This window comes from Diadema antillarum, unplaced genomic scaffold, assembly GCF_040938485.1.
Source record: "Diadema antillarum isolate AM-2024a unplaced genomic scaffold, OU_Dant_1.0 seq00001437_RagTag, whole genome shotgun sequence".
NCBI lineage: Eukaryota > Metazoa > Echinodermata > Echinoidea > Diadematoida > Diadematidae > Diadema > Diadema antillarum.
The window spans coordinates 265982-410160 of NW_027272187.1; the positions used below are offsets into that span (position 1 = coordinate 265982).

General features: G+C 37.6%; 5 protein-coding genes and 2 pseudogenes across 5 annotated transcripts in view; all 7 read left to right on the forward strand.

The window, feature by feature from the left end:
• LOC139709462 (cocaine esterase-like) overlaps window positions 1–12091 on the forward strand; it is a 12920-nt gene extending 829 nt beyond the window's left edge. The window contains 9 exon segments of the mRNA XM_071621426.1: window positions 890–1049; window positions 1977–2054; window positions 3271–3389; window positions 3866–4033; window positions 5501–5902; window positions 5905–5954; window positions 6998–7192; window positions 10679–10860; window positions 11976–12091. Of these exon segments, the coding sequence (XP_071477527.1) occupies window positions 890–1049; window positions 1977–2054; window positions 3271–3389; window positions 3866–4033; window positions 5501–5902; window positions 5905–5954; window positions 6998–7192; window positions 10679–10860; window positions 11976–12091 (1470 nt within the window).
• Window positions 12092–33096: 21005 nt separating this feature from the next.
• Window positions 33097–43416, forward strand: LOC139709463 (acetylcholinesterase-like). The gene is made up of 10 exons (XM_071621427.1): window positions 33097–33258; window positions 33504–33683; window positions 35061–35220; window positions 36077–36154; window positions 37290–37408; window positions 38245–38412; window positions 40450–40895; window positions 41334–41528; window positions 42757–42938; window positions 43298–43416. The coding sequence occupies exons 1-10, from the start codon at window positions 33097–33099 to the stop codon at window positions 43414–43416; spliced, it is 1809 nt and encodes a 602-aa protein (XP_071477528.1).
• A 5882-nt stretch (window positions 43417–49298) lies between these two features.
• Window positions 49299–64004, forward strand: LOC139709464 (cholinesterase-like; annotated as a pseudogene).
• An 8880-nt stretch (window positions 64005–72884) lies between these two features.
• Window positions 72885–85718, forward strand: LOC139709470 (acetylcholinesterase-like). Its single transcript, XM_071621431.1, has 10 exons — window positions 72885–73046; window positions 73327–73503; window positions 74931–75090; window positions 77027–77104; window positions 77920–78038; window positions 78477–78644; window positions 80132–80577; window positions 81649–81843; window positions 84171–84352; window positions 85603–85718. The coding sequence occupies exons 1-10, from the start codon at window positions 72885–72887 to the stop codon at window positions 85716–85718; spliced, it is 1803 nt and encodes a 600-aa protein (XP_071477532.1).
• Window positions 85719–90220: 4502 nt separating this feature from the next.
• Window positions 90221–108401, forward strand: LOC139709471 (acetylcholinesterase-like). The gene is made up of 10 exons (XM_071621432.1): window positions 90221–90382; window positions 90616–90795; window positions 95764–95923; window positions 97086–97163; window positions 98004–98122; window positions 101125–101292; window positions 101790–102250; window positions 104151–104345; window positions 105674–105855; window positions 108286–108401. Exons 1-10 carry the CDS (start codon window positions 90221–90223, stop codon window positions 108399–108401), a joined length of 1821 nt encoding a protein of 606 aa, XP_071477533.1.
• Window positions 108402–111531: 3130 nt separating this feature from the next.
• LOC139709472 (acetylcholinesterase-like) lies at window positions 111532–121022 on the forward strand. The gene is made up of 10 exons (XM_071621433.1): window positions 111532–111693; window positions 112764–112943; window positions 113274–113433; window positions 114713–114790; window positions 115283–115401; window positions 116543–116710; window positions 117433–117878; window positions 118959–119153; window positions 119467–119648; window positions 120907–121022. The coding sequence occupies exons 1-10, from the start codon at window positions 111532–111534 to the stop codon at window positions 121020–121022; spliced, it is 1806 nt and encodes a 601-aa protein (XP_071477534.1).
• A 17605-nt stretch (window positions 121023–138627) lies between these two features.
• The window catches only part of LOC139709465 (sushi domain-containing protein 2-like), a 20241-nt pseudogene continuing 14689 nt past the window's right edge, over window positions 138628–144179 (forward strand).

Genomic DNA, 144179 nt, shown 5'->3' on the forward strand with positions numbered 1-144179 from the left:
TGGAGGAATTTGAATAAAATCTAAATTCAAATGCAATTTTATTTCCAATAACACAAGTATGTTGTCACACAAATTCAATGAAAGCAAAATGTACAATGTATTACAACAAAAAATCGTATATATTATGAAACTAATTGCTCAAATTATTGCGTTGATGGAAAAAAGTAGGTTTTGTTCCCTTCAGCTTTGAAGGGCCCTAGCTCAGTGATCCGTAACAGTGTTGACGCAAGCAAAGTGTCAAATGAAAGCTGATGAGTTGCTTCGTATTGTAGAAGACCTATAACCATTTAATAAACGTTAAATATTGTATTACGTTGTATTAACCATGTATTCTTGACAAAGGTGACCTTTAAACTTCTATTACGTTTTTTTAGGAACACCTTGTATAGCTCCTAGTGAAGCACTGCTTCATACGGTGCTTATTTGTATTCAGTGATTCAAGGCAAATTGTCAATCAGTTGATGGAACAAAAACAGCTCTACGCAAGCAATCCATTAATTTGAGAAAGATTGTGTTTTGAAATAGGCTCAGATGGACATTGATCCACGCCCCCCCCCCCCCCCCCACACACACACACCTTGTTATTCTCCTCAATGATATCAGGGTTGCATATCATTATTCTACATTGAATTAAATGATACACAGTTTTTGTCGCTATCAAACGGAAAACAACTGAATTTCAACATATTCCTTCTGGCAAATACGGCAATCCCCACAGAGTTAGAATGATTCTCCTGTAAGTGGTTAAAGAAAACGATGAGTTGATGATAAGAAGTTATCCATACATAATTATATGCACATTTTGGTTGTGAAAATGTGTGGCAAGTGGCGTTTATACATTCCTGTGCTTTTTGTTGTTGTGGTTGTTGTCTTTTCTCTAATCTTGCAGCAACCTGGCACTCCTGTAATGGTGTGGATTCACGGGGGAGGTTTCAGCGCTGGAACGGCTATGACGTATGATTATAGTGGCATCCCATTGGTCACTGTTGGGGACGTCATAATAGTGACGATTAACTACCGCTTAAATATCTTTGCGCAATTTTCAACAGGTATGCACTTCACGTAATTTGGCGATAATACCGAGTGGATTATTGTCATTTACTTGGGTGTTTAGCATAGAATGCTAGGGTTAACTATATATCTTATGTGCACATTTCCTCATTTATTTTCAATTGAATTTTCCTATGAAACAAATTTGTACAATAATGCAAGTTTGTATTATGTACGCCACCTATTTTTGTTTTCTAGGCCTTTGTCGAACCGCTTTGTGTACGATTTCAGTCTTTAGAGAGCAATGTAATCTCAAACATAGTTATGTTTAGTTTAAGGAGTACTATTATAATTTCTCTTCAAATCACTTTTGCGCCGGCATCCACTGAAAACATACCTTAACAAGGGACCTGTACCTCTCTCTAGTTACTGTAGAATTATGGCCTTTACCGTTTAGTCTACAGTGTGTATCTAGGCGAATTCAGCCCATGTTATTACCTGATGTCAGGTTATAGTGATCGGGCTAATACCCCTATTCCACAGAGATTTCATCCAATTGGTCACTCGTCGGAAGCAAAGTTTGTTGCCCATGGCCACCCACCGAAGTGTATCGGATCGCAGTTTGTTGAATAAAACTTGTGTTGGTCGACTACAGGTCAGTCAGTGTCAGCTCGTGATCTTTACCGGACGATCTTGCCTCACCGGATCACGCCCGATATGCCTGACACTGACCCGATGGTCCACCAACACAAGTTGGATTCATCAGACTGCCATTAGATACACCTCGGTGGTTGGCCGGAAGCGACAAATCTTGCTTCCGACGAGTGACCGACGAGAATAAATCTCTGTGGCATGGGGTATTAGCAGGTATGTATATCGAATCCACCATTACGCTATATTTTCCGATCCGTTTACTCTCCTTGTATATCCCCCATATCGTCACTTACACTGCAACTAACTTTCCTTCTTTCCTTTTCTTTCTCCAGAGGACGATGTGGCACCAGGAAACTATGGTATGCTGGATCAGGTCGCTGGGCTGGAATGGATTTATAACAACATCGAGGGTAAGAATTGATTCAAGAAATTTACTCCAATAAAGAGACAGTCGATTTCATTGATAAGTTATCTTTGACGTATAAGGAAAAAGCGTAAAATTGAGCACATTGAAAAATATCACAACCAACTAAATACCAATACTACGGTATCTATCGGCTTTCTCATGGGTCATCTGGAATTGATATTTTGACAACGGTAATTATGTGTCTATTGTAAGAATGTATAGTGTTGATTCATGCGTACATGACATACTGATTGGAATTCTACGGAAGACCTACTTTACACTCTTTCCTTCAGAATATATATATATACTGTATATATATATATATATATATATATATATGATATTCTTTTAAGGAAAAGAGTCGCCCTCGAGCAAGTCATGAAAATATTATAGAAAATCATTTTATGCCTTACCAGTACTATGTCATGTATTTGTAACCATGTGCCGGCAGACCGTTTACAAAAAGGTGTGTGTGCGTGTGTGTGTGTGTGTGAGGGGGGGGGGCAACTTCCGGGTTTCATGAACTAACAAACAAAAAAAGGGGGGGGGGTCTTCAGTGAAAAAAAAAAAAACATAACCCTTACCGCGCTCACACTTCAATTTCAACGTCTCTAGTTATTTCTTTCTAAACCTTTTACGCATTTTCGGGGTAAAAACGTGGAGGCCCAAAGTGGTGACACCTTATGTATTCCTTTGTATGGTGCCAAAAAGTGGGAGGGGGCGAGCCCCCCCCCCCCCCCCTCCCCATCGTCCCCACCCCCCCCCCCCCCCCGACACGTATGAACCAATTTTTAAAGAATTTACATAATTAACGATGTAGGGTGATATATGCCCGGTATTCTCGTACACTTGTAATTTATTATAATGACTTTGATTGTGTATTACGTGGGATTTTAAATGTTTGTAAACTTTTTTAATTATTAGTAGCTCCATGTATCATTCTGTGTCTTGTATCTATGAATTTTTACCTCAGTAGCGCGGATTCGGTAAAAAAAAAAAACAGAATCTGGCTGATGTTAGTTTCGTGAAAGAAAAATGAACGTAATGTCATCTCAAGAGTTCCTCTGATTTTACTCCATGCTACAAAATAAACTTGAAAATGTAGTAGCTTTCGACTTTAAATCAGTGCTACAAATCATCACTCTAAAACGTGAGCATGAGCACCGACCAAAGCGTCACTATATCATTCGTAAAAAATCAACTTATTTTTTTTTTAACAGCCTTTGATGGTAACAAGGATGATATCACCATTTTCGGGGAAAGTGCCGGGTCGGCGAGCGTCAGTTTCCACCTCCTTTCCAAACTCAGCCGAGGTTTCTTCAATAAAGCCATCTTACAGGTGAGTTCTGCAGTCCGAACAGCAATTTCTATGGCACAAAAGAGCACATGTCCTTTAATACTCATTAACTATAAGTGGTTGATAGGAGTACCAGGCAATAAGGCGAAATAAGTCGATTGTTTGTTTGTTTTTTGCTCAAACAAGCAATATCTACTGTAAATTTATATGTGTGTGTGTTTATGTTTATTTGTGTGTAATTGCATGTGTACACATCCACATGTGAGCGTATGTGTTCACGCGTAGTAAAGTGACAGTACTGTGCAATGAAAGATTTTCAGTGGTGACGATGTTCAAGTATTACAGCCTATGTTAAATGCAAACAACATTTTGTATCAGCAGAATCAAAGTTGCAGCTCCTGTTCCACTTGAAAAATGTTAATTAGAGACGACTTCATATTAAATCCCTTTGACTTAACATAATTTATGTATCTTATTTAATTTTGATTTGTTCATTTGTACATTTATCACTGAAACAGAGCGGTAGTGCTTTCAAAGGTAATACCTTTAAGCACGATCCAGAGAGGGAAAGGAGGCTGTCCCGAGAGTTGGGGGTCGCCTTCGGGTGCGATACGTCCACCTCCGAAGTTTTGGTTGCCTGCCTCAAACTCCAAGAAGCTGACGAACTCAGGACGAAGGCCAATGAGGTAAAGTATGGTTAAAAAAAACAACAAATGCTACTGTGGAGCAGATGGTAATTGATTAAAAAAAAAGAACAGCCTTTACAAATTGTTAAAGATCACATTACTGCAGTAATCACATTCTTACCCCCAGGAAAATGAGATGGCAACAGACCAACGTAAAATAAGTACTCAAAGCGTTAGAACAAAAAAAAAAAGAAGGTAGCTATACGTACCGGATAATAGATTATGATGGCAAACGTACTAACTTTTGAAACTAATAAGATGTCATTATAGTTTCATCACTAGAACGTATCTTTTATATTACCATTCCGTACTGGATAATATCTCAGTGTATCAAAATTATCATACAAAATTCTAGTTTTATGAAACGATTGACCGTACCCAAGCTGCAAATCAGAGTCCCGGTTCTCTTTAGCCACATGCATTATTTGAATATTTTTTTTTGGGGGGAAAAAGGAATTCTAAAATAGGATTTTGTTTTTCTGTAATTAGACAGAATTTGGCTTCAGGAAAAGAAAAAAATCTGCAAATTTTCCCCAGGAAACTACGATTTGATATCATAAACCTTTCTTCCAAAAAGATGAATTGTTTTACTCTTGGACGTTAATAATATAAAGCCTACGATACTATCGACCATAATGTTTTCCTTCATGGATTATAAAATCGGTCATACTGTCCTATACATCATTAAGACATTGTTAATGCCCCTGTCGTTCATTTTATTCGCTGATGATATTCCTACCACCATTTTGTTGTCCAATGCGTGCATGAATATAAGGTAATTAATCAATGTACTGAATTAAGAATTGAAAAATAATATTTGATTATAGTTTAAGTAACATATCTTTCAACATAATATTATATGCTATTACAGGGAATCATGTTACGCATTTTCAAACTACAAATAGATGTGTCGAGTTGCCACAAAGTATTACCATTGATTATTTCCCTTATGAACGTAAGGAATGATATATCAATTCAAATTCATGAAATTCTTCCGTCGAGATGTATTTATTTCAACTGACTGACCAAACTAATGCCTTACATTGACGTTCATACATTTTATATCGTAAGACGATTATTTCCGTCGATGTAAGGCAATTTGTCAATCACTTGCGAGATATCTAAATTTCTAGGCATTAGAAAGCATGGACATCTGTCCTATGGGCAAAAACGCAAAACAATATGTATTTTGATACTGTATAAATCAAAAGAAATACATTTTTCTTTATTAAAGATAACTGGATGAACGGGAAAGAAATTAAAGAAAAAGTAGAAACACTGCTGTGTGGTAACATTGCAAGCTTGCCGTCAATTCTAATTGGGCATGATTATGCTGTCCAATATGACGATTTTGCCTTAAAATGTGGAATTAGAAATATGTGTTCCCTGAGAGCATATTACAACGTGTCACAATTACATTATTGTATTCTCTCTCTCTCTCTCTATCTCCTCTCAACTTCTTAATAGTTGTATAATCTCGACGGGGGTTATCCAGTTACTCTTGACGGTACATTTCTGGCAGACACCCCAACGAACCTTTACGAGATAGGAGACTTTGCGAGAGTACCGCTACTCGCGGGGTTCAACAAGGACGAGGGGACTTTCGTTCCGTTCCTCTTTCTACAAGAGTATGTCGGCAGCCCCACCCCACCTGTGGTCAATCGCACGACCTTCGACTCCTTCTTGAACTATTTCAAGAGTTTCGGGTTTACCGATGATATCCTCGGGGATTCCATCAACCAGGAGTACATTGACTGGACCATCGCAGATGACCCGGACGCGGACTACTTTCTATCCCTCGTTGATCTTGGAACCGACATCGATTTTGCTGCCCCAACAGATTACGTAATCAGGGAGCACGCAAACGCCGGGGGGGGGGGGGGGTGGTATACAAATATTTCATGACCCACGAGCCAACAAAGTACGCAGTCTAGTTCACGTTTTTCTTGTCAAAACGTATAGACTGATTTTTTTTGTGTGTGTGTGTGTTTACATTGTACCCTCCTTTAACACTTCTTATGGTATAGGATTAGAATGATATGTGCTATTGAATAATATGATACACACAGCAAAAAATGTAACTCCCCTCTTAATATATATGACGTAAATTTCGAATGAATGGGATTTGAGCAAGATAATCTAAGAGGGGTATTTCTACATCTTTTCCTAACTTCTGTGTGATAGTGGCAATGACATGTCAAGTCAGATACGAGTAACAATCTTTTTTGGCGGGATGGGGGCTTGGGTCTGTGAAACATTCTATTTTTGGTACATGTTCAAGTGCTGTTGCTGTTTCATCACCAATCCTTTAACCCCCTCACACCTCTTGGAACTTTCGTGTGTTTGTATTGTTTAAAGTTGGCACAATTTTAGGGAAAATTGACCGTGTTAAATCCTTCGTGACTGCAAAAACCAATTCAGTTTACTGAAAAGTGATAGCCGATATTGTGAGTGTATTGTAAACGCAAGAGGGAGTCGTCGTGTTGTAGCGCAATTGAGTGATCATACTATACAATGTAAAAAAAGTGCTGCCAATATTGCATGTGTGGTCAAACAATGGATGATAAAAGAACAACGGCACTTATACATTCATAGAAACAGGATGTTTCACAGACCCTTAACAAGACTGGTGTTAGTTTTGAAAAATGACTTTTTTTCTGTAATGTGTGTTCACTCATGCATCGGTGACTCAGCAGATGACTCCTTCACAGAGAAGTCAATAATTAAAGTTATGCCACATCGATTAAGACGAAGTTGTCATTTCGTAGCGTGTATAATGGTAATGGAACTTGAAATATTCACGTATTTTACAGAAACTTTCCTATGATAACGTAATACCACTTATTTTTCTTAAAAATGTCAACATAATAAGAATGTAAATTGGCGACGATCATCTGCCGTTTGTCAATGCTAGTCACTCTTTAAATCCAGTGAAATGTATCAACCTGTTCTGTTTTTTGCTAGGAGCATTTTTCAAGTTGGAGATGTCTACCCTTCTACTCCGTGGCTTGGTGCTGGCCATTCTGAAGACCTGACATTTGTCTTTGGGATGCCCTTTATTGACGAGCTGTACAACATCAAGGCACACAACATGACCGCCGAAGAAAACGCCCTCTCCGTGAAATTCATGGAATTCTGGACAAACTTTGCAAAATCAGGGTAAGCTATCGTTCATATGTCTTCAAGTTGATATTTTCTCAATGTATATATTATTTCGATAAAATTTGCATTTTGTTTATCTTCGTATGCAGATGAGTAAAATAATACACACAAAAATTGCGAGTGATGTTGTTGTTGTTGTTTTTTTGTATTTGAGGCGCGTCATTCAAATATGAATATTTACGCCTTTATCTTTATAATATAATTATTTTACATATAATAAATCAATAAAAGATTATAACTTTTTACTATCATTTTTATGCGCGCTATGTGTCTGCTGTTATACGGTTGGGACAAATAAGTTCTGGTGCATGCTGATGGCAAACTCTGATCAGCCCGGCTCGTTACATTGAGCACTTGATGATGACTTTTGAAGTAGTCTTAACTCAAGGGGTAGGGAGAAATAGGCTAAAGTGGGTATCTAATTGGCTTGAGACTATAAAAATGCCAACCTATGATTGTACTCATATTTCGGAACTAGTCTGATCTCGATTGAGTCGCGAAAGAATCGAATCAGTTATAATTATTTTATTTTTACTTTCATCGATATCGAAATTGACTCGGAGACGTCTCCGCTCCTGACAAGATATCTCGGAAACGTCGCTATCCGATGACGTTACGGGGACGTCACAGTATAACTTCTAGGCGAATCAGTCGTCATCTCGTTTGGCGATTTCTCTTTAATCAGCATGGAGGTGTCTAAGAGGGAAAACCATTTTGTTACTCTTTTCAGTCGCAGCAATCGCTTCGAAGCCTCCTCCAGTGACTAAGGCTCTTAAAGGCATGATTTACCATTTGCAAATGAAACAGAAACTCAGCATTAGTGCTTGAAAATAGTTCTAAAATGTGAGTTAGGTATAAAAACAACCACTGTGAAAATTTGAATATGTAAAATCAATGTAAAGTATTGTTAGATATACAAACTGTGAACAATCGTTATGATAAACATGTTTCTGGACTAAACCGTCTACAGTTACGGCCTACATACATACTGATATCTCTTTAAATTTTAGACTTTACTGCAAAAAATTTACATGGCAGGATGTTTTGCGGGACAACAGACCTACACGTGATATGCACGAAAGGCGATATCTTGAATATTTTTCAAATCACTGCTCCCAAAGGTAAACTGGACCCTTAGGGGAGTTGTAGAAATTGGAATTTCTGAGTCACTCTAAATCAATAGTACACATGTGCCTCCTATCATATTTGTAATCATTAAACTGTAGTGGTCATAAAGATGCGGAATGAAAAGTTTGGCTTCCTAGAGAGAGTTTAATCAAATGACCACGTCCCAGTGTCTCAGGTGTCACCAAGTGGCAGGTGTTGTTGTGCTAGAATTCATGAAGAAATCTATTCAAGTAGAACCGCACCAGTTGGACCAATGCTGTAATCATCTACAGTCGTTAAGATGGCCATCCTAAGAATAGGGGGATTAGTATCACTAAAAGTACTCCAAGAATTTGAGACAGAAACAGATGGAGGCAGGTCAAAGTGGCCCTAGATAACAAGTGCCTTTTCTTGAATTTAGGAGTGGATTTCTCCATTGTCAACCTGTCTTTCATATACCATATCAACATGTATATTACGTATGTGTATGTATACATGTGTAATTCATATGTATATATATCATCCTGAGACACCCTACGACATAATAATTGTCAAAATTAAATATGCACATTATGTTACTCTTTATATATATATATATATATATATATATATATATATATATATACATATATATATGCTAACTGTATGTACACATTAAGAAAGAAGCTTTAACTATGACTGACGGAAATCAGACTTGACATCGAACCTATGGGCTTATTTGTCTAGTGTCAAATTCGTGGGCTGTATGACTCGTGGGATGTATGACTCATGGGTATCAGTCTCGTGGGATGACCCCGCTGAAATGAAGGTGAGCTACTTCAGATACCTTGGTCGTGTTGGTCGCCACCTATACAGCACTGGAAAAGATACCTCAGTCAAAAAAAAAGCACAAGTACGGAGAGCTTGAGACAGGATAAAGAAGGTGTGAAGTCCAGAATGAGTAAGGACAGGATAATGACTTTCTTCCAAGACAGTATTAATTTTGGAATGAATACTATTCTGCGGGTGCGAAGCTTGGACAGTCACCAACAAAGAAGCCAGGAAATTGGAAAGTAACTGTTGTTGCACCCAACTACTCAGATCGGCCCCCAATGTTAAGGTAGATGGAGATCATCACAAAATAAGCAATACAGAACTATCAGACTATAGGAATTTACCCAGGCTTTGATGAGATAAGACTGCGAAGCCTGGAACTGGCTGACCACTGCTCTAGGAGAAAAGATAAACTAGTCCCCCAATTATCACTACGGACACCATCTCATGAGCAGAGAGGAAGAGGGAGACCATGCAGCGGAGACATATAAAGGAGGACACATGACTTAAGGTAAAGGATCTTCGAGACGTTATGGACAGAAAGTAATGAACCATCATGTCACAAGAACCGCAAGGATTCGACAAAAGAAATGAAGAAGAAGAAGAAGATACATAAACACATGGCGCCCTACTTTGTTCTGTGGTCGAGTTATCTCCGCATGGTTGTGCAATAATCCATGCGGATTCACGACGGTGACACAACATCAAATTGCTCGTGCAACAATTGCTGCGAGGTTTTTTTTTCCAATGACTTAGGGTTACGGTTATGGTCGTGATAGGGTTTTAAGTTTAGTTTGATATGAGGATTAGGATTAAGGTTGGGGTCATGTTTGTGGGTAGAATTTATGATTGGCTTTATAATGTGAAGAAATGTCATGGGAGCAATTGTCGGACCAGCAAATGTCATAGAACCGTTTATAACATTTATATAGTTATTTTCATACACTCATGAAGATGAAGTCTGGTGATATCCACTTAGGCTTTCAAATATGAACAACTTAACTGGTCTTAATGATAAATGATCAATATGGAATTTCTTTGATTGAATGACGGCACTCATATTTAAAGGGCCCATGAAATCCTAATGCATGTTGATTTGTGTTGATTTATGATACCCTCAACATCACTTTTGCGATGAAACGAATACCTAGAAACATTCCATATATATTATTTTCAACGATTTTTTCTTCTATATTTCTTCAGAATACTTGTGATATTAATGTGACTAACAAAAGACATGACGAAGAAACATGCAAGCTATGCTGAGTCGAGGGGAAGGTGCATTCCAATGTCTTTTGTTAAACATATCAGTACTTTAGCAATGATTGACAGATGAGGTCACAAGAGGAATATTGGTTTGGAAGGATTTTTGTGAGCGTTCCCAAGTAATCTGAAAAAAAAAATAGAAGAAAAAATTGTGAAAAATATATGGAATGATTCTCCATATTCGTTTCACCGCAAAAGTGATGTTGAGGGTATCATAAATCAACACAAATCAACATGCATTTCGATGTCAGGGGCCCTTAAGATGACTACAAATCATGATTCTTTGCCGTATAACAGAGATCCCAGTAGACCCAGTGAAGACGTTCCCCGAGGAGACGGGGAAGATTTCTGGCCTCTCTACACCATCCCTGAACTCAGTCACAAAGAGCTGTCCCTTGAGCTGGGAGTGGGAAGAGCCGCTAGAGCGAGGGGATGTCGCTTCTGGAATCACTATATGCCTACTCTCATTAGCTTTACAAGTGAGTCCAAGATTTCCTTGATTTTTTTTTTACGTTGATTAACCTGTTTTGAATGCATTTTGTAATGGCGGTCATCCAATCAACAACTTTTCTCTTCGTGAAAGTTCGTGCACCATGTTCTGATTTGTAATTGCAATCTTTTTATGATAGAAATGAAAGGGAAAATACAATACTTTTTACAAAAATGTCATAAAAATAAGCAATTGTTTATTCTATCTACCTGTAAAACTAACATTTAATTCACATGTGATTAATTCCTTTTATGTCTACATACATGTCTTCGTTTACATCTACTTAATGTTATGTGTTTTTGCTCTGTCTGAACACTATATTTACTTTCGAGTTTTTGTATCATGAAAAAAAGGAACTGAACTAACATCTCCATGTCACTCCCTATTTTCTACGTCCTTCTCTTCCTAATCACTAATAATAAAATTCCACATCAGTTGAACGGTATGTCTGAAAAAAAGTAAACTGTTCTAAGTGAACCAATGAAAATTTGATCCAAATTGGATGAAAATTAAGGAAGTTATGAAATTGTGAAGGTCCGCTTATTTTCACGAAATAGTTCTTGACAGTCATACCATCTGACTGATCATTACTTTGAAATTATTCATCCAGGAAAAGCATTATGATTTTTACTTCTATAAAAGATTACTTAAATTTGGGTTATTTTCTCACGCGAACAGGAAATTGTGAGGCTACGATATTTGTCATATACTGTCTAAGAACTGTTTTCCAAACATTAATGAATATTAACTTCGAATAACAAAATTTCCCCACTTCCTTACCTGTAATTCCATTTTGACCAAGTGATTTTCGTTGTTATGCTTGTGATATTTTACATTATCTTTCAAGACTAACTTTGAACCGGTCCGGCATTCCCCTCAAAGCAGATTTCGACCTGCTTGCAATCCACGCTTCAAGTTATAATGTGATGCTTTACCAACATTTTAACAATATTTTGAGTGCAATCTCATGGATGAGCACGCCACTGTGTTAACCTCTTATTCATTGAACATTTTTGATAATATTTACAATTTTTTTAGTTTTCCTAATTTTTACTTCACATAATGATAATCTAACTCTATCAACAATTTTATTCTGATAATCAGGCAACATTGACCAGGAGGAGAAAGAATGGAGAGAAAGTTATGATGACTGGAAGGACGACATGATGGAATGGCAGCGGGCTTTCGAAGATTACAAGGATGGTACTACGTGTAATTGAAACCGGACCACTGAGAACCAGTGAGACTTTATCGACCACCTAGAAAATCTTGGACAAGCCTACTGGCTCGGTGACTGGGTTAAAAAGTGGCTCAAAATGAAAATGAAAAGTAAAAGCTAATAACCAGAGAGGGTGGGGAACGTTTAATACGGATGAAATCAAATGTGTCATAACGTCTTAAGAGATGAGTATTGCGTATATCTAGGAATACATTAATTTCAAAGATAACATATTTTGCCGCATTACTTTAATACGTACAGATAACTACTGAGGCACAACCAGTTTTAGATTTCAAGACAGAATTGTTTTAATGACACAACTCAGTTTATTGAATCACCACTAACACTTTCAGGTCTGAAGAGAAAAAGACGACTGGTGGACGTCCTTAATACATTTATGATGAAATTGTTATACCTTTTATCGGATAAACAATTGATATTTTGTCATCGGTTTTTAGCACGGCAAGCAGCAGAGATTTTCTCGCTTACAGTTTTTAACATAATGGATGGCATTTTCCATTATCCCTTACTTTCATCCGCACAATTCAAATTTGTCTTTAGAATGGATAGCCAAATGTATGATTGTTATTTAGAAGCCATAAATCTATCACACCAATCAACTGCCAATCCCGAAATGATCACAAAGAGGTCAGTTTCGTCGTGCACCATCCGCCATTTTGTACTTTGTGATATAGCTATAGTCCCTGTAAAATATAATGGAGTCAAAATTGATCCTGACACTTTCCTTTGTCCATTAAAAAAAACCCAAACAAACCGGAACTGTCTGTTCAATTCCCACTTTTAAAAATGACAAGTATTCAATTAAAACTCAGCATATTGTCGTCTTTTCGTACACTTTGTTCACATAAAAACTGAGATAAACAGAAGAAAATTCAATCCAAACTAAGAAACTGTCTGTGTCATGAATCTTTCTTGTTTTTAAGGTTTTGGGTTTTTTTTTTTTCTCAAATGGAAGAGACATGACTAACAGAGCTACATTTTCACATACAAACCATTATGCCCATGAACACAAGAATGCATATCGGGTGTCCCCCCCCCCCCCCAAAAAAAAAACCCGGAACGGTGGATTTGATCCATGTAAAAAAAAAAAATACAGCTTTCACATTGTGTGTCCATGTGTGTGTGTGCGTGTGGACGTGCCCCCCCCCCCCCCCCCCCCCCAGTTCAAACACCGTGCAATCCATATGTATGCATATTGGGGACGTACCGGAGAGCCTCATTTTCGGTCCGAAATTTTCGTTCCTGAGCATATCATTTGCACAAATTTTCCCAAAATATGTTTCGGAGCATCACCATTTTACATTTTTTTAAAGCAAATTCTGCCGTTCCAAAGACCACCATCTTCAAAATTCGCTCCGCAGAAACGCTATTTCACATAATATGATGTTGGCAAACCTTGCCGTTCCGATGACTATCCATTTTCCGAACGCAGCCTCATGGGTAAGCAGCGGAGTATATTGACAGCTCAAAACTGCTCAAACTCGTTCCGTACCTACCAAAATTCAATGCTCCAATACGAGTATTCGACACGGTTTGTGCTAGATGCCACATCTAAACAATGCCACATACGCCAAAGTGCACTAAAATTAGATTTCGCCAACCAAGTCTGAATTTGAATATTATGAGGTCATGCAATTTGCCGGAAAAGCCATATTCTTTCAGGATAGTTGCCTAAATCATATGGCTAAATATTCTTGATAGAATAAAAAGTTACTTTTGATATTCAAAAGAAAACTGAAATTTTCCCATTGATAAATGTAACCTTTTCGACTGTAGGACTAAATTTTAGGCAGTCACTTTTGTCGTAATGTAAGCTTTCCGCTCATATTCAGGTTATCTGTTACTGTTTGCGACTTTTCAAGAAATAACCATATGTTATTGATGATGTTTTCTCCGTTTAAAAGCAAAATTGTCAGCGCATCGTCAGCAGTTCACTGTTATGCCTGCTATGCCTAAAGCGAGAAGGAGAAAAGAAACTATTGAGCGAACCGGAGCTCTCTGCAGCAAAGTCTGTATGAGGAAAACTGGCTTGGCACGTTTTCAGGGGTTTCATTCTGGCCTGCGCCCAATATGAAAACTGTATCTTTTGTTGACATGGATCAACGGGCTTACACAATTCACCGTATGGAACGCTTGTCGCACCTAAATCAGTCGCTCATACGTTACTCAAAAATTAAGCGAAATCTGAAAATGACTGCATTTACAGAAATTGGCATCATCAGCTCAGCACTTTCTCGATCTCAGACTCCACATTATCTACATTTTCTAAATCTTTCAAAAAAGGATTTACTTTCAGGTGTTATGAAACAAAGATAAATGTTTCATTCGTGCAATCGACAGTCATTCGGTGAAAGACGAAATTATTGATCCGGCGGCGTCTCGTTGGATGGATCATTTCATCTTTCATGGCATGAAATACTCTGTCCATTGCACTTCCAAACATTCATTATATATATATATATATATTATATATATATATATATATATATATATATATATATATGTATGTATATGCATATCTATTCAGATACATATGAATATAATGCATGTATATGAATATATATATATTCTCATAGTGCCAGCTGTCAACAAGTGGTCAAAGCGGTCAATCGGTAATAAAGATAATGACAGCATGCTGGGTGGTCTCCCATAGTCTTCGACATGATTCAATTCAAATCAACACCAAGTCGAAGGTCGTCTCCTCATGCATATGAGGGCGTAAAAGATACTGAGAGAAAAAAAAAATGCCAACCACAACGGTTACCAAAACACTTTTGAGTATCTCAAAACCCTGAAGGATGCAACAATTCCATCAACCAGATTCGGATTCGGTATCCTCGAAATAGGGTAAAACTATCAACATATATGTATAAGATATATATATATATATATATATATATATATATATATATATATATATATTGGTGTCTTGTGTCTATATCATGCGCTTTCCTCGCCAGGATAAAGCGTTTTAGTCTAATGCCATTTTAGGTTTTTATCACATGTATATATATATATATATATATATATATATACAGTGTATATTATAATATTTTTTTCTTTCTTCACCATTTTACAGGTGTAAAGAAATATCAATCTCACAATTTCAAATTTTAGGGCGATTTTGGATATTTCAAGCTCAGGGGGCAACATTTGCATCATACATCCCATTTCAGATTCAGCACCCTTTTAGCTTATCAACATCAAAATCTTTTCAATTTGTCACCATTTATAAGGAACTATTCATAATGGAATATATATTTTTGGCGGCCATCTTTGAAATAAAAAATACTCAGGGATACAAGAATTCTTGGAAACTCAAAACTCTTGGGGGGGGGGGATACTTACATTATCCCTATCCGGATTCAGCACCTTCGACATAGAGTAAATTCATTAAAAAGAAATAATGGGATTGTAGAACAAGGTTAGGCCCAAAATCTTAATTTGCCACTCAGACTACTATAGCAGTCGAGTGGTAGTGCAGTTGGGATTGTTTGTGTTGATTTGCATGTATGTGCGTGATTGAGGGTGATTTTTGTGTGTGTGTGTGTGTGTGTGTGTGTGTGTGTGTGTGTGTTCTTTGCTGTCTGGGACGTAAAACCGATATTAAACTGCAGCTGTCATAAAAAGAATCAATTTTGAGAGACTGCTTCCCCATCTGACATCAGCATCCTCCCAAACCGGAGAGGTACAAGCGCTCCGTGAAGCAAACCTACTATTAGGTGTGGCCAGTCAACACGCCATCAGCTTCATTCGCAAAGCAAAGTGCGCACATCACACAAAGTTCTCTGCATATACTATAGCACAGACCAGCTATTTCACTCAAAACAAATCTCTCGGCATTAGATTTGCATCATCAGTATTGCGTCATCATGATGATGTCATTTGAGGGAAGCAGGCATATCATCGCCGTTTTCCGTTTGCACAGGACAGATCCTTGCCTGTTCATGTCCTTGTGAAGCTATGCTGAAAAACAAAATATTCGTCTTTTCTAACAGATATCAAAATTATTGTCCAAGACTAAATGCACTTCAAGTTAGGATACTCGTAAAACCATCATTCAAGTTTATGATGGAGCAAAAATCATGTTAAACACTCCGTGTCTTAATTCTGATACCCACTAAATATTAGGTACGTTTAAAAAACACACATCACTATACAGGTAAGTATGTCTATTTGAAGTAGGGAACACAAAGTCCAATTTCAGAAACTTTGATCTTATGCTATCAAAACATCTCGCCCGGTGTACACTAAGGGTAATGCTTGGATGATAAGATCATATTTCATGCAAATATTCATGAACGTCAAATACAAAAAGAATATCTTGACCAAGAGTTGTAAGTTCTCCAAGTCTGGTCTGTTCTATGTAAATGAATGTCAAATTTACGATAAGAAAATAAATTGTACATGTGTTAGGCGTGTTTGTATGTGTGTGTGGGTGCGTGTGCGTGTATGTGTGTGTGTGATAGTGTGTGTGTGATGGATTCGGGTCAGAAATCATCGTGACAAAGATTGAGGAATGATGAGCGGTTGAAATTAAAACAAGTCACTTGTGTATCAGTCAACTCTGTTTGCTTACTAGGTATACGCGGTTCTTACATAAAGGCCGTGAAACACCTTTACTTTCCGGACAAGCCTTGCGTGCGACTTGCGAAGAACAATTTTTACTACCCAGAGGTCCCTGCACATGACCCGCACATGACAGTACCTAGCACGTATCTCACCCGTAGTCGCCCGGAGGTGCGCACGCAAATCCTTTTTACCCGCAACCATGTCCTGTCACACCTTTTTGGGCAAGCTACGCGGGCTTGTAGCGTGTGGGTAGTTTTGTGGGGATACCGAACAATTTCTGAGTTTTGCATGTGTTTTACCTGCTGAACGCGTTCTACTTAAGTTCTACTTGCGGGCATTCTGTGTGACCTGCGTGCCATGCGCTTGGGGGCTGATAACTCAGTGAAGGAATTCCTCTGAAGGAATGGCAGAAGTCCCACAGAATGTCATTATCTTGGCTGCATACGGGGACTGAAAAGTACCTGCGTTACAGCTTCGAAGTAGCCTACGAGGTGCTGCCTCTAAGGGCCTCCTTCTGGCGTTCTGCGTGGACCTCTGGGGGCAATCCCCGCGACTCACCCGGAAAAAGTGTTGGTCATGCTCAAAACTTGGCTGCTGGTAAATCGGACTTGCAGTCAAGTGGCAGTCCAGTTATGTAGGGGAAAGAATATCCAAAAAAAAAAAAACTTTGTACATAAGATTAGTATACATGTCATCCACCTCCCCACCCTCTGATCTAAGGGATGCACACCTCCCCCCCCCCCCCCCCCCGCTGTCTTTTCTTGTTAAAGCGTGAAGACTAGTCCTTTGTGGGCGTGATGGGCTCTCACCTCCATTTGATATTGTTGATAGTATCAAATAAGAATAAGATTGATAAAAAGATGACATAATACAACGATAAGTATGCTATAGCATAAGTTTCCATGTATTGAAGTTTATTTTCCAATTTCAAATGTGGTACCATCTACATATCTTTCTTTATGTAAATATTATCACTGTGACTGTCTATATGCCCTTTTTACCTTTAATGTCAATTACAGTTATTATGGATCATTCGTTTGTTTCACTGGAAATGCATTAACTTAATGTTGTCATGACATGTTCATTGCCAGGAGTATTTTCCAGTATGGAGATATCGTTCCTTCTCCGACGTGGCTTGGAGCCGGTCATGGTGAAGACATGATATTTGTTTTTGGGATGCCTTTCATTGACGAGCTGTACAACATAAAAGGACACAATATTACCGCAGAAGAAAACGCCCTCTCCGTGAAGTTCATGGAATTCTGGACAAACTTTGCAAAGTCAGGGTAAGCTTTTGTTTTCAGTCTCCAGTTTGCTTTATTTGTGGTATGTTCATGTGCACAACAATTACTCACGCATATACTCACAAATGATAATGACTTATATAGTGCTTTACATTGTCTTTCTCTCAACAGGTATAGGATAAGACGAGCAGTAGGATTAATAGGCAGTTTATATTAGTTACAGAACTTGCAATCTATGTCTAGCAATCCCCTTTAAAGGGGATGGCTAGTAACTGATCAGTTGGAATCAGTGGGAATCAGTGGGAATGCTGGGGGATGATTGTTCCAATCTTTGTGGGATTCATTGAAGAGTACATTATTTATCTATTGTTGTGTGAAAATTATTTGCTTCAGAAGGGTCTCATGTTCAAGTAAAGTGCAGTTTAATGCCCCGTCACTGTACAGGCATGCTAACCTGGAAACATTGATGATATAGTTAATTTGCGAATTACGATTCTATTCTCTGTGCTGCTGGACGCAGAGATCCCAGCAGACCCAGTGAGGACGTTCCCCAAGGAGACGGAGAAGATTTCTGGCCTCTCTACACCATCCCTGAGCTCAGTCACAAAGAGATGTCCCTCGAGCTGGGAGTGGGAAGAGCCGCGAGAGCGAGTGGATGTCGCTTCTGGAATAACTACATGCCTGCTCTCATTAACTTTACGAGTAAGTCATATTATCACACTCATCGAGTCAATTCAAAAGAAAGTTGTAATCTTTAATCACAAAAATGTCAGCTTAAAGGAACAGTTTTGAAGGTTTTGGTTAGAGTGAAGATTCAGCTTTTAACTTTTATCTTGGAAGTGCCACTTATATGAAATGTTAAAAAGCATACAATCCGAAGAGAAATTCAGAGTTTATTTGATGGAAATCGGGTTTGAAATGGCTGGAATATAAAAAATCATACTAACCAAAGCGATCTTTAATAAAAGGTAGGTCCTACTCCTCATGTATTGCTTTATTATGGATATATATCTCAGCCATTTCAAAACTAATTTTCGTCAAATAACATTTGAAATCTTCCTAGAATTGTATGCTCTTCTATATTTCATAAGAAGTTTCCCATTCTCTTCAAAAATTCATTATCAAAAATTGTTGAAAACCTGAAGCTCCATCTCAAACGAAACTGTACCATCCCTTTGAGCGTTCTTCAGTCCTGAGTGTCGACTTTATATTGTTGACGTCATGTTCGGTAAAATGTGTAAAAGAATAATGGATTATTTAGTGAATTCTTCACCATTCATGTGTAATACTTTCTCATCTTCTATGATACTGTGGTAATATGTGCTGGTAGTGAACTTGTTGGGAATAGAGAAAATGTAGCCGGAGTAATGTGGCTATGTTGATTATAGATATTGAATTCATTATCGATAATGTTTGCATGGTTCAGTAGATAATATGATCCATCACTTTTGGTATTGTCTATAATGTTGCAGGCAGCATGACTGAAGAGGAAAGAGAATGGCGGGAAAGCTACGACGACTGAAAGGGGGAGATGGTAGAGTGGCAGCGGGTGTTCGAGGATTACAAGCAGGGGACTACCTGTAACTAAAAGGCTTCCTACTGACTGACTGTGAACGAAACACAGCATGGAAAGAACAACAGCATAATTTCATACTACATAATAATGATCTGTTAATCGCTGCCACTCCTGGGTGCTGTTCATTATTCCGAACCTTCGGAATAACGAACCTTTGGAATAACAAACCTTCGGAATAACGATCTATAACCGCCACTCCTAATGCCAGCACCGTGATCCCCGAGGAGATCCCACAACACTTTCCAAGCTGTTTCAGTCATCACTTGCATTAACGTATTCTCTTCATTTTGTTAATGACGATTGGAGTTTCTTTTTTTTCAAGTGATTTATACTCCCAAAGTAATCAAGTTAATTCCAATACAGGTAATGTAAGAAGTCTTAAAGCAGTGTCTCAGAAAACTACCCAGAATGTTTTTAACATCTACACTTACTTTAGAAAGAGTTTTACCATGATAAAATATTTGTCATGCTTTGCTGTCAAGTTACTAATCCTGTCACAGCTCTGCTGGAAAGAACACAGTATCCCACAGTGTGAAATACATTGTGAAACACAGCGTGAACACATTGTAAACACAGTGTGAAATCTTTTCACATTATTAAATTCAAGCGTTTTAACATTGTGAACACATTGTGAATCATCAATTCCCAGTGTGAAACATAACATTACTATGTGAACTCTCAGTGAAAAACCACACCACAGTGTGGAATCATCTTTACACTGTTAAATTTGAGCGTTTTTTACATAGTCGATTATGTGAACACATTTTGAACACACTATGAGACAATGTGTTCTTTCCAGTAGGGATTATAGGAATTCTCTGTCAACTGTAGAACCATCACGAACATGGAATCGACATCAATCTGTAATAAACTGTGTGACGCAGACGATGCGTGATTTGATTTGATTTCACTTGATTTGATTTGAATGAAAGTGATAGATGGCTGTTGGTCCCCTTTGAAGGACTATAGTTGATGCGAATAAAACGCCTTGCCTGGAATGTCTGTGGGGGCAGAACCATACCAGAGGACTCAGGGGAACATATGTTAGAGTCACACACGGCCGGGTCACAAAACGGATGAAACTAGAGGCAGTTATAAAATCAACCAGGGAGGTGACCACTCCCTGAATCAACCTAAGGAAGAAGCTTTTATACTTTTGTTTTTTGTCGCAATATCTTAGTTGAATATTTCGTCGCTGAATCCACGAACCGGCACAACCGGCCAAAATCGAGTAAATTTTCGATTTTGAGATTTTTGCATATTATGATAGTTTATACCGAGTTCTACAACCTGACAAATTTTTGAACCTCAATCTCAAGTAATTACGTAATAATGACGACTATGCCACTTCGTGAAAATTCCGACAAGTCGGTCTGGATTTTCACGAAGTGGCACTATCGCGTGCGTACACGCCGGATGTCATCAAAAATCACTGATCTGTCAAACGTCCTCGTACGCGCTCGTCCAAAATGGCTGCGCCCAGAGCAGCGGAAACCAGACAGATGAAATCGGTAAAGTTACATATCGCTCTGTACTGACAGTTAAATTATTCGAATTTTTCACCTTATTGAATGTAGATTTGTGAATAAGGAATTAGAATATCCAAAGAGTGTAAATATGTACTCTAACAGGTCACAATGACTTAGTTTGGCTCTGTCCTAGCTTCGTGCTCTACGTTTGCAGTCCCACAGCTATTATTCGGTGTAAGTGAAGAATAGGGAAAGCGGTTCGAACTAGAGTCAAATGAACTCGTCTCACATTTGTATCGAATTTGTAACGCACTAAATGGTGATATATTGTACAATTTTATTGTTGCCTGTAATACGAGCTCAAGTATGTAATGCTACGGCCTACTTCTTCCCAGGTAAATTAGCTCTCTTACTCACTCTGAATCTTCCAGGAATTATCTATCCCGCACAGTTCTTCTAGATCTAATGTAGATAGTTAACTGTGTTACAGTGTTAAATTATTGATAGTGATCTTGAATGCCTTTACCTGTCCAGGTTACTGTGATGTTATTTCGCTGATTACCCTTGAAGTCTCAATGGAAAAAAAAATGATTTAAATCTACTCATGCTAAAATCTAAATGAGGAAGGTCTTCCTCTAAATTGAGGGCGAGGCGTTACGAACAACAATAAGGTTTGATAATGTTGTCGTGAATATCATACCAGCAAATTTGATTTGGATAGACAACAAGCAAAAACATATTTGTTACGCAACGTTAATGCTCAGCACCTGAATTCATAGATTGTTATATCATGCTATAGGCCTAAATGTAAACATTATAAACATGTACCTGGCAAGTAATTTTGCCTAAGTTTGTGACATTTGCTTGTTTTGATCTTCTACAATCTATGGTTCTTTGAAACACAGTGTGTGTTTTTTTTTTTTTGGGGGGGGGGGGGAGGCATGAGGATTCAGGGTTGTGCAAATTGTAAAAATCGACCATAGTGATGTTCTCAAACTTCAGATTCTAATAAGCCATATAATGTAGACCTGAAAAGGAGGTGGGGAAGGGGGCAGTGTGATGTTTTGGAAATTTGTGGCTCATATTGATGATCTTACAGAATTGTAAGTAGTGATGGATTTTCATGTAACTGACATCTTGCATTCATCTTCCATTCCAAACAGATATTGAAGCATTTGTGTGGACAACGCAACAACTTGCAGACTGGACTTAAATGAGTGATGTTCTTCGATGATGGGCTACTTTACAAAATTGTACTCCAAACCGCATTCCTGTAGATTTCTACCATCATCACAAGCTTGAACAAGACCCGTAAGTTACATTACTATCTGACAAGGATTTAGACAGACCAGTGTGTAATACTAGTACACAGTGCAGGCATACGACTAATAATTTGACTTTTCACATACCGTACTGAAATGATTATGTATCTTACTCTTTTTTCTTTTTTTTAAATTACAACTGTATTTGTAGTTTTGATGGACGTGAAGCACTGACATAACATGGAATCCGACATTTTGACATCTAATTACCTGCAGTCATGCTGCAGTTTGGTATAAAGGCAATGCTGTCTCTCAATCTGATCTTGATATGGTAATGGTATGCATTTCTTCAGTGTCATGTATCTTTCACTACTGTTATAATTGTAGTTGTGTGTGTTTTTTATGTTTGCTGTGTTTTTGTTTTTGTTTTTGTTTTTTTTTTTTTGGGGGGGGGGGGAGGAGGGACAATGGAGATGGGGAATGAGCAGCTCTCTGTACTGATATGAGATACCATCAGCTCTGCAAAAGTCAATGGCACATACAGTATGACAAATACTTGGCAAAGACAATGAAAATGAAAGGTCTCAATATGAATTTGAAGCTTCATTGATATTAATGTTGTTGGTTTTTTTTAGCTTTGTACACTCAGAAGTCAAATGTTGTAATAGTCTGAGACTTTACTTACATGGTGTTGACTATGTCACTGATTTTCACTTGTGATGTTCTGCTTTCTTTATTCTTTGTCTTATTCTTTACTTCAGTTCTGCTCCTGATTCTAGTCAACAATGTGTTCATTCACCATTTCGTCTGGCTTAGCATCCTCTTCCTACTGCACTCAAAGGTTACATTGTGCACTGAGCTAAAGGTGAGCAAGATATAAACAGCAATCAGTGCAGCACCTACTCATGTAGTATTGGGTTTTATTTTGTCATAGATATTGCTCAGAAAATCCAGTGTCAATGAACAATTAGGAGTTATCCTAGTATAGTCTTGTTCTGTACATTATCACATTGATTAAAACTTATAATTCAACAGAATTGCATTAGCACTTTTGAGCAAAACATTACCAAAGTGTTGATATGAAAGGAACATTATATAATTATTCTCAGGCAAATCAATATAGTTTTACAGATGTGGAATATTGATTAAGTAGTATGTTATGACTGTTGTCTCAAATGTCATCATTTCCCTCTGCAATATAGAAGTAACATTGTCGTGAAAAACAATTGTTCATCTTTGCATGTAGGGAGAGAAGCTGATGACAAATGTCTACTGGATATGTCTAAGGAGAATGCAAAGAGAAACCGGGAACAGCTTCAAATGACTAGGGTGGCTGAGCTGAACATCTGCACCAAAGTCCAAGCCATGGATCATTACGGAAGGAGAGCATAGCAATATTTCACTACAATCACAGAGTTGCTCCAGACAGCACTCAGCGAACTTTTCACAAACGTGTGTACGTGATGAATGGGCAGTCAGGTTCTGGCAGAACATTACCTCGATGTTCTGCTTAATGTCCTATTTAATGACTTTGGGTTGTGTGTGTGCAGAAATTGGGGGGGGGGGTAGTGGGATTATAAAACCATTTTGATAATAATAATTATAATGATAATAATAGCAGTAATAATGATACTACTACTACTACTGATAGTAATAATGATAATAATAGTGATGGTAATAATGATGATATTAATAATAATAATATAAATGATAATAAAAGTAATAATAACAATAATCAACAGTGCTTATATATAGCACATAGAACATTCTGTATTATGTCCCTATGTGCTCAAGGATAAAAATGATTACACAAAAACATACAATTGCAATGACAATAATACCTTGTTTCATGTTAAGACTGTAATGAAGACATTCCCAAGGCAGACTTAGATTAAGATTTGTAAATTATTTTAAATTCTGGGGTAGAATATTCCATATGGTAGAGACATGACAAGCAAATATGTATGTTGTTGCTTTTTTATTCAGCATAACAAATAAGTCCCTGCCTTTTGAACAACGGTTTCTCTCTGGTATGTCTGCTATTCAAAGTAGTTCTCTCAAATAGTGTGTATTCAAAAGTTAATATCAACATTTTGTACTGAATATGAATTTTGACTTGAAGCCAGTGCAAGCTTCTTAGACCCGTTGAAGTTTGTGTTAATGTATATATATATTTCGTTTTAAATTTGAACACTACTTTTGCAGCAGAGTTTGGGATAGCTTGTTATCTCTGTATCTGTTTGACTGACAATCCACAAACTAACTAATGATGAAATCAACATGTCAAATGAAAAAACCATGAACTGAACGTACTGCTATGTGTTTATCAATGGAGTCTCAAATTTTCCAAATGTTGTATGTGAAAGAATCAAGGGGACATTAAGGGACATTAATCCTATGTACTGTATCTTACACTGTCACTTTTTTCACTGACATTACTCGTGATAACCATCAATCCATGGGTCTCTCCATGCAGCTTTGTCACAATGATGTCATACTCAATTTCCACTGTAATATGCTTCCATTCTCTTTGGCTTAACAGTGCTTTTCACAGCAAAAACTATATAAGTATCAAAATCCATATAAAATGTGTTTTCTTTTACTTTTTTTATGAAGCAGCTCACCTATCATACTATTCATTTTGTCTCCTTTAGCCAGGCCGCCATTAGGCCAACCCCGTTAACGATTCTCAGTATTTTTTAATCATGCCTACCCCCAGCACCTGGGACACCCACAGCAGACATTAACCAAAGTCAGGACCAAGCTTCAAGTCAAGTTGTGCGAGTTAGAAAGGTATTAGGAGACTGCAAGAGGGTTATAAGCAATTGGATGCTTACATTTCCTCTGCTTGCTCTGCAACTCGAGAATGAATAATAAACTCTGACAGAAAATGTTTTATTGGATGATACGTGTACTGCAGTACACATCCATATTCTTGCAGTCTGTGTCCACATGAGGACTTACAGCATGGCCGTCATTATCTATATCTTTTTATATTGAATATTGTTGTGGATTTCATTTTTCAAAGAAAAAATGAAGAATTGCAGGTCTGATATGTTAACAGTCTACTTGTAAACAGGTACAGTGCCAGAAAAAAAAAACAGTCACCTTGTTTCATGGTGTCAATATTATTTACAGATATATGTGCAGAAAATTATATACAGAAATATTTGTGAAGTAAAGAACCACAGAAATATAAAAACATGAAAAATTTGACTGCGTTAACGAATCTGAATGTGGAAAGTGTGATACTCGAAGAGATATCAAAACTGATAATTTCCACGTAAATTTATAGTAAAAATATCAGGTAGAAATTCATCTCTATGAAATCATTTTACAAGAACATTACTTGTGTAGATAACTCTGTAAAGTGTTTAACAATACAGTGCATATTTGTACTGTTTGGAGAAATGTTTGCTTTGAAGAGGTTGGACTTTATTTCTCCCATTAAAATAAATCATACTTAAACAACAGTAAAGTTTAAGAGGCAAAACTTGTCATTAATTCGTGTATAGGGAATATCCAGTAACTGATTTTGGAGTAAGAAACGAGATTGATATTATGACGATTTAGAATGAACATGAAATTTCTTTCTGCCAGAGAGCTGAAAGCTGCGAGAACAATACATTTTTATAATCGGTTCCGAAAAAGTAGAGATGACTAGTATTTAATTTGATGATAAGAAAAAAAAAAAGATTCCTTCTTTTTTGGGGGGTCAGAACTGGATATAAAAAATACTGAGCAATATCTTATTCTATGAAGGTAAAGGAATATTGTGTAAAGGTACAATGTAATGTATTTCTATTTCATTGTGATATGGGTTCCTGGAAATTGTCTTGTTCATTGGAACATGTATGTCAATAACGTTAAGATTTCTTTCATTACGGGAAATATAGTTACTTTAAATTATGATTGAATGAACTACTGTCTCATTTCAACAGCTTCTGATTTAACAGCAGTTTTGCTTATTATATTTTTCGTTACGGAATACCTGGTACCATAGCAATGCACTTTGAATTTGGCTGAAAATGAAATGTGGAAATCCGTTTAATGAAATGTACAACCTATGATACTTGGAAACAATACAACATAATTATAGTAATGAATATATGTTCAAACAAATATTTTTTCCTAGATTTCTTTTTTCTTCAGTTCTGCACGAATTAAATGTTGAATATAATCTAATAAAAATAAATGTCATTTGTTAAAAAGGAATGTGTATTTCTTCCTTTAATAAATGATTGAATATAATACAGGACTTGAGAGTGTTTGAAAATGTCATTATTTCTCGAAGAAGACAAGTGTAGAGGATGATGATGATGATGATGATGAAAGAAACAAAAAAGAAGTAAAGATCTAAACATGAAGCTCCATGATCGAAATAAAAACTACTAATCTACAATACTTTTATCCACGGATATTAGATTTACAATGCCAAGAGCACAGTGCTAGGATTACTAGAAGAGCTAATTGTACTTTAAACTTTTCTTAGTCAAATAACCTTAACCAGAAATAAATTTGAAAGCCATGTGCCGTTTCGTGAATTTATTGGGTGCTGTTCGTTATTCCGAAGGTTCGCTATTCCCAAGGTTCGTTATTCCGAAGGTTCGTTAATCGTGAAGCACACAAATTCCCTATACCTAGACGTTTGTTAATCCGAAAATGAAATAGGGTTCGATAATCCGAAAATTTGGGGCGTTATTCCGAAGGTTCGTTAACCCGAAAATGAAATAGGGTTCGCTATTCCGAAGGCTCGTTTATCCGAAAATGAAATAGGGTTCGTTATTCCGAAGGTTTTAATCCGAAATGATAGGGTATAGGGTCCGTAACGAACCTTCGGAATAACGAGTTTTGTTTCATTTTCGAAATAACGAACCTTCGGAATAACGAACCTTATTTCATTTTCGAATTAATGAACCTTCGGACCAAAGAACCTTCGGAATAACGAACCTTCGGAATAACGAGCTGTAACCAATTTATTTTGCGGAGAATCCTGAACGCTATGTGCGGCACAAGAGCAGTGTGCCGGTTCGTGGATTTATTTTGCGGTAAATCCTGAACGCCATGTGCGACACTAAGCGCTGTGTGCCGGTTCGTGGATTTATTTTGCGGAGAATCCTGAACGCTATGTGCGACACTAAGCGCTGCGTGCCGGTTCGTGGATTTATTTTGCGGAGAATCCTGAACGCGATGTGCGACACTAAGCGCTGTGTGCCGGTTCGTGGATTTTTTCGGACCTAGTCTGGAGCTTTCACAAAACGACACACAACTTTATAGCCTTACTGTGTGCATATTTTACATCACTGGGAAGATTGTTATGTATAGCAAGAAAGAGCAAATTCTTCTCATAATACGTCACATTGAAATTTATTGAAAATCAATTCCTTAACATATCTTACTAATAGTTTGAAAAAACAGAAATCTTTAAATGCGATTTACTCGAAATGTACTTCGCGCACCGGCGGTGCGCGTGTGCCGGTTCGTGGATTCAGCGACGATTTGTGCGTGTAATGTTTCCTTCAATAAAACTACAATTGCAAGTAAATAGTTATACATATATATATGTATGACTTTTACTAATAAGTTTGATTCCATGTCACCAGTTCTCCGTTCCTTACATTGGTTACCTGTAGAAAAAAGGATTATTTTCAAGATTCTGTTATTAGTACATCATTCAGTTCATTCTTTTTCCCCAATATACATAAGTAATTCTGTTCAAAAACACAATCCGACACGAAGGCTACTTTCATCATCAGATGCATTCTTACTCCAAACACCCAGAGTAAAACATGGGTATGGTGATCGTGCTTTTTCCGTTATAGGACCAAAATTGTGGAATCAGTTACCTCTTCAGTTAAGGGAACTGTCATCTACAGAGTCATTCAAATCCAAACTTAAGACTTATCTGTTCCTTTCATACTGAGGACTGTAATTGCTGTATGTCATTAATATTGGATCAATATTGCATTTTTAATTGGTATATGTTGTATTCTTTATTTGGTATATATTTGTTTTTGTACATTTTCTTATTTGTTGAAATGTTTGAATATGTATATGCATGTAAATATATGATATCTTTTCATTTTTGAAGCGCCATGAGAACTGAAAAGTGGACCTGTGCGCTATACAAGTAGCCACTATTATTATTATTATTATTATATTATATATATACACACACACATTTATATACAGTATATATATATATACTTCCGCATGCGTCCCGAATTTCAGACTTAATCAGAACCAAGCTAATGACAGGACGTGATTTATATTGATTTATTTGTTTATTTATTCATTCATTCATTTCTTCATTATCGTGTAGAGTTGGCCTTTTCAGTACAGTGCACTCCCGTTACAACGAACACGGTTATAACGAAATTTCGTTGTAACGAAGTAAATCTTCTCGACCCAAAATTATCACCATTAAAGTCTATGGTACAAAATTCGTTTATAACGAACACGGTTATAGCGAAATTTCCGTTATAACGAAGTCTTTTCCGAGCGCCACAGACAAAGAAAAACAAAGAAATGTGCTCCGTTATAACGAAATGCGAATTGCTTTCGAAAATACGTAGCGGAACAAGCATTTATTGTGTCTCTGCATGGGTAAACGCTTCACACCACTGTGTGTTCGCTCCTTGTGTCACGCACAGTTTCTGAGGGGAACTTGCGTTTATTATTGTAATACAGTTATCCAATCACATTTCACATAGCTGTGCAGTGTATGATGAGTATTTAGCAAACAGAATATGATATATATATACGTGGTTTCCTTGTTTTCGTTATATATGGCATTTGTTCGGTTATAACGAAATTTCGTTATAACGAAAGAAAACTGCCGGTCCCGAGCATTTCGTTATAACGGGAGTGCACTGTAGTACAAAACTGCCTCTCAAAGGCACCCTTATAGGTTTTACATGGACTTTCATGGACATCATGAAAATACATGGAACATTTGCACATGAGCTACATCTGGGGAGTGAATGATACAATTTACATGGATCATGCAGATGTGAAGTCAGAGTATCAAAAATCACAGTTGGAGAGGGAAGAAAATCAGAAGCCTACATACACTTAACATAGGAAGATGAGGAAAAAACAAATTATTTCAGAAAAGAGGTAGACGAGAAGCCCATCTGTCTTCTTTGAATGCACATTTGCGCGTTTCATGCTGAGGAGGCGGCATTAAAAAATCTGTGCTTTACAAATTACCTTGCTTCGTCATCTTTTCTGTATCGGTACCAGCACACTGACTACAAACAACATTATAATCACTGTTATATATATATATATGTATATGTGTATGTATATATATATATATATATATATATATATATATATACATATATATATATATATATATATATATATATATATTATATCATATATGTATATATATATATATATATACGTACTTGTGTATAGATATACGTACTTATATATAGATACAGATATAAACATCTATATATCAGCAAAAAAAGAATGTAAACACTTTTTCGAAATCATATTTTTCATAGAAAATTTTGATGAAAATCAATGTATTATATATTTCATGTTAAAGGTAATTTATCTGGCTATTAAGCTTATAGGTTGATTAAAAAGAAATCTTTATGCATGAGTGAGCACATTCCCTTTTGTCCTCCGAGGCACAAAATTAGAAATTGCAAAAATTGACATGTTTTCTTTCATGTGCAAATGCCCTTCAGAATAACAATGATAACAGAAGACCAGTTTTACACAATGAGAGACATGAATGAAATAGGAAAAATAAGTTTTTGTTCTCTTTATCTCTTTATAACCTCTAAGAAAAACAACGTGGGAAACTTGAGGGAAAAAAGAATTTTCTGTCAAGTCAAACTTCAAATGGCATACGGAATAATAAAGATGATTAAATGAGAAGAATTTCTTCATTTATTTCTTTTAATCTAGTGTTTAAAGAGTCCATGTGACAATTTCAAGAACCAAACATTATTTACAATTTCTTAATTTGAAAAAAACCCTCAAATTTCTACCATTTTTGTTAAATTTGTACTTCTTCACTTGCTTCATTTGAATTTAGATTTGACATAAGATGCTTTATTTTCCTCCATTATTTTTAGCCTTCATTGATCTTTTGGGCTTTAGAGATATCATAGAGATCAAAGGTTAATTTTTGCAACTTAATTCATTTTTCTTTTTGTTTGAAATTTGTTGTTTGTTCTTATTGTTCCATGGAAGAGCACAAACGCATGAATGACAACTTGTTCAGTTTCGCAATTTTTGCTTTTGTGCCTTGTAAGAGAAAAACAATGGTGTTCCCTTCTTGTTGACCTACCAGGTTGATAGCCAATTAAATTACCTTCAATATGATATATAATACAGTAGCTTTCAACCAATTATTTGATGAGAAATCTAAACTTGAAAAAGCGTTTACTTTCTATTTTTGCTGAGTGTATTTGATAGTCAGCACAAGTGTTTTTTGTTTTAAGGTGTGCTGATGTCAATCAGGGTCTTCCAAACCAGAAAAGAGTTTGGCTACTGTTGATTTTTACAGAATGTCCGTTTTCGTACACTTCTTTTCACAACATCGGGTGAACCTCCATGAGCATGCGTAACATTCAAATCTCGTATACCCCACCTCCACACGGATCACCTTCACTATCTTTTTTTATTTTAAACTCATCACGGTAAGTCGATAATACCTGCATTCAGAATATCACCTTAAAATTTATCATGTGTAAAGGAAGGAAAGATCTTTGGCATTATTCATGTTTAATGGATAACCAGATTTATCGGTCCATTTTGCACCAACAAATTCTGCCTACAGGGTGTATTCTATCGTGAGCAACTTGATGTTAGGAAAACTGAGATACTCACATTTCAGGACTGTCAATGATGGAGTATAGTCGGTTGCAGAAATCATCTACAATGTGATTTAAGTCGATGCAAGGAGCTACTACTAGCTCTTGTCATGTACCTCATTGATAAGTTTAAGTACTGTATTTGAAACTGTTGAATCAATATATCATTGGCATATTAATAAACACATAGAAAGAAATAAAAGGTTTTCACGCCAATCATGTCAATGAAAGCCTTTCCGCAATATTTCTCAAATCTGTTTTTGTTACTCTGAGATAACAGAAACAAAAGATTTCTTGACAAAAATGTCTGGACCTAACACAAAGTTGAAACGAATAATGCATTGAAAACAACATCCTGTCACAGCAGAAGAAGGGGAGTTAAATGGCACAGGTTTGTCACCTTAGGTACCTAATTAAGTAAATTTTAGCAATACAAATACAATGGTCGATGTTATATCTAAACTTAAAATGTATTACAGTTATGGATAACCTGATTAGATTGAGTTTAATGTCAGAAGCATATTAGGGTTAAAAGGTATTCCGGTTAAGGTTTATGAAACATTTATGGTTAGCGTGTGATTCATTAAAGGTCGATATTACATTTACGGTTGGTATTACATTTTATGGTTAACATTTTATTTAGGGTAAATTATATTACGTTTAGGGTTCGGATGTTAGGCCCTATTACATTTAGGGCTGATATTACATTTACGGTTAGGATTCAATTCAATACAATAGTGTATTTATTTCCATCATCAGGATGTATATATGATATTAAAGCCTGATATGATATCTAGGGTTAAATATGTTACATTTAGGGTTGACTCAATTATTACATTAAGGATTGAAATGTATTACATTTTGGGAGCTAGTTTAGGGTTAAAAAGTGTTACACGTAAGGTCGATTTTACATTGAGCGTTGCATATAGGTGGTGCAAGTGTGTGCTAGATGATATATCGTTACACGTTCAACGCTCGGCGTCAGGGGTCCCTACAACCATTTTAGAGCTAGCTGTAGTTATTTCTGCGTTCTCGTCTGTATTTACATGGCGCCATACTCAAGAACGTAGGCCAATCCACTCGGTCACATCACACAAATGCTGAGAGACGGGGCAAAACTAAAAGAATGGTGGGACAGCATCAGCGGCAGCTGAATGAGAGAGTAGTTTGCCCCCTCCGCCGAACTTTCTGCTTTGTTATACGGCCTTGTAGACAGATTCGATCCATTGCACAGTACTTCCATGTTTGCTCGAAGAAGCATGTTTGGTATCACATGACTGTAGGCAGTACTTTTAGAGTCTACTTTCCAGCAAGACTACTTAAATCGAAGCAACAACAAAAATTCAGTATAGAATCTAGCACGCTGATGACAAATGAATTCAAAGGCTAACTATCTTGTTTTGGCGTTTCATTCATGCAACGAAGTCTTTGAATCTTGAGCACGAACATACACATGAATGATCCCGTCATCAATACTGGCGCACTTTTATAAGACATAATCATATCTTCGCCATACTCACTTTATCGTTTATCCTTAGAATAGCTGCACATAATATCACAGATGAAGTTATTTAAGATGTAATATGCGCAAAAGACGAACCTTGTTCCCATGTCTAGTACTAGAATTTATAATTTGAAAATGTGTGTGTGCGAGAGCGAGTATGATAGAGAATGTTTGTAGTAGATTATGAAGATTTGGTTCAGAAAGCATCATGACAGAGATTAGGGAATGCAGAAAGTGGGAAATTAACACAAGTCACCATGAGTATCAGTCGACTCTGTTGGTTTATACGCAGTTCTTACATAAGACCAGGGGTATATGTTCTACGGCTCAAAGTTCCAATTTTGCATAACAATCGTCGCGTTTGTTTATTGAAACGACGAAAGGAGCTGGTCCTGCCTCAAGAAACTCAACTCATAGAGTTTGTACGTGTACGACCTTGCCCCCACATTATAATTGCCTCCTGCGAATGGTACAGCCATACAACGACTGTAGTAATAGAACCGGGATAGGGTTTTACAATGAAGACATTTCTCATTGCACTGGCATTTTTTACTGTCCTCGAGGTGGTGGATGCACAAAATCCTCGAGTGACAGTCAATGAGGGAATCCTCGTCGGAAAGACTGTCCGCTTCAGCGAAGACACGTTCATCAATAAGACACGCGATGTCGACGTGTTTCTGGTAAGTATTCATGATCAAACGACATGTGGTCATACTTTACATCCAGCCTTTGCGTTCCTCTTAAAACCCAAAATTTTTGTAGGAAATGAAAATGATAAAAATAAAGCAAGGTTTCTCAAAGCAATTTGGGCCGAAGGAAAGCGGTTTAGATGTATCATTTACTATTATTTGTGGTCTTTACAATGTTTACCGTATCACAGTGTGTTAGTTTTGAAAAAAAGTTCATGTACTTCTTCTGCATGCAGGGAGTTCCCTTTGCTGAGCCGCCAGAGCGATTTGCTCCATCACTACCAAAGGCTTCGTGGACAGGCGAAAGAAATGCTACCGAGTTCTCAGCGCCCTGTGTGCAAGATCCGTATGGGGGTTTATACCCCTTCACCTCAGAGGACTGTCTGTACTTGAACATCTATGCCCCTAGCCAAAGGGTAATAACTGAATATAGCTTTAACTTGGGAGGAACACGTGACCCAAACACACACACACACACACACACACACACACACACACACACACACATGAAATGTCTGTGTTATCTATTATTATCGTTGTGTGTTCTGAAAGAAATGGCATCTGTAAAAGTAGTCATTTTATGTTTTCCGTGTCATCTGTAGTAGAAGAATGGGAGATACAGCACAATCATTTTTCTATCTTTTTAGGATGGTACTGTTCCTGGAAAGGACGGTGTTGTCTTTCTTTCACACTAGTTTCTTTGATATCTCTTTAACTTGTCATACATAAGATAAGGTCATGATCACCTTCTTGAGACCAACATTATGCTTTATCTTTGTTTTGACGTTTTCACAAAAGGAGTGGATGGTAGTCTGTGTTCTGCATTAATGCTTGACAATGTACATACACTAGAACATGTTGTATCAATAAATTTATGTTGATATGTTTCTAAATTTACATAATCATGTTTTTCGTAATGGTTGTGGGTACGTGTGTGTAGGGATTATGACTCTGCCACATTAGCTGTCTGTTCCATTCTTCGGTTTCGTTGGGGAGATGTTGGGGTTCTTTTCTTCTTCCTGAGTCGCTATATACACTCCACCTACCCAGTACTCCGACGAATAGATAGATAAATATATATATGTAAATATATATATACAATGTATATATATGTGTGTGTGTGTGTGTGTGTTCATTATATTATGACATATTATGCAGGGCTCCACACTAACTTTTTTGTTTGGTGGCCCGACGGGGCCACCAAAATCCTCAATTTCAAAGTTTTGGTGGCCCGAAAAAACAATAAAAAACATTAATTAAAAGTCCTGTTTTTTTAATGAGTCAAATATTTAAGTTTTATCGTACTAAGAATTGGAAGTTGGACATATCTACTCATAAATAAACCTCAACAAACTCGCAACACTCACTCTCAAGCACTCATTCAGTCCTTTTCATCCATCCTTTAAACAAATTTAACTGCTAATTTCCGGCGCAAAAAGTTACGAATTTCTTGACATACTTTTCAAAAAAAAAAAATTGGTGGCCCGAGGCGGGCCACCAGATTTGCCTTTTTTGGAAATTTGGTGGCCCGACTTTCATTTTTGGTGGCCCCGGGCCACCGGGCCACCATTAGTGTCGAGCCCTGTATTATGTATCATATCATTCCATTATCATATCATATTATATTATATTACATTATATTATATTATATTATTATATCATATTATATTATATTATATTATATTATATTATATTATATTATATCATATTATATTATATCATATTACATTGTATTATATCATATCATATCATATCATATTATATTATATTATATTATATTACATATATTACAGGAACCTGGCACTCCTGTGATGGTATGGATTCACGGGGGAGGTGTCAGCGGTGGAACGGCCATGACGTATGACTATAGTGGCATCCCATTGGTCACTGTTGGTGACGTCATAGTAGTAGCGATAAACTATCGCTTAGGCATCTTCGCACAATTTTCAACAGGTAAGTATTCTTGCAATAACAGAAAGTGGATGATGAAAGTGGATCATTTGTAGAGGAAGACAAACTGAAGAAACTCAAACCTGAGAAAGTGGATGACTGTCAATTTCTTGCGTGTTTGCAAAGACAAATCTTATTTGCAATTTATAGATATTTCGTTGGTTGTGCCACAAAGATCAAACTGTATTTTTTAAATAATTTTATTATGTATGATATTAATGATTTCAACATGTGATATTCTATCCGTTGTTGTATTTGCTAATGACGCGAACCTGTTTAACCGGAATAGATGATGCAGTGATTAATCAGCCTGTCGTACAGTGGAATTTGAAAAAGTGCAATATAAAGTTATATCATACTTTTTCGTTGTATTAATCAATGTGTGCAAACACTTGGAATTATTATTTAAATTACATTTCTCACATGATATTAAGGACCAACTGGAGTATTGACTAGTCTAAAATCACTTATGTTATCATTGACAATTTCGGTAAATCTTTTTGACAGTATGATTTAATCTATTTATTATGAATTATTGTAATACAGAATCTCTACACTTCAGTAACGTGCAAGACGTGTAGTAACCAAGTCATGAATTATTATTATTGGTGCAAACTAAAGAATTATTTTTTAACATTTATGTACAATAAAACAGCTTTTAGATTCGTATATTTACCGATAACTGTAGTCATTTAAAATGTTCTTTCGTCGTATTCCATCATCCGCCATCATGTCCTGTTGTCTTACTCGATTTCATTCCTCCTTGTTTTGTTTCCCATTCTCTTTACTTTTCTCTCCAACTGAATGCTGCTTTTTCTTTTTTTCTCTCTGTCTCTTTCCTATCATTCTTTTTTTCCAGAGGACGACGTGGCACCAGGAAACTATGGTATGCTGGATCAGGTCGCTGCACTGGAATGGATTTATAACAACATCGAGGGTAAGAAAATTCAACATGCGATATCCAATTTGATTGACAGGTGCTCATCTTCAATCAAATATCAGGATGTTATATACAAACCGAGTCACTTCTTTATTTTCTCTCTCTATCTTTGTATATTGCCATTCATATTCACTTTCTGTGTGGATATATGTTATGTATTACATATACTGTATTAAATTTCCTCTTCACAATTCAATTTTTCCATTTCAATTTAAACTTTATTTTTACTTCGTTCAACAGAAAAAAAAAATCAAACTTTAGTTTGCTTTTTTCAACAATGTCTATTACTTTTTATTTACTTCGTAACACTGTTATATGTAACCTGCAAGGACATGCTGAAACCATCTATCTTTGTTGTTTTTGTTGTTCTTATTGCTGAAAATACAATACTGCCCGTGATTAAAAATATGTCGAGAAAAGACCTCCTATTTCAATGATTCTTCAGGATTTTTTGATATCCAAATTGAGATTCTAAAATGAAATGCTCCCCTTCCCCAGGGAAAGAAAAAGAAACCCTCATGCGGTACAAAACTTAGTGACTACCTGAGTGGGGAGGGGAAGGTCCTTAAACGGGACAAAGTTTTAGTGATAGGCCTACTTGAGAGTGTAAACACGAATAAATGAATATCGGCTGAATAAAATGAAAAAGTGCAGTTTAATGTAATGCAAACAGGACATCAAACATGACTCGAATTAATTAGTGATCATAATATTGTTAATTTGTTCTTTGTCAAAATTCAACTTTTTATATTCTCTCCTAAATTATATTTCGTTGTAGGCAAAGAATCTCCCTTGAGCAAGATCATTAAACGCGTTTTTTTTTCTCATTCTCAACGACCTATGAATATGTTCTACCATAAAGGGAGTAAACCACCGCCCTAGGTTGCCTGATTGCTGTCTAATACTCTTTGCAAAAACAAAACAAAACAAAGCAAAACAAAACAAAACAAACAAGCAAACAAACAAGCAAACAAAACAAACACATAAAGTTGAAATTGTAGTGGCTTTCTATTTAAAACCAGTGCTGCAAATTACGACTGTAAAACTTGCGCGCGTGATTATATGCGCCGTACCTAATTTTGTATACATCATTCTCAACCATCAACTTTATCACTCTCAACACTTTCTTCAGCATTTGATGGTAACAAAGATGACATCACTATTTTCGGGCAAAGTGCCGGGGCGGCGTATGTCAATTTCCACCTCCTTTCCCAACTCAGCCGAGGTTTCTTCAGTAAAGCGATCTTACAGGTGAGCGCTGCAGTCCCAATATCATTTATTATACAAACCAGGGATTGTGTAACCCGCTGGCGACAAATGATTCATTGGTAGCAAGCAAAAAGGCGAAATAAGTCAAATATTTTATCTCAAACACATAATGATAATAATAATGATAATAATAATAAAAATAATAATAATAATGACAATGATAATAATATATATATATATATATATATATATATATATGTGTGTGTGTGTGTGTGTGTGTGTGTGTGTCTAATACTCTGCAAAAAACAAACAAACAAACACATATATACAATGTATGTATACCATGTAAGAATGAACACTTCCATCCCAAAAAGTGCTAAACCCCCTTTTAATGGTAAGGACAAAAACTTGGATATTTATTTAACATGCTTACACTACTTTGTGCCCATCAAAAGAACTCCATAAATATATTGTTGTTTGTTTAATGTGCCTCGGAAAATATACGCAGCTTCACTGATTTTTAACAGATTAAAGTTTGGGGATTTTGTGGATTTAGCACGCTTTGGAAAGAAACTCTCGTCATGTAATGTAAATACGTATACGTATATACATGCATGAATATGTTAGCATAACAATATATATACATTTATACATATATATATAATTTATACATATATACATATATATATATATATAGTGAATGTGTACAATAATTATGAGAGTCTTGTAATTCAGATTGCAGACTGCGCGATGAAATTAGCAGTATCAACGTATGTCTTCCTGTGTCATTTTGAGGCAGAAATCAGAATGCTTTTGATAAAGCTTATGTCATTTGTTCTATTTCTACTTGTTCATTCGTACATCTGTTACTTAAAAAGAGCGGCAGTGCCCTTATGCCATGGGCTTTTAAGCACGATCCAGAGAGAGAAATGAGGCTATCCCGAGAGTTGGGGGTCGCCTTCGGGTGCGATACATCCACTTCCGAAGTTTTGGTTGCCTGCCTCAAACTCCAGGATGCCGACGAACTGAGGGCGAAAGGTAATGAGGTAAATTACTATTAATACATATATTTTATATATAACTATATATATATATATATATATATATATATATATATACATATATACGTATTATACAGAAAATGTCTAATCTAAACAGAAACAAAACCCTTATAAATATCGTTTAAAAAAGATCTTCGCAGTCGTAATCACGGTCCCATCCCAAATAAACTAGAATAAAACACCAACAAACAAACATCAAAATATATTTTTAAAAAATATTTCTTTTTAAATCTCAAAATCCGAAAAAGCAACTAGCTGATTGTACAAAATGATAAATGTTGAAAGCAAATGACTTGTCATATGGTTTGACCATTAGAACATGATCATTTCAACTTTTATTTTACTTGTTTAGGCAATTCCGCGGTTAGTAACGTTATGTTCAAGCACATTTTTATTTCTATAACTGAATCACTATTAAATTTTAATCATTTCAAGTCAAAATCATGTTAAATACATGTTCGTCTTTCCTAAGTTTATGATATCGAAAAGAAATGATACAATTCAGCAAGTGGAGTTGCAATGGCAACTTAAAGGGATGGTGTTGAAAGTAACGTTACAAAAAAAAAGACAAGGCCGTTTTAGCGATACCGCCGTCACTTGTACAGGCATGCTTTAGCTGGAAACATTAAACTGCATATTACTTGAATATGAGACCATTCTGAAGCAAATAATTTTCACACAATAATAGATATATAACTCTTAAAGGGATTGTACAGTTTTGGTTGGGACCTAATTTCAGGTTACTAACATTTTTTGGTGAGATAATGAGAAACCTCTTATGAAATATGAAAGAGCATGTAATTCTATGAGGAATTCAACGTTTATTTGACGAAAATTGGTTTTGAAATGGCTGAGATATCCAAAAAAGAGCGATTCTAATAAAGTGTGGGACCCACACTTTATTATGATCGCTTTGTTTTACTTTGCTTTTGGATGTTTCAGTCATTCCAAACCCGATTTTCATCAAATAAACTTTGAATTCCTCATAAAATGGTATGCTCTGTACTATATCATAAGTGTTTTCTTGGTATCTCGCAAAAAGTTAAAAACCCAATTCTCATCTCCACCAATACTGTACTATCCCTTTAAATGAATCCCACAAGGATTGCAACAAGCATCTACCAGCATTCCCACTGATTCCCACTGATGCTGTTACTAGTCATCCCCTTTAATGCGCTTTACTAACGTAAAATGAAAAAAAAACAGCTGCATGGAAACATTGCAATGGTTGTTTCACTTCTATTTGGCAAGTTTTGTATTCAAACGATATCAAAGAATGTGGAATTACTATTTCGCACAATAACATATATTATTGCCTACACGAGACAGTTTTGCGAGGCAATTGCAGTTGATATTTTGCATGGTCGTGGAGGTCACCGGGCGACATTAGAGCATATCACGAGCATCCGGGTCTCGCCAATCACTTTACATGTAAACATTCCGGTCAACCGCAAAGCGAAGACATTCAAGGACGTCACTGTATGTCGGTTACACGCACCGCAGAAGAATACCGATAAATCAACTCATACAAGGTCGACCACTTCCAGCAGCACTACACGTCAAACAATGACTAGTCCATTTGTGCTCAATAACTGCACTGTGACAATCAGTTATTACACCTCTCCAAATTGAAATGGAAGCAAAAATAAAGTGTAAAAATGTTCAGATATTTGAAGTTCGCCTGTTACAACTACATATATCTTGGAAGTTGGAGTTTAATGATATACATTGATGAACAAATTTTCAGTTATTCGACATGTTGGTGATGATCTACAGGTAGTCAAATATGGCTTGATCTATATCAAAGTGTATAGCCGAAATTACATATTTTCCTAATTTTCCTAGGAGATAGGTAATAATTATGATAGCGACTGGCCTTGAGGGAGATACCAGATGAATATTGCCCGCACTGAAAGAATATTTTCTGGTATCTCCCTCGAGGCCAGTATTATCATATAAGTATTTTTTTTTCTCTCTCTGTATCTCCGTCTCTGCCGTCCCTATCTCTTTCTTTATTGACAGTTGTATAATATTGGCGAGGCTTATCTGGTTACTCTTGACGGTACATTTCTTGGAGACACCCCTGCGAACCTTTACGAGATAGGAGACTTTGCGAAGGTACCGCTCCTCGCTGGAGTTACCAAGGACGAGGGAACTTTGTTTCCGTTCCTCTTATTTCAAGGCTATATTGGCACCTCTACACCGCCTGTGGTCGATCGCGCAACATTCGACGTAATGGTCAACTTTTTCAGGAGTTATGGGTTAAACGATGATATCCTAAGGGATTCCATCTACCAGGAGTACATTGACTGGACCATCGCAGATTACCCGGATGCGGACTACTTTCAGTCGGTGGTTGACCTGGGAACAGACTTTTATTATGCCGCCCCGACTGATTACGTAATCAGGAAACACGCAAACGCCGGAGGGACGGTGTACAAGTATTTCATGACCCACGAGCCATCACAGTACGCAATTTGGTTCATATACTTCTCTTGTTATAACGTGCGAACTAAGTTACATGCGTTTGTGTATGTGTGGTGTGTGTGTGTGTGTGTGTGTGTGTGTGTGTGTAGGCGCAGTATATTATCTCCGTTTGATATTGCAGAAAGAATATTCAAAGATCAGAAAAAAAGATAGAGTGGAACCTAACATAAAAATGGGAAGAGTACTTCAAGTACTCACATATTTTGAAGACACTTTTCAAATGTTATTTACCTTGATATTAGATACTTATTTTTTCGTGATTGATGTAAGTAATCATCACTATGTAAAACGATGACTGTTAACTTTTTTTGTCATTTCTTTTTATTTTTATCAATGATTGAAATCATTGCGAATTATTCCTTGGATCCGGAGAAATGTCTCAAATTCTTTCATCTGTTCATGACAATGTTCATTGCCAGGAGCTTTTACCAGTATGGGGACATCGTGCCCTCTACCCCATGGCGTAGAGCGGGCCATGGAGAAGACCTGACTTTTGTTTTCGGGATGCCCTTCATTGACGAGCTCTACAACATCAAGGCATACAATATGACCGCAGAAGAAAAGACCCTCTCCTTTAAGTTCATGGAATTCTGGACAAACTTTGCGAAGTCAGGGTAAGCTTTTGTTTACAACTCCCATTTCACACTAAAATAGTAACTAGATAATTAAAACAATTACTCACACCCATCGATTGCAAATAATGATACTTTGTGCAGTACATTTTCTTTCTCTCAACAGGGTACAGGTTAAGATGAGCAGTAGGCCTAATTAGTTTGTTTTAGAATTTTTCTATATGCTTAGTCTAACATGAGAGCGTAAATGGAGCTTCAAGAAGAGCCACGCCGCTTGTTAACTCTGTAATTATCTAAGGATGAGATGGTGATCCCGACAGGATTAATTTCAGGAAGAAAAGGATATGGTGCCGAGTCCAAGTGCTCACAGCTTACAAGTGCCATTTTGTTGTAATTTTGAAGTGGATTTCTTTATTAATTCAGCATGTCGAAGGGAAACTATATAATGCAAATGTTTGCTGACTTGTGCCTTGTGATTTATGATACACTCACATTTGCTTATGTGGTCAAATGAATAGCTACACATGTAAATACGTGTCATATGTCTTATGGTAATGGTAATATTTCTACCTTTTCATTCTAGATTACTCGGATACGTCCACAGGCAGAGAGACATACACACAACAACAACAACAACAGCATCAAAAACATATTTTTTTTTCATTCAAAGATCTGCCATCGACATCATCTGTCAATCATTGCTTAAAGTACTGAAATAAAGAACACAAGACACTGGACTGCACGTTTTACTAGACTGAGTGTAACGGGCATGTATCTGTGTTGAAATAATCATTAACATTAACATTTCAGTGCATTTAAATAAATTAAGTACTGAAAAACATTCATTGACAGATGATGTCATCAGCATTTTCTTTTGTTTTGTTTTAGGTGTATCCAAGCATTGTGAAGAAAAATAAAAGGAAATTTGATTTCGGTAGATTACTGGGATACGCACATGGTTATGTAAATATTCAAGGGGTCACATACAAGTAAAGATCGACAGGGTATATGAAGCGATAAAGCGTGGGGTCCTGATTTGATATTATTTCTGACAAGTTTCTGGTATGTTGTTATTCATATTCTTATTAGAGTGGACCAAATCCAGTGAAATACACGGTAGCTTCCGAACAAAACGACATTAACCGTTATGGTCTCAATAATGACATGTTTAATTTCTAGTTTCGGTTGAAAAACTGTTTATTAACAGCACGTTGATGCTCATACAGAAAGGAATACGAATAATCATTCTTTGTTGTATAACTGAACGCAGAGATCCCAGCAGACCCAGCGAGGACGCTCCCCGGGGAGATGGGGAAGAATTCTGGCCTCTCTACACCATCCCTGAGCTCAGTCACAAAGAGTTATCCCTCGAGCTGGGAGTGGGAAGAGCCGCTAGAGCGAGGGGATGCCACTTCTGGAATCACTACATACCTTCTCTCATGATCTTTACAAGTAAGACAGACATAAATCCTCTCATCATTACACCCTACACTTTCTTGAAATGTTCTGACGTTTAAATTTTGGCTTGAAAAGAAGAAGTATGATTCTAATCGCTGCAAAAAAAAAACCACACATCTGATTAATCACGTACAAAATTCCATTTTGATAGATATAATTTGGTTACCATAATGATTCGAAAGCTGTCATTTTCGGTTGTACAATGTATGAATTAGAAAGTTCCTTGTGTAGTCATTGTAGTGTGGAGAGGAGTATTTATAGCATCGATGTTGCTGGATGTTTGGAATATCATCGAGTATGTTTACTTGGTAAGGTGCTGTGATATGTTCCTTTTGGTGTTGTTTACGTTGCAGGCAGCATGACGGAAGAGGAGAGAGAATGGCGGGAAAGCTACAACGACTGGAAGGGGGAGATGGTAGAATGGCAGCGGGTGTTCGAGGATTACAAGAAAGGGGCTACCTGCAATAACTAAGATGCTTCCTAATGACTGTGCATGAAACATAGAGACAAAACAACTTAAAACCACATTTCATACTTCTTTTGTTTATATGGTTGGTAGAATATACAAAAATGATTTGATTTTTCAAACAAGGGCGAAAATTTTACATGTTTATTAAATATCCTCCTTATTCCGTCGATTTGCTTTATTGCAACTGATTGACGTAAATAAGCACTGAATTGTTCAGTGTTTACTTATCTAACTACTAATTAATTCAGAGCTTATTTGCGTCTACGTAGGGCAATTTGTCAATCAGTTGCGAGTTATTGTATTTTACACACAATAATGAATTGATATTATGTGGCGAAATCTTTTTCTGTTTTCACGTTGGTTAACTGCCACCACTATCAGCTGGCTATAAATGTTATGCACTGTCACTCGGAAGGTAATTCTACAAAACTTCAAATACAATTTCTGACCTTTGTTTTAATTGTCATTTACGTACGACAAAGAGTTTCTCTTTTCAAATGATTTATGCTTCTGCATAAGGCTTTAATATTTATTCGAATAATGTAATTAGCTGTCAGGAAATATCACTCGTAACTTTCCAGAATACTTTAGACAACTTCTTATATTCTGGAAGGAAATTTGCTTTATTTAATTTATTATGCTATAGGGGCAAAACAAAGTCACAGGACTGAGGGGTTACTGTCTGATTGATTACATATGATCGTATCCACCTTTCCACAAAAGTTCATATAATGTCTGGTTTAGTGTCAAGTAAACATGTTTGTGGTTTATTTCTCTGTCTCACAAACAAACAAACAATAGGATTTGTTAAGTCAGCTCAGATATAGAAAAAATATACAGCAATTTACAATTTCATCAATGTTTGCATTCATAAGACAGATTGAGGTATGAGGATGACCGATATAACTCCTCAGTTATGTAGCCTATTACATTTATGAAATGCTAAAAATTATATGAAATATTAAAAGACATATATCCTAAGTAAAAGTTTGATGAAATCGGTTTTGATTGGTTGAGATATAATGAATGGTAGGTCCTGCTTTTTGTTATCATAGGCCTTCTTTGTTTTTGGACATCTCAACCATTTCAAAACCGATTTCATTCAAATGATCTTTTAATTCCTAGTATAATCAAAGAGCTTCACTTGAAGTTCCTTGGTATAATCGTATGCTCTTTAACATTTCATGATAAATGTTTTCTAATCATCTCACACACACACACACACACACACCACACACACACACACACACACACACATATATATATATATATATATATATATATATATATAATGAATCACAACCCGAATCCACATCTCAACCAAAACTATACCATCTTTTTAGGTATTAGACGCAATTCGCAATGAAACCATATGCTGGAAATATATATACCATCAACGGCAGTGTACCAGGACAGAAGTGTTAGGCGGATCACCTTCAGTGATATTTCTAGTTTCCTAATGTTTTCAGGAAGTGTCCCATTTTAACCTGTACTCACTCCTTGTCAATTTAGTTTGTTTGCAAATTTTACACACAAGCATGATCGAACAACAGAAATTAGACTTAGTCGTAGTTCAGTTTGAGAAAATGGGTCGTCATTGCGTTGTGAATTCATTTTCAATAGTTAATGGAACTAGAGGCTGCTGTCTAATCAACCCCAGAAGAGGCTTGATGCTTCTTTTGCAATATTTCCATTCTATATTAATTATTTGTGTGCGGGATGTTTCCTTGTACTTAAAGAGGCTTTACACTTCTGTTACAATAAGATTATTTAGTTATTTCTGTGCGTGATGTTTCCTTCAATAAAATCAATAAAATGACAACTGCAAGTAACCAATTGTAGTTATTCAATTTCTTTTTTTCGCAAACGTTATGGATTGCATCAGAATCAATCAGAACCAGACCCACAGCATAATAGCATGATTTCTTCATTTATACATATATATATCTTATGTTCCTATCCATTCGTTTTTTTTCTTCTTGTCCTACAGGACAGGCCTATTAAGTTGTTTAAAAAAAAACACCTGCTTTCACAGGCACCATGCAGTTGTACGTTGATTTGTACATTATGCAAATGAATAAGTTACGTGAGTTACAGAAATCAAGATATATACACTCAGCAAAAAAAAAAAGTAAACGCTTCTTCAAGTTTATATTTCTCATAGAATGATTGCGTAAATGTTAGTGTTTTATATACTATATGAAAGGTAATTTAATTGGCAATCAACTTGATAAGTCAATAATAGGAAAACTTTAAGCATGAGTGAACATCTTTGTTTTTCTCGCCCAAGGCAAAAATAAAAAATAAAAATTACAGAAATGAACGAGTTGTCATTCATTCGTAAATGCTCTTCCAAGTAAAAAATGAGAAGAAAAGACACTTATAACACAATTAAAACAACGTTTGCAAAAATAAACCTATTATCTTTATAATATCTTTGAAGCCCCAAAGATAAACAAAGGCTAAAAATAATGGAGGAAAATGAGTAATTTTATGTCACATCAAAATTCAAATGAAATGAGACAAGAAGTAAAAAAAAACCGGAATTTGAATTGATTTCTCAAATCAGAAAAAAACATGTTATATTTGGTTCTTGAATTCGTCTCATGAATTCTTACATTGCTAATTGTAATGAATGACATAAAGGTATTCTGATCATATTTGTGCCATTACTCCCTATGTCATTTTGAAGTTTGAATTGACAGAAAATTGTTTTTCCCCCTTTAATTTCCCACTTTGTTTCGATAAAGACAACGAACACATATTTTTTTTAATTCATTCATGTCTCTCATTGTGTTAAACTGGTCTTTAGTTAGCTATGTTATCTTAACGGAAATTTGCAAAGAAAGACAATGTGTTATTTTTTCAATTTTTATTTCTCTGCCTTGGAGGATAAAAAAAAAAACAAGTGTTCACTTTTGCGTACAGTTTCCCTTTATGTGGACCTACTACGTTGATAGCAAATTAAGTTACCTTTAATGTGGTATATAATACATTGATTTTCATCAAAATTTTCTATCAAAAATATTATTTCGAAAAGGTGTTACTTTCTTTTTTTAGATTTTTTTTCAGTTTTTCACTGTTTTAGACGAAATATGACCATTTCAATTTTGGCGGCCATCTGAAAAATTTCAAAACCCTCAAGGGTGCTAGATTTGCATCAAGAATATTTTGATTTTATACCATCAAAATAGGGTAAAACTATCACTTTCCCCAATTATCACATTCACCAGGAAATATTTATATTGAAAAATAGAATTTTGAGGGCAATTCTGGATATCTCAAAATCCTTGAGGGGCTATAGCTGCATCATACCGATTCGGATTCAGCATCCTCGGCATTGTAAAAACACAAACTTTTTATCTTTTTTTAATTTTATTGCTCAACCTTTGTAAAGAAATGCTTATTTCAATTTTTGTGACCATCTTTGATATCTCAAACTTATCAGAAATGCAAGAATTGCTTCAGCTAGATTCGGATTAGGCCCCCTCGAAATAGGGAAAACTTTCAAATTATTTTAGAATTTCATGGGGGGCAATTTTGACATTGTATGCTGGGGGCAACTTTTGCATCATCACGATTCGGATTCAGCGCATTCGAAATTGGATATAACATATCTTGGGGTTTTTTTTTCGATTTGTCACCTTTCATCAGGATGTATATTGAAATCTAATTTTTTGGAGGCAATCTTGATTAACTCAAAACCTCAAGAATGCAGAAGTTGCGTAATATACAATCGGATATCGCACCCTCGTAAAATGGTAGATTATTAAAAAAAAAAATAATGGGCGAACTTCAAAAGATAAAAGGCCTTAAATCTGACTTTGGCATTATAAAGGAAGTCGTGCTGGTGTATTTCTGTTTATGTGGATTTTCCTGTATGTGCGTGACTGTAATGATGGTATGAGTGTGTATAATATTTATACAGTATATTTATATGAGATTAAAACCTAAAATGGCATTAAAACGCTTTATCCTGGCGAGGAAAGCGCATGTTTTAGAGACAAGACACCAAACAGGTTAGTCATCGCATTCTTCATCAGCGACCAGGATGCGATGTGACGTTAGATTAAAATCCGTTTCTGAAGCAGAACATACACACAAGGGTATACGTCTGCTCCTGGTCGGACGGATTTCAAAACTCACCTGCTTGTGATGGAATGCGTCTAGACTGGTATGGTAACCGCGCAGTGCGTCTGTGCGCGTTTGGCGTAGCAACGACGCATCCATGGACTGGTTCCCTCCACGAAGAGCCGAAGATGAAAGGATGAAATCAGTGTTAAAAAACATGACAAACATGAATCCCTGATAGCTTTTCAATGGACTTACATTGCCAACGTCTTGCTCCGATTTACTATCACGAAGATAAACGGTTCAGAGACCCACCTAATCTTGTCTTTCACTGACGCAAACTCACACCTCCGGCCCCCATAGAGACATCCCAGCCAGTAGTTGTGTCCGTGATGGAATACTGTATCAGACTTTCCTGATAGTCAACGGTCTTTCCCGTAGTCAATCAGACTTTTCCTGATAGTCAATCAGACTTTACCTGATAGTCAACCAGCCTTTCCTGGTAGTCACTGATCAATAATTAACGAACAGAAGTGAATGAGATTAAAACCTAAAATGGCATTAAAACGCTTTATCCTGGCGAGGAAAGCGCATGTTTTAGAGACAAGACACCAAACAGGTTAGTTTATGTGGATTTTCCTGTATGTGCGTGACTGTGATGGTATGAGTGTGTATAATATTTATACAGTATATATATATATATATATATATATATATATATATATATTCGAGCCGGGGGTAACTCTAATGAAGCAAACCGTTAGATATGGCCTGTCAATACGCCATCAGCTTCGTTTCCAAAACAAGAACCCAACCTTGACATATAATTCACTGTACCGCACAGACCTGCTATTCCAATCCAAACAAGAAGATAAATCTCTGCCAGATTAAAAATGTGATTGCGTTATCTTGATCCAGTGATCAACAAGCCTTGAAACGCATGCAATATATATATATATATATATATATATATATATATATATATACATATAGATATTGTTGAAGCAGAAATATCAAATGTTGCCTTCATTCAGTTGCACAGGACAGATCCTAGTCTGCCATGTCCATTGGAAACAATAAACAAAACAAGGGATTTTTTTTTCTAACGGATTCCAAAATCATGGTAAATGTGGTTAAACCTTACAATCAAATGAAATGATTCAAGATTGTGATGGAACAAATTCATGTTAGAACTCTGATATCCAATGAATACTTACAGAAAACGCACAAGACAATACGTAAGGAACAAGTCCAATTAAAGACGCTTTAATCTAATAAACTTCAAGCTACATTGTAGTCCGGTGTACACTATTAAAGCTTAATACTGTCAGGCGTTGTCAGGATGATACGATCGAACTTTGAGCAAACATTCGTGATCCCTCAAGACAGAATGTCGTGACCCAGATTGATGAGTCATTCACGTTTGTGCATAAAATCTGAATTTAGAATAAGAAAATAATGATCGTGTGTGTATGTGTGTGTGTGTGTGTGTCTAGATGACGAAGATTGCAGTCAGAAATCATGACTAATTGAGGAATGTTCAGTTACAAATCAGTATCAGTCCACTTTGTTTGCTTACTCAGTTCTTACGTAAGACCAGGGTGTGGGTGATCGAAGGATCGAAATTCCATATTTACCCTGTGGTTGTCGACGGCACGTTCTTTTCTTGAAAGGAGGTATATAAGATCGGAGCAGGCCCAGACAGAAACTGAGCTAAAAGGGTTTGTGCGTGCATGAACTGTCGTCACTGTTGCTTGATGAGAACGCCACATCCTCAAAAGACCATGGTACAAAGAACTGTTTCTTATTTTACAATGAAGACACTTCACCTTGCCCTGGCAGTTTTCACTGTCCTCGAAGTGGTGAATGCACAAAATATTCGAGTGACAGTCAATGAGGGAATCCTCGTCGGAAAGACTGTCCGTTTCAGCGAAGACAAGTTCATCAATAAGACTCGCGATGTCGACGTGTTTCTGGTAAGTCATCATGAACCGACAACGGTCATTCTGTTTAATCTTCTTGAACATTAATTTTATTTTATAAGAAAAAGATAATGAAAATAAGATACATATATGATTTAATCTCTTTGGTGGTCTTTGCAATATTTACGTATAATGATAAGAGAATCTAAAGATGGTTCCGTTTCTTTCTTCTACAGGGAGTGCCCTTTGCCGAGCCGCCAGAGCGATTTACTCCCCCACTACCAAAGGCTGCATGGACGGGCGAAAGAAATGCTACCGAGTTCTCAGCGGCCTGTGTACAAGACCCGTATGAGGATTTATACGTCGTCACGTCAGAGGACTGCTTGTACTTGAACATCTATGTCCCTAGCCAACGGGTAATAACCGAATGATAATTATAGCACTTAACATGTCACACACACACACGTACACACATACACACGACATTAATGTATGTTGTGTGTCTGTGTCTGTGTGTATACTTGTGGTATTTTCTGGAAGAAATGACTTGTGCAAAAGTCGGATTTTGTCTTCCTTACTATCGGCGGTCATTCCAAGGATTGGAGATAACACTAAACAGGACAACTTTTTGCAACTTAGGAGTAATTGAAATTAAATTTCAATCCAAATAAATTGATTTCCAATAATACAAGTTTGCTGTTGCACAAATTCAATAAAATAAAAAGTACAATGTTTCACAACAACAGAAAAATGCATATATTATGAAACTAATTATTCAAATAATTGCATTATAGAAAAAGTAGGTTTTTGCCTTTCACCTTTGAAGGACCCAAACTCTGTGATCCGTAACGATGTTGAGATGTCAAGATGTCAAATTAAAGCTGATGAGTTACTTCGTATTGAAGTAAGCATTTCACAAGAATAAACCAAGTGTTCCTTACAAAGCTGACCTTTAAGCTTCTGTTACCTTTTTTTTTAGGAATACTCTCGTATAGCTCCTGGTAAAGCACTGCTTCATTCGGTGCTTGTATATAGCTCCTGGTAAAGCACTGCTTCATTCGGTGCTTGTATAACAAGGCGAATTGTCAATCAGTTGGAACAAAAACAGCTTTACACAAGCAATCCATTAAGTTGAGAAAGATTGTGTTTTGAAATAGGCCCAGATGGACACTGATCCACGCCTCCTCCCCCCCCCCCCCCCCCCACACACACACACCTTGTTATTCTCATGAATGATATCAGGGTTTCATATCGTTATTTTACATCGAACACAATGATACACATTTTTTGTCTGTATCAAACGGATAACAACTGAATTTCAACTTCTTTCTTCTAGTGTAGATAACTGTCATTAAATATAGCAATCCCTACAGAGTTAGAATGATTGCATGCATCTCCTCTAAATGGTTAGTGAAAACGATTAGTTGAAGATACAGTATTTAAAAAAGTACCCATACACATACACATTTTGATTGTGAAAATGTGTGCTAAGTACCGTTATACATTCCTGTGTTGTGTTTTTTTTTTCTTTAATCTTGTAGCAATCTGGCACTCCTGTAATGGTGTGGATTCACGGGGGAGGTTTCAGCGCTGGAACGGCTATGACGTATGATTACAGTGGCATCCCATTAGTGACTGTTGGTGACGTCATAATTGTGACCATAAACTACCGCTTAAATATCTTTGCGCAATTTTCAACAGGTATGCACTTCACGTATTTTGGCAATAGTAGGATTACGTAGTGGATCATCGTCATTTACTTGCGTGATTAGCATAGATACAAATATCGACTGCTTCACGGAGGTAACGTGATGGTAAAACTACGTGCACCGAGGTGATTTTTCAACAGTGCTATCATGCCCCGAGACAAAGTCGAGGGGCATGGCCATGGCACTGTTGAGAAATCACCGAGGGCAAATAGTTTTACCATGACCCGAAAGAAAGCAGTCGATGTTTGGTTTATATCCCTCTCGAGCATTTTACTAGAGTGATGACAATGTTCCCTTTTAGAAATGTGCAGTCTTAACATTAGTTCTACTACTAAGGCCTGCAGCAGTGCATGCAGCGCGTAGCGAACGACACCGCTGCGCTGTGTAATGTAATAGGCTACCGTGTATTCACCGTTTTTGATTCCTCCGAGCTATAGTATACAGCGTAGAACTGCGAGAGAAGGAGGTCCAGGACTAGAAGTAGGCCTAAAGCGGCTTCGTTATATCCAGATCATCGTCAAAATCAGTCTTAGTTTCCTAAAATAATTCTTAAACCCTACCTGATATGTTGTAGGGCCTACTTCTGCTGCAATTTACGAAATTCTTCAGTTACTTGATGAAGCAGTCACTTTATATCACAGCTGAGATGAATGCATTGATCACACACACACACGCCATCGCACCACAGATTTCTGTGATGCCATTGGCACCGCGCTAGCTAGCTAGCCACAGTAGCTAGCTAGTATCTCTACAACTACGCGCACTGAGTACATTCTAATGTGAGAAATTTAGATATCGATCACAGAATCACGATTGCGTGCAGATCGTGGATTCCCAAGTGAACATTCGCTAGATAGTAAGCCTTTGCACTGCATTCAGCTGCTCGTAGAGAGCTAGTAAAACTACCCCATTTTCGTGCTCTGTACAATCATATTGCAAGAAACTTTACACGAAGGATTAAAATGTCAATTTTATAGTTTAGTGCACATTTCCTCATTCATTTTCAACTAAATTTTCTGTGAAGGCAATTTGTTGATAATCCTATAAATATGTAAAATGATGCAAGTTTGTATTATGTACGACACTTATTTTTGTTTTCTCGGCCTATGTCGAACCGTTTTGTGTACGTTTTCAGTCTTTAGAGAGCAATGTAACCTCTGACATAGTTATGTTTAGTTTCAGGAATATACTATATATATGAGTCAAGCTTTATACATCATTTCCTTCAAATCACTTCTGCACCGGCGCGCCGCGGCGTCCGCTGAAAACATACCGAAACCAGGGACATGTACCTCTCTCTCTTCACTGTAGACTAAGTAGTAAAGGCCATCAAAATGCATCTAGGCGAATATCTTTCGGCCTATGTTATCATGAGATGTCAGGTTACAGTGATCGAGCGAAATACCCCTATTCCACAGAGATTTCGTCCAATCGGTCACTTATCATGGGATGTCAGGTTTATAGTGATCAAGCGAAATACCCCTACTCCACAGAGATTTCATCCAATCGGTCACTTGTTGCCTCCGGCCACCCACCGAAGTGTTCGGATCGCAGTCTGTTGAATACGACTCGTTTTGGTCGACTATAGGTCAGTCAGTGTCAGCGCGTGATCTTTACCGGACAATCTTGCCTCATCGGATCACGCCCGACATGCCTGACAATGACCCGATATGGTCCATGTGCACCAACACAAGTCGGATTCATCAGACTGCCATTAGATACACTTCGGGGATTGGTCGGAAGCAACAAATTTTTCTTCCGACGAGTGACCGATGAGAACAAATCTCTGTGGCATGGGAGTATTATAGCAGGTATGTACATTGTGTGTGTATATGTAATCCACCATGCATAACGCTATATATCCCCAATATCGTCACTTACCGTATTTCTCTCTGCAACTGACTTACCTTCTTTCCTTTCCTCTCTCCAGAGGACGATGTGGCACTAGGAAACTATGGTATGCTGGATCAGGTCGCTGGGCTGGAATGGGTTTATAACAACATCGAGGGTAAGAACAGATTCAAGAAATTTACCCCAATAAAGAGAGTTCATTGATATGTTCTCTATGACGTAGGAAAAGGTGTAATATTGAGCACAATGAAAAATAAATATATCACAACTAAGTGAATACCAATCATACGGTATCTATCGGCTTTCTCATGGGGCGTTCGGAATCAATATTTTGATAACACTAATGTAATATCTATTGTAAGAATGTACAGTTTTGGTTCATGCGTGCATGACATATTGATTCGAACTCTACGGAGGACCTACTTTACACTCTCTCCTTCAGAATATATATATATATATATATATATATATATATATATATATATACTAAGGAAAAGAGTCTCCCTCGAGCAAGTTATAAAAGTATTATAGAAAATCATTTCATTCCTTACCAATACTTCGTCTATGTTGTGTATGTGTAACCATGTATAGGCTCAACCATGCCGGATTTTTTAAAGGAATAAATTATGTTAGGTACAGGTATGAACCAATTTTTAAAGAATTTGCATAATCAATGATGTAGGGCTATATGTTCCAGGTATTCTTGTACTCTTGTAATTTATTAAAATGACATTGATTGTGTACTACGTGGGATTTTAAATGTTTGTAAACTGTTTAATTATTAGTAGCTTCATGTATCATTTTGTGTCTTGTATCTATGAATTTTTACCTTAGCAGCGCGGATTCGGTAGAAAAAAAAACAGCATCTGGCTGATGTTAGTGTCGTGAAAGAAAAATGAACGTAATGTCATCTCAAGAGTTCCTCTGATTTTACTCCATGCTACAAAGTAAACTTGAAAATGTAGTAGTTTTCGACTTTAACTCAATGCTACAAATCATCACTCTAAAACGTGAGCATGAGCACCAACCAAAGCGTCACTATATCATTCGTCAAAAATCAAATTAAATTTGATTATTTTTTTCAGCCTTTGATGGTAACAAGGATGATATCACCATTTTCGGGGAAAGTGCCGGTTCGGCGAGCGTCAGTTTCCACCTCCTTTCAAAACTCAGCCGAGGTTTCTTCAATAAAGCCATCTTACAGGTGAGTTCTGCAGTCCGAACAGTAATTTCTATGGCACAAAAGAGCACATGTCCATTAATACCCATTGACTATCAGTGATTGATAGGAGTACCAGGCAATAAGGCGAAATAAGTCGATTATGTGTTTTTTTTTTTTGCTCAAACAAGCGATATATATTGTAAATTTATATAATCATGTGTGTCTGTGTTTGTGTTCGTTTGTATGTGAATGCATTATGTGCATTATGCGAATGTGAGCGTATATGTGTTCGTGCGTAAGTAACTTTCCAATGAAAGATTTTCAGTGAAGACGATGTCCAGTATTACAGCCTATGTAAAATGCAAACAACATTTTGTATCCGCAGAATCAAAGTTGCTATTCGTGTTCCACTTGAACAATGTTAATCAGAGACGAAGTCAGATGGAATCCCTTTGACTTAACATAATCTATGTATTTTGTTCTATTCTAATTTTGTTATTTATACGTTTATCACTGAAACAGAGCGGTAGTGCGTTAAGCCCTTGGGCCTTTAAGCACGACCCAGAGAGGGAAAGGAGGCTGTCCCGAGAGTTGGGGGTCGCCTTCGGGTGCGATACGTCCACCTCCGAAGTTTTGGTTGCCTGCCTCAAACTCCAAGATGCTGACGAACTAAGGATGAAAGCAAATGAGGTAAACTCTGGTTAAAATAACAACAAATGCTATGTGGAACAGATGATAATTGATTTTTAAAAAAAAACCCAACCCTTACAAATTGTTAAAAATCACACTTTTTACAGCAGCAATCACATTCTCACTCCAAGGAAAAGAAGATGGCAACAGACCAACGTAGAATACTTAAGATTCTCAAAGTGTTAGAACAAAAAAAGTAGCTATGTATACCGGATAATGCATGATGGCAAAACGTACTAAATTTTTAAAACGAGTAAGATGTCATATAGTTTCATCACTAGAACGTAACTTTAATATTACCATTCTGTACTGGATAATATCTCCGTTTATCAAAATTAGCATAGGAAATTCCAGTTTTATGAAACGGTTGATCCTACCCAAGCTGCAAATTAGAGTCCCAGTTCTCTTTAGCCACATGCACTCTTGAATATTTTGGAGGGAAATAGGAATTCTAAAATCTGATTTTTTTCATTTTTTTTTTTGTCATTAGACAAAATTAGGCTTCAGGAAAAAAAAATATCTGAAGATTTTTCTCCAGTTGAACTACGATTTTTTATCATTAATTTTTCTTCCAAAAAGATGAAACTGGTTTACTCTTGGACCTAAATATAAAGCCTACGATACTATCGACCATCATGTCTTCCTTCATGTATCATATTATAAAGAATACCGGGCATATTGTCCTATACATCATTAAGACATTATTAATTCTTCTCCTGTCGTTCATTTTATTCGCTGATGATATTCCTACTACCATTTTGTTGTCCAATGCGTGTATGAATATAAGATAATTAATCAATGTAATGAATTAAGAATTGAAAAACAATATTTAGTTATTTAAGTGTCATATCTTTCAATGTATAACATTAATTACTATTACAGGGAATCATGTTACGCATTTTCAAACTACGAATAGATATGTAGAGTTGCCACAAAGTATTGCCATTGATTATCTCCCTTAAGAGCAAAAGGAATGAGATATCAATTCAAATTCATGAAATTCTTCCGTCGAGATGTTTTTTATTGCAACTGACTGACCAAAATGCCTTCCACTGACGTTCAAACATGTTATATTGTGGGACGATTATTTACGTCGATGTAAGGTAATTTGTCAATCACTTGCGAGATATCTAAATTTCTAGGCATTGGAAAGCATGGACATCAGCCTGTCCTATGGGCAAGAACATTACAATATATGTATTTTGATACTGTTTAAATCAAAACAGATAAAGTTTCTTTATTAAAGAAAACTGGATGAACGGAAAAAGAAATAATTAAAGAAAAAGTAGAATCTGCTGTAACATTGCGAGCACGCCGTCAGTCCTAATTGGGCATGATTATAATGCTGTCCAATTATTACGATGTTGCCTTAAAATGTGCAATTAGATATATGTGTTCCCTAATAGCATATTACAATGTGTCACAATTACATTATTGTATTCTCTCTCTCTCTCTCTCTCTCTCCTCTCAACTGCTTAATAGTTGTATAATCTCGACGGGGGTTTACCCAGTTACTCTTGACGGTACATTTCTGGAAGACACCCCGATGAGCCTTTACGAGATAGGAGACTTTGCGAGAGTACCCCTACTCGTGGGTTCAACAAGGACGAGGGGACTTTGGCTCCGTACCTCTATCTACCAGAGTATGTCGGCAGCCCCACCCCGCCTGTGGTCAATCGGACGACATTCGACTCCTTCTCAAACTATTTCAAGAGTTACGGGTTTAAATGATGATATCCTTGTAGATGCCATCAACCAGGAGTACATTGACTGGACCATCGCAGATGACCCGGACGCGGACTACTTTCCATCCCTTGTTGATCGTGGAAACCGACTTCGATTTCGCTGCCCCAACAGATTACGTAATCAGGGAGCACGCAAAACGCCGGGGGGACGGTATACAAATATTTCATGACCCACGAGCCAACAAAGTACGCAGTCTCGTTCACATTTTTCTTGTCAAAACGTGTAGACTGATTTGTGCGTGTGTGTGTGTGTGTATGTGTGTGTTTACATTGTACCCTCCTTTTTACACTTTTTTATGGTATAGGATGAGAATGATATGAGCTATTGAATAGCATAATACACAGAAAAAAAAATGTAACTCCCCTCTTAATATATATGACTTACTTTTTTGAATGAATGGGGTTTGAGCAAGATAATTTAAGAGGGGTATTTCTACATCTACTTCCCAACTTCTGTGTGAAAGTGACAATGACATGTTAAATCAGGTACGAGTAACAATCTTTTTTTGACGGGATGGGGACTCGGGTCTGTGAAATATTCTGTTTTTGGTGCATGTTCAAGTGATGTTGCTGTTTCATCACCAATCCTTTAACCCCTCACACCTCTTGGAACTTTCGTGTGTTTTTTATTGTTTTCCAGCGGGCACAATTTTGGGGAAAAACTGGCCGCGTTCAATCCTCCCGTAACTGCAAAACCAAGTCATTTTATTGAAAAATTGATAACAAATGTTGATAGTGTATTATAAACAGAAGAGGGAGTCGTCGTGTTTGTACCTATTAATGGGTGAGTGATCACACTATACAATGCAAAAGAGTACTGTGAATATGGCATAAAATAAATGGAATCAAACAATGGATGATAACAGAACAGCAGGACCAATATATTCACCAGAAACAGAATGTTTCAGACCCTTAACAAGACTGATGTTATCATCTTTTTTTTTTTGAAAAAATGACATTTTTGTCTTAAATGTGTGTTCACTCATGCATGCCTCAGCAGATTACTCTCATTTTCATAGTGATGTTCACAGAGAAGTTAGTCAATAATTATGTTTTGAAATATTCCTGCCATACGTTTGGTTTAAACCTATTCCAAGTTATGCCTCATCGATTAAGAGGAAGCTTATTGGCTGTGTGTATAATAGTAATAATATTTGAAATATTGAAGTATTTTACAGAAAGCTTTCCAATGATAATGTAGTGGCAACAAATTATTTTTCTTCAAAATGTCAACATAATCAGTGTGTAAAGTGGTGACGATGATCTTCCGTTCCTGACCTTTTATTAAATGTAGTCACTGCGAATCACTCTTTAGATCCACTGAAATGTATAAACTTGTTCCGTTCATTGCTAGGAGCGTTTTTCAGGTTGGAGATATCTACCCCTCTACGCCATGGCTCGGCGCAGGCCATGCAGAAGACCTGACTTTTGTCTTTGGGATGCCCTTTATTGACGAGCTGTACAACATCAAGGCACACAATATGACCGCAGAAGAAAATGCCCTCTCCGTTAAGTTCATGGAATTCTGGACAAACTTTTGCAAAGTCAGGGTAAGCTCTCATTCACATGTCCTCAAGTTGATATTTCTCAACTTAAAATTCCGATAAATTTGCATTTTGTAATGTGCTTCGTAATTGCGAGTAATGATGACTTGTGCAGTATTCTTCACTCAACAGTCAAACAAATAGGGGGAATTAGGCTAAAGTGGGTATCTCACTGGCTTGAAAACTAGGCGCAAAACCTATTACTATACACTCGAATCTCAGTTGTTAGGAAAAAGGTGACGGAGACGTCTCCGCGACGTCTCCTGGGGACTAGCCTGATCTCCAAGGACTCGCGAAAGAATGGTATTGGTTATTTTTTTAATACTTTTATCGATATCGAAAATTGGCTCGGAGACGTTTCCGCTCCTGAGAAGAAGTCTCAGAGACGGCTCGATAATGTTGTGGCGACGTCTCTGTGACTTCTAGAGAAACAAGTCGCCATCTCGTTCAGCGATTTCTCTTAAATTGGCATAGAGGCGTCTAGTTAGTGACAGGGCATGCCATTTTTTTAGTCTTTTCAGTCGCACGAGTCGCAGCAGTTGCTTCGAAAGCATTCTCCAGTGACAGGGCTCTTAAGGGAGTTAGTTGTAGAAAACTTGGATTTCTGAATCACTCTAAATTAACAGTATACATGGGTCTCCTGTCATATTTGTAATCATTGAACTGTTGTGGTCATAAAGATGCGGAATGAAAAAGTTTGGATCCCTGGAGAGAGTTTTTTCAAATCACCAAGTCCCAGTGTCTCAGGTGTCACCGAGTGGGAGGTGTTGTGCTACAATTGCTCGGTATCGCCAATATCTCGGTATCGTGCGCAGAGCAGCGTTTTTAGATTCATTATGGGATAGCTCACGGGACAAACTTGCCCCGGTTTTTGGCTGCACATGCACTCAGATCACGCTCTGTCTTTATCCAGAGGTATTTTTTGGTAGAAGATTTCTTCGATTTCCATCATGTGATCAGCACATTGAAGCCTTGCAGTAGTGAACTATGACTCCAGTGACCGCAAATCAGTACAACTTAGAAACTTTTAACTCTTTTAATCTGAATTATTGCCAAGAAATAAAAAAAGGTGTGGGGGGGGGGGACAACGAAAAAGCAGACAAACAATTCCATTGAATCGTATGGGAAGTGCAACTCGCGGTGAGACAACAGAAAGCGAACAAGGGCACCGAGGAATCCCACAGTGCATTTGTGAAAGAGCTCTTCAGCGAGCGCAGACATTTTCTGCGCATTGCCGATACATGAAAAATTCATGAAAAAAAGCAGAACCACACCAGCTATTCTACTTTGTAATTATCTAGATCCTTTGAAATGGCCGTCCTGGGAGGGTTGATATCACTCAAACTACTCCAAGAATTTGAGACAGAAAACAGATGGAGGCAGCTCCTTTTGTTGTAATTTAGGAGTGGATTTTCTCCGTTTTCGTCAACCTGTCTTTATGAAATTATATCATATCAACATGTTGCAATGTATGTGTATGTATACAATTCTAGTATACATTTGTTTGTATATATATATATGTATATATGTATATATATATATATATATATAATCATCCTAAAACACCCTTTGGCATAATTTGTCAAAATTAGATATGCGTTCACATTATATTACTCATCATATGCAAACTGCACACATGAAGAAAGAAACTTTATCAATGACGGAAATCAGACTTGACACGGAAACCATCAAAAAGGGTCACATCAAAGGGAACTCTGTCGAAGAGAGAAAGAAGCAGGGATATAATCACTTCAACAACATACTGGATGGAGCTAAGGATGCGAGTACCGTGCTGTACAGATAATGATCAGGGAGACTTTGTTCAAGTCCTCTATTTGGATATCAGTGAAGATCCATTTTGGCTCAATGAACTTATCTCAAGTTGAGAAGATGGGATACAACCAGATGTTGTTAAGAGATGTCACATAGACAACATCTTACTTTACTTTTGCAACCAAGCTCTTGAAGTGGAAAAGCCGGATTTATGGTCAATTATTAATATTATCCCGATACAAGAATGGAAACCTCAGTATACTTCCGGAAGTTATAGAGGAATCAGACTAGCATCTGTGGTGGGTAAATTCTTCAACAAGATGATTTTGAATAGAATACGTTGGAAGCTACGTGATCATCTCAGGACCAACAAAAAACGGCTTCGGAGCTGGAAGGAGCAGTACGGCAGTACGGACACTAATAGAGGGTATCAAAGCAAATAAACGTCCAGCTGTATGGACTTCAACAAAGCTTTTGACTATGTCAACAGTGGCAAGGTGATGGAAATACGGAGAGCCTATGGAATCTCAGCAACACTAATTAAAGCAATGGAGCTGGTGTATACAAAAACACTCCAGCTAAAGCAAAGACTCCTAGGGACAATCTAATGAAATCTCTTCACTGTAAATAATGGAGTGCTAAAGGCGACATACTGGCACCCCAACTGTTTCTGATAGTCTTAAATTTCGTTCTCAGGGCAGCAACAGGTGATATGGAAGATGAAGTTGGACTCACTTTGGGAAACGAAGAAGCGGAAGACCCTTGGTCAAACAATCATTACTGACTTTGACTTCGCTGATGATATTCAATTGGTCTCCAATGAAATTCAGCTAGCACTATCCCTTCTTCCAAAGGTTGAGAAAGAAGCTGCTGAAGTGGGTCTGCATCTAAATGCTAAGAATTTGGACAAAATCCATGTCTTTTAACCATCCATACAGGAAAATCACCTGTATGCTTCAAGCTGAAATGGGCGCACGTCACGAGACCGACACCCGCCAGTCAAACAACCCATATGAGTTCGACACTAAGCAAACAAGGCCCTTAAGACCGACATATTAAACCCTGTGTTGTCTCTGTTGAACTCGTGGTTTTTTTTTTACCTAGTGTCGAACTCGTTGGCTGTTTTTACCTAGTGTCGAACTTATGGGCTTTATTTGCCTTGTGTCGAACTCGTGGGCTGTATGACTCGTGGGATGTATGACTCATGGGTGTCGGTGTCGTGAGATACCCCCGCTGAAATGAAGATGAGCTACTTCAGATACTTTGGTAGCCACCTATACAGCACAGGAAAAGATAGGCCTACCTGTGTCCAAAAAAAAAAAAGAAGCACACGCATGGAGAGATCTAGACAAGATGAAGAAGGTGTGGAAATCCACAATGAGTAAGGAAAGGAAAATAAATTTCTTCCAAGCAAGTATTACTGTGGAATCAATACTACTCTACGGGTACGAAGCTTGGACAGTCACCAACAAAGACGCCAAGAAATTGGATAGTTGTTGCACCCAACTACTCAGATCAGCCCCCAATGTCAAGGTAGATGCAGATCATCACACAATAAGCAATACAGAACTGTAGTAATCTACCAAAAATCTTGATAAGATAACACTGTGAAGGCTGAAACTGGATGACCACTGCTTTAGTGAGAAAAGATAAACTAGTCCCCCAATTATTACTACGGACACCATCTCATGAGCAGAGAGGCAGAGGGAGACCATGCAGTCGAGACATATAGGGCCGAATGCATAAACGCTGTGTATAGATGTGTGTGTGTGTGTCTGTGTGTGTATTTCATAGCTCTTCTGCTATGTCAGGAAAGTTTCCACACAGACATGCCCTTTCAAATACATGCTGCCACACTCGCCTTTGTTCTTGTGTTCGCACAGGCGTGACGTCCCTTTCGCTGAAAACGCAAGCAATTGCTTGTGCGGGACAAGCAAAAGGTATTAGCATAAGCAAAAGGTTATGCATATGGATTTAAGCAATTGCTTGAGCTAGACCTTTTGCTAGACGAGCTTGTGCTTTTACTTGAAGCAATTGCTTACAAGCAATTGCTTGTTTTATGCATTCGGCCCATTAGGTGGGACACATGACTTAAGATGAAGGATCTTCGGGACGTTATACTGGACAAAAAGTAATGAACCATCATGTCACAAGAACCGCAAGGATTCGACAACAGAAATGAAGAAGAAGATACATAAACATATGGCGCCCTACTTTGTTCTGTGGTAGAGTTATCTCCGCATGGTTGTGCAATAATCCATGCGGATTCACGACGGTGACACAACATTAAATTGCTCCTGCAACAATTGCTCCGGTTCTCTTTTTTTGTCCAAGGACTTAGGGTACTACGGTTATGATTGTTATGGGGTTTTAAGTTTGGTTTGATATGAGGATTAGGATTAGGGTTGGGGTTATGTTTGTGGGTTGAATTTATGATTGGCTTTATAACGTGAAGAAATGTCATGGGAGCAATTGTCGCACCAGCAAATGTCATGGAACCGTTTATAACATATATAGTTATTTTCATACACTCATGAAGATGAAGTCTAGTGATATGCACTTAGGCTTTCAAATATAAGCAACCTAACTGGTCTTAACAATAAATTATCAATATGGAATTTCTTTGATTGAATGACGGCACTCGTATTCAAAGGGCCCATGAAATCCTAATGCATGTTGATTTGTGTTGATTTATGATATCCTCAACATCACTTTTGCGGTGAAACGAATACCTAGAAACATTCCATATATTATTATTTTTAACGATTTTTTCTTCTATTTTTCTTCAGAATACTTGTGATATCAATGTGACTAACAAAAGACATGGCGAAGAAACATGCAAGTTATGCTGAGTCGAGGGGAAGGTGCATTCCAATGTCTTTTGTTAAACATCGATATCAGTACTTTAGCAATGATTGACAGATGAGGTCACAAAAGGAATATTGGTTTGGAAGGATTTTTGTGAGCGTTCCCAAGTAATCTGACGAAAAATATAAGAAAAAATTGTGAAAAATATATGGAATGCTTCTCGATATTCGTTTCACCGCAAAGGTGATGTTGAGGGTGTATATCATAAATCAACAAAAATCAACATGCATTTCGATGTCAGGGGCCCTTAAGATGACTACAAATCATGATTCTTTGCTGTATAACAGAGATCCCAGCAGACCCAGTGAAGACGTTCCCCGAGGAGACGGGGAAGATTTCTGGCCTCTCTACACCATCCCTGAGCTCAGTCACAAAGAGCTGTCCCTTGAGCTGGGAGTGGGAAGAGCCGCTAGAGCAAGGGGATGTCGCTTCTGGAATCACTATATGCCTACTCTCATTAGCTTTACAAGTGAGTCCAAGATTTCCTTGATTTTTTTTTTACATTGATTAACCTGTTTTGAATGCATTTTGTAATGGCGGTCATCCAATCAACAATGTTTCTCTTCGTGAAAGTTCGTGCACCAAGTTCTGATTTGTAATTGCAATCTTTTTATGACAGAAATGAAAGGGAAAATATAAAACTTTTTACAAAAATGTCATAAAAATAAGCAATTGTGTATTCTATTTTAACCTGTAATACTAACATTTAATTTACATGTGATTAATTCCTTTCATGTCTACATACATGTCTTCGTTTACATCCACTTAATGTTATGTGTTTTTGCTCTGTCTGAACACTATATTTACTTTCGAGTTTTTGTATCATGGAAAAAAGGAACTGAACTGACATCTCCATGTCACTCCCTATATTCTACGTCCTTCTCTTCCTAATCACTAATGATGAAATTCCACATCAGTTGAACGGTATGTCTGAAAAAAAAAAAACTGTTCTAGGTGAAACAATGAAAATTTGATCCAAATTGGATGAAAATTAAGGAAGTTATGAAATTGTTCGCCACTGTTTTAACCTCTTATTCATTGAACATTTTTGTTAATATTTACTTTTTTTTTTAGTTTTCCTGATTTTTACCTAACATAAGGCTAAACTGACTCTATCAACGATTTTATTCTAATAATCAGGCAGCATTGACCAGGAGGAGAAAGAATGGCGAGAAAGTTATGATGACTGGAAGGACGACATGGTCGAATGGCAGCGGGCTTTCGAAGATTACAAGGATGGCACCACGTGTAATTGAAAGCGGACCATTGAGAACCAGAGGGACCCACATACTACAAGCTCTGTCTTTTTAGTGGGTCCCTCCATTTTTCGCATTTAAAACAACGGTATACATGTATTTCACTTTGATCACTTCTGTTTCTTTCTTGCAATACAATGTATGATTACTATAGGTCCTCAATTGTTGTAGTCTTTTTATTTCACTATGTTCTACTTACCTTATTTTCTGTTACTAAATGAAGTGAAACATATGTTTTTGTTGAAAAATGAAATAAACTTTGAACTTTGAACCATTGAGACTTTATGGACCACCTATAAAAAATCATGGACAAGCCTACTGGCTCGGTGACTGGGTTAAAAAGTTGTTCGAAAGGAAAATGAAAAGTAAAAGCTTATAACAAGAGAGGGTGGCGAAGGTTTAATATGGATGAAATCAAACGTGTCATAATGTACCTTCTTACAAATGTCCTCAGAGATGAATATTGTGTACATATACGTTAATTTCAGAAATAACATACTTTGATAGTGGCATTACTTTAATACGTACAGGAAAACTGCTGAGACACCAGTTTTAGATTTCAAGACTGCAATGTTTAATGACACAGCTCAATTTCTGATTCACGATTGCAACTTTCAGGTCAAAAGAGAAAAAAGACAACTGGTCGACTTCCTTAATACATTTATGATGAAACTAGGGTGTAATACCTTTTATCGGATAAACAATTGATATGTTGTCATCGATTTTTATTACGGCTAGCAACAGAGCTTTTCTCGCTTACAGTTTTTAATATGTGGATGGCATTTTCCCATTATTCTTTACTTTCATCCCGACAATTCAAATTTGTCTCTAGAATCGATGGCCAAATGTGTGATCATTATTTAGAAGCCATTCATCTGTCACACCAATCCCGAAATAATCACACAAAGGTCAGTTTCGTCGTGCACCATCCGCCATTTTGTACATTGTGATATTGTTACAGTCCCTGCAAAATATAATGCAGTCAAAATTGATATTGAAATTGTCCTTTGTTTATTAAAAAAATTCAAACCGGAACTGTCTGTTCAATTTCCACTTTCAAACATGATAAGTATTCAGTTAAAACTCAGCATATAATCAGCTTTTGTACACGTTGTTCATCACATAAAAACTGAGATAAACAGAAGAAAATTCAATCCAAACTAAGGAATTGTCTATGCAATGAATCTTTCTTGTTTTTTAAGGGTTTTTTTTTAAATGTAAGAGACATAAATAAAAGAGCTACATTCTCACATACAAACCATTATGCCCATGAACACAAGAATGCATTATACCGGGTGTCCCCCCAAAAAGCGGAACGGTGGATTTTCAGTATCTTGCGTTGTATTTTTTTTTTTACATCATTAGAAAATGCATCTTCCGCTGAAGGCAATAATTCCAAATAATTGATATTGGTTCAGAACTTTTTATTCTACGCCCAATTCTGTAAATGGAGTAATTTTCATATTTCGCTAGATTTTTGCGACGTATGAGCGAAGAATTTGGTTGCGACAGGCGTTCCATACAGCGGTGTATTGTGTAAGCCCATTGATCTATAATGTCAAAAAAAAATACAGCTTTCACACTGTGTGTGTGTACGCATTTGTGTGTGCATGTGTGTGTTGTGTGTGCGTTTGTTTGTGTGCGTGTGTGTGTGTGTGTGCGGACGTGCCTCCCCCCCCCAAAAAAAAAAAAAAAAATCACCGTGCAATCCGGGGGGAGGGGGGGGGGAGGGGGAGGGGTACTCCCATATGTATGCATATTGGGGACGTACCGGAGACCCTCATTTTCGGCCATAACTTTTCGTTCCTGAGCATATCATTTTCACAAATTTTCCCAAAATCTGTTTCGGAGCATCACCATTGTACATTTTTTGAGCAAATTCTGCCGTTCCAAAGACTACCATCTTCAAAATTCGCTCCGCAGAATCGCCATTTTACATAATATAATGTTGACAAACCTTGCCGTTCCGATGACTATCCATTTTCCGAACGCAGCCTCGTGGGTAAGCAGCGGAGTAGGTCGACAGCACGTAGACGCAAATTAGAGCAGCATTTTCACGCTCAAATTGGGTCAAAACGGCTGCTAGCTCGTTCTGGAGCGCCTTATTTTTGCTCTCAAAACTGCTCAAACTCGTTCCGTACCTACCAAAATTCAATGCTCCAATACGAGTATTCGACACGCTTTGTGCTAGATGCCACATCTAAACGATGCCACTACGCCAAAGTGCACTAAAATCGGATTTCGCCAACCAAGTTTGAATTTTAATATTATAATTATGCTAGTTTATCAAAAGCTAACAAAAATAAGATCGTGAACATTTACTGCAAATGCGTAATAATGATAATCTTTGGGGTCATGCAATTTGCCGGATAAGCCATATTCTTTCAGAATAGTTTCCTAAATCACATTGCTAGATATTATTGATAGAATAAAAAGTTACTTTTGATATTCAAAATAAAGCTGAAATTTCCCATTGATTAATGTAACCTTTTTGACTGTAACGCTAAATTTTAAGCGATCACTTTTGTAATAACGTAAGCTTTCCGCTCATATGTTATATGTTACTGTTTGCAACTTTTAAGGAAATAACCATATTTTATTGATGTTTTCTCCGTTTAAAAGCAAAATTGTCAGCCCATCGTCAGCAGTTCATTGTTATGTCTGCTATGCCTAAAGCGAGAATGCCAGAGACAAAAGAAACAACAGTATTGAGCGACCCGGAGCTCTCTGCAGCGAAGTCTGTATGAGGAAAACTGGCTTGGCACGTTTTCAGGGGTTTCATTCTGGCCTGCGCCCATTGTAAAAGCTGTATCTTTTGTTGACATGGATCAACAGGCTCACACAATAGTATATTCACCATATGGAACGCCTGTCGCACCCAAATTATTCGCTCATACGTCGCAAAAATCAAGCGAAATTTGAAAATGACTGCATTTACAGAAATTGGCAGAGAATAAAAGTACTGAACCAAATTTGATTATTTTGGTATCTCTTTCTAATGATGTCAAAAAAAAAATGTATCACTTTTAGAACGCAACGTTCTGAAAATCCACCTTTCCGCTTTTTTTTTTTTTTTTTTTTGGGGGGGGGGACACCATGTATATATATATATATATATATATATATATACAGTATATATATATTGAGTACGTCATCAGCTCAGCACTTTCTCGATCTCAGACAATGTCAGATCGCACATTGAAATGAAATGAAATGAAATTTATTCATATTCCACATGGTGGACATTATATGATAAAATATACAGGGTATAACACATAGTGGGCATTAAAACTATACAGAGTATAATACATGTATATACAAAATATAGTGATATTCTGAGATAGAATAACACCATATACAAATGTGGAGGGGACTACTTAGAAGCACTGCTTGTCAAATGTAGTCAAAATGATATCAAAGATAAGGCTGAGTGAAATAACAAAAACACCATATATACACTATTTACAAGGGCACATGAACCGTACTACGGATATACAAACAAGTCATGTATATGTTACAAAGCACAAGTTTATGTATAAAGTGTTTACAGTGTACATTATATACAGTGTACCATTAGAATAACGAATGAAACAGAAGATAACCTTCCGAGTACACTTAATGAAAGTACTTCTAGAAAACAATGATTTAAATATACATACGTTTTATTAACATAAAACTGTTTATTAATACTTATCAAGAAACACATGTTTTAGCTTACACTTAAAACTATTCAAGTTCTGAGCTTGTTTTACTGAACGATCAAAGGAATTCCAAAGCTTAGGACCAGTAAACATGAAATTTCTGTTTGCAAAACTAGTTCTATTTTTAGGAAGATGATAATCATTCGCATACCTTGTTGAGTAATTATGTATAACATTATTTTTTCGAAACATTTCCTTAAATACAACAGGAGTAGCGTTAATTTCTACATCGTACATAAAACAACCCAGCTGAAGACGATATAAATCAGTAATCTTAAGAATACGGTTTTCTTTAAACAAAACATCAGTGTGTGATCTATAAGCGGTATTGCATATCAAACGCATCGCTCTTTTCTGCAAGAGAAGCACCCTGTCCATTTTAGTTTGTATTGCATTTCCCCATGCCATTACGCCGTAATTAAGATAAGGAAGAATAAGAGTTGCATACAACATAAGAAGCACTGACTTGGGGAGAATCCGTTTAACGTGATTAATGATGCCAATATTTCTTGAAACTATCTTACAAATATTATCAATATGACAATTCCAAGTTAGCTTATTGTCACTTGTAATACCGAGAAATTTTGTAGTCTTGACTTCTTTAATGACAGAATTATCAAATACCACTTGGTCAGGAAGTTGTTTAACAGAGTTACTGAATAACATGTTATTGGTTTTTTGTTTATTTAAAAATAATTTATTTGCTTTTATCCAAGCAATATTATCTACATTATCTATATAATCTATATTTTCTAAATCTTTTCAAACATCACATGACAAGGATATATTTCTAGGTGTTATAAAACAAATAATAGATGTTTTCATCCGTGCAATGGACAGTCATTCAGTGAAAGATGAAATCATATTGATCCATTCAACTCGGCTGTGTCTCGTAATGGATGATTTCATCTTTCATGTCACGAAATACTCTGTCCATTACACTTACAAACATCAATTATTTGTATACTATCTCTTTCTCTCTCTCTATATATATATCTATATATATATATATATATACATATGTTATATATATATATATGTATATATATATATATATATATCAATACATAAATACATATATCCTTATACATACTTAAATTCATTATAGATATACATGTACAATACATACTCATATTGTTAGCTGTCAACAAGTGGTCAAAGCGATCATTCCGTAGTGAAGATAATGACAGTTTGGCTGGGTAGTCTCCTATAGTCTTCGACAAGATTTAATTCAAATAAACACCAAGTCGAAGATCGTCTCCTCCTGCATTCGAGGGCGTAAAAGATGATACTGAGAGAAAAAAAAATGCCACAAAAAAAAAAAAACGTATCTCATAAACCCTCAAGGATGAAAAAGTTCCGTCAACCAGATTCGGATTCGGCATCCTCGAAATAGGGTAAAACTATTATTCAATATATATATATATATATATATATATATATATATATGTATATATATATATGTATATTTCATTTTTGCCATTGTATAAGGTAATACTAATATTACAATTTCAATTTTTAGGGCCATTTTGAATATCTTAAGGCCCTCATGGGGCAACAGTTGCATATCCCGATTGAAATTCAGCACCCTCTTAGGGTATGAACATCAAATCTTTCCATTTGTCACCATTTAAAAGGAACAATTAACAATGAACTATACATTTTTGGTAAACATCTTTGATATCAAAAAAAATCCTCAGGAATGCAAGAATAGCTTCCATCAGTTTCGAATTCGGCAGCCTTGAAATAGGGTAAAACTATCAATTCATTTTGAATTTTCCACCTATTGGTGTAAATACTTAAGTCAAAATTTCAATTTTTAATCATTTTGGATATCTCAAAACTCTTGGAGGGGGTGAGGGCAATAGTTGCCTTATCACTATCCGGATCAAGCACCTTCCAAATAGGTTAAATTCATTAAAAGTAATGGGCGGACTGTAAGACAAAGTTAGGCCCGAAACTGAATTTGGCACTTGGACTATATCAGTGTATGTAGCAGCCGAGGCGTGTTAGCGCGTTTCGGATTGTTTGTGTTGATTTGCATGTATGTGCATGATTGGGTGTAATTGTGTGTGTGATTGTGTGTGATTGTGTGATTGTGTGTGTGTGTGTGTGTGTGTGTGTGTGTGTGTAGTGTTTGTTTGTTTGTTCGTTCGTTCTTTGCTGTCTGGGACGTTAAACCGATAACCGAGTTTCCCATAAAAAGAATCAATTTTGAGAGACCGCTTCCCCATCTGACATCAGCATTCTCCCTGACAAGCTGCCTGAGATCAAACCGGAGAGGTACAAGCGCTCCGTGAAGCAAACCTTCAAGTGTGACCAGTCAACACGCCATCAGCTTCATTCGCAAAGTAAATTGCGCACCTCACACAAAGTTCTCCGCACAGCACAGACCAGCTATTCCAATCAAAACAAGTCTCTCGGCATTATAGATTTGCATCATCATTATTGCGTCATTGTGATGATGTCATTTTGGGGGAAGCAGGCATATCACCGCCGTTTTCCCTTCGCACGGGACAGATCCTTGCCTTTTCATGTAATTTTGAAGCTATGCTGAAAAACAAAACATTCATCTTTTCTAACAGATTTCAAAATCATTGTCCAATACTGAATGCACTTCAAGTTAGGATACTCGTAAAACCATGATTCAAGTTTATGATGGAGCAAAATCATGTTAACTCTCCGTGTCTTCATTCTGATATACGTGTCTTCATTCTGATATACGTGTAGAAAACACACATCACTATACAGATATGCCTATACGTAGGGAACACAAAGTCCAATTTCAGAGACTTTGATATTACACAATCAAAATATATTGTCCGTTGTACACTAAGAGCAATGCTTGGATGATAAGATTATACTTTGTGCAAATATTCATGAACCTTTAAGACAGAAAAAATGCCTTGGCCGAGAGTGATAAGTTCTGCAAGTCTGTGCTGCTGTGTGTAAATGAATGTCAAATTTACGATAAGAAAATAAATTGTACATGTGTTAGGCGTATTTGCATGTGTGTGTGTGTGTGTGTGTGTGTGTGTGTGTGTGTGTGTGTGATAGTGTCTGATGGAGTCGGTTCAGAAATCATCGTGACAGAGATTGTGGAATGATGGGCGGTTGAAATTTAAAAAAGTCACTATGAGTATCGGTCGACTCTGTTTGCTTTAGGTGGTATACGCAGTTCTTACATAAAGGCCGTGTAACACCTTTCCGGACAAGCCTTGCGTGCGACTTGCGAAGAACATTTTTTACTACCCGGAAGTCCCTGCACATGACCCGCACATGACAGGACCTAGCACGTTTCTCACCCGTAGTCGCCCGGAGGTGCGCACGCAGATCCTGTTTACCCGCTACCATGTTTAGGACCTGTCACACCTTTTCGGGCAAGCTACGTGGGCTTGTTGCGTGTGGGTAGTTTTGTGGAGATACCGAACAATTTCTGAGTTTTTAATGTGTTTTGCTTGCTGGCGGCATTCTACTTAAAGGACAATTTAGTTCACCTTCATAGACATGTGGGTTGAGTGAATGCAGCGATATTAGTAGAACACATCAGTGAGATTTTGAGGAAAATCGGACAATCCGTTCAAATTTTTTTTAGTTTCTGCTCAGTAACGGCTGGATGAGAAGACTATCATAGCATGTGATGTCACATGAGTACAACAATATAAAGGAAGAATAAAGAAAATTCAACATAGTTTCACTTTTCTCGCATAACAAAAGAACACTCGACTTCTCTTTTTCAGAAGGCAGGGGGAGTAATATTACCCCTAAGATATGTCAGTAACAAATCGAAGAAATGTGCACTTTATTCAAAAAGCAAAGTTTTGTGAAATTCTCTTTTTATTTTCCTTACATCGTTGTACGCATGTGACATCATACACTGTAGATATCTTCTCATCCAGCTGTGACTGCGCAGATACTTCAGAAATTCATAACTTTGGAACGGATTGTCGGATTTGTCCCAAACTTACACTGATGTTTCCTACTAATACTCAATCCACGTGTATATAAAGGTGAACTTGCCCTTTAAGTTCTACTTGCGGGTATTCCGTGTGACCTGGGTGCCAGGCGCGTGGGGGCTGATACCTCAGTGAAGGAATTCCTCTTAAGGAATGGCAGAAGTCCCACAGAATGTCATTATCTTGGCCGCATACGGGGACTGAGAAGTACCTGCGTTACAGCTGCAAAGTAGCCTACCTACCTGGAAGTTGCCTGTGAGATGTTGCCTCTAAGGGCCTCCTACTAGCGTTCTGCGTGGACCTCTGGGGGCAATCCCCGTGACTCACAAGGAAAAAAGTTTTGGTCATGCTCAAAACTTGGCTGCTGGTAAATCGGACCTGCGTGCGCACCTCCGGGCAACTACGGGCGAGATAATGTGCTAAAGTGTACGTGCTGTCAGGTGCGAACCAACTGCTGGGAGGTGCTGGTAGCAATTTTTTCCCCCTCTGCAAGTCAACCCGCAAGGCTTCTCCAAGACACAGTGTGACAATTAAGGCCTTGAGCATGCTCAAAACTCGTTCCGGATGAGTAGCGGGGGGTTGCCCGCAGAGGCACACGCAGAACACCAGTAGGAGGCCCTTAGCTGCAGCACCTCGCAGGCAACTCCCACTCAGGTATACTTTGCAACTGTAACGCAAGTACTAATTCGCAGTCCCCGTATGTCGCTCGTAGCTGAAAATGGATCAGCTTCAAAGCTCTGACCTAGGTCACACGGAATACACGCAAGTAGCAGGTAAATGGCACGCCTCTAGCAGTAAGACGCAAGTTTGGAACTCGCCAACATCCTTGTTTGCCAGTAGAAAATTCTCCTGCGTGCTGGAAAATCCCTACTCACGACAAGCCCGCGTAGCTTACCCGGAAAGATGTGCCGGTGCCTTATAAAGACCAGGGGTGTATGTTCTAAGGATCAATGTTCCGTCTTTGCATAACAATCGTGACTTTTGTCTATTGAAGCGAAGAACGGAGCTGGCCCTGCTTCAGTGCGATGTGATGCACACACCCGATGCGTCAGCGGACTGCCTGTAATTGAACATCTATGCCCCTCGTCAACGGGTAACTAAACACACATACACATCTCTTAGAGTTTGTGCGTGCACGACCTTGCCCGCACTATAATTGCCTAATGCGAATGGTATACAGCCATAAAACGACTGTAGTAAGAGAACCGGGATAGGGTTTTACAATGAAGACATTTCTCATTACCCTGGCAGTTTTTACTGTCTTCGAGGTGGTGGATGCACAAAATCCTCGAGTGACAGTCAATGAGGGAATCCTCGTCGGAAAGACTGTCCACTTCAGCGAAGACACGTTCATCAATAAGACGCGCGATGTTGACGTGTTTCTGGTAAGTCATTATGAACCGACAACTACCTTTTTTCCAGTTTTTGCATTCCTTACAAAGCACTGTATATATATATATATATATATATATATATATATATATCATATATATATATATGTATAATATATTAAAGAATTGACAATAATATATAAATAAAGAAAAGTTATTCAAAGCAGTTGAGTGTAAATAGCGAAAGCATGCGGAGTGATAGTATTTACTCCTTTTTGTGGTCTTCACAAATGATATGAACGTTGATCAAGTTGTTCGTTTATGTCGCTTGTAGGGAGTGCCCTTTGCCGAGCCTCCCGATCGATTTTCCCCGCCACAACCAAAGGCTGCATGGACAGGCGAAAGGAATGCTACCGAGTTCTCAGCGGCCTGCGTTCAAGATCTCGCGGAGTTTTACCCCGATATGTCAGAGGACTGCCTGTACTTGAACATCTATGCTCCCAGTCAACGGGTAATTAAACACACACACAAACACACACACGCACACACGCACGCACACACACACACACACACACACACACACATCATTTGTGTGTGTGTATCAGAGGGAATGACTTGCAAAAGTCAGATTTTGCCTTTACCGGATCGGGAGAAGGACGGGAAGGACGGGACACAGCAAGACCATCTTTCCCAACATTTGGGAACGATACCAGGATAGGATAGTATGGTCTTTCTTTCTTTGGTCCTTTTTTTCTTTCACGTCTTTAACCTTTTAGATATAACCCGTGCTCCAGCAAACCGGTATAACAATTCCATAATATCAACAAGTCAACAATTAGAAACAATCGGAACTCAAACTCAGCAGGTGGGCTATTAGGCCCAGTTGTCAATACTCTGTATATTAATGGCAATCTTCGTACAAAGAAAGACAACCAAAAACTGAAGAGGCAAAGACAATTTTCTCTATTGTTAATTGACTCTTTAAACAAAACATGGTGTGAAATTAACCGATGACTGATTTGTGTGTGCGTATAAGTGTCTAAAAAGCCTTTCCCCTTTAACATCTGTGTTTTAGATTTTGAATGTTTTGCCTTTAAGTCATGGTAGATTCCCACCATCAACTTGTTTTCATGTTGCGGATACGCTAATCATATTCATATTCATTCAATCTTGATTAATTAAAACAAACACAAAGATAAATCATTGTGTCAGAAAAAGGCGCGGATGAACATTGACCCCCCCCCCCCCCCATATTCTCCTCCATGATATAATGGTTTAATATGAGGAACTATGCATAGTTTGTGTTGGTATCAATATAGATAAATGGACAACAATTGAATCATTATCGCTTCCTTCTAGATTACATATTAACGAAAAATCGTGACATTCTATAGATTAGATATGGCAATTCCACTCGGGGTTACTATGATATCATGCATGACCGGTTATTAAAAGCAATAAGTTAATGCTGAAAATGGTGAAAAAAAAATGTTCATTATGCACATTTTTATTGTTGGCGTGTGTGACAGCTGATCATTATATATATATATATATATATATATATATATATATATGAGATTAAAACCCAATATGGCATTAAAACGCTTTATCCTGGCGAGGAAAGCGCATGTTTTAGAAACAAGACACCAAACAGGTTAGTCATCGCATTCTTCATCAGCGACCAGGATGCGATGTGATGTTAGAATAAAATCCGTTTCTGAAGCAGAACATACACACAAGGGAATACGTCTGCTCCTGGTCGGACGGATTTCAAAACTAACCTGCTTGTGAATATATATATATATATATAAATATATATATATATATATATATGCCTATATATATATATATATATATATATATATATATATATATGTGTACATATATATATATATATATATATATATATATTAACATGTACTTTTTTTTACCTTGCAGCAACCTGGCATTCCTGTGATGGTATGGATTCATGGGGGAGGTTTCAGTGGTGGAACGGCAATGACGTATGAATACTGGGGTATCCCATTGGTCACGGTTGGTGACGTCATAGTCGTGACCCTGAACTATCGCTTAGGTGTCTTCGCGCAATTTTCAACAGGTACGCCCTTTACAATTTTTGGCGGCGTATTTTGGCGCTAATATAGCAAGTGGATTAGTGTCAATATCTTTCATGATTATGCTAAAGAATGGTAAAGTTTTACTAGTATCTGCACATTTTCTCACTGTTTTCAAACCTGTAAAACAAATCAATTTCAACTGAATTTTCTGTGAAGGTGTTTTGTCGATGGTCCTATCTATCAACTTTGGAATGAAGCCAAATAAATGAACTTGCAGTTATTTTTAGTCTTTGTCGATACACTTTGTCCATGTGATTTTTCTTTTTCTGCCTGTTATTTCGCGTAGACCTAATCATGCATGTTTTAATTTTTTGACTACATAATTAATCAGGCTTAATGATTAATATTGTTAATCATTTAGGGATCATGCGGTCAAATAGTCCTAAATATCATGATTTCAAAACGAACCTATAAACTCTTTGTAATTTTTGTTCCCATCTCTTATCATCACATTCACGAGTGTGCCCTTTGCCTAAGCTATTGTTCTCTCTTATCATCGCGAGTGAAGACAGCAAATAAGCATGAGCAAGTTAAACGGCTCTCAATAGAAAAACAAACACCGAATCATGTTTCAGGATATATAAAAACTACAAAGTAAGTACTGTACTTCTTCTTGTACAAAGTAGTATTTCTATATTATTTTGCTTCTTCTTGGTTTTTCTTTACCACCATTAATCAATATACTTCCATTTCATATCTAGTACACGAGGGGTGAAAAGGAAGATGTTGATTAAAAGGGTGGCGTAGGGAATCTGCTTCCCGTCGGGAAGTAACAAAATGTCATCTGTAGGGTTCGAACTGTCATGACATGATGATAAACATAGCTTGTGAAAAATAACACATAAAAAACAAACAAACTATAAAGCTTGTGTTAGAATCAGTTTGTCGGTAGTGATTGCTCATGACAAAATACTAAACGTATGCATACAATACGAATAATGTAGTAGATTAAAGCCTGCACTATTCAAGCAAGTAACATTTTGGAATTATCAAAGGGAATGTTACACTGGAAAGAAGGGAAAAGGGAAAGGAATGTACGTATTTTTTTATCAATCTATTTATCTAGCAATTTATTAATTTGTTTTGTTTCAGTAGGGGAGCTCTATCTTTGGCTACAAACACTGTTATTCTCAGAGGCCCTACACATACAGTGTACCCACTAACTGTACAATACAAGATACACACATTGTAGACACATAAAAAGATAACATAATATACAATTACTGTACACTTATACGACATAGCCAGTTAGTTGAGTATTGCGAAGGTAGAAAAGTAAAATGCAAATGTGTAGAGTCACAGTTTCTGGTCGAGGAAAAATGGGAAACCACTTATTGTGGCCACAGTGTCTGCAGTGGTTCATTTTTAGGTGTTTGAAAAGATAGAACATCCTGTACACAGAGACCGAAAAACATTACCATGACTTATACAAGCAACACATAAAGTATATACATTCCAGAACTAGTCAAATATTAAATGCTTTGAGATTATCAACCTCTTTTGTCATAACCACAAAGTGGTATGATGTTTGTTTGGGTGTTTTTTCAAACCTCAAAAGACTCAGCTGTATTATGATTCTTTGATACAAGTTTTTTGAATCCGCTGGAAAAAATACCTACAATAGGGATCTGCCAGCACTCCCTAGTCACTGTAGACTAAAGGGTAAAGGTCATAATTATTATACTGTATATCTATACGTTAGTGTTTGTCAGCACCTATTCAAAGCTGCTAGGTATAGTGAATTTAAGGAGGTATCCACCATCTTGTCCCCTTTTTTCATTCGATTTCTCTACTTGTGTCATCCCCCTTTTCTCTTCACTTCTCTCTGCCACTGATTCGCTTTCTCTTTCTCTCTGTTGCTCTCTCTCTCTCTCTCTCTCTCTCTTTCCTTCTTTTTTTCTGTCTTTCTTTCTCCAGAGGACGATGTGGCACCAGGAAACTATGGTATGCTGGATCAGGTCGCTGCACTGGAATGGGTTTATAACAACATCGAAGGTAAGGACTAATATCGAAGAAAATTCACCCTAAAAGAGATAATACTAAGAAGAGATATCCCATGTGATAGACAGGTGTCTCAGCTCGTTAACATGTGTCAGAGAAAATTTGAGCGAAACGGAAAATTCATAGGTTGCAACCACTTAAATACAATACGTCATCTATATGCAGCTGACTCATTGGACTTTCGAAGTAAGTAGGCCTATCTTAACATGAACGGCACGTCAATTCCGCATATCTCCGCTTTGTCGCCATGTGTATAATCATACAAGAAAAACAACGATTAATACCTCTACTTTGCTGAATTGTGCGATCAAAAAGCAAGGAAGGATAATACTAATATTTTATATTTCTCTTTATTGGAAAACGGAAAGTTAACTTCTGTGTCTCGGGAAAGAAAATTAAGTGAGCAGGATAGCCAAGTCGCAGGCATTAGAGGCCGGTCATGGCGATGTTCTTTGTCCAGAATCATTAGAATTGTACGGAGCCTATACTTAACACTTCATCCTGAAATTAGCTGTCTTTGTTCGGAAAATAATTTCACTTGAGCTAGTAATTTCAGACACAACTTTTATTCATGGCCAGTGAGTAATCATTGAGGTGGTCTGCCACCCCCCCCCCCCCCCCCCCCCCCCCCCACCCCCGATTTGTATGATTTTTATTCCATGTGACAAAACAAATGTGAAAATGAAGTGGCTTTCTGTTTTAAACCGATGCTATGAATCACTATCCCGAAACCTGCGCGCATGTACACTCACCAAAGCCTCACTACATCAGTCATGAAAAATCACCTTCACTCTTTAATCCTTTTCAAGCCTTTGATGGTGACAAAGATGACATCACGATTTTCGGGGAAAGCGCCGGGTCGGCGAGCGTCAATTTCCACCTCCTTTCCAAACTCAGCCGGGGCTTCTTCAATAAAGCGATGTTACAGGTGAGCGCTGTTGGTCGCAACAGCATTTTAACAACATTTGTCACAGCAAACAGGCTATCTCTATCTCATTGACCACCAATAGTTATAGGTAGTAGACAATAAGGCGTAATAAGTCGATTAGATTCTTTTCCTCAAAGAAGCAATACATGCACATACATGTTATGTGCTCGTGTGCGTGTATGTGCCTTTATTTATATGTGCGTATATACTCGTGATTGTATGTGTTTTCATGCTTAAATGAATGTATAAAAAATACCAGTAATGACAGTGTTCAACACTATGAGGGCGTTACGTATTCAGATTAGAATCATGGTATGGGATACAGACAACTGTGTATCAGCGGAATCAAAGTTTCTGTACCTGTTCCATTGATACAAAAGTGAGGTCATGAGTCAGATGAAAATCATGTGGACTGTTTTACGTTTATTACTGAAACAGAGCGGCAGTGCCTTCAGTCCTTGGGCCTTTAAGCACGATCCAGAAAGGGAAAGGAGGCTGTCCCAAGGTTTGGGGGTCGCCTTCGGGTGCGATACGTCCACCTCCGAAGTTTTGGTTGCCTGCCTCAAACTCCAAGAAGCTGACGAACTAAGGATGAAAGCCAATGAGGTACACTCTCGTAAAGAAAAAGTTTCACCTTTAGAATATATTTCAACTCCTCACTCTCCACTCGATATTGTCCAGATGTATTGTGATTTGCGCAGGGAATTCCAGTTCATAATAAGGATGATCCTATTCCACACTTACAAATTATTGTCCGATTTCTGTTTTCCATCCATTTGAACCATATTCCAAACTCTATGTAAAATTCTAGGGATTTTATTTTTTTCATGAAATAAGATTCTTAACCCAAATCAATTTTACTTCAGGAAAACAAATTCTCTACCGATTTTGCTTTTCCTAAACTGTAAGATGAATTAATAAACTCTTAAAAAAATTATGTTTGCTTTGTAAATGGACCTTCCATAAAGCTTTCGATACTAGCAAACAAATTGCTTTTCTTCATAAACTATAATTACGGAGGGCATAATTTTTGTTTGACAATTCACAGCATTTTTCTTTTTGCAACAACATGGTACTGATTTTATGGAATTATGTGTACGCAAATATTTTGTGTTGTTGGAAATAAAATGAAAAGAAATTAAAGATATTATTTACTGTTCTTCTGGGTTTTTTTTTTTCGTTCATTTCATTTACCAGCATGTTGCTATCTACAAAAACTTAATAATTGACTAATAGTATATGAAGTAATTGATTATAAAATAAAACTAATTTTAATTGAAAATGCAGCATTATACAATTTCAACGGAACGCTTATCTTTAAATATGATTAAAACATAATATGTTTTTTACAACTCTTAGAAAGGTAGATTTAACACAAAATATTACTATTGATGGTATTTTTCCAGAACAAAACAAATAATTATATCTGATTCTTGGCGTGGCAATCGAAAGTCATCTGTCATTATGCAATCACGTGTGAGCATTGTGGTGATCTTCTTCATAGATAAAGGAATTGCAACATTGTATAGATTAAAACATTTCCTACCATAATATCATCTTCGTACGATATACAATGCATTGATTTACTATAGAATAACATCATTTGGAAGATTGTACAAAAAAAAAATACAACAGAATGATATACTTTCACTACAAAAGCAAACGGCTAGGTTTGCACGAAATCGCCATATCTCTCATACACCGAACCCTATTTAGTCGTTTGAAAACACGTCAAGATTATACATGATATACATACAGTACGAAACATCTAGCTGTTTTATGTTTTGATATCATTATCATATAAGTGATTCCCAGACTACCTTGTAAACGTTCATATAAAGTTCTTCTAAAGTGCAGGGAAAATTGAAAAGAACGTGAAGGAATGAAAAAGTTACAACAATGTTGTGTGGTAACTTTGCAAAGATGGCTTCAATCATTGTTGGACAGCTATAATATCTTTAAAATAAATGATGCCTCAAAATGTGGCCTTGGAATCTACAATAACGTATTGTCATTTGTCACAATAACATTACTGCATTATCTCACTTTCTCACAATCTCATTTTGCCCTTGTCTCTTTATGGATTGATATAGTTGTATAATCTTGATGGCGCTTATCCAGTTACTCTTGACGGTACCTTTCTGGAGGACACCCCAAAGAACCTGTACGAGATGGGAGACTTTGCGAAGGTACCGCTTCTCGCGGGGTTCAACAAAGACGAAGGTACTTTGATTCCTTTGGCCTTTCTACCCCATTATATCGGCAGCCCTATCCCGCCTGTGATCAACCGTACAACTTTCGACTTCTTCGTAAACTATTACAGGAGTTTCGGGTTAAGCGATGATATCCTTGGGGATTCCATCAACCAGGAGTATATTGACTGGACCATCGCCGACGACCCGGGCGCGGATTACTTTCCATCCCTGGTCGATCTGGGAACCGACTTCGATTTCGCTGCCCCAACGGACTACGTAATCAGAAAACACGCAAACGCTGGAGGGACAGTATACAAATATTTCATGACCCACGTGCCAACAAAGTATGCTGTCCGGTTCTTACTTTTCTTGTCAAAACGTGTTGGCTGATTTGTGTGTGTGTCCTCATTTTACCCTCCTGCTGTATTTTTGATAGTATAGGACGATAATTCTGAACAGATCTAGGGGAAACTGGCCTTGTTTAACCCTTCTGCAACTGTAAAACCAATTCAGTTTATTAACAGAAGATAATGATCATGTATTGAAACACAAGAGCGAGTCGTTGTGTTGTGGTAGAATGATCACAATACAAAGATGGAACAATTATAGATACAAAAATGTACATGTACTATCAATAATAATGGAATAAGGTAGTCTAACAACGGGGGATAAAAGAACAACAACACTTACACATTCACCAGAAATACAATGTTTCAAAGACCACTAACAAGACTCTTGTGAAATTTTAAAAGTGGCCATTTTCTCTTTAATGTGTGTTCACCTATGCTTGACTCAGCGGGTCACTCTTATTTTCACACAGATGTTGGCGAATACTTTTAGAAATACCCCTGCCATACTACTTCATAAAAAAAAAAAATATTCGTTCAAAAGTAAATGCCACGTTGATTGGGAGGGAATTGCTATTCTGTTGTGTATAAAAATGATAAAAATACTTCTAATTTTCATGTATTTTTGAAAATTTTCCAGTGTTAACGTGGTATCGTATACATATTTTTTCTTCTAGATGTCGACATAATCACCGTGCAAATTGGGTATTACCTTTTTGTGCTGTTTCTGACCTTTTATCAATTAAAGGGGTCGGTGCAATATAGTGCTAACCCACACTTCTGTCAGAATTGAGTTACATGCATTTTCATGATCCTTATCCTTCACTCTAACCTCCGTGATAATATCATATTTGAATTCAACCAATAAGATGGTAAAAAATGCATGCATTCATGTTTTATTAATGTACAATGTATGGACTTTCCAAACATTCAACAGCGATTATCTCAAAATGACCATTTTGTGGGTTAGCCTATATTGCACCGACCCCTTCAATTGCAGTCATTGTGAATCACTCTTTTAATCCATTGTAATATATGAACTTCTTTTAATGACCTACTCATTGCTAGGAGCAATCTCCAGTATGGAGAAATCTACCCCTCCACTCCGTGGCTTGGAGCAGGCCATACAGAAGACTTGACTTTTGTCTTTGGGATGCCCTTTATTGATGAGCTGTACAACATCAAAGCACACAACATGACCGCAGAAGAAAACGCCCTCTCCGTTAAGTTCATGGAATTCTGGACAAACTTTGCAAAGTCAGGGTAAGCGTTTGTTCATATCTCCCCAATTTTATATTTTCTCAAGTCATAATTCAATTTGCATTAGGTTTGGCTCCGTATAAAGATGAGTAAAACAATAACTCACACATACAATTGCAATTAACAGGTGGGGGTTTATGATGAGAAGTAGGCTAAAATAGGTATCTCATTGGCTTGGAGACTAGGTGGCGGCATACTGGCGACTCGAGTTTCACTGGTGGCTAAGTGGTGACAGAGACGTCTCCTTGACGTCACGGTGACGTCTCCTTGGGACTAGCCTGGTCTCCAGGGAGTCGCAAAAGAGGCGAACATATTCGACTTTTTCAGACATTTATCAGTAGCCACGATCCAGATGGTTTAGAGACGTGTCCGCGACGTCTCCATGACGTTTCCTACAATGTGGCCAATTCAAACTAAGTTTGTGAGCGAGTTCTCCGAGACGTCTCTGCGACCTTGCGGATACCCTTTGGTGACCTACCGGAGATGTCTCGGATACATCTCCGCTACTGAGAAGACGCTTCAGAGACGTCGGTATGACGTTGTGGATACCTCTCTGGGACTTCTGGGCGAATAAGTTGTCATTTCGTTTGGATATGTGTCGAAATCGGTCTAGAGTCGCCTTATTAGTGAGAGGACGAGCCATTCAACTTTAGTCTTTTCAGTCACACGAGTAGCCGGCAGTCGCTTCGAAGCTTCCTCCGGTGAGATAGGCTCTTAAAGGAGTTGGTGGTAGAACTTGGAATTTCTAAACTCGGTCTAAATTGAGTATACATGGATCTCCTATCATATTGTAATCATTAAACTGAAATGGTCCCAAAGAAGCAGAATTAAAAGCTTGGCTCCCTGCTGAGAATTTAGTCAAATAACCAAATCCCAGTGTCTCAGGTGTTACCGAGTGGCAGGTGTCGTGCTAAAATGGATGATATAAAATTCCAAGCAGAACCACACCAACTGTTCTAATTTTCTAATTATCTAGATCCTTTGTGTATTTGGCCGTCCTGGAAGGGTTAATATCGCTAAAAGTACTCCAAGCATTTGAAACAGAAACAGATGGAGCGAGGTCCAACTGGCCCTTGATAACAAGTGGCTTTTGTTGTAATTTAGTTGAGGATTTCTCCATTGGGTCAAGGTATTTTTATAAACTCAGATATATTTACATAAGTTATCATATAATATACAGTCCGACCTCTCATATCCAGCCTCTCTTTATAAGGATCTCTCTACTATCCGGACGCGAACTCGCCGTGATTTTTTTTAATCTAGTAATTACGGGGGAAAGGGAGATTCCAAGCTAAAATGTAATTCCTACACAAACTCTCATTATTTAAATATAATTTGCAACATATTTAAGTAAACATGCATTCACATCTGATTTTAATCCAAAAAGCATGCATTCAGATCGTCAAATTTTGCACTGACAGCAAAGAAAGATCGAGTCTTAGTACGCTATCTTCAATAACTTAGATATCTAAAGGCAGCTGCGTGCATTGAACATTGAGTCTCCCATATCCGGCCAAATCTCCTGTTCGGATATATGTGTATAGGTACAGTCGTGGAGAGTTCTAGACAAGATGAAGAAGGTGTAGAAATCCAGAATGATTAAAAAGAGAAAATCAATCTCTTCCAAGCAATTATTACTATGGAATCAATACTACTCCACGGATGCGAAACTTGGACAATAACCAACAAACATACCAAGAAATGGGATAGTTTGTGCAGTCGTCAGTGTCTAGGTAGATGCAGATCATCACATAAGCAATGCAGAACTATATAGACATCTACCAAAAGTCTTTTCATAAGATAAGCCTGCGAAGGCTGAAACTAGCAGAACACGTGCTGCTTTCGGAGAAAAGATATACTCGTCTCCCAATTATTGCTATATGGACGCCATCGTATGAGCAAAGATGCCGAGGGAGACAAGCCGAGACATAATAGATATGAAGAAGACACAAGACTTGAGGTGGAGAACCATTGGGACGTTATTCTGGACAAGAAGTATGTATTGAACCGTCATGTCACAAGGAACCGCGAGGAATCGACAAAAGAAATGAAGAAGATAGATAAGGACATAATATGGCGCCCAATTTTGCTCTTCGTTAGAGCTAGCTATACGTATGACCCTATACAGTAATCCATATAAGTTTTCGACATAAATGTATTTTCATATAGAAGACGAACAAAAGCTATGATTTGTACATAAACTTTCAAAAATAAGTAACTTAAGTGGTCCCAATGATGAAAAGTGTTAATTTCGAATTTCTTTCTTGACAAACGGCACTCAGAATGAAATAAATATGACTCATGATTCTTTGTCGTATAATTGAACGCAGAGATCCCAGCAGACCCAGTGAGGACGTTCCCCAAGGAGACGGGGAAGATTTCTGGCCTCTCTACACCATCCCTGAGCTCAGTCACAAAGAGTTATCCCTTGAACTGGGAGAGGGAAGAGCCGCTAGAGCGAGAGGGTGTCGCTTCTGGAATCACTACATGCCTACTCTCATGATCTTTACGAGTGAGGCCATGATTTCCTTGATTTATTTTTTTTTTCAGAATACATTTTGTAATGGCAGTCATCCAATCAAATAACTTTGCTCTTTGTGAAAGCCGCTTCAACAATTTCTATTTGGTAATTGTAATCTTTTTTATGATGGTAATGACAGGAAAATGCGATACTTTATGAAAATAATGTCCTGAAAAGTAAGCAATTCTTATAACTATTCTTCCTACCTGTAAACAAACATTTACACATCTACTTTTGATAAAATGTTCGTGTATAGTTTTAAATGTATATCATCATTGCAAACCATTTTTATGTATCTGCCACTTCATTCTACGTATTTGTGCTCTGTCTGATAAGTTTTTTCTTTCGAGTTTGTATCATGGAAAGAAGATAAACTGAGCTGAAATATTTCAGTGCACTCGCTATACTTTCTACTGCCTTCTCCTAATCACTCATCTTAAAATGAAATTCCACATCATTTGAATGGTATACCTGAAAAAGGTTAAGTTGTTTAGTGCAATAATGAAATTTTGATCCGAATCGGATGAAAATGAAGGGAGTTATGAAATTGTGATGTTTTGATTATTTTCTCGGTATAGCTCTTGACCAGTCAATGAAGCACACAAATGTGAATTCATGATATAATCCCACACAACTTACATGGGTTAGAAAATAAGATTGTGAAATTTCTACTTAATCGTTTAGGCGCAGCTATGCCCAGTGTATAATCCTGAGAGTTTGACTGATCATTTTTTTTTTCAACCGGGAAAAGCATTATGTTGTAAACTTTTAATAAGAAAACTTGAATTGGTGTTTTTTTTTTTTCAAACCAGAATTTGCGAGGCGACGACATCTCTAGTATACTGTTCAAGAACTTTTTGTTCACAAAAATTTATGACTTCGACGGAAATTCATTTCCCAACTTTCTTACATTTAATCCGATTTCGACCTATAAGATTTCACTGTTATGCCTGTTACATTTGACATTTTATTTCCAGACAAACTTTTAACTAGTCTGAAATTTCCCTCTCCTCGAGTTTTAATGTGATCCTTTCTGATATCTTAACACTATTTTGAGTGCAATATCGTTGATCAGCTCTGCCGCTTCTCAACTTCTTATTCTCCTGTTCTTCCTTTCTTCTTCTCCCTTTCTCCTCTTTTTTTTTTTGTCGTTGATAATATTTAATTTTTACTGATTCATTTAATTCTCACTTTATATAAAAAGCATATAATTCTATCAACGATTTCATCTCAATAATCAGGCGACATGGACGAGACCGAGAAAGAATGGCGGGAAAGCTATGATGACTGGAAGGACAACACGGTGGAATGGCAGAGGGCTTTCGAAGATTACAAGGATGGCACCACGTGTGATTGAAATACTGGCGACCAGTGAGGCTTGGGCCGCCCAGAAAATGTTTGATCAGACTACTGGCTCTGTCACTGGGTTAAATAGTGGCCCAAAAGGAAAATGAAAAGTTAAGAATCAGACAGGATGGGCAAGGTTTAAAGTTCCTGTTTAATGTTTGATAGCATGCGGTGATTTAAAACAATTTGTAAAAAGCGTTCAAGATATCACTTTTGATGCATAATTATGTGTAGGTCTGTTGTATCACAATACATCCTATACCATATAAGATTTTTGCAATAAAGCCTAAAATCTAAGGAGATATCAGCATTCTTCTCATTCAACCTTAAAAGTAGACGGTTTAGTCTGGAAACATTCTTATCGTATTTATTGTTCATATTTTGTGTATTTAAGAATACTTGACATCGATTATACAAATTCAAATTTTTACAGTGGTTGTTTTTATCTCTAACTCACATCTATTTCAAAGCACTAATGTTGGGTTTTTGTTGCTTCTGTAAATGGAAAATTCAATGAGATATTGCATCAAACGGGTGCACGCCACGAGACATGAGTTCGACACCCACGAATCATACTGCCAACGAGTCATATAGCCCATGAGTTCCACAGGGCTTACGAGGTCGACACATTAACATGATTAAGCCCCGTGATTTAACGTCGAAATCGTGGGCTGTTTTTATCAATAGTGTCGATCTCATGAACCTTATTCGCCCTGTGTCGACTTCATGGGATGTGAACATTGTTGGAATCCAAGTATGGAATGTATCACACTAAACACGAAGTAATCACACAGGCGTCAGTCTCATTGTGTGATTTGAAGGTTTTTTCTTCAGACATGTTTAGTTGGTAGATATTGAAATCAGATTACAGTGTATTTGTTTTGAAGTGCTGAATTAAAAAAAAAAGGATGTCTGGTGTAGATTTGTAATTCAGAATTTTAGTCTCTACTTAAACCTTTATTAGAAATTTGAAATATTTTTGGCAGGCGTACAGAATGATGTCGTTCTTAGTTCCCGTGTTACTGACCGGCTGTAAAAGACAAAAATGAAATATACAAGTAAAAGAGGAAAGTCTCAAAGGTTTCTAGGATAGAAAGTAAACATGATAGTTGTGTATCACTGGCTGAATGTTGGAACTAATGATGAGCTAATGCTGCACCTTGTGAATATCTTCCATGATCAATCGTTCGCAACATCACTACGTGCATTCTAATATCTACAATCCCTGCAAAACAAAATACTAATGCAAAGTCGAATTATCAGTCGTTCATTCGATAAATCATCTTTTGTAGACTTTGTTTCCATAATGTGTTATGAAACTTTTCTATTTGTAAGGTGATTTTATTCGAGTGCAAGCATGGCAAGAGAAATGAATAATAAAAAGATACATTCGCACACACACACAATTGCGTTCAATTACCAGATATAATGTTTTTATATACACTCAGCGAAATAAAGAAAGTAAACACTTTTTCCAGCTCATATTTTTCATAGAAGAGTTTGATAAAAATCTTTTTGTCATATACTGTATTAAAGGTTATTTAATTGTTTTTTACCTCTTAGTACAAAGGTAATTAACGCATGAGTGAAGACATTCGTGAAATAGGAGAAATAAGTTTTCACTTTCGAATGACATAGGGAGTAAGTCGCGAAGGGGATAAAATGACATTTCTTTATTTCACTGTTTTAATTTAGGAATTTGAGAATTCGTGAGACAAATTGAAGAACCACATATTATTTAACATTTTCTTAATTTGGAATAGAACGTTTCAAATTTCTTCCATCTTTGTTCCTATCGCTTGGATTTAAGAGGAAATTCGCTTAGATTTGACAGAAAATTTGCTTGGATTTGACAGAAAATTCTTCATTTTCCTCCATTTTTTTTTTTTTTTTTGCCTTTCTCTATCTTTGGGGGATATAGATATATTTTAAAGATCATAAGCAGATTGGTTTTTTTTTTGCAAATTAATATGCGTTTCTTACTGTCTTAAATTTGTCCTTTTTTTTTCTTCCTCATTGATACATGAAAAGCGAATAAAAAAGTGAATATTGCGTATTCTGTGTTCAGATATCGTAAGATTAATGTTTTAATCCTCTCCTATAATCTTAAGTTTTTCTCCTAATTTGCAGAAACCTTTATAGAATATTCAAGCACATTTATGATTAGCTTTCAAGTGCAATAGGCGTGAGTCCATAATTGTCCTGAAATTCGAAGCTTGCTGGAATTCATCAAGTATGATCATAAAGATTCCTAAAGATGCTTTTATACTGTATAACCTCCGCATACTTGATTATGTTTTACAAACTTCGTATTCGATTTTCTCATGGCTGTATTAATTTGGTGATCCACTTTGATATCTGTCGGGTAGGGTTTTGGAAAGAAAGTTTAATATATTCAATAGCATTGGAAAGTCTAGAGTGTATCCGTAGGAAACATGAGAAGATGATTTTCGATGATAGGAGACCTTGTTTAAATACCTTCGACATTACCTGAAGAGGAGTAACCACGTATATTTATAAGAGAGTTTACTTTACGTAATTAGTGTTAGAGAATATGAGACTCCCGAAAGAGTGAAATGATAAATCTTTATTCCTATGTCATTAAGTTTTATCATTTTGAAATGTTTTTATATCCATCAAAAGGAGCATAATATTTCCATATTCCGTCAGACATATTCACATTAAATGTAATTTCCAAAACAAAATAATTATAAGACGTCTCCGCTACACAGTAGACAAGTTATCTATAAAAAAAGAAGTATTTAAGTGGCAGTCGAGTCGTGTGGTATTGTGTTTTGTACCTGTGTTTGTGCGTGGGTGTGTTGTGTGCATGTGTGTGTGTGTGTGTTGGTGTGTGTGTTTGTGTGCGCGCGCGCGCGTGTGTGTGTGTTTGTTTTGCTCTTTACTACTTGGACCATGTAGCTAACTTGGACCTTAAAACCAATTTCTGCGGTTCAAAATCAAAATAATCGTGAAGATTTCTTTGAGATATCGATTTCCCAGCTGGCATCAGTGCTGCAGCGTGCGATCCAGAGGTACCTTAAAGGGGATGGCTTGTAATTGATCAGTGGGAATGCTGGGGGATGATTGTTCCAATTCTTGCTGGATTCATTTAAGAGTACATTATATATCTATTGTTGTGTGAAAATTATCTGCTTCAGAATGGTCTCATATTCAAGTAATGTGCAGTTTAATGTTTCCAGGGTAGCATGCCTGTACAGTGACGGGGCATTAAACAGCACATTACTTCAATATGAGACCGTTCTGATGCAAATGATTTTCACACAATAGATATGTAATGTACTCTCAAATGAATCCCACAAGAATTGGAACAATCATCCCCTAGCATTCCCACTGATTCCCACTGATCGTTTACTAGCCACCCCCTTTAAGTATAAGGTAAACACTCAGATATGGCCAGTCAACACGTCAACAGCTTTGTTACAAAACAAATTGCTCAACCTTCAGATAAAGGTCGTTGCGTCACTCAGACCTGCTATATCCAGCGGAAGTAAAGATATAAAATCTCTATCCTATTTGCAATACGAAAGAGTCCTCATGATCATGTGATCAACAAGTCTAATGTCTAAGAACTCAATGTCATTTGGGGAAGCTCGTTTGGGGGCATATCGTTGACATTTTTCCCTTTGCACGAGACAAGTCTTTGAAACTCCATGTCCTTTTTACACTATGCTGACAGACACAGCATGGGTTATCATTTTAACAGATTATGAAATTCAGGAAAGCAAATATCGAAATCAATATTGTCGTCAAACTCAAGAAACCCGTAAAATACTTCAGCGAATGACTCAGCAAAATTCCATCACAAACTCTGTCTTTACTGCGATGTCCGCTAAATATCATTGTAGAGAACACTGCACAAGATGGCGTTTTTAACAGAAGGCCAGTTTCAGATATTTTGATCTTAAACTATCAAAAGATCTGTAGCCTACGATTAATGCTTGAATGATTAGATTGTATACTTTGTGCAAATATTCATAACCTAAAGACAGAAATAATGTCTTGACCCTATGCATAATTATGTGGTATCCTGTATGTTGATGAAATTCGAATTTAGAATAAGAAAGTAATGTGAGTCTGTTTGTATGTGTGTGAGAGTGCCTGTTATGCTAATGTGTTTGTTCATGGAGTGCTTTTTGTGGTAGACGTTGAAGATTTGGATCAGAAATTATCACATCGGAAATTAAGGAATATTGAGCGTGGGAAATTACAAGTCAGTATTAGCATTAATTAGTAACAGATGACTGTTTGCTTACGATGTTCTTACACAAGGCCATGGAGGGGTGTGGATGACCGAAGGATCAAAGGTCCGTATTTCCCCTATAGTTCTCGGGCTCGTGCATTGAAACGAGGTATTATATCATTGGAGTTGGCCCTGTCTCATGGCCTTCAGCATTAGGAGGCTGTGGATGTATGTCTTACTGTCGCAACCTATAATGCTTCACACAAATAGTACAACAGCATAGAATTGAACCGGGTTCAGATCTTACAATGAAGGTAATTGTTTTTGCCTTGGCAGTTGTCACTGTCATCGAGGCGGTGGGTGCACAAAATCCTCGAGTGACAGTCAATGAGGGAATTCTCGTCGGAATGACTGTCCGCTTCAGCGAAGACACGTTCATCAATAAGACACGCGATGTCGACGTATTTCTGGTAAGTTATCATGAACCGACATTAAGTCATACTTTCTATTCTTCTTTGCGTTCCTCGTTAACAACTTTTTTATGAGAGAAAAAATAGAGAAAATAAAATTTTCTCAAAGCATGGGGGCAAAAGAACGCGGTTTTTATATATAGCATTTAATATCTCTGATGGTCTTTACAATATTTGCGTATGATAATATAATTATGTGAATTTAAAGACGGTTACGTTTATCGCTTCTACAGGGAGTGCCCTTTGCCGATCCGCCAGAGAGATTCGCTCCCCCACTACCAAAGGCTTCGTGGACAGGTGAAAGAAATGCTACCGAGTTCTCAGCGGCCTGTGTGCAAGACCCATTTGAGGATGTATACTCCTTCACGTCAGAAGACTGTCTGTACTTGAACATCTATGCCCCTAGCCAACGGGTAATAACCGTATAGTAGAACAATTAACACGGCACACACACACGCACACACACACACACACACACATGCAAATAATTTGTGGGTATATATATAAATATATATATATATATAACACAAATGAATATATATATATATATGTATGTATATATCATTTGTAAACTATTATGAAAGAAATGACATGTGAAAAGTCAGATTTGCCTTTCGCACCATCGGCAGTCATTCCAAATATAGGGGACAGCGAATCCATTTTTTTTTTTATGTGTGCGAAGATACCATTCCCGGAGGCGATAGTAGGTCCATGGAATTTCTTTCATACCAATACCTTGCTATCCCTTTTACTTATCAGACAGGTGGGACAAAATCATGATCTTCCTATTGAGACATTCGTGTGCTTCATCTCTATTTTGACTTCTGTTTTTTTTTCAATGAGAAGCTCATAATGTTTAATCAGAAGGACGTTTATCTGGAGGCAACGTGTACACATGCACATGTTTTCTTTATCATATGTGCGAGTATGTAGAAAATTCAGAAAAACGTACATATTATATTCATAGTATACAAATATCGACTGCTGCAGAGGGAGATGGTAAAACTATTTGCACCGAGGTGATTTCTCAACAGTGCTATGTCCCGAGACGAAGTCGAGGGACATGGCACTGTTGAGAAATCACCGAGGTCAAATAGTTTTACCATCTCCCTCTGCAGCAGTCGATATTTGTTTTATATCCCTCTCGAGCATTTTACTAGAGTGATGATGGTTCCCTTTTGGAAAAATGTGCAGGTTTCCTGACGTTAAATCTAACGTTAGGCCGTAGCAGTGCAGCAGCAGTGCGTGCAGCACGTAGCGAACGACACCGTTGGTTCCTACACACGAGCTACACTACAGCGTGCAAAACTCCGAAAGATCGAGGAGGTCCAGGACTACGTTAGAAGTAGGTCAAAAGCGGCTTGGTTACCCACATCATCTTCAAACTCGCTTTTAGTTTATTCCTAATTCGTACCTGATCTGATATGGTGTCCTTCTGCTGCGATCATTCCTCCGTTACTTGAAGCGCAGTCACTTTGTCAATAATGAGCTGAACTGCATTGATCACACTAACGAATACTCCGAGTACACACACACACACGCCATCGCACCACAGATTTCTGTAATGCCGTCGCGCAATTCCAAAGAGCTGCTAGCGCTAGCTACAAGCCACGCACAGGACTATCGCTCAAAAGTATCGCTACTACGCGCACTGCGTACATTCTTAAGTGGGAAATGTAGATATCGATCACACGATCACGATCGGGTGCAGATCGTGGATTCCCAAAAGTACTATATCCCGCTGGCTAGTAACCAATTGCACCGCATCCAGCTGCTCGTAGCTAGCTAGTAAAACTACACCATGTTCGTGCTCTGTACAATCCTATGGCAAGAAGCTTTACATGAGGGCTATAAAATTAATTATTCTTTATACACCTGCATTTCATCAAAGGGATAAGGCTGCTGTGTGTGTATTATAGATATGATGAAGTTTACCACCGATATCTGTTCTAAATGATTGTAGTCTTCGGTTCAGCAAAGACTTTTTAGGGAGAAAACGGTTTCGGAACGAAATTAAACTGTCCACGGCTGAATCATATTTAAGTATCTCTCTTCAATCTGGTGGTGGCTACGCTTCATAATTTCGTGGCATGCAATTTCCCTAATTCCGTAATATTGCAACTGATTGGCAAGTGCCCTACATCGACGTGATTAGCATCGATGTAGGGCAGTTTGTCAATGAGTTGCCATAAAAACAAGTCAACGCAGGAATTTCATCAATTCTTTACTACTTGATGGGTCAGCAATGAGAAACAATCTGGAATTCGTATTCTGCTGGTAGCATAGTAATTTTATACCCTGTATATTACCGACAGTCTGACAATTTCGTACAAAGTCCGAAGAAAATAAAAAGCAAGAGCAAGAGCAAAGAGATACTTCCCTGTCATTAACGAACTTTTTAAAACAGAGCCTGAAGCAAAAGGTAGTATCAACTGAGGTAAAATATACATGAGAGTTGTTTGTTCGTGTATGGGTGTAAGGGTGTAGGTATATAGGGGTACTATCTTGATGTCTGGCAGGCTACTTCCTGCAGAATAATAGGGAAGTTTCGCTACACGACGGGAAGACCGGGAGGACCCGGAAGCAATCAGCTGTGACAATCTCTGTATTCGGACACCCGTCCCTATTTCTATTCGCTTTTCTGTGTAGACGCACACTTAAAGCGATTTTGCCTGATGTAAACCATTGCTTGGTATATGACCGAAACGCACAACAAGATGGCTGATTGGCTGGCTACTCAATCGTGCCCACCAGCGGTACCCGACGCTATTTTGGCCGAGGTCGGTTCTTGTTTTCCCAAGGACGGGAGGTTTTCCGGATTTGAGCATGCGCATAACAAATTTTGATCACGGCACGCTCAATTAGTGGCCGCGTCGTGCTTGCAAAAGTTCCCTACTGAGTAGGGTGGACGGGCATAAGTGGTTCTCATCCACACCCTAAATCTCTAACGCGCTGCCTCCAGACGCCACGTCTATGTAAACCGCTTGAGTTTGCTCAAGGGGTGATGTTTACACTGCACCACTTTGCGGAAGAGCTGCAGCAATCAAGGCAGAAGGGTCAGAATGACGGGATTATTCCGCGACTAAGTGTACATGAGGCGTACCACTCCCTTCATCAATAAACATCATTAAACTACATTATATATAACCACATAAGATATCGGAGCATATAGAACGTTCATACCCCTTATGCGTGTGACAAGATACATGGACCGACAAGAGAAATTGAAAGGCTATCGCTGGGATGTCGATAGGATGTCTGAAATCAAATGGCCTGCCTTGGCGAAACGTCAACAGAAGAAGGGCGTAAGATCTGGGTTAGGGGTGGGAGGAGAAGCGTGGCCTTCACTGTACGAAAGGAAATTGCAAATAGTGTCATGAGCTGCATGTCCGTATCAAGCAGACTCAGTTATATATAGCCATCTGCATCTCTGCAAACCTCACTTTAATCTGACAATCACCCAGGTTTGTGTTCCGACGTCAAACAACGATGACCAGGAAACTGAGGTCTAACAACAGATCGACGCCATCATATTATAGTTACTGGTCCAAAGAAAGAAATGTTCATAATTTAGGGAGATTGGAATGGGGAGGTTGGCCGGGATGCATACAAGAATTGGGTATATAGGCACAGTAGAAAGTTAAGCAGTGGGAAAACCAACCACAAAGGACTGAGACTGCTACAGATCTTAAAAAGTCACCCCCGTACATTAGCAAACACTCTCCATCCTCATAAGCTATCAAGAAAAGCGACCTGGTACTCACCGAACGGGAAAAGTCCACAAGCAGGCGGACTTCAAGAGCAAAGCAAAACACAAGAAAGCTCCAAGGCACTGGCATCTGGTGACTTCCAAGCTTAAGCTGAAGTGCAATCATCGTCCAAAGAGCACAATTTGATTCGCCTTAGGGAAGTTGAAGGATTCCGAAATTACCGAAGTTTTACAGCCACAAGTAGGTGGGACGTTTGTGTCCTCAGTTTAGTGGACAGGCACGTAAACAGTCTTGCTCAAAGCAACATTAACAAAAAGTCCAACCTTGGGTTCAAATTGAAGTGCTAATTTTGTGCTACCAGAGGAGAGAATTGAGAAAAAATGAAACAGGTGAACAAAGATGTCATGATACAGATAAAAACAATTGAGGAAAGGCATGCAGCATACTCCAGACCCTCAAAAAACAGACCAACCAGTCAAGATCAACATTCACTGCAGATGAAGACGGCAAGCTACTTACATAAGAGGGTGAAAAAGACCTGGAGAGGTGGACGCAATACTGTGATGGCCTTTCTAATTCTTATCTCAACTCAGACACTTTCATACTGCAGGATGAACTGAGACCCGCAGATAACGAGAACAACTCTCTAAGTACTGAAGAAAGGGGTTGAGGCTGCAATACAGAACATGAAACCAAGGAAATCCCAACTTTTGGAAAATGTGCAGCTGGGCTTTTGGAGCATGGAAGGAACGAGACTAAAGAATCACTAACAATGCTATGTCAGAATATCTGGACAAAAAAAGTGGCTAACAGAGTGCATTCCATCACTAGTGATTCATTTGCCCAAGAAAGGCAACCTTGATAACCTTCAATTCACCGAAATCTAAGCGTAAGGCTAAGGAACTGCTATCAGAAGAACAAGTAGGTTTTAGATGAAGGCGGAGCAATGTGCAGCAAATCTCAACTACCGAGTCCTCATTAAAAAACATCTGCAACACCAAAAGGACCTCTCGCCAACTTTATTGATCTTAAGAAGGCATTTCATCGGGTGCGACACTAAGGCGTGTGGCAAGTTCTAAGAGGCTCCAACGTTGACGAGGGGCTAGTTGAAGTCTTCAAAGTCCTCACTATGTGAACACCCCAGCAGCGCAGTGACCCTAGATAACCAGCAACGCAATTCTTCATGACTATAGTTGGAGTAAGACAAGGGTGTGTTTTGTGTCCAGTACTCTTTATTATCCTTCTGGAGGGGATGATTCCAGAGACCCTTGAAGACCACCACACTTCGATGTAAGGCAAATTGTCAATCAGATGAAACAAAAGCAACGTATTTTGAGATAGATTGTGTTTGTAAACAGGCTCAGATGAACACTGATCGAGCTCCCCCTCCTCAGTGATAACAGGTTTTTCAAATCTATAGGGAACAAAATGATACAGTTTGTGTCGGTATCAAATGGAAAGCAACTGAAATTCAACCTTTTTTATGGTTGAGTTTACTATCATTAAATATGGTAATTCCCATGGAGTTACAATGATAGCCTGTATACCCTATATAAAGGGTTAATGAAAACGACAAATTCATGTTACCCATACTCATGCACATTTTGATTGTGAAAATGTGTTGCCAGTGATGTCATACACTCCTGTGTTTTTGTTTCTTTTATTTTGCAGCAATCTGGCACTCCTGTAATGGTGTGGATTCACGGGGGAGGTTTCAGCGGTGGAACGGCTATGAATTATGATTATAGCGGCATCCCATTGGTCACCGTTGGTGACGTCATAGTTGTAGCGATAAACTATCGCTTAAATATCTTCGCGCAATTTTCAACAGGTACGCCCTTTAAGTATCTGTAGCGATAGTACCTACTGTGGATCATAACCAATTTACTTCTGTGATTAGTAAAGAAGAGTATAGTCTACAACTTGTGCACATTTCCTCATCCATTTTCATGCTATTTGTTGATAATCCTATGTGACAGAATGTGGACTGATGCGAGTTATATATGGACGACGCCTACTTTAGTTTTCCTATGTCAAAGTACTTTGCCTACATTTTCAATGCTTAGAGAACAATGTTACCTCTCTTATTTCCTGCCTATTATCAGGGAGGTGCACCTCCCTGCTGTTATTTTGCTCAGAGACATAATTTTCTTTTCCAATCTAAGCAGTAAACTATATGAGCTAAGCTTTACACATATATATATCTTTCAATCAAATCACTTTTGCTACATACGGCCAAATACAAATTATAATTTCAAATAAAACCTGAACCTGCTTGTGTACTCAGTTCATGATATCTGTTTCTGTCTGTTGATATCGTATCACCAGTATATGTTGACCCTTCGACCGTTTTATTGTTTTTCTATCAGCCTCACTTTGCGAGGAGAAAAGTCAAACGTGAGCAAGTCCTAAACTTCAAACGACTGAAGAGAAACCCCTGAATCCTGTAAACAACAACGGGATAATATTTATCCTCGCACTAAAGTAATCCTTAAAAAACAGCAGCAACAACAATAACAACAAAACAAAACCAAAGATGGTGTTCAGTCTTTAAAGCTTTTTAGCCTCTTTTGTATTTTTTTATAAAGGTGTATAATTTCTCTTTGGAAAGGAAAAGAGATAAAAAGAGGAGGAGAAGAAGAAGAAGAAGAAGAAACGAATTAATCGTATGCACAAGTGATTCTGTTGCACGAGCTTTAGGCATCCGTTAGAAACTCGTAATGTATACCTAAAATGGGGACCGCCTGGCAGCACTGTTGAGTCACTGTAGATGTAATGATAAAAGCCATAATGTGCATGTAGGCGAATATCTTTCGGCGCATGGTTATTAGAGATGTCAAGTTATAGTGAGCCTAAGCATGCAGGTATCGAATCCACTATCATGTTCTGTTTTCCTATCCGTTTACCCTCCACCCCCTCCCCCCGTCTATATCGTCACTTATTCCATCTACCACTTACTCTATCTGTCTTTCCTTCCCTCTTTCTTTCTCCAGAGGACGATGTGGCACCAGGAAACTATGGTATGCTGGATCAGGTTGCTGCGCTGGAATGGGTTTATAATAACATCGAGGGTAAGAACTTATTCAAGAAATTCACTCCAAAAAGAGACAGTCGATTTCATTGGTATATTCTCGTCTCTTTGACGTAGGAAAAAAGTGTAAAACTGAGCACTTTTGAGAAATCAGTATATCGCAACCAACTGAAAGCCAGCAGGCTATACATTATCTATCAGCTTTCTCATGGGACGTTCAGAGTATTTTGGCAACATTAATGCGATGTCTATTGTAAAAATGTACAGTTTTCGATTCATGCATACAGGACATCAAAGAAGACTCGAATAAGTATATAGTCATAAGAATGCTTTGAATTTACATTACACTCTCTCCTTAAACATTGTTTTTCTTTGTAGGAAAGAGTCTCCCTCAAGCAAGTCCTATAGATAGTATCGAAACACCATTATTATTTATGACCAGTGCTATGTTCAGCCTTGAAGTCTCAACCGTGCAGTTTTTTAAAGGAATATTTTGGGTATATTTATGAGCTAATTCTAATTCCTATCCAGTATGATACAAAACTAATTTCACATGTAATTTATTTTGATTGTGTTTCGCGATTGAGTTTCATGTATCATATTTGTGTCTTGTATCTATGAGTTTTTATGGCACGGACTCGCTGAAAACAGCATCTGGCTGATGTTACTCCGTGAAACAAAAATGAATAAAATAAACTGAATGTCATCTCCACAGTTCCTCTTATATTACTCCATGATACAAAATAAACTGGAAAATGTATTGGCTTTTGACTTTAAATCAGTGCTACAAATCATCACTCTCAAAGGTGAGCATGTGCGCCAGCCAAAGCCTCACTACATCATTCGTCAAAATCAATTTAAGTTTGATTTTTTTTTTCAGCCTTTCATGGTGACAAGAATAACATCACCATTTTCGGGGAAAGCGCCGGGTCGGCGAGCGTCAGTTTTCATCTCCTTTCCAAACTCAGCCGGGGCTTCTTCAATAAAGCGATCTTACAGGTGAGTGCTGCAGTCCCAACATCACTTAAAATCTATAGCATACAAAGAGCGCATGTCTATTGTTATCCATTGACCACCAGTGATTGATAGGCGTATCAGGTAATACTGCGAATCAGTCGATTATTTTTTTTCCTTAAACAAACAATATATTAGTCAAGGCGCTAATTCCTGTAGGAGGCTTAATTAAGGAGTTCGTTCAACCCACCCCGCAGAAAAGGTTTGACCAGACAGGGTGGTAGATGGGACCTCCATGAACATCCCCAGGTAGTATGTGGTTTCAAATTGTGGTGTCAGTAGAATTTTACTGGCCATTTTTCATCATTATTTGTTGGAACAAACGCAATGGGGTCTGTGCACGCCAAGACTATTACACTCACCACTAGCACTGCTATATGCGCCAGTGCAGTGGTGCGTGTAGTAGTCTTAGCGCACGCATACTTTTTCTTCGACAAACAAGGGTTTTGCCTGCAAACTAACTTTTCACACCAAGCTGGGGGTCGGTATAGTGTAGTTTCTAGACGTTTTTATTTCGTCTTTATTTCTCCGAGTTGAAGTAAGCAGAGTGAGAGCGCATACCCAGTGATTGCGACGCCCGAATCGCAATCACTGGGTATGTGCCCTCACCCGGCAAAGCGCAATACAGCGGGCTTCTGCCCAATACACAAGTTGCAACTCAGAGAAATAAAGACGAAATAAAAACGACTAGAAATAAAGACTAGGATCGGTAACGCTTGTCGCTATTGGGGCACTGAAAATACCAAACTTATCACAGTTTTTGCACTTATTTCATGAAGAATTCATCAAACCTGCATAAAACTTTATATGTATACGTTGCTAGAGATGTCGGCAATACAGTAGGATTCAATGTAAGTTATAATATTATACATGGTTACCATGGTAACCGGATGCCTACAGGTGATTGGTAACCCCCAAAATGCCTCCTACTGCTTTATAGATGCAATTAAAAAAAATATTTTATTGACTATTGTTTAAAAAAAAAGTCTTCTGCTGCCAAGGCAACTAGTATTATCCAATCATGATTCAGCTGTCAATAACTCAAAAACTAAAGCCCATAATTTCAAAAAGCTCAATGAGCATGTCCTTCCTTTTGCATATTTTGTGTACAACTTATGTGAAGAATATACTGAAGCATTCTCAAGTTACTGCAATATCTGTAAACAAAGGCATAATAAACGGCCATTGAAAGAAAGATATAATTTTCGAATAGTGAAATGCATGAAAAAGTTGCATCCGTCGTACTTTCAACACAAATTTGACTTCAAAGTACATAAGCAAATGTAGTTTTTAGTAATGTATGGACACAAATTTCCCTTAAAAATATAGGTGCATACAGAGAGCAAAGCCAATTATATTCTAATGTTAGCTCTTTTGAGCATTAACAGAGTGATGGTTATGCAAAACAATCCTGGAAGAGAGCAGAGGAAAGCAAGAATTGTTCATGTTCGTAAAGGAAGTTTATTCAAGAATGCAGATGAATTTCTTTGTAAAGAAGGAATACACACGTGCGCTGGATTATCCACCAAAGAATTAAACGTACTTTTGTGTTCGTTAGCTTTTGTAAATATATATATATATATATATATATACATATATACATATATATATATATAACAAAAAAAATCATGATATGTAAATTTGTATCAAAACGTACAGTAATGAATTAATGCTAAGGAGACAATGAGGGAAAACTCTTGGGCGTCTTTTCCCTTTTATCCAGGCTAATTTAACAGTGTTGAGGTAGGTCTACAATGGGTAATGTGCACGAAAGGCAAAAGAAACAAATCTGTCTAAATTCCAGATATATATGATGTATCCAATATATATATATATATATATATAATGTATCCAATATATATATATTTTTTTTGGGGGGAGGGGTTACCAATCACCTGTAGGCATCCCGTTACCATGGTTACCATGCACAATATTATAACTTACAATGAATCCCACTGTTTTGCTGACATCTCTAGCAACGTGTACATATATAGTTTTATGCAGTTTTGATGAATTTTTCATGAAATAAGTGCAAGAACTGTGATAAGTTTGTCATTTTCAGTGCCCCAATAGCGACAAGCATCACTGACCCTAGTCTTAATTTCTAGCCGCTTTTATTTCGTCTTCATTTCTCTGAGTTGCAACTTGTGTATTGTGCAGAAGCCCGCTGTATTGCGCTAAGCCAAGTGAGGGTACATACCCAGTGATTGCGACAAAAACGGTTGTGGCGTCGCAATCACTGGGTATGTGCTCTCACTCTGCTTACTTCAACTCGGAGAAATAAACACCAAATAAAAACGTCTAGAAACTACACTACACCGACCCCAGCTTAGCGTGAAATGTTAGTTTGCAGGCAAAAACCATCATTTGTGACCTAAAAAGTCTGTATGCGCTAAGACTACTACACGCACCACTGGCATTGGCGCCTGTAGCAGAGCTAGTGGTACGTGTAGTAGTCTTAGCGTGCGCAGACTCTTTCTCGAAGAATAAGGTCTAGTCGCAACTTAAGTGGCCTGTAAAATTTTATTGATACCACAATTTGGAGTCACATACTACCTAGGGGTGTTCCAGAGGGTCCAACCGACCACCCCATGCAGTCAAACCTTTTCTGCGGGGTGGGTTGAACGAAGTCATTTTTCTGGGTCCCTGCGCCTTGACTATATGCTGTAAATTTATGCTAATACATGTGCATCTTTGTGTGTTTCTTTGTGCGTGTTTGTATGTGATTGCATGTGCGGGCATAGAAGTGTGAGCGTATAGTGTAAGTTGCTGTCCATTGAAAGATTTTCAATATTAATGACGATGTCAAATATCAGAGCCCATGCAAACTGCAAACAGAATTCTGTATCAGCAGAATCAAAGTTCCCGTTCTATTTGAACAATGTCAATGGGAGCACAAAGTTAGATGAAGTCCTTTTCACTTAAGTAATGATTATGTATCATTTATCATTTTTATTTGTTTATTTATACGTTTATCACTGAAACAGAGCGGCACTGCTTTCAGTGGTTGGGCCTTTAAGCACGATCCAGAGAGGGAAAGGAGGCTGTCCCAAGGTTTGGGGGTCGCCTTCGGGTGCGATACGTCCACCTCCGAAGTTTTGGTTGCCTGCCTAAAACTCCAAGATGCTGACGAACTAAGGGTGAAAGCCAATGAGGTAAAGTATGATTTAAAATTAAACACTATTGTGGAGTAGGTGATCTAATGATAAATCCCAACCTTCACCAAAAAAAATGCGCACTATTACAATAGTAATCACAGTCTTATCCCAAGGCAAATAAAATGGCAACAGACAAATGTGAAATACTACAAACGGTCACAACTTTAGAATAAAAAAAAAGATTGCTAGAAAACTTAAAAGGGATAGCAAAGACACTAACTTTTTAAGCTAATGATTTTTCATGAAACATATCTTTATCATATATCACTCTCTACTGATTACCAACTTATGATCTTGAGGAAATTCCAATTTTATCAAAAGATGATTATACCCAAGTCACTGCCTTCGATCCTATATGGTTGAACATGTAAATGATTAATAATGCCTTGAAATTTTGAATTTATGAATACGTATTCGCATATTTTTCACAGTCACAATAACATTGTTATAATCATATCTCTCTCCCTCTCTGTTTCCTCTGAAATCTTTAATAGTTGTATAATTTCGACGGGGCTTACCCAGTTACTCTTGACGGCACATTTCTTGAAGACACCCCAACGAACCTTTACGAGATGGGAGACTTTGCGAAGGTACCGCTACTCGCGGGGTTCAACAAAGACGAGGGGACTCTGACTCCATTTGGCCTTCTACCAGAGTATATCGGCAGCCCAACCCCGCCTGTGATCAACCGTACAGCCTTCGACATCTTTGTAAACTATTTCATGCTTTACGCGAACCCGTTGGTTGGTCATGATGATGATATCCTCGTGGATTCCATCAACCAGGAGTACATTGACTGGACCATCGCCGATGACCCGGAAGCGGACTTCTTTTCATCCCTGGTCTATCTGGGAACCGACATCGATTTCGCTGCCCCAACGGACCTCGTAATCAGGGAGCACGCAAACGCCGGGGGGACGGTATACAAATATTTCATGACCCACGAGCCAACAAAGTATGCAGTCTAGTTCACACTTTCTTGTGTAAACCTGACAGCGTGTAAACTGATTTTTGTGTGTGTTTGTGTGTTTGTGTGTGTGTATATATATGTGTGTGTGTTTACATTGTACCTTCCTTGACTTCCTTTTTACATTTTGGTGGTATCGTTTGAGATGATAATATGAACTTTAAAAAAGTAACAATACACACAGCAAAAAGAAAAATGTAACACTCATTTTGATATATCATATAACGTTATTTTTAACAGCAAAAAAAAAAGAACACTCATCTTAATATTCTATAAGACGTAATTTTTTGAACAAATGTGACCGTGCACCTCAAAACGAACATAAAGTCGCACACACTGATTTTGCGTGAGGACTGAAAATAAGTGAAATGGGTCAACCTAGCCGAACTTGACTTTTCCATATTTTCTGAAAGAGCGGGTCTTCTTTTACATTATGCTAAAATTTGGTATGATAAAACGGGCAGGAAAGTGTGTTTTCTTAGCAGTTCATCTCGAACATTTTTGGTAGAATAGTGTGATTAGGTGTGTCTTTAGAATCCCTTTTTCATTTCTGAAAAACCTTGTCCACACTCTTCACTTTCAACTCATCATAACTTTTGAAAGGATAGTGCTACTGCTTTGAAAGTTGGCATTAATTATGGACAGAATTTGTTAATGAGGCATGCTTAATTTCACTTTAATTTGATAATCCCTTCATTGTTGTTACTCTGGTGGTTTACTTCCTGTTTTTTGTTCCATTCATCGCACAGCCAGCACGGTTTGGTAAAGATTAAGCGCTTGAATAGACACTGTACTTAAGAGCCTCTTTTCTCAGTTCACACTTTTCCTGAGTTTGTGCTTTCTTTCCAATATTTAGATAGGTTAGGAGAGTTCATTTGATTTGAGTTATACATCATTTTAAAGCTTAAAGTCTGCTCTTTCAGAATATGGTCGTAACTAAAAATTCATGTCTGGCGACTTTTTGTTTGTTTTGAGGTGCAGGGTCGCAAATAGTATTTGAGCAAGATAATTCTAAAGGGGTATTTCTACATCCATTGCCTGACTTCTCTGTGAAAGTGACTATGAAATGTCATATCATTACGAATTACAATCTTTTCTGGCAGGATGTGGGTTGGAGTTTCCGAAACCTGTTTTTGTTGCATGTTCAAAAGCTGTTGCGGTTTTATCACCCATCCTTTGACCCCCTCACACCTCCTCTGAACTTTGTGGGGTTTTCATTGTTTAAAGTGGGTACAATCTTAGGGGAAGCTGGTTACATTCAACCCTCCCGTAACTGCAAAATTAATTCAGTATATTGACAGAATTGACAACCGATATTGCTAGGTTTAAACACAAGAGGTAGTTAGCGTGCTGTACCTTACATGACATACAGTACAAAAGAGTACTGTGCAGGCAAAAAAAGATGGAGTCAACAATGGATGATAAAAGAACAACAGCACTTACACCCACATTTACCAGAAACAGATTTTTTTTTTACAGACCGCTAACAAGACTGATGTTATTTTGTAAAAATTTATGACCATTTTTTTCTTTAATGTGTATTCGCTCTCTTTTCACAGCGATTTTTACAAAGAAGTTAATAGTCAAAATGTTTTGAAATAATTCTACCTTACTATTCAAAATTATGCCCCATCGATTGAGAGGAAATTGTTATTTGGCTATGTATGTATAATACTTTTAATACTTGAAATAATCATGTTCTGTTCAGAAAATTTTCCAATGATAACATAATGTCAAAAACAAATCTTTTCTTCAAAACATCGATGTAATCAGTATGTAAATTCATGACTATGACCTCCGTTTTCTGACTTTTAATTAATGATTGCAGTCACGGCGAATCACTTCTTCATTTCACTGAAAAGTGTCAACCTGTTTTGCTTATTGCTAGGAGCGTTTTTCAGTACGGAGATGGCTACCCCTCTACTCCATGGCTCGGTGCGGGCCACGCAGAAGAACTGATTTTTGTTTTTGGGATGCCTTTTATTGATGAGTTGTACAACATCAGGGCACACAATATGACCGCAGAAGAAAACGCCCTCTCGGTTAAATTCATGGAATTCTGGACAAACTTTGCAAAGTCAGGGTAAGCTCTCGTTCACATCTTCCCTTTTTATAACTCTTCAACTTATAATTCTGATCAAGCTTGTACTTTTGTTTGTCATCGTATGTAGATGAGGAAAACAATAGCTCACATACAAAATTGCGAGTAATGATGACTTGTGCAATGTTCTTCATTCATTAGGTAGGGAAAAGTCGGTTAAAGTGGTTATCTCCTTGGCTGGGGATTAGTAGCCTTTTACCAAGGCCTTCTCGCTGTATGATGAAGGGGGAACAGCCGAGTGGGATTGTGTCGCTCTTGGCTAGGCTCGCTTTAAGTCCAAGACCAAGTGCTATGCCTCAGGTGTTGAATATAATTGAATAGATGAGATTTATTATTATTGAAAATAGCAGCCCAGAGGCTAGAATACATTCAGTTTACAAAAAGGTGACATTACAGGGCTTCACAAATAATAAGAATAAACATATTCAGAAACCATTTTAAAATCATGCATATATCAATCTAAACCAAAAATATACATAAAAAAGAAAGCACTCAGGATTAACATTTCATCTGAGCACAAAAAAAATATATATATATATCCATACAAGGGGAGGGGAAGGAGGAGACATTGCATGGAGAATATAAGGCTCTTTACCAACCATCCAATTAAAATATCCAGAATCCCTGAGAAGTTCAATCAAATTATTATGCACTAAAACCACACGAAATATAATATTTCATCAAATGTTACATTTTCCAGTTACTGTGTTGTAGTTTCAGAATGAATACATGTATATGCGGTGCAATATACATAATGCAGAAATCAAGAATCTCCTATCTAAGCATATCAAAGTCTCGTATAATACTAAAACATACATCAAATACATTATATACAATCATACTTCATTACTTTCAAAATATTACTAAATGTACTTTAAAAAGTCTTTAGATACTTTAGATGAATTGAAAAAAATATATATATACAGTAGATTCAAAATTGCATATGTGTATATATATAAATATATACCAACATATCGTACCTCATAAGTCATAAAGAGTAAAAATGATGTACCTTAAAATGCAGTCTGATAAGAGAGGCAGAAATGAGAAAGACGGCACCTAGACGAACAAAAAATGAAATTTTGGTTTGTCTGAAGGTAACACCGATTTGTGACTGTTATGCTTACAATCTATGAAGATATCTATCTAAGCAGAATGAGTGATATTCAGTTAAACTTTGAAAGAAACGTAACTTACGAGTAAGTGGTCTCAATGACAAAATGATTACTTTCATATTCATTTGCTTGACAAACGGCATTCAGAATAAAATGAATACGAATCATGATTCTTTGTCGTATAACTGAATGCAGAGATCCCAGCAGACCCAGCGAGGACGTTCCCCGAGGAGACGGGGAAGATTTCTGGCCTCTCTACACCATCCCTGAGCTCAGTCACAAAGAGCTGTCCCTTGAGCTGGGAGTGGGAAGAGCCGCTAGAGCGAGGGGATGTCACTTCTGGAATCACTACATGCCTACTCTCATTGGCCTTACCAGTAAGTCTGTCATTCTCGTGACTACATGTTTTTTGTTTGTTCTTTTGTTTTGTTTTGTTTTTTTTTGTTTTACGTAGATTAACCTTTTGTAAGTGAATTTGTAAGGACGATCATCCAACCAAACAACTTTATTCTTTGTGACATCCCACCGACATTTTTTTTTACCTTTTGTAATTGTGATGAAAGAAAAGATGCAATTTTTTAAACAATGTCACGAAAAACAATCGATTTTCCTATTTTGTTTTTTGTTTTGTTTTTTATTGTTCCATATTCCACATTTCAACAAATACATAAAACATAAACATCACAATACAAAAGCCTGGATGAATTGTCACATACAGCTTAGGCCTATAAGACAATAAAACATGTGAAATATGAGGAATCTACATAGAAGCATTGCTTGTAGGGTGTAGATTCCCAGATGCGGATGTGAGATTATTTCTTACTTGGGTATGTAATTAAAGGAATGACAATTTCTGAATTGGAGAAATATAAACGCCAAAAAGTAAAAAGAAAAAGAAAAAAGAAAACAATGAAAACAATGTCCGCGGCACAGACTTCTTGAGTGTTGCGTGATCACCCGAGCGAGGTACAAGTCAGATGCAGTGTACAATAGCAGAGATACCAAATGTGTACAAAGGAAGTTCAGGAGATAATACAGAAATCACGAGCGAGGCACATGTTACATAATCGATAATGTCAGTAATGTGAAGTATGAACAGAGAATATCGAGGAGGATTGAAGAATAGCTATAGATATGAATTCAGAAAAACTAGTTTAAGTTTATGTTTAAATGAATAAAGAGACTGAGATTGGATTATTTCTCTATCCAACTCATTCCAAAATTTAGGTCCTGTAGTGGTTATCGTTTTTTAAGCAGATACGGTTCGTACAGGAGAAAGATGAAAAGAATCTTTTTGTCTAGTAGGGTAAGAATGAACTTCAGTATTTTTGACAAACATCGAAGAAAACACATCAGGGAGACCACCTGAGTTTAACTGATACATAAATGACCCGATATTAAAATGATATAAATCCTGGATCTTAAGTGTTCTACTGGAAAAGAATAAGACATTAGTGTGTTCGAAAAATGTGGCGAAGTTAATTATCCGTATAGCTCTTTTCTGTATCAATAATAAAGAATTAAGTCTAGTTGTACAGCAGTTTCCCCCTGCCAGGATTCCATAACCTATATAAGGCAAAAATAGAGTAGAATACAATGAATGCAGAACATGTTTAGGAAAAAACTGTTTTAACTTATACATAACACCTACATTTTTTGATAATAATTTACGCAAAGAATCAACATGAACTTTCCATGTCAACTAACAATCAATATAGAGACCAAGGAATTTTATATATTCCACCTGGTTCAATTCTACGTCGTTTACAACCAACTTACCCGGTAAAATATTGATTATATTGCTAAAAACCATAAATTTTGTCTTGGTCAAATTCAATGACAATTTATTAGCCTGAATCCACTTAGATACTGATTTTAATTCAGTATTTACGGTATTCAGTAGAACATGAGGGTTTCGATTTGAATAAAAAATACTGGTGTCATCGGCAAAAAGTAGAAAATAGAGCAGAGAGGACGAACTGCGAAAGTCATTCATATAAAGAATAAACAATAAAGGACCTAAAAGGGATCCTTGCGGTACCCCACAAGTTATAGGCTGTGAACTGGACACATGGCCATTCAAACTAACAAATTGAGTTCTTCCAGTAAGGTAACTTCTAAACCACTCCAAGGCCCTCCCACGAATCCCATAGTGTTGTAATTTGTATAATAATATTTCATGGTTGATTGTGTCAAAGGCCTATTCTTTATATATGTAAACAAACATAAAAACATCTACCTGTGATGGAATCTATTTTGATATTTTGATGACTGATCATTATTTTGAAGTTTTTCAACAGGGAGAAGCATTATGTTTTGAACTTTTGATAAGAAAACTTGATTTGTTTTTTTTTCCAAACCAGAATTTGTGAGGTGACGACATCTGTAATATACTGTTCAAGATTTTTTTTCTACAAAAATGTATGACTTTGACGGAAATTCATTTCCAAACTTTCTTACATTTAATCCGATTTCGACCAATAGAATTTCACTATTATATGCTTGTTACATTTGACATTTCTTTTCCGGACAAACTTTTATCTCAGTCTGAAATTTCACTTTCAGCGGATTTTAATGTCCTTCCAAGCCACGGTTCAAGTTTTAATATGGTCCTTTCCTCATATTTCAACCTTATTCTGAGCGCAATATTGTTCTGCCCCTTCTCAAATTCTTACTCTTCTAACTGCTCTTCCTTTCTTCTTCTCCCTTTCTTCTTTTTTTAAATATCTAATTTCCAATGATTCTTCTAATTCTAACTTTATATTAAAATCATATAATTCTATCAACGATTTCATTCCAATAATCAGGCGACATGGACGAGAACGAGAAAGAATGGCGGGAAAGCTATGATGACTGGAAGGACGACATGGTCGAATGGCAGACGGTTTTCGAAGATTACAAGGATGGCACCACGTGTAATTAAACCACTGGCGACCAGTGAGACTTGGACCGCCAGAAAATCTGTCACCGGGTTAAATAGTGGTTGAAAAGGAAAGTTAAAAATAAACAACCAGACAGGATGTACGCCACGGGTTTGACACCCACGAATCATACACCTCACGGGTCATCCAACCCATGAGTTCCACAGTAAGCAAACAAGACTCCCGAGGCCGACACATTGAGCCCCGTGTTGTAACGTCGAACTCGTGGGCTGTTTTACCTATAGTGTCGAACTCATGGGCCTTATTCGACCGATGTCGAACTCATGGGATGTGATCATTATTATCAAAGAATCCATTATTGGAATCTACCACACTATTCTAAAGCAAGAAATAAACGTAGACGTCAATTTCAATGCATGATTCAAAGGATTTTCTTTCGACATTTTTAATAGGCAGATGTTGAAATTCAATTTATTTGTTTACCAAATATGTTGCGAAAAAAAAAAATCTGGTGTAGATTTGTACTCTGCAATTCTAGTCTACATGTTTTAACGTTTATTAGAAATTTTTTGATATTTTTCGGCGGACTTAGATAATAATGTCGTTCTTAGATTCCATGTATAATCCGGTGAGTTCTTGAACATAAAAGATTTTCCTGTAAGCCTACTTTGATAATCTCTATACCTTTGTCAATTAGTCACAACGACATTGTAATAGTAACACCCCCTGTAAAATGCCATATTAATGAAAAACCGAATTATACTTTTTTTCATTCCATGTAATCATCTTTTGAATGTTTAAATGGGAAATGAGATAGATAAAAGATAATTCAATAGAAATCCGACAAGTTTGTGTCATGAAACTTTCCTGTTTGTAAGATGTTTATTCAAGCGTCAGAGAGATGAATAATGAATAGAAACATTCTCACATAATAAAACAATTGTGCTCATGAACGCAATAATTCCTTATATATACATGTTTATATCATACATGTATAAAACATACATATATAATCATGTCAAAATGTATCTGATATTGTATATATTGCCAATGAGTGCCTATACGCGGAGCAAATACAATGTTTGGAACTATATGATATATAATCATTGTGTAGTTGTCGAGATCAAATAAAAACAGAACTATTTCAATTCAATTCAATTCAATTCAATTCAATTTATTTCCATACTTCTCGTTTATGAACATTACAACAGAAATAATAATATAAGTTCTTTTACCTTGTAAACAATGTGCAGAAAACAAACAATATACATGGTGATAACACAGCAATTGTAATGATAACTGGTCAAAATCGAAATGAGGTTGAACAAAGAAAAGTATGACGGGACCTACATGAAAGCTAGCTTGTTTGGCTGTAAGCCCCGAGTAATTAGTGTTTGTGACAAAGAAACGGAGAACGGATATAAGATGATGCGTGATTTAATGGTACCAAATAAGAAAAGCGGGGTATGCCCATGTGATTAGAGAAAGAAAAAAAAAACTATACTAAAATGTGAACCATTACTGTGACCGAGATATCTTTGGTTTCCGGAGTAGAACAGGATTTGCATATAAAGCCTACTTTGGTATATACATTATAAACTGTTGTTGTATTAAAACTATCGCAATGTTATGATCAGTAAGACACAAATATAACATGTATAGCCATTAATTCATTCGGTGCCTGCCGTCATGCTCTTGGTAGAAAGTGAGGGGTCACTCTCAGAGGTCAGTCGAGTCTTGTGGTGGTGTGTTTGTTGTTGTCTTGATGTGCATAAGTGTGCGTGTGTGCGTATATGTACACACACACACACACACACACACACACACATATATATATATATATATATATATATATATATATATATATGTGTGTGTGTGTGTGTGTGTGTGTGTGTGTGTGTGTATGCGTTTGTAAGTATGATTTGCTCTTTACTTCTTGGACCATGGAGCTAACTTGGACCCTAAAACCAATTACTGCAGTGCAAAATCAATCATGAAGATTTCTTTGAGATGTCGCTTTCCAGCTGACATCAGCGTTGTCCTAAAGACAGATCCAGAGGTACCTTAGTAAGGTTAACACTAAGATGTGGCCATATTTAACACGTCAACAGCTTTGCTGAAAAAACAAAGTGCCCAACCTTCAGTAAAGGTCGTTGCGTCACCCACACGTGCTATTCCATCAAAAGCAAAGAGATAAAATCTCTATTACATTTGCAAGACGATGGCGTCATCGTGATCCTATGATAAAAAAACCTTATTTCGAAAAAGGTGATGTCGTTTAGGGAGGAAACAGGAATATCTTTTTTTCCCCTTTGCACAGGACAAATCTTTGAAACTGCGTGTTCTTTGGAAATCATGCTGACAAACAAAAGATGGGTTATTCTTTTAACAGATTTCAATGTCGAGGAAAGCAAATATCAAAATCAGTATTGTAGTTAAACTCCAGAAACCCGTTAACAGTGAATGATTCAGCAAAATTATATCAGATATTCTGACTTTAATGTAATGTCCGCTAAATATTTGCAGAAAACATTACACAGCAAGAATGCGTTTATAATACAAAGTCGAGTTTCAGTTCACTTTGATCTTAAACTATTAATCTATCTCGTCCAGTGTACACTAGGATTAATGCTTGAATGATTAGATTGTACTTTGTGCAAATGTTCATAACCTTACGAATGAAAGAATGTCGTGACCCTATACACAATTATGTGTTATACTGTATGTTAATGGTATTCGAATTAAGAATAAGATAATACGATATGAATCTGTTATGTATGTGTGTGTGAGTGCTTGTATATGCTGATGTGTTTGTTCATGGAGTGTTTTTATGATAGATGTTGAAGATTTGGATCAGAAGTCGTCATGACAGAGAATAAGGAATGTTGAGCGTGGGAAGTTACAAGTCAGTATTGGTATCAGACAACTCTGTTTGCTTACGCGGTTCTTACATAAGACCATGCAGGGGTGTGGATGATCGAAGGATCAAAGGTCCATATTTTCCTTATACAGTTCTCGTGCTCGTGAAACGAGGTACATAGCATCGGAGTTGGCCCTGTCTCAAGGAATTCGGCGCTAGGCGGCTGTGGATGTATGCTACACTATCACCACCTATATTGCTTCAGATGAATGGTGCAACAGTAAATGATTGAACCTGGTTCAGATTTTACAATGAAGACATTTGTCCTTGTACTGGCAGTTGTCACTGCCCTCGAGGTGGTGGATGCACAAAATCCTCGAGTGACAGTCAATGAGGGAATCCTCGTCGGAAAGACTGTCAGCTTCAGCGAAGACACGTTCATCAATAAGACGCGCGATGTCGACGTCTTTCTGGTAAGTCATCATGAACAGGCATAATGTTCTTCTCAATAGGCTTCCTTTGTGTTTCTTTTCATGTAGAAAAAAATAAAGGAAAGAATAATGAAAACAACGAAAAAGTTCTCAAAGGAGACTATGGGGGGGGGGAATGGTTACAGCTCGTTATTCCGAAGGTTCGTTATTCTGAAGATTCGTTACACCAAAGGTTCGTTAATCCGAAAATGTGATGAGGTTTGTTATTCCGAAGGTTCACTACGGACCCTATATCATTTCATATCCACGAACCTTCGAAATAACGAACCCTATTTCATTTTCGAATTAACGAAAACGAACCTTCGGAATAACGCCACAAATGTTCGGATTATTGAACTTTTTTTCATTTTCGGATTAACGAACCTTCGGAATAACAAACCTTCAAAATAACGAACAGCACCCGAAAAAATAATGCGGTAATAGGAGCATTTACTCTCGTTTGTGGTCTTTACAGTATATATGTATACAGTTTCTGCGATGTCGTTGCGTTATTTTAAGTTAACATTTCCTTGTACTTTCCTTGTACTTCCTTCTACTTTGAAATAAGTTCAATCTGTCTGCGATGTGGTGTACATCATAGCATCATAAAGAGCAATTGTCAAAATAAATGCTTTAACAGTACATACTTATATTCATTTTGCATGTAGAGGTATATGTTGTTTGTATATTGTGTGTGTGAGTGTTTTTGTTGTTGTGGTTGATGATGTTTTTTGGGTGATCTACGTTTTACAAGCTCCGCTTTTCGGCAGATCGCTGTATTCCACTACGTATCTGTACTTTATTACCATATAGCAAAGTGCGTGTTGCTCTCTCGTTATGTAATATTCCTTTCATATGATTTATATAATATCTTATATGACTTCTACATTTTTTAATTGTTCAACGATACGAGATGAAAAGAAATCCTTGCATACTATTATCTATTGCTTTTTGTTTGATGGAAATATATATTTGAATTGAGTTGAACTGAACTGAATTCATAATTGAGATATGTAATAAAAATCAATATGAGTATCAAAATCAGGTGACATTTATTTCTTCTATGATTGCAGGGAGTGCCCTATGCCGAGCCGCCAGAGAGATTCGATCCCCCACTACCAAAGGCTTCGTGGACAGGAGAAAGAAATGCTACCGAGTTCTCAGCGGCCTGTGTGCAAGACCCGTATGAGGGGTTGTACCCCGTTCTGTCAGAGGACTGCCTGTACCTGAACATATATGCCTCAAGTGAAAGGGTAATAACATTACAAAAAAAGATAGCATTAACATTGCATGTACACCCTCTACACACTTGTAAAATGTGTGTGTGTGTGTGTGTGTGTACTTATGATAAAAAAAAGTAAAAATGTAAATATAAAAAAGTCAAATGTTTACATCCGTGCCAGCTTCAGTTGAGACTATAATTTCAAAAAAAAAATAGGTGTTTATATGGAGGCCACGTGTGTATACGTGTTAATGAACGATAGGTTAATGTTGAAAAAAAAAATCCAATTTTAAACATGCGCATTTTGATTGTGCACGTGTGTAACAGGTGACGTCATACATATACTTTTCTTGTCTTGCAGCAACCTGGCACTCCTGTGATGGTGTGGATTCACGGGGGAGGTTTCAGTGGTGGAACGGCCATGGCTTATGATTATTATGGTGTACCATTGGTTACTGTTGGTGACGTCATAGTAGTAGCGATAAACTATCGCTTGGGTATCTTTGCGCAATTTTCAACAGGTACTCTGCCCTTTATGTTTACGAACGCATTTGCGTATACGTTGTAGTAGCAAGTGGATTCTTGTTACTTTATACCTGCGTAAATAATAAGTATAATTTATTATAGAATAGTAGTTTAGTATGGGCATGCTTCCTCATTGCTTCCGAACCAGCAAAACACGTTCAATTTCAGTAGCATTTTCTGGGAAGGCTTTTCATTTTTGTCCATGGTCCTATCTATCAGATGTGGAATACAGCAAGTTAAATGTTCACATGTTTTCATTTTATCTTTCGCTTGGACCAACTCTCTTTATGCAAAAAAAAAAAACATCAAATGAAAATATACCAGGCAGTTTGGAAACAATAAGTAGCCTAACCCTGAATTTACTAAACCATTATAACACATTCTACAAACTAATAACTATTCACCGTATTGCCCAAGTAAGTGGCAATGATCCATTTGCTACTCCAGCCAAAATAGACTGTGCTTTATGAACTAAACTATGTGAACTAATTATAAGCTTTATATATTTTGATCCGATCGTCTGGGCCTCATCCAGCCAATGCATATCGTAATTTCCATGAGAAGAACCTGTAAATATTTCATATTTTGTTTGCGTCTCTCATCATAGCATTACTATATAGTGTGTATCCTTTATTGTTTCCTGTTATCATTACGTGTGAAAAGAAAAAAAAAACGCGCTTGAGATATCAAAAACAATAAGAATCACCGTCTTACGTCTGTTTGTTTGTTTGTTTGTTCATTTTTTTTTTCATCTGAAAAGATTGCTGGATAGCCCATATTCAGCTGCACTAGCTGGTCTACGTGGGGTTCAGTTTGATGTGAGGCTTTTAGGTTATCAGCCTCTTTTGTAATTAGCATTGGTTAGCCAGTGATTCTATTACATGAGCTTTTGGTATCCATTGAAAACAAATGCCTACAATCATTATTAGGCCTACATGGACCAGGTACAGCACTGGAATCACTGTATGAGACTAAAGGGTAAAAACCAACACAATATACGCGCATGATCGTTTGTCGGCGCATATTCCAAGCTGTTACGTTATAAAGTCAGTTTAAAGATGCAGGAATCGAATCCACCATATTCTTTGTCCTGTTTTCTTATTCATTTTCTCTCCTTCTTGTATCATCCCCCACTTCTCTGTTCACTTCTCTCTGCCACTGACTCCCTATCTACCTACCTATCTATCTATCTATCTATCTATCTATCTATCTTTCTATCTATCTATCTATCTATCTATCTATTTCTTCTTATTTCCCTCTCTTTTTTTTCTCCAGAGGACGATGTTGCACCAGGCAATTATGGTATGCTGGATCAGGTCGCTGCACTGGAGTGGATTTATGATAACATCGAGGGTAAGAGCTCTTATTTAAGGAAATCGAGTGCGAAAGAGATATACAATTTCATTTCCAGGTGTCTGGACTCCTTACTGTAGGAGACAAAAATGAAAGCTGAGGAAATCGGAAAATTCATCGAAAACAATTTCATCGAGTGCCAATGCATTATCTGTCAGCAGTCCCATTTGTTGGCGTTCGAAATTAATGTCTTTGCAACATGAATGTGTATGTCCATTCCACAGATCTTCACTTCGAGTAAGAAAACAACAGTTTACAACTTTGCGGAATATACAATTGTCTATAGCTAGTGTGCTGTAAAATGACTCGTATGAGCTGTAGAACGCATGGGTTGTTGTAAATGACTCGGGGCTGTACTCGAGCTTGTGACGTTCAGCTGGCATGCCGCCTTCCTAGTTTGTCTCATTTTGCTCCATATTGGGAAAATACAATATAGTGGCTTTCAATTTTGAATAAATGCTACAAATCAACTTCAAGTTTAATCTTTTTCAGCTTTTGGTGGTAATAAAGATGACATCACGATATTCGGGGAAAGTGCCGGGTCAGCGAGCGTCAGTTTTCATCTCCTATCCAAGCTCAGCCGCGGCTTCTTCAATAAAGCCATCTTACAGGTGAGCAAATAGAAATGGCATTATTGGCACAAAACCAAATGTGTGTAACCCTTTGACCACCATGATGCCATATCTAGGTACACGTTGTATATAATATAACAAGCTTTTAGGGGAATGAAAATACGACCTTTTTTCGCTCAAACAATCCAAATAATATGTAGGCCTATGTTTATTCATAAAATATAATTATTATGTTTGTGATTGTATATTATGTGGGGGCGCTGTGGCATAGTGGTCAGAACGTGTTGATAGATATCTATCAACCCGCTCTGATAGTGGTTAACAGAGCCTTCTATTACAGAGTTTGGCCAATTTAAACACAGGCGCCATCTTGTGCCCACCTTGTGCCCACCAAAGAGGTTCTATAATGTGATAGAGTGCGCGCTCGCATAGGAGCGGGGCCAATTGAACGACTAGCAAAGTGGTCGAGAAGTCGAGCATTCGCGAGGGTACCACACGTTTCTGGTAGTCGACCTCTTTCGTGCGCGCGTGCCACTGTTCATCTTTGGCCCCGTTTTCATTTGTATGCACTGAATGGTGAGTGCTTACTCAGTCTATTACATGATATTATAGAACCTCTTTGGTGGGCACACAATGGGCACCGTAGATCTGAAAACCTATTACAGCGTTGGCCAAACTCTGTAATAGAAGGCTCTGGTGGTTAAGACTCTCGACTCCGAATCGGAGAATCCGATTTGAATTCCCGCCCTGCGCTTACGCCCTTGGACAAGATGTTTTTTCCCATCATGTCCCTTTCGACCCAGGTGTATAAATGGGTATCTAGCAACGCTAATAGGGTAATGATAATGGCAGGGCCCTCTGGTAGAGCAGTGGCAACACTGAAGAGGCTATAAAGGATAAATAAGACTTTATCATTCCTGTGTTTTGTGTCTGTGCATAAGTATAGACCAAAATATTCACTTAAAAATCAAACAATAATGCTGGTGTGCAAATGAGGACCATGCATTTAGATTTGCTTTGCCAGGTGCTGACAGCATTGCGTATTATAGATCTGTGGAATCAAGGTTTCTGATTATCTGGCATTTCGATGATACTAGAGCAAAAAGTTAAATAAAACTACGCCTTTAGCATTTGTATTTTTGTTTATATGTGTCTATTTGTACATTTATTACTGAAACAGAGCGGCACTGCTTTCAGTACTTGGGCTTTTAAGCACGATCCAGAGAGGGAAATGAGGCTATCCCGAGAGTTGGGGGTCGCCTTCGGGTGCGATACGTCCACCTCCGAAGTTTTGGTTGCCTGCCTAAAACTCCAAGATGCTGACGAACTAAGAATGAAAGCCAATGAGGTAAACAATGTTTTAAAAAATTGACGAGTAAGAGTTATGCGATACAAAAAAAAACAACAACAACTTACATATTGTCACAAATCAGACCTTTGCAGTCCTTATCACAGTCTCATCCTTAGGAAAATAAAATGCCACCAGACCGATATAAATGCCTGAAAGGCTACGCGATTACATTACATACATACACATTACCAAATTCCATGAAAAGAGGTTTGTATCAGGAAATGTCATCAAATAGTTACAAGTTAAAAAAAAAAGATACAAGTCATGTCTTATTGAACATGTTCTGTAACTCTTTAGTACATCGAGTACGTGTAATGACTTTTCATGTATTCAATACCTATACCGATGTGTGAAGATTTCATAACGTATTTTTACACTTCTTCATTCCACCTTCTGGGAATCATTCATCAAAAGACATTTTGTTATGATCAATATCAACGTTCTTCTTTATACATAGTGCATACAAAAACATTGGTTAGGCCTTAATATTCTTCATGAATGTGAGAGAATAAAAGAAAATGCTAAAATAATAATGTGTGGTAACATTGCAAGGATGTCTTAAATCCTTCTTGGACAGTTATGTATCGAAACGATGGCTGAAAATAAATAAAGTGTGGTTATCATATATAAGAAACATATATTTGTTAAAATGTACTGTCATTCGTCATCATGAGGTATCCTCTCTCTCTTTCTTCCCTTGTCTCTCAACGGCTTGATAGGTGTATAATTTCGGCGGGCTTTGCCCAGTTACTCTTGACGGCACATTTCTGGAAGACACCCCAACGAACCTGTACGAAATGGGAGACTTTGCGAAGATACCTCTACTCGCGGGGTTCAACAAAGACGAGGGGACTTTGGTTCCGTTCTCCTTTCTACCTGACTATATGGGCAGCCCAATCCCGCCTGTGATCAACCGTACAGCCTTCGATTACTTAGTAAATTATTTCAGGAGTTACGGGTTCAACGATGATATTCTCGGGGATTCCATCAATCAGGAGTACATTGACTGGACCATCGCAGACGACCCGGACGCGGATTACTTCCCATCCCTGGTCGATCTGGGAACCGACATCGATTTCGCCGCCCCCACGGATTACGTAATCAGGGAGCATGTAACCGCCGGGGGGACGGTATACAAATATTACATGACCCACGAGCCAACAAAGTACGCAGTCTGGTTCACACTTTTCTTGTCAAAACGAGTAGACTGGTTACTCTGTGTGTGTGTGTGTGTGTGTGTGTGTGTGTGTGTGTGTGTATGTGTGTGTCCAACATCTCCCTTTTATGGTTCCATGACATTTGCCCCAGCGAAAATTGTTCCCATAAATATCTGCTCGCTAAGCCAAACTGAGCCAATAAATTCTACTTCCAAACATCAGCGTAACCCCCGAATCCTAATCCTCACATCAAGCTAAATCTAAAATCTGCACAGTTTACTGATCTGTGCACTAGGCAGACCATACAAAAGGCTGTTGCAAAAATGTAAGTGCTTATCTATTCTGAAGATAGTTTTCCAATGTTAACATAAAATCAAATAAAATACCTGTAATCCTTGATGGACGCCAATATAATCACCTTGGAAATTGATGACAATATTACACTGTAAAAACATCGGTGTTAGATTTAACACCACGGGTGTTAAATCTAACACCGATCAAACTTCAATAAAGGACCACACCCACAGGTGTTAAAAATGCACTGTGATGGTGTTGAAAAGTGTTCACCTGACACTTCGTGGTGTTAACTTGACACTGTACCTGGTGTTATTTTGACACTGTACTGGTGTTAATTCAAAAATGACACCACATGGTGTTGATTTGATATTTGTTGGTGTTAACATCAATGGTTTAACACCCGTCCAGCTTCAATAAGAGACCACACCAGCTGGTGTTACTTTGGTGTAAATTTATTTTCACATTTTTTCAAAAAGCTAGTATTTCAATGTAAAATTCTTGATCGTCTTGTTTAAATTAAAAATCAACAAGAAGTGCAGTTACTAAGAAACTCTTCAAAAAACAGTTTAAAATTTGGAAATGACACCCGGAGGTGTTAATTTAACACCATAAATGAGCACCGAAAATTTAACACCAGCTCGGTGTTCACTAATTAACACCGGACTTTTTGCAGTGTATCTTAACGTGTGTAGACTTTCAGACCTATCCTTGCAGTCGTAGCAAATCATGCCTTCGATCCATTGATCCATTGATCCATTATCTATTTCTTTTCATGACGTTCTCATTGCTAGGAGCATTCTTCAGTATGGAGAAATCTACCCCTCCACTCCGTGGCTCGGAGCAGGCCATGCAGAAGACTTGACTTTTGTTTTTGGGATGCCCTTTATTGACGAGCTGTACAACATTAAGGCACACAATATGACCGCCGAAGAAAACGCCCTCTCCGTTAAGTTCATGGAATTCTGGACAAACTTTGCAAAGTCAGGGTAAGATCTTGTTCACATAACAGCTCCCGATAAGTTTCGACCAAAGTTTCGACCATATTTGCATTTAGTTAGTGAATGAGTAAAACAATGCACACAATATATGAGTGAGAGACATATTGTTGACTTTCATTTTTTTTTTTTCGCTCAACAGGTTGGGGTTAAGATGAGCAGTATAAAGATAGGTTTTAAACACATGTGATGTGCACGTAAGATTCCAAGCATAAGTGACTTAAATTGCCCCAATGATGACATAATTAGTTTAGATTTTTATCGGATTGAATAACGGTACTCTTTGCCCTGTAACTACACGCAGAGATCCCAGCAGACCCAGTGAGGACGTTCCCCGAGGAGACGGAGAAGATTTCTGGCCTCTCTACACCATCCCTGAGCTCAGTCACAAAGAGATGTCCCTCGAACTGGGAGTGGGAAGAGCCGCTAGAGCGAGTGGATGTCACTTCTGGAATCAGTACATGCCTTCTCTCATTAGCTTTACCAGTAAGTCCGTGAAACTCGTGACTACATTTTGATTTCTTTTACGTAGATTACCCTTTTATAGATGTATTTCAAAAAGCGGTCATCTCTTCAAGAAACTATACTTTTCGGGACAGCCAATGCTACAAGCTTTAATATGATTCTCACAGTACTAGAGACGATATACGTATATTAGGCTATTTCATGAAAAATCAAATAATTTGGATTTTTATACGAATGATTTTTCTTAGAAACAGGATCAACCAATGACGTATTTTCGTATAACATTTTTATGTCTTTGAATATTTCATTGCAAACTTCGTTTATGTATTATGCACTTATGGGATTTTGTGTGTGTGTTTGTTTTTGCTCTCTCTCGTATTTTTTGATTTCCGTTTCATGAAAAAGTTGCAGAAATGAATGACATTAATGAACTGTAGTGAACTGAACTGAAATACTCATGTAACCCCCATAGCTTTAAAATGATGTTGTTTTATGACAAACCTTTTGCTATTTTATTCTTCTTTATATATGTTTTACCTTTTCCTTTCTCATCATCATCATCTTCATCCTCATCGAAGTCACCTACTTCCTTTCCGTTACCATTCCTATTCCTCCACATCTTTTTCCTCCTCCTCCTCCTCCTCCTCCACCACTAATCTTAAGCAGATATCGACGTGTTTGAATTTTTTCAGAAATACATTCAATATATTGCATTTGTTTTTATGCTTTGGATCAGCTCGGCACCTTCTCGATTTCTTCGTCTCCCTTTCTCCTTTTTTTCTTCTTTCATTTTTCTCACCATCATCCCATTCTCCATCAGCCTCTCATTCGGGTACACGCACACATAGAAATAATTTCGAACCATCTCATACTGTGCTCTTCCTCCAAGTTTCTCCTTCATTTACACTCAACATTCCCGGTTCCCACCAAACAAGTGTTCTGAAAACAAATCATGTACCACAGCACAGGAATCTTCTGTATCGTTTGTGTGTATATTGACATTGATTATTTCGTGCTGTTATAAGTCTAGCAGTTGAAGTGTATTGAGAGCTATTTAAGAATGTTTCGTCATGATAATCGTAATCAGTTTCTTCTGGTGCTATTCATTCTGCGTTGAATTTTTGCCTTTCTATCCAGCTACAAATGTCTCTGCTGATAAGTAATAGGAGCATGAATCATGAACCATATTACTCTATCATTGATTTGAAAAATCTCAAAATCGCTGCAATATTGTGTGTTCTACTTCGACTACTATTTCTATTTTACTTCTATTTTACAGGCGACATCGACCAGGATGAGACAGAATGGCGGGAAAGCTATGATGACTGGAAGGACGACATGGTGGAATGGCAGAGGGCTTTCGAAGATTACAAGGATGGCACCACATGTAATTGAAGCCGAACCACTGAAAACCAGTGAGGCCTGGACCAGCCGGAAAATCTCCGACCAGCTCTATTGCTGGGTTATAGTGACTCAAAAGGAAAATGAGAAGTAAAGGCTAACAACCAGAGAGGGGTAGGGAAGGTTTGATACGGATGAAAGCCAACGTGTCATAAGGTACCCTCTGAAGAGATGAATACAGTGTGTGTAGGAATACTTTAATTTTAGAGATAAAATGTTTTGTTGCATCGGTTGTTGCATGGGAAAAATTGCTAAGACACAACAAGTTATTGATTAAAATTCATGACAGAAATGTTTGAATTAATGACACAAAGCAATTTCTGATTCAAGAATGACACTTTTGGTTCAAATACGAAAAAAGTCCGATTGGTTGACTACCAAAATATATTTATAATGAAATTGTTATACCTCCTTATCTGATAAACAATTTCTCTTTTGTCCTCATTTGTAGTATGGACAGAAAACAGTGCTTTTCTCACTGACAGTCATTTTGATGCCATTTTCCCATTGTCCATAAGTTTAATCCGCACAATTCAGAATCATTTTGTGTCTTTGATCGATGGTCAAATGAGAGCTAATAATTTAGAGGCCATTTTCGGAATCCAACACACCAAACTCAAAATAATCACTAAGACGTCAATATTTAATCATGCCATTTGAAAAATTGTCTTCAGACCTTTTCAACAGGTAGATATAGATAACCGATTTATTTGTTTTCTAGTTTATAGTCGTAATTTCACTTTAAACATGTCTGGTGCATGTAATCTTGGAATGCTAGTCTCTACTTAACTTTATGTTAAATTTTTTAAAGAATTTTTTGGTGAACTTACAGAACCACGTACTTCTTAAACTCGATGTTACAGGCGTTTAAAAACAAGAATTAGAAAAACTACAAATAAGAATAAAAACCTTAAAGGTTTCTAGCATATAGAAGGTGGACACAATGGTTGCGTATAACCGGTGGGTGCTGGAACTTATGACGGCCCGGCTTTTGTTATACTTTGTAAATGTGTACTCTGGTGAATACTTGTTCTAAGGCTATTTCGTGCATTGTTCTGATTGTAATGACTATACATGTACTCCCTGTAAACTATAATATGAATGATATTGAGGTTATTCTTCCATGACGGAAGACCGAAAAAACAACTGTTTGTTGAATTCCCACTTTCAAAATGGCAAGTATTCAGCCAAAAGAAAAAGAAAATAAAATAAAATAAAAAACATCATTTGGTAATCTAATTTATAGACATCGTTTACATGCAAAATAGAGGTAAATTGAAGATAATTCAGTGCAAAATCAATCACTGTCTATACTCTCCTGTTTGAGAAGGCTTATAATTATATGAAAGAGATGAATCAAAATACAAGAACTCACATTCTTACACACAAACACGCATGGCACACATGAACACAAATATGGATCATATCATGTATACATATATGATTTTATGTATACATATAAATATATACTGTATATTTATCTATAGTTGGATATGTACCCATATGTTCATGTACAAACGACAGATTATACTGCTTTAGCTTGAGAGAAAGAGAGAGAGAAACAGCGAAAGAAACATATAGGCCATGCAAAATGTGAGTAATTTTCTTTCACCTTGCCATTGTTACACGTAGCCATTTATAAACTTTCCATCCTCCAGCTGATGTTCACGCCATATGTTTTTTCCCCGTTGTGAAAAGGAGAAACATGAATTATTTTTTGTTGTTGTCATTGTTGTTATTATTGTTCGGTCCCGTCTTTACTATTGGTTTGATATTTGGCTTTAGCAAGTTGATTGTTCTGTTTCCGTTGGGTGATGCCGCCCCTCTGTTATTGCTGCTGTTTTGATTTAAAAGGTATGTGTTAGACTTCGATGAATTACCACAAATACATACACATACATCTATAGAATATTGATGTATATGTGTATATAATCATATATATATATATATATTATATATATATATATATGTATATATATATGTGTGTGTGTGTGATTATACTATATACACGTTTATCTTCTGCGCATATTTTGAAGGAACGTCTGACACACATAGACAATTACACACATACACACAAGTAAAACAATATACTATAGACCGATTCAAGTGACTGTTCATGGAAGTGCGCCCTCTTAAGGCGACGCCATAACTGGGGGCCAACCAGGGGGGGGGGGGGAGCGTTTCATCAACGAGTTCGTCGGAGTTTTCACCGACAAATTTGCTATCAGCCAATCAGACGCAAGGATTTACACTGACAACTGTTAAAAGCTAATGAAATCCTTGGTCTGATTGGCTGATAGCAAATTTGTCGGTGAAACCTCCGACGAACTCGTTGATGAAACGCCCCCCAGGCCGGGTCGGCAAGCGCCGTGCGTGCGTGGCAAGGGTGCCAGCGGCAGCCAGTGCTTTTACCACCCGGCGCCAGCCGGCCAGCTAGCTATCTCTGGAGCTGGCAGCGATCAACGCATCTGGATTTGTGACAACTATAGAGTCTACTTTTTTTTCGTTAGCTAATCAATAAAATTAAACAACTTATACCGACTGTGAGCGAATGGGTAGATGGCATATACGGCTGTAGCCAAAACTTGAACTTCAAGGTAAATATCGGTACGATCCGTGAGTGTTTGTAGACTCTATTTCTTTTGCGATGACATGGGTACTCGCGTGTAAGCCCCTTATAGATCTATTCACATTTGTGTAAGAGGATAAAAAACACCTGGGGAGAACTATGGATAGGCGCAGACAGACGTCTAGATAGTAAGCCTAGACTGTTGAGCAGTTTACTGATATAATTAAATACAAATAATGAATCAGAATCTTGAGCTAGATAGATATGGCGCTATCAAAGCAACTAATAATATCAGTTAATAACTTAAACCTTTTTAGGCTTTTACCTTTTCTCGGACCAGCGGGGTAGAGTCTGTCTAACGTTTTTTAGATCTTGTCTAGAATTCCGGCAACAGTCCAGACTAGATCAAGACCCGTCTAGACCTATTGACTTCTAGAACCTATAGCTACATCCTAGGACCCATGTCATTTTCGGTTGTCACTAATTTCCGGCAAGTCTAACTAAGTAAAGCAAACTGAAGGCAAATCTAGGCGTTTCTAAGCCGTATAAACTTAAGAAGTTAATTTATGTCGCCTGATGTCAACAACCAAACATTCTACTGTTTAAGGTCTATTAGTAACCTTGCATTTAACATCGCGCTAACGCCTAAAATTATAATCTACAAAAGTGATTTTCAAATCAAACTTTCTTAATATGAATTATGCTTATGAAACGGATGTTTGCCACCATTCATGGCAGTTTAATATCCATAAGTATCACTTTATCAAAAATTAATTCAAATTCAGAGTTCCAGGCCCAAATTGATTGTGGTCAATTTATGCTGAACGCTTAGTGAAGAAGTCAAAATTTACAATATAAGATTTTTTTACATATCTTGAAACATTCATTTGGCTGTAGTGTAGGCTTTAAAATGTTTGTCATATACTAGAAAGCCAGGAAGTGTATTCTAACTTTTGTAAGTATTGCACCAAGCATTTAAAAAATATATATTTAATTAATTCTCAAAATCTTGGATCTGAACCTGTCTTCTAAAATGAACAACTTTATTTTACGAATATGAATATGCAGTGATTTGGCCTAATTAAATAGAGAATCTATTAGGCATTGGCCAAAGTTTGTTTCAAAAATCTGTGCAATTTTTATACCGCTGTGTTTCACTTAAGTGATTCATCATGCGTCAAAATTTCACATACTGACGTGCAGCTTCCATTTCCGTTTTTTCGCCTGTTATTTGTGCACCCAAACAACTGCACAATATGTTTGTGTTTGGTTTTTTTTTTTTGATCCTTTGAAGCTTTCATTTAAGATCGATATGTCTGAATTACTCAATTTGTCCAAAAGAAAGGCATTAAATGCAGCTGAATGACTTTTCCACAGTAAGTAAGTAAAACAATCACAATTTTAGCGCGGCGACCCAGCGGCCGCCGGCTGCGGCGCATGCGGCCGCGCCCGGCTAACTATGCGCGATGGATACGCTGGGCTGCTAGCTGCAAGTGCAACTCGCTGGGTAGCTAGCTCGCTGGGAGCCCCCCCGTTGGCCCCCAGTTATGGCGGCCGTTATAGCGCCGCTAGCGGCGGTAGGTGAATAGGCCATCGAAATTGAAACGGTCTATACTAGTGATTTCCGATAATTGTGTACACAACACTGCTATACTGAATCATGGGTATGGATATACTGCTCTAATCTGCCGTGATTTCCAGCGGCAATTCATCGGTTTCTTGGCTCGAGGGTTATGGAATATGAACTCCTATTTGCCTAATACAAGTCAATCATGGACTTAACCGGTGGTTATGTGAATTATGAACTTTAGTGTCGATTTTTGAAAAGGGAACACCATGTCCTCTTATGCACCACGGAGACACCGACAAATGGCCAGTCCCATACGTGCTCTTCCAGTGTCGGCCAATTAATGTCCAGTCACCGGTGACCAATCGGAAGTACCGACTGCATCATGTAAGTGATTTCAAGGACCGCCAAGACAATCATATTGCATTGAATCACACTTTGTTTTTTATATTTGCCTGAACTGATATTCAACCTGCTTAGCATAGTAGGCCTAGGTGTACTTCATGATCTACCCGAACTCTCATATCCTCCATGATCCATAGGCATACTCTGACAATTGCCTATAACTACTCAAATCTGTTGGTCGTTGCACCCTGACCTCCTGTTGAACATTACTGCATGATTTATGAACATATTATACTCGGAGCATATTTTGTGAGTATAAAGTCGTCAATGGTCAGTCGAATTACTGTCTACAGTGATACGGTGTAACTTTGAATTTCCATCATTCCTACAATACATTCCATCCAATATGGCGCCTCCGACTTCTGAGGTCGATGACGCAACAACCAGGCTCGTGAATGACATGTTTTCGCGCTTTCAGAACGAGAACAAAAATCTACTCAAGTCCATCCATGTAACAACAATCCAAGAAGCCGTTCAAAAGGAGTTTTCCAAACTTCTTGATCGCTTGGATGAGCAGGAGGGCCGAATGATGGAGTTGGAGATTCGAAACAAAACGCTGGTTGACGAAATTGCTCGCCTTTCTGCCGTTGTTGAGGATCAGCGCACCACAATGAACAATCTTCGTTTGACAGCTGCGGATCTGGAGCAATACTCGCGGAGGAATTGTTTGGTGTTCTTTGGTGTTGAAGAAGAAGACAATGAATCAACGGAAGACCTCATCTGTAACATCGCGAAAGACCATCTTGGGGTGAAGATCTCTAAGGAAGACATTGACCGCTCACATCGTGTGGGTGATCAAGCGAAGCGCCCTTCAAAACCCAAGGATGGCAAACCAGCGAACAGGCCACGTCCTATTGTTGTGAAATTTACCACATACAGACAACGTCACGCGGTCATCTCACATCGTCGTCTACTGAAAGGCTCAAACATCGTGGTACAAGAACAGTTAACTAAAGCGAACTTGCAGTTGCTCAACAGCGCAAGAAGGAAACAAAGTGTCCTCTCTGTGTGGTCAAGTGATGGTCGTGTCATTGTGAAAATGAAGGCAACAAACGGAAAGACAATGAACAGAGTCATTCGAACTCAGAGTGACTTGAATGCCCTGTAACCCTATCGTGTGAAGCTAAAAGCCGATCTATTGTTTGCTTTTTCATATATTCCAATTCATATAATACCCATATACTTGAAATTGGGATGTTCTGCACTGTTTTTATTTTACCCTGATTTATTTGTAATGTGAGTTTTTTTTTTCTTTTTTCTTTTTTTGCTATGCCTCCTAGATATCCTTGTATTTTCTGTAAAAAATCAGTGAAAAATAACCAAAATGCTATGTTGTGTACTCTTTGCAATTGTTGGGGTCACTTTGAATGTTCTAGCGAATCACGATCTTTTTTTGAGTCAAATGATGATTGGGCATGCAATGTATGTCTCTGGAAAATGTTGCCGTTTGGTGACTCTCTTAGCTCTTGTATTGAAGTAGAATCTACAAACACGGTCGCTGAGCCAATTGCAGTGACAACTGAAGAATTAGATAAAGTAAAGAGTAAGATTAGTAATTTACAATCTCAAAAGGGCCTAAAGATTGTTCATTTGAATTGTGCATCGTTGATGAAACATATCGATGAAGTTAGAAATTTTGCTCTTGCATCTGATATGGATATAATAACTCTCAGTGGAACTCATTTATCTCCTGTGGTTGATGATGGTGAAATTAGTATACCTGGTTACACATTATTACGGCGTGATAGAAATAGACAAGGTGGTGGCGTTGCTGTATTCATTAAAGACGATATAATTTTTGTACGTAAGGATGAATTTGATATATATGATAAGTTGGAATTGATTGTAATAGAAGTAAAACTTGAGTTGCAAAAATCGTTTTATGTAATGTGTTGGTATAGACCTCCCAATTCGAGTAATGATTTGTTTGTGGAATTTGAAAAAGTAATGATGAATGTTGATGATTTGAAAATGTCCTATTATTTATTGGGAGATTTGAATTGTGACGTGAAGAGTACATGTATACCCTGGCACACGAGAAAACTTGTGGACATCATGGAGTCCTTTAATGCTACACAGTTTATTCATGAGCCCACAAGAGTAACTCAAAGTACTACGACAACAGTTGATCTTATATTTAGTAATAGTGACGACAAAATATGTGACAGTGGAGTAATTGAAACGTCTATAGTGATCATTATATGATATACTGTGTTGTTGGAAGGTCCAAATGTCGTAGTATTGGGCAGCATAAATATAAAACCGGAAGAAGTTTTAAACATTTTGATGAAGAACTTTTCTTTAATGATGTTAATAATATTGATTTTGATTGTGTATTTCAATCGAACGATCCGGGAAAGGCCTGTTCTATTTTCTCTTCTGCGATTATGACTGTGGCTGATAAACATGCACCACTACGGAAAAGGCGTATTAAGCAAAGAGATTCACCTTGGATGACCGACAGTATTTTGAGATTGATGCAAGAAAGAGATAAATTGAAAGCCCGGGCCAGAAGATCTACATTAAAGTGTGACTGGGATAATTATAAGAAGAACAGAAACTTGGTTACAAGCAAAATTCGTCAAGCAAAATGCAATTTTATTTCGACTAAGATTGAAACGGCTGCTTCTAATGTGAAAAATGTATGGAAAACCCTACGATACTTAGCACCTGAAAAAAAGAAGGAAAGTCAAACCATTTTTGTTGTTCATAATGATAAGCATTTAACTGGACAAGAATTATCAGATGCATTTAACGATTATTTTTGTACCATAGGTACTAATCTACACAGTGCATCTGACTCTGCGGAGAAGGAAATAAGGTATCCCCAAACACCCCAACTGTTTACCAACTATAAGTTCCTTTTTGACAAGGTATTGCCCAAAGACACTGAGGAAATAGTACGGAACCTCCCATTGAATAAATCTACTGGACCAGACAATTTCCCCGCAAAGCTCCTGAAACCAATAGCCTCCATTATTGCACCGCCACTGACACACATTCTTAACCAGTCACTGCAACTTGGTATTATACCTAGTCAGTGGAAGTGCGCACGCATCACTCCAATTCACAAAGGCGGCGACAAATCAGACATTGAAAATTATCGCCTTATATCTGTTATTTCGATTTTGGGCAAAGTAATGGAAAAGGTTGTATGTAATCAAGTTAATAATTTTTTGAATGAAAATAAGATATTAACAGAATGTCAATCAGGTTTTAGACCAATGCACTCAACGCAAACTGCATTATTAAACGTAACAGAAAAATGGTTGGATGCGATTGATAAAGGTAATATTGTTGGTCTTGTGACAATCGACCTCAAGAAAGCGTTCGATACAGTCGACCATTGTATATTATTGCAGAAGTTAGAAATGTATGGATTTGGCCAACATGCACTGAGGTGGTTCAGAAATTATTTTGAAGATAGAAAACAATATACGTCTGTAAATGGTTATATATCTACTGAATCTGATTTGAAATGTGGTGTACCCCAGGACTCACTTCTAGGCCCTTTATTATTTTCTATTTTTGTTAATGATATGCCATACAATGTAAATCATTGCGAGCTATCTTTGTACGCAGACGATACCTGCTTGTTTACTGCATCGAAAGAGCCAACTGATATTACCAGGAAATTGAATATTGATTTGCTTAGGTTATCCAGCTGGTTTAAACAAAATAAACTCACCGTGAATGCAAAGAAATGTGAAGTAATGTTTCTCGGTACACATCAGCGATTGAAAAAGTGCCAAACAGTACTTAACAGTTGTCATATTTATATAGATGATAATGAAATAAAGAGAAATGAATGTTGTACATACTTAGGTGTTATTATTGATCAGAATTTACGTTGGAAACAACATGCTGATTATGTGAAGAAAAAAGTGTTAAAGTTGTTATATCTATTTCGTAGAATAAGATTGTATATTGATAGACGCACGGCATTATTGTTTTACAAATCAATTATTCAGCCTAATTTTGATTACTGCGATGTAGTTTGGGCAAACACATACAAGTCCTATCTTAATGAATTACAAGTATTACAAAATCGGGCACTTCGGATTGTACTGAATGTGGATTATTTATTTCCTTCGCAAAATTTGTATGATGTACTTAAACTAGAAAGACTTAGTGTGCGTTGGAGAAAACACTCAGCATGCGTTATGTACCAAATAACCCATTATTTTTGTCCATCATATTTAAGCAGTATGTTTCATGTGCGTGAAACCCCATATGTAACGAGATCTGGCAAACATAAACTCAAACTCCCCCAACCCAAAACTAATTATGGTATACGATCTTTGATCTATCGTGGCGCAAAATTATGGAATGACCTAGATATAATATATGGTAAATTTGTTTCAGTTGAGAGTTTTAAACGTTATTTGAAGACTATGCCAATTGCATTGAATACTTTATATTATTGAGTTTATGGCATTTTGATTTGGTATAATGTTTGAGATATTATTTTTGTTTAGCTATTTTTTTTCTCTCTCCTTTTTTCCCCTCCTACCTCTGAATTTTTTTTTTCGCTCCTTATTGTTTGAGGGTTTTTTTCCTTATATGTACCTCGCGTATACTTATATTTGTTTACTGTTTCAGCTAAATTTGTGTATTTCTTGTACAGTCATTTTTTCATTTGTTGTTGTTTTTTACTACTCTCCCCTATTGAATGTTTTGTGTATTGTTATGTTGTTTTTACTTTGGTTGGACCCCTTCGAAAAACAGCAATTTGCTGAAAGGGCTATCCATCCCACAAGTGGTAAATAAATAAATACTAAAAAAAATACTACAAACACTCCCCCTAACAACGTAAAAATGCCTCCTCCTAGGGAATCCAGAGTACGTCTAAGCACACACACACATTTTACACACACGTCACACAAAAAACATACACACACATGCAAACACAGCGAGTAAAAAGCAATAACTTTAACGTACCACGTAATTTCCCCAACTCCTTAACTTCAATAAATTGACAAAAATGATTGAGATGTTAGCTTGTTTTCCCTCTTAAAATCCACATGCCCTAGCCGATATGGAAGGCACCGAGACTTCTTATGCTTCTTGTGGCCCAGATGGGTAACTCCCCCACCGGCCAACACCCACTGCGATCAATAACATTTCCATTTTCTCATCCAAAGAAGATTGAGTGTCTACGCCCTAACCCCAATTTAAATGTAACGGCCCCCGTTCGGAGACAATGCTCCCGGTGATGTATCGTCCATTGTTCCGACCCACGCACGCGAGGAGTGCTTTCTCACTACAGGAAAAATGCATCAGTAGGTCCAGAGCGCCCCAATGTGTAAGCAACCCATTGGAACGCACACACGTGAAAAGAGAAACCGCTGCTAAGCGTAACGACGGAACGGCGGAAGGCACAACAGGTGGACAAAATACAACCTCTCAGCGAAGGAGAATTCCGTTCTAGATAAACCGCACAGGACTCAATACCATGCAGTCGACTAGAGTTCTCGAACGAATTATGGAATGAAAGCTACGAGGTGATCGGTCCAAATTTTGCCTAAATATCTGTCCTGCGTTGCTTGATAAGGGTTTCTTGGCAAATGTTAGATTTTGTATCTTTATAGCATGCCCAGTGATTTGACTGACAAGACGGTGAATAGCTGAGGTCGGTGTTTATACCGTGTCATCGGCTTACGATGGATTCCTTGCGAACTTGTCAGACTTCAGTGCTAATTTTCGTGCTCGCGCTGACGTTGTGTAGACCGTCCCATCAAGCAGGTAAGCCACACAGATAAATTAAAAGTGTAAAAAAGGGTAAGAAAGAAAGCTTTGTTTTGTTTTTCCACCATACATGCAGTTACCTGGTAGATTTATTGCTACTTCACAGTATATTGTTCGCTAATCAGAAACCTGCACTGGGTTAAAATCAAATACTTCTGTTTTAATGCCACTTAATGAGACTACAGCAATTTCAATTAATTTTCAAGTACTGTAAATATTACACACATATCTATTATCTTAACAGCATAAGCTGGTGAGTTACGCAATCATTTCTTCGACTTTCTATGAAATTGCAGTTTCGATTGTAGATGATACGTCGGAATGACTTATGTATCCTTTCTATCAACATTCATTCATCGTCACCAACTAAATTTGCAAGATCTTAGTCGCTTCTTATCATCTTGCAATTTTCGTCATATTTTATATTCAATGTTTGTCAATCCCCTGTGTTTATCGGGCAGCATTAAGTTTTAAAAGCCATTCACTATCAAATATTACTTTCTTATCCAAAGTTATTTTTGTCTTCTCCGTCAAGTTTAATGTGATCTTCCCATCGTTCTGACTGCATCTTCCTTTATCTTCCTCTTCACAGTTTTTATCAAAAGTATAGCTCTGCTAAAATTTAGATTGACTTCGCTACAACGATATCATTCACCATTCATTACACACAATATGAATATCAAAATACACGTGGATTGTATTATACACTAATATGCACACGCTGGCGCACTGCTCTTATCTATCTACATGTATATATCCGTAAGTACGTGGATTTCTATATTTCTTAATTTCTGTAGTGAGTGTACGAATAAACATAATTCCTCGTACCTATAAATCTATAATAAGTGACATGAAGTTTTGCCAAAGTTTATTAAGGCTATATCGTATCGCCATTTCCCCATGCCACATACACTACGTATTCTATATGTGACGAATCGGCAAAGTTTCTTCGAAATCACGCAGTTCATGGTCATTTGTGACAATAATTTCTCGGTCACAATGACGCCAGTTCGGGGCTCCATCTCAAGAATTTATAGGGACGAGCGCTGCGAGATGAAGTGTGACTGTACATAACAAATATGTCTCTGGCACTAAGAACACATTCGAGCGAAGATGGCTGTCCAAACATCGGTGTTTTTCTTCTTCGCACCTGAATCGCAGGGTGACGGTTTTGATAACTCGCGGACCACAGCTGGCGAGGAACCCGGAGAAGAGCACAATAGCATGTATTGATTCAATATGCTCGCTACAATAATACTGGGAGAGAAATATTCTTTGTGCTTTTTTTTTCATTCAAGTAATGGCGTCAGATTTACACAAGTGTAATTATAATTCTTGTATACGATATTGTTACTGTCGTATGATCTATACCTTGCAGCATTGTATTGTACTTTTTGTTTCATTTTGTACCATTTTTTGTTACCTGTGCACCCGATAAAAATGACCTCCGTGCTACAAGGGGAATTTTTGAAAATCTCTTCCAACTCTAATCTCCCGCCTATAATGCCAAATTCTCCATTATATTCATCCTTCTGATTACGAATTATCAAAGATATCAATGGCTCCAATTTATATGTGTTTTCAGTCATAGTAAATGAATAGTTGCTTTGTATAAGCAGCGTCAAAGCCTGTTTAGGTATATTGGATATGGAATAAACACACATAACCACAGTCATGTCCTCACGCACAAACAAATACACATTCGCTTTCTTGTGTGAATGATTTACCATGCCCAAATTACACCTGCTAGTGGATAACGGATTATCGATTTCTTGCTTGTTCAGTGACCTCGAAAAAGCGACAAGCCCTGTTTTGTTCTGAAGGTAATCAAGGCGTTACTAGTACAAGTGTATGTTTATGTAGGTCAAGCTCTCGATAACATTGGCTTAATAGAATATATCAAGATTGTGAAGCAAACTTGGAAGGAAAGGGAATTCTGGTATCTGTATGCAATAGCTACAACTACACATTCACTTCAGTTGGCTTACTCTTCTTAGATCTTGAGTACTGTTGTTGTTGCTGATGGTGGTGCAGGTTGATGTTATTGTTATTCGGGTTCTTGTTCAGACAACGTTTCGAGAGAACCGGGCGTTAGTGTATTTTATTATCGTCGCCAACACGCAATTAATATAATACAACATGATCATTTTACAATGTCGTAGAAAGTGGCTATCATCCACCTTGTAATGGAGAATCAATCAGCTAATTGATATGGTGTACTAATATGATTTGGCAGTTCCATTTTGGGATTTCATCCCAGGAAAACAAATTGCCATTTAGAACAAGGTCAGATCGGGAATCATTAGAGATAGCGGTACAAGCGTTTATAGGCCTCCTCAGTGATAACAATTCATAATGGCCTATTAATCGTATAGCAATACTCAGTGACTTTCTTTCGAATGGTAAGACTCTTTTAGATCGAATTAAATTTGCATGTTGTAATATATTTATTTCTTGTTGCTGATGGAAGTGAATTCAATTTGATTTAAGATGCTTTATAATGTTGTGGGATCATATGCAATGTACATGTAGGATCCAACAAGAATAGGAGGTGTCATAAGTCATTGTTGTAATAATAACAACAAAAATATTAACAATAAAAACATTGACATTTAGAGGCATTCCAACCGTGACTGTGCAAATTACATTGGATGTAAAAAAGCAAACAAACAGCATAGGACTTGATTTCCGAGGTAACAAGAAAGACTGTATCTAACGTTATGTAAATGGGAATGATTTAAATGTCGATACAAATGAAGGTCCTTGATATATCGTAGTTTCATTGACATTGTCCTCATTATCTTATCATCATTATAATTAGCATCATAATCACTGTCATCATTGCCTTTATCATTAACATCACGCTCATCGAAATGTATAATGAAGATTCTGGGAACCAAAAGTTTGTCTCAGACATATAGAAGTGCATTGCCTTATAGAATCTGGAAAACAATACTATTCCACATTTTGTCCGAAATATCTTATGGCGAAAATTCATACTTAAAATTGGGTGGTTATAATTTTCCGCCACTCTTGTACAGTATATCAACCTCATTATGTTTTATAAAAATGAAATGATAATGGTATCGTATTATTTCTACACAAATACATAAAACCAATAGTTGAAATTTTGTTAAGATCAGATATTTTCAAAAGACTTAATTTTCAGAACAGATGGGTAGAATGCAACGTGGTTTTGAGTTTGTTGTGAAATTTTTCCTATTTGCTTCTGAAGATTTGAAATTCTATTCAAATGACATGGTGCACAGTTCCCCCCCCCCCCCCCCGAAAACATTGCAATGGATAAGGTGTGGTAATATCAGGGTTTGATAAGTATGCCCCATAATAATACGCCCGATATGGCGAATATGTAAACAGGAGGGCTGGCAACGGAAGTCTGATTACAACCCCATCCATTTTACAAATTGTATTTGCCTTATATGACCACGATACACCGCTCCTGCCATTCATTACGGACGCCGCTCATGTGTGACAATGATCCATGTAGGTAGTGTGAGTCGTCGGGGCATTCCAAGAAATGTTGAAAAGCTTTCGCAACTTTAGCTATTATAATCATAACGTTTGTGTGAGCAATTCCATGAGAAGCAATTCTTATTTTGAAGAATGTTCAAAATAACCTAGAAAAAAGGATGGGGAGGGGTACCATTGACCCCTAAACAGCTCGCAGCCCCCCCCCCCCCCATACACACACACACTAAAAAAAAAAAAAAAAAAATGTTCCGCAGCCTAAGAATACGTCTTACAAATCTTGTTCGATTAAAACGTCTAGTAACTCTTTATGAACGTCGCTATCATAACCATTTCCACAATAAAGAGAGCAATAGTGTGATATAGTAGAGAAGAAACAAAAGAACAACAACGGAAACAAACGGGAGGAGGAGGGTTCATCACCTGTGTAACCGCCTGTACCCCAATTCTGGATATACCTGGATTATTTGTCAAGCAGGCGATCAAAATTATTGCTTATTCAGCATCTTCTTGATTATTAAAACTATTGGGCGGTCTCATCACGAAGTATCCGTAGAAAGCATTGCTCACACTCAGAAAGAATGGTGTTGTCACTTTATTCACCGAGCACACAAAAAATGTGACCCAGTGACATACCATCATGTATTATCATAGAGATACGGGATACTTGGGTCGAACTAAAAAATCGAGACGATTTGGCAAATAATGTACCTGCACCTCCTCGGTGCAAAATCATAGTCCAGGCATAATTACACTATGGTGCAAACAACGAAACAAACGGGGACACCCCTCCCTCACCTTCTCGTCTGCACGCTCTGGGCTCACAAAGGAGAAGCGACAGACACCAAATAGCATCGTTTTGATCTATTTCGTTTACCTTAAAAGGACAGAGCGAGATCACGTCACAGCGTTTACCCATTGCATCAGGATGACTAATCAAATATAACTTGCTTTCAATAGCGAGACGCAGGGAATATAACTTCTCTTTTCCATTCTTTCATTTCCTTTTTTCTTCGTATACTAGTTTGGTTCAATGGGAGGTGAATACGAGTCCGTTTGCCTCTCTCCTTGGCTTAGAATTCTTGACTGCAAATAGAGTTACTGGAGTGTGTGAATTCGGGGTCCGGTTGCACTCTTTTTATAGCGTTTCCGTCAATGGCTATATTTGAAGCGAGCAGACAGCGGAGTTCACCGCTTGATGGTGCTTCCAGTAATTGCCTGTCTGTCAAATAAACGTTATACCGTGCCCCTTTTAATATCTTGTGGGCTACTTTTCTAACGTCAGAGAATATTTGCAAGCCTTTAACGTATCTATTACATAAGCACAATACACATAGATAGCACACTTTCACAAATTTCCAATACCGTGGTAGGCCCAGTATAGAGGCAGAAAAAGAAATAGCGCTGCGGAATTAAAAACCTTTTGCGTGGCCTAGTAGGCGTCTTGATTTAGGAAACAAACAAACAAATAAACGAATCGTTATCAAATCGGCTTGATACGAAAATATCTTAAAGTCAGGATGACAAACAATGATTATGATGATGATGATGATAATAATAATAATAACAAAAATAGTAATAATATGATAATGATAATTATAATAGCTAGTTTTCAATACTTTCTCATTGCACCTCGGAGACAAACATAGAATCATTACGCCATTGTAAAAAAGAAGATAATGAAGAAAAAGAAGAATAAAAAGATATTAAAGTAAAAGTAGCGTCCCATTCGTCACTCGTGTGTTAGAGGTTTCTTATCGTTGACTGACAAATCACGCTGTAGTTATCGCCTATAGGGTCTATTAAAAGCAGGGCCGGCGGAGCGTTTTCAAAAGTGTGGGGGCCCAGTTCCGGGTTCCATGAGCTCACAAGCAAAAGAAAAAAAAAAGGGTCCTCAGCTCATCTCTCCCCTTCATTTCTTGGGGACAAAAAAATACAAAGGTTTTCAGAGGAAAAACGCAACCTTACCGCACTCATACAGGATCTCTATCTATTTCTACATTTCTGTTTAGTGCCACTTACGTACTTCCGGGTAAAAAAAAAATGTGGGTGCCCAAAGTGATGACACCTTATGTATTCCTTTGTATGGTGCACAAAAAGTGTGGGGATCCGAGCCCCCACGGCCCCACAGTTCCGCCGGCCATGAAAAGGAGCCCATGATCTTACTCGAGGAGCAAGAGTCATTCACCCACCATTAAGGATTATGACTCAAGAACTAAATAGATTATGAATATCATTCATGATCACATAGTATACTCTATGTGCCCCAAGATCCATGCCAGTCACACACAGCTTATATATCTGTAAGCGTATACTCTTTGGATATACATGTGTTTATTTTGTTAATCAAATCATTGCTTATTGTGGTCCCGATTCCTAGCAAGCTGGAGGCGTCGTCAATCCAGGGCGCTCCATGACCTTCCTCATGGCAGATGGGGCGTGTTTATCACTTACTCTTTATATGTTCATGAACTTTATTTTGTTCCATTTAAAAAACATATCATTTGTACAATAACAAACTGAGGACAGGGAACAAGTACATGAACGTGCAATACATAACATTTAATAGCTATTGAAACATGGAAACTACAAAAGACCAGGGTCTTGTTTGGGTAGTTCCCAACAAAAAGAATAAGAGGAAACAATTTTGCTTTATACGATCAAAACATGAGACATATGAAAATATTTCAAAAACAGACACACATACACACACACACACACAAATTTTGTTATAAAATTAAGTAATGGTGATTAGTTAAACTCATGGAAAACAAAAACCACAAAGTGATTTATAATCATTGTTAAGAATTAACAGTATATGTAATCTTTTTGCCAGATTATGTCTACTTTAAGATGTTTTACTAGATTATCTTCCCAATCTATGCTGCTAAGTCAGATAGAAAGACATTTTCATCAAAGGATCGGAAAGAACGAAAAGTGAATACCGAGGCTTCGTTTTCTGTGGGATTAAGGCTTTGTTTAAAAAAGAAAAAATGAGTGAATCGTCGCTCAGACCAAGAACTTGAACTCCAGATGGAAGCAGCTCCATGTCTATACTTATTTTTAGGTATACAAATCAGGTCTATCAAAGTTGTGCCGTCGGGAGATATACGTGTAGATTCTCTATTTATTTGAGACGTGGTCATTGCATTGCACAAATCATTCATTTTATGTGAAAGAGGATGAGAAGTAAGCATGCATATTACAATTAAAATCACCAGTGAGTATTATATCGTCCGTTCTAAGTTGTCCATCTTGTCAATGCACAGTCTTCCAGATATTCAAAGAAAACATTATCAATCCCAGGTTCACGATATTATACCCCACTGTATGCCTCTTAAAAGTCATACCTATTTCTATCCACAGAATTTCGACGTTGTCATACTCTAAGTCGCTTCTTTTTAAATGAATAATCTCTTCTCTGATATACCATGCAACACCTCCACCAAATTTACCCCTGTCTTTCCTTTCTGTCTTACAAGATTCAAGTGATATTACATTAAGATTAATACTATCGTCAAGCCAATTTTCTGATAGCGATATGATATCGTATATGGACTTTGTTGTAAGAATTGAAACAAATCATCCTTCTTGCATCTCAAACTTCTGATATTCAGATGAGCAATTTTCGTTCCTCTATACCTAGGAAAATTGATAGAGTGCATGATGCAAATTCCCCCATACAAACATGAATACAACACGATCCTAGATTTCTAAGGTGACATAGAATAGTCCCTATGTCCTGAATCATCTTACAAAATACACTATGAAATAGAGTTCAAAAGTTCAAAATGTAATGTTCACTCTACGACTTTGTGGAGATGGCTTCCCCTCGTGATGGTAACTCATTCGCCGGTACGTGTTTTGACAAGGATCCTACCATCCCGCGTCCAGAGTTTGTGGGTTCCTTTCTTCAGGCTCCTTTTTCAGTTTCCAAAAGAGCCGTGATCGCTCTTTCGTGGGGTCTTCGTTGATGTAGATGTTGCTCATACCTTTCTTTCGAAGACCGAATCTTGAGCTATAGACCCTCTCTCTCTCATGCGATAGCTGGCAAACTTCACGATGATGTGCCGATGGCGTTTTACCCTTGTGTTCCCGTTGGTGCCACTTTTCTTGAGGACGGGATCCAGACGATGACTATTGTCTGTATCGCTGCTCTTGATGTCGATTCCTAGGCCCGCAAATGTTGAGAATGAAGTCGTCGGTGCACTATGCTATTCTCCTCTATACCGGCAAATATCAGGCAATTTGCCTTGAGTATTTCTCTGCCTCTTCCATGTCGGCCTGGTGGTGATGCACTCTTTGTGAAAGTGGGGAAATCTAAGCATCGTGGCTTTCGATGTCAAGCAGTCATTCATTCAAGTCTTTGCAGAAGGCATCGTGGAGGTGGACATGAGCTTAGTTTCGATGGATATCACCAGTTTTAAGACAACTTTGTCGTCGGCGAGTAGCTTCCAGTTAGCATTCTTAATAGCTGTGGAAAGGTTGTGGAGAGTTCCTTCAGTTGCTGTGTTGCCCGTTGTGAAATGCTCCTGTTCCACGGGGATCCGTCGGCCCCAATGCCGGAGTTCGGCATTTTGAGGGTTTTGCTTGGGTCTATTATAACTTCTGTATGCTTGGTGAAACACTAATCCAACCACGTCCGTCCGTTAGTCATTAAAGAATCTCCATACAACATAGTTTTCACATTTCACTTTTCAGAATACTTCTATGTTATTAATTTTATTCATAATACCTTTGATGCATTACTTTTCATACCTATTCATGATGTACCTTTATGTTTAAAAAAATGAATAAAAGTCACCTATACGTCTTTCCCAGCAGACGATATTCTTTACCCTTACGGAGAGTCTGTCGGGGACTCAAGGTTGCCAAGGAACGACGATGGCGGATCTGGAGAAATTGTGCTGGATCTTGAGTTTCCTTACTTTGATCAAAATCATGAATTCTTAATAGTAAGTTTTCTAAGCGTCCCACATCTTTATTTTTGTCAAAATAACTACCAGTAAGTGTTTGATATCAATCATTGGTCAAATTTCATCTATTATTTCGTTGGTGTCTCAAATGGTTCTTCTGTATGATTTTGATCATTACGTTTCTGTCATTTATCAATGTTTATCGAGTTTTAAATGTTTATACTACTTGAAATAAGAACCCAGATATTACGTAGGCCTACAGTAGATGCAGGCTAGTACAGGTAACGCCAGCCAATTTAAACATGCCTGTAATGTGTACATATGGTATTGTGATATTATGGTAAAGCTTGGACAAAGACATCAGCAAGTCGTGTGTTCAAGTCGCATTATTATCTAATGTAGTGGATAGGTAGGACCGACATGTATCATACCTACCATGCCGGAAGTATCAAACATTGGGGAACAAGCGTTTGACTTGCTATGAGCCATCGTACAGCAGCGTATGTGTGTATACTTTGATCAAGCAACAAATGGTCTTGTGCTCTAGATTTCCCAGTCAGATGATTATTCTTCTTGTTGTTTTCCAATCTCTCAACAATAGGTCAACACTAATGGTATCATATCGTTCCTCAAGAACGTATCCCAGTACACACCCGATAGCTTTCCCTTGGACGACGATCGGCGGGTGGTTGCGCCCTTCTGGGCGGACGTGGACGCGTCGAAGGAGACGGGGAATGTGTGGTTTCGGCAGACGACCGATGAGACGGAGCTCCTCGCCAATTTGACGGAGCAGATCGCCAGCATTTTCCGCGTCGAGTTTCGCTTCCAGCCTTTCGACGCGAAGTTTGCGTTCCTGGCGACCTGGGAGAATGTGACGTTTTACAACAATCGAAAGCTGTTGCCTGGCGAAATAGTTCCAGTGAGTTCTTGAAGCTGACACTTATGCTAGAGTCACACACGTCCGGATGTCGTACCGGGTCCATAAGGAATCAAAACCGCATCGACAAGATTCGAGCCGTAGTGACCCGCATTGACCCGCATCGTAACCCATGTCAATTCCTGATGGATTCCGGGGGCTACGATACGGCAGTGAATTTTTTTCAGTCATGTTCAAAATTTTCTCTCGGATTTCAATTCCGTATTGATATCCGAATTGAATCGGTTCGAATCGCATTGACTCGCATCAACCCGCTGCAACCCGCAGCGTAAAACCGTATGGACCCTTGCCGTATACCGCATTGCCTTCATGCAACGGATGATGACAAGGTTTACATCCGGGTCGGTACGGGTCAATAGGGGTCGAAAAGGATTCAGTTAAGGATTTTACAGTGGATTTTTGTACGGTTGGATACGGGTCATTACGGGGCTCTATGGCTCAAACCGGGATGATACGGTTTTAATTCCTTATGGACCTGGTTCGAAATCCGGCCGTGTGAGACTGTAGCATAAATTCCCCTCCATTCCTGGACTTATCCGGCTCATTTTCACCCGGATCAAATCCGTTTTGTGACCCGGCCGTGTGTGACTCTAGCATTAGGGTCTATAGTCCCTATCTTTCTTATCCGTCATGTCCGTATCTTGCTAAAGTAGTCCTTATTTATTTTTGATATGACTTTATAGCCTAGAATGACAATTGTCATTGTTGTTTTCGTCATATTTTTCTGTGTATAGTTTTACATAAAATTTGACCGAAGTACTGCCCTGCTTTAGCCAAAGGAAACAAGTGATAAATCATCCCGATTTGATTATAGACATTGATGGATGTGTTTATGACTAGATTTGACTCGTCAAGTTCTACTTGAATGCCGAAGTTTGAGCAGAAGCACTCATTCTACTGAAAGATATCATTACAACTTTATTAAATGCGCTAATATTTTTCTTTCTTTTTTAAATAAAATAAAATAAAACGGCGTCTTGCGGGACTCGAACTCCTCGTCCTTTATACTGACGTAAATGACCGATTCATCTTGCCCATTCGTTCGATGTATGTAGCCCGTCCTTCCTATGCCATGATAGGGCTGTTTTACCCGTCGAGATACTTCTAACCTTGTTCAATAAACTTTGCTTTGCTCAGCTGAACACTTTCCAAGCCGTACTCGTGTCGGACGGGACGTATTCATTCACAATATTCAACTACGATCGCATCGAGTGGACGACCGGCTCGTCCAGCTTTGGGAACAGGGAAACGGGGCTGGCGAACGACAACCCCTATGCAGTTGCCGCACAGGTGAGCCACAGCTACAAAGACCGTGGCCGTCGGGCCGAGAAGGCAGCTGGGTATTTAACCCTTTCGGGTTCATCATGTCCCAAAGCCATTGATACTGCTTACAAGCAGGTTGACGATGGTAAAGTTAATTGCAGGGAGTGGAAAGGGGTAGAGAAGAATAATCCCTCTATCTTCTCTTACCTCACCTCAATGAATTTGAGTTATTTTTATTTCTTCTCTTTAAGAGCGTAGAAGGTGAGCAGATACTGATATTAAGATTAGACAAGTGATTTTGACGCTTATGTATCAATTTATCATATAATCATAATTAAAATCATAAATATCATTTCGACGAGCAATTGTGAAAACATAATACCACATTGTGTTACAAATGCTCAGTGCTACTGAACACATCTTTTAGCTTTATTTTGCAGAGAACGATTGATGTTGTGTGTGGTAACTTAATTCTGAGGCTGTACTTTGTGAGATTTATCTCGTTCATCAGTGTTCATGTTATTCCAAACTTTACAGCAGACTATGATTATGTTCATTTGTCGTGAGCCAATCGTGATGCATATACGATGAACAAAACCATACAAAACATCGACATCTATTGTGGGCTGCATTGTCTTGGTTTCGTGTATGTTCTGCAGGTCGGCTTCAACGCTGGTGATGGCAGCAATTACTATTCAGTGCCAGGTTCACAGACGGACCAAATATTGAATATCAGTGTATCGGCGAGCAATGTGCTCATTCCGGGCCGGTGGATATTTCGCATCGACGGACGCGCCATTAGGGCTGGGGGATGCGGTGACAGCACAGATCGTAAGTGCGATTTAAAACTTTATAGTGGACAAATAATGCACGTTTGCACCCGGCCATGCCGGCGTTAGTAAGTGGGGGCGCTGTGGCAGAGTGGATAAGACTCCCGACTCCCGATCGCAGGACCAGAGTTCGAATGTCGCTCAGTGCTTACGTCCTTGGACAAGATGTTTTTACCCGCTATGTCCCTCTCGACCCAGGTGTATAAATGGGTACCTGGCAACGCTAGGGTAATAACATTAGCAGTGCCCTCTGGTAGACCAGTGGCAACACTGAAGAGGTTACCCTGAGTAAATAAGACCTTATCATTATTATTACTGTTATCATTATTATTATTATTATCATCATCATTATTGTTATCATTATTGTCATTGTTATTATCATTATTATCATTATTATTATCATTATCATTATTATCATCATTATTATTATCCACCCGATAGTAACTCTCGAATAGTCGGAAAGATAGAATGCGAAAGCGATGTGATTTGGGCTGTTCAAAAGTCAAGGAGGGTAGATAATTAATGTGCGATATATAGATTGTTATAGATTTGAGAGAAACTAGAAGGGTAGGAATCTTCGTATAAGTGCTGAATCAGGCTTTCATAATTTACTTAGATGTGAAAGCTTGATATCCAAACAAACCCATTTATTATCCATTTATGAACGGCATTTTACGTGTGAATATGCCATATCTTTTCTTAAGTGATCTTATAGTGAGGCTTGAGTGTTAACTGCCAGTACTATCGTAGTGCGGTGGTTTAATAATGTTACTTTTCAATAAATGGTTATTGCAAGTTAGCTAAAAAAAGAAATAGTGCCGATTTCCTTATCTTTTTAAACTCTTCTTCCAATATTTGTCGTCACAATTCATATTGCATAACATAAAATCTATGTAAATATCAACATCAATATGGAAAGCATCTTTAAAAGTCGTCATATCCCATAATTGTTTACATCTGCCTTCAGGATATAAGTTGGTTTACTTCAATATACGTTCTTACGTAATTGCTACTGAAAATATCGTAGTTATAATGCTAATGTCAATAACGTAAACAAACAATTTAGTACTTGTAAAACAAACTATCGTTACCATTTCATTCCCATAATCACCTAGATAATTCGTTCCAGTTCGATTGAGTTCATCTTTATTTCAGTTACGACAACACATTACGTGAAAATGTAAAACCCGTGATTGCAATATTTTATTGACAACACGCAATCTAACGATATGAATACAGCTTTCACAATGCTTTTTCTCAGTCTAACAACTGACAATTTTCTGCCAAATTTTTGTTTTGTTTATGCACCAGCTGATCTCGAAATATCGCCAAACCAGGTCAGCATGCTCGGGGGCGATGTCCTATCGATATCCGGGCCATGCTTTGAGAGCAGCAGCAACATTCTCTGCTTAATCGAGGGAATGCGA

What these genes read in the sequence shown, in the direction of transcription:
- LOC139709463 (XM_071621427.1), top strand. Translation starts at nt 33,097, where the DNA reads ATGAAGACATTTCTCATTGCACTGGCATTTTTTACTGTCCTCGAGGTG. An exon ending in TCTATGCCCCTAGCCAAAGG is followed by an intron (nt 33,684 to 35,060) that starts GTAATAACTGAA and finishes CATATATTACAG; the next exon opens with GAACCTGGCACTCCTGTGAT. An exon ending in CTTCGCACAATTTTCAACAG is followed by an intron (nt 35,221 to 36,076) that starts GTAAGTATTCTT and finishes CTTTTTTTCCAG; the next exon opens with AGGACGACGTGGCACCAGGA.
- LOC139709472 (XM_071621433.1), top strand. Translation starts at nt 111,532, where the DNA reads ATGAAGACATTTGTCCTTGTACTGGCAGTTGTCACTGCCCTCGAGGTG. An exon ending in TATATGCCTCAAGTGAAAGG is followed by an intron (nt 112,944 to 113,273) that starts GTAATAACATTA and finishes CTTGTCTTGCAG; the next exon opens with CAACCTGGCACTCCTGTGAT. An exon ending in ATGACCCACGAGCCAACAAA is followed by an intron (nt 117,879 to 118,958) that starts GTACGCAGTCTG and finishes TCTCATTGCTAG; the next exon opens with GAGCATTCTTCAGTATGGAG.
- LOC139709470 (XM_071621431.1), top strand. Translation starts at nt 72,885, where the DNA reads ATGAAGACATTTCTCATTACCCTGGCAGTTTTTACTGTCTTCGAGGTG. An exon ending in CTTCGCGCAATTTTCAACAG is followed by an intron (nt 75,091 to 77,026) that starts GTACGCCCTTTA and finishes TTCTTTCTCCAG; the next exon opens with AGGACGATGTGGCACCAGGA. An exon ending in GGTTTATAACAACATCGAAG is followed by an intron (nt 77,105 to 77,919) that starts GTAAGGACTAAT and finishes ATCCTTTTCAAG; the next exon opens with CCTTTGATGGTGACAAAGAT.
- LOC139709471 (XM_071621432.1), top strand. Translation starts at nt 90,221, where the DNA reads ATGAAGGTAATTGTTTTTGCCTTGGCAGTTGTCACTGTCATCGAGGCG. An exon ending in ATGACCCACGAGCCAACAAA is followed by an intron (nt 102,251 to 104,150) that starts GTATGCAGTCTA and finishes GCTTATTGCTAG; the next exon opens with GAGCGTTTTTCAGTACGGAG. An exon ending in ACAAACTTTGCAAAGTCAGG is followed by an intron (nt 104,346 to 105,673) that starts GTAAGCTCTCGT and finishes AACTGAATGCAG; the next exon opens with AGATCCCAGCAGACCCAGCG.